The sequence below is a fragment of the Brassica napus genome, chromosome C3 (assembly GCF_020379485.1).
Source record: "Brassica napus cultivar Da-Ae chromosome C3, Da-Ae, whole genome shotgun sequence".
Lineage (NCBI taxonomy): Eukaryota > Viridiplantae > Streptophyta > Magnoliopsida > Brassicales > Brassicaceae > Brassica > Brassica napus.
This window is the reverse complement of record NC_063446.1, coordinates 19,364,221-19,490,242: the sequence shown is the minus strand read 5'-3', so window position 1 is coordinate 19,490,242 and position 126,022 is coordinate 19,364,221. Positions and strand designations below refer to the sequence as shown.

At 34.3% G+C, this 126,022-nt stretch overlaps 16 protein-coding genes and 1 long non-coding RNA gene across 24 annotated transcripts; 8 read left to right on the top strand and 9 right to left on the bottom strand.

Annotated features, from left to right (window-relative positions):
* Positions 1–10,689: 10,689 nt before the first annotated feature.
* LOC106388529 (probable aquaporin NIP5-1) lies at positions 10,690–19,940 on the top strand. The gene is made up of 4 exons (XM_013828620.3): positions 10,690–11,469; positions 18,000–18,419; positions 19,275–19,336; positions 19,449–19,940. Exons 1-4 carry the CDS (start codon positions 11,242–11,244, stop codon positions 19,642–19,644), a joined length of 906 nt encoding a protein of 301 aa, XP_013684074.1. The 5' UTR covers positions 10,690–11,241; the 3' UTR covers positions 19,645–19,940.
* A 21,494-nt stretch (positions 19,941–41,434) lies between these two features.
* On the top strand, positions 41,435–43,287 carry LOC106423541 (protein BEARSKIN2-like). Its single transcript, XM_013864311.3, has 3 exons — positions 41,435–41,743; positions 41,953–42,230; positions 42,541–43,287. The coding sequence occupies exons 1-3, from the start codon at positions 41,578–41,580 to the stop codon at positions 43,120–43,122; spliced, it is 1,026 nt and encodes a 341-aa protein (XP_013719765.1). The 5' UTR covers positions 41,435–41,577; the 3' UTR covers positions 43,123–43,287.
* Positions 43,288–43,315: 28 nt separating this feature from the next.
* On the bottom strand, positions 43,316–44,913 carry LOC106423542 (chlorophyll a-b binding protein CP26, chloroplastic-like). The gene is made up of 6 exons (XM_013864312.2): positions 44,534–44,913; positions 44,354–44,438; positions 44,236–44,286; positions 44,011–44,131; positions 43,781–43,915; positions 43,316–43,691 (listed from the first exon to the last, which is right to left on the bottom strand). Exons 1-6 carry the CDS (start codon positions 44,721–44,723, stop codon positions 43,431–43,433), a joined length of 843 nt encoding a protein of 280 aa, XP_013719766.2. The 5' UTR covers positions 44,724–44,913; the 3' UTR covers positions 43,316–43,430.
* A 4,999-nt stretch (positions 44,914–49,912) lies between these two features.
* LOC106423456 (sodium transporter HKT1-like) lies at positions 49,913–54,415 on the bottom strand. 2 transcript variants are annotated; one of them, XM_013864235.3, is made up of 3 exons: positions 53,213–54,415; positions 51,834–52,064; positions 49,913–50,259 (listed from the first exon to the last, which is right to left on the bottom strand). In XM_013864235.3, the coding sequence occupies exons 1-3, from the start codon at positions 54,286–54,288 to the stop codon at positions 50,055–50,057; spliced, it is 1,512 nt and encodes a 503-aa protein (XP_013719689.2). In that variant the 5' UTR covers positions 54,289–54,415; the 3' UTR covers positions 49,913–50,054. The 2 variants fall into 2 exon arrangements, with proteins under 2 accessions (XP_013719689.2, XP_048606899.1); XM_048750942.1 differs by lacking the exon at positions 49,913–50,259 and adding an exon at positions 50,280–51,722 and having other exon boundaries at positions 53,213–54,370.
* A 13,029-nt stretch (positions 54,416–67,444) lies between these two features.
* LOC106416136 lies at positions 67,445–68,290 on the bottom strand. The gene is made up of 2 exons (XM_013856970.3): positions 67,953–68,290; positions 67,445–67,796 (listed from the first exon to the last, which is right to left on the bottom strand). The coding sequence occupies exons 1-2, from the start codon at positions 68,159–68,161 to the stop codon at positions 67,592–67,594; spliced, it is 414 nt and encodes a 137-aa protein (XP_013712424.1). The 5' UTR covers positions 68,162–68,290; the 3' UTR covers positions 67,445–67,591.
* A 4,494-nt stretch (positions 68,291–72,784) lies between these two features.
* Positions 72,785–75,440, bottom strand: BNAC03G28910D. The gene is made up of 3 exons (XM_013864332.3): positions 75,227–75,440; positions 73,311–73,488; positions 72,785–73,139 (listed from the first exon to the last, which is right to left on the bottom strand). The coding sequence occupies exons 2-3, from the start codon at positions 73,394–73,396 to the stop codon at positions 72,929–72,931; spliced, it is 297 nt and encodes a 98-aa protein (XP_013719786.1). The 5' UTR covers positions 73,397–73,488; positions 75,227–75,440; the 3' UTR covers positions 72,785–72,928.
* A 4,413-nt stretch (positions 75,441–79,853) lies between these two features.
* On the top strand, positions 79,854–83,044 carry LOC106423445. 5 transcript variants are annotated; one of them, XR_007320689.1, is made up of 7 exons: positions 79,856–80,467; positions 80,571–80,772; positions 80,841–80,914; positions 80,978–81,101; positions 81,265–81,600; positions 81,756–82,273; positions 82,373–83,044. It is a non-coding gene; the product is annotated as an uncharacterized LOC106423445 (long non-coding RNA). The 5 variants fall into 5 exon arrangements; XR_007320686.1 differs by having other exon boundaries at positions 79,854–80,463; positions 80,571–80,914; positions 80,978–81,080; XR_007320687.1 differs by having other exon boundaries at positions 79,861–80,772.
* A 4,640-nt stretch (positions 83,045–87,684) lies between these two features.
* On the top strand, positions 87,685–88,580 carry BNAC03G28880D. Its single transcript, XM_013864261.3, has 2 exons — positions 87,685–88,054; positions 88,219–88,580. Exons 1-2 carry the CDS (start codon positions 87,855–87,857, stop codon positions 88,433–88,435), a joined length of 417 nt encoding a protein of 138 aa, XP_013719715.1. The 5' UTR covers positions 87,685–87,854; the 3' UTR covers positions 88,436–88,580.
* A 577-nt stretch (positions 88,581–89,157) lies between these two features.
* On the top strand, positions 89,158–90,864 carry LOC106423464 (probable fructokinase-5). The gene is made up of 5 exons (XM_048750941.1): positions 89,158–89,370; positions 89,599–90,009; positions 90,082–90,216; positions 90,302–90,418; positions 90,502–90,864. The coding sequence occupies exons 1-5, from the start codon at positions 89,197–89,199 to the stop codon at positions 90,634–90,636; spliced, it is 972 nt and encodes a 323-aa protein (XP_048606898.1). The 5' UTR covers positions 89,158–89,196; the 3' UTR covers positions 90,637–90,864.
* A 202-nt stretch (positions 90,865–91,066) lies between these two features.
* LOC106423530 (22.0 kDa heat shock protein) lies at positions 91,067–91,948 on the bottom strand. The gene has a single exon (XM_013864301.3). It carries the CDS (start codon positions 91,829–91,831, stop codon positions 91,238–91,240), a length of 594 nt encoding a protein of 197 aa, XP_013719755.1. The 5' UTR covers positions 91,832–91,948; the 3' UTR covers positions 91,067–91,237.
* A 712-nt stretch (positions 91,949–92,660) lies between these two features.
* LOC106423569 (light-mediated development protein DET1) lies at positions 92,661–95,569 on the bottom strand. Of its 3 annotated transcripts, none has more exons than XR_001284683.3 (10): positions 95,227–95,569; positions 94,499–95,152; positions 94,242–94,421; positions 94,010–94,078; positions 93,848–93,904; positions 93,660–93,740; positions 93,379–93,570; positions 93,228–93,288; positions 93,046–93,145; positions 92,661–92,959 (listed from the first exon to the last, which is right to left on the bottom strand). XR_001284683.3 is itself a non-coding variant. In XM_013864340.3 (10 exons), exons 1-10 carry the CDS (start codon positions 95,296–95,298, stop codon positions 92,820–92,822), a joined length of 1,611 nt encoding a protein of 536 aa, XP_013719794.1. In that variant the 5' UTR covers positions 95,299–95,569; the 3' UTR covers positions 92,661–92,819. The 3 variants fall into 3 exon arrangements, 1 of the variants encoding a protein (XP_013719794.1); XR_001284684.3 differs by having other exon boundaries at positions 93,409–93,570; XM_013864340.3 differs by having other exon boundaries at positions 93,228–93,323; positions 93,409–93,570.
* A 1,317-nt stretch (positions 95,570–96,886) lies between these two features.
* Positions 96,887–98,121, bottom strand: LOC106423438 (phytolongin Phyl1.1-like). The gene has a single exon (XM_013864210.3). The coding sequence runs from the start codon at positions 97,780–97,782 to the stop codon at positions 97,009–97,011; it is 774 nt and encodes a 257-aa protein (XP_013719664.1). The 5' UTR covers positions 97,783–98,121; the 3' UTR covers positions 96,887–97,008.
* Positions 98,122–98,730: 609 nt separating this feature from the next.
* LOC106423465 lies at positions 98,731–99,558 on the top strand. The gene has a single exon (XM_013864245.1). It carries the CDS (start codon positions 98,731–98,733, stop codon positions 99,556–99,558), a length of 828 nt encoding a protein of 275 aa, XP_013719699.1.
* Positions 99,559–99,810: 252 nt separating this feature from the next.
* On the top strand, positions 99,811–102,629 carry LOC106423448 (protein phosphatase methylesterase 1-like). Its single transcript, XM_013864227.3, has 13 exons — positions 99,811–100,064; positions 100,168–100,252; positions 100,324–100,394; positions 100,520–100,634; positions 100,712–100,791; positions 101,220–101,304; positions 101,392–101,472; positions 101,590–101,684; positions 101,766–101,816; positions 101,959–102,039; positions 102,142–102,214; positions 102,299–102,376; positions 102,456–102,629. Exons 1-13 carry the CDS (start codon positions 99,961–99,963, stop codon positions 102,492–102,494), a joined length of 1,038 nt encoding a protein of 345 aa, XP_013719681.1. The 5' UTR covers positions 99,811–99,960; the 3' UTR covers positions 102,495–102,629.
* A 3,871-nt stretch (positions 102,630–106,500) lies between these two features.
* LOC106423443 (cytochrome c-2) lies at positions 106,501–107,877 on the bottom strand. Its single transcript, XM_013864217.3, has 3 exons — positions 107,576–107,877; positions 107,301–107,434; positions 106,501–106,808 (listed from the first exon to the last, which is right to left on the bottom strand). The coding sequence occupies exons 1-3, from the start codon at positions 107,685–107,687 to the stop codon at positions 106,716–106,718; spliced, it is 339 nt and encodes a 112-aa protein (XP_013719671.1). The 5' UTR covers positions 107,688–107,877; the 3' UTR covers positions 106,501–106,715.
* An 11,201-nt stretch (positions 107,878–119,078) lies between these two features.
* On the top strand, positions 119,079–121,829 carry LOC106423435 (protein ABHD11). Its single transcript, XM_013864206.3, has 13 exons — positions 119,079–119,498; positions 119,589–119,726; positions 119,800–119,826; positions 119,925–120,015; positions 120,202–120,245; positions 120,327–120,425; positions 120,499–120,556; positions 120,640–120,692; positions 120,773–120,874; positions 120,964–121,029; positions 121,107–121,219; positions 121,318–121,489; positions 121,606–121,829. Exons 1-13 carry the CDS (start codon positions 119,385–119,387, stop codon positions 121,672–121,674), a joined length of 1,146 nt encoding a protein of 381 aa, XP_013719660.1. The 5' UTR covers positions 119,079–119,384; the 3' UTR covers positions 121,675–121,829.
* On the bottom strand, positions 121,727–124,479 carry LOC106423434 (11-beta-hydroxysteroid dehydrogenase-like 5). The gene is made up of 6 exons (XM_013864205.3): positions 124,171–124,479; positions 123,317–123,509; positions 123,115–123,200; positions 122,916–123,047; positions 122,650–122,814; positions 121,727–122,571 (listed from the first exon to the last, which is right to left on the bottom strand). Exons 1-6 carry the CDS (start codon positions 124,357–124,359, stop codon positions 121,945–121,947), a joined length of 1,392 nt encoding a protein of 463 aa, XP_013719659.2. The 5' UTR covers positions 124,360–124,479; the 3' UTR covers positions 121,727–121,944.
* Positions 124,480–126,022: the final 1,543 nt, after the last annotated feature.

Genomic DNA, 126,022 nt, shown 5'->3' with positions numbered 1-126,022 from the left:
GTGGTGGTGGTGACCAGATCTCAATCTCCTCTCCCTTGCCTCTTGTTTCCAGATCCAGATCTAGGCTAAGGTGGAGTGTGTTGAACCCATCTTTTTCTCATGTACTGTATACTCCTTTATGTTGGAGTTAGGGTTGATTAGACCCTGTTTGAAAGCTAGGATGATAGATCATGATTATTGCTAGGATGTTAGATGAATGGAACACGATGCATAAGAACCCTCATATTGTTAAATGGGACTTAGTAAACTGAAATGGAATTGTGGTAGTGATGATTGATTGGTAATTTATGCTTGTATGTTTGGATGTGTAGTCCCATGAGTTGTTTGAGATTAAAGCTAGGATGCTAGAGAGAAATGAATGCTAAGCTGATAGATGAGTAATGATTGTTAATGTTATTGAAGTAGAACTTGAGTGCAATGTGTATTGTGTGTGGCACCGATAACGGGTGGCGTCTAGTGAATGAGTCCAAGTACAAGTCTAAATGAAAAGGAAAGCGAATGAGAATGGGAAGGGATAAGTGAAAATGATAAGGATGTGAAAGGATAAGTGAAAGTATGAAAGATTAAGGTTACGGTTAAGCATGGGTGGAGAAAGCATATAGAGTCTAAGGAAAGTATGTGTGGCAGTAGTTCACGCTAGGTATCCATAGGAGATGTGGCGAATCCACAAGAATATGGAAGCACCCATAGGAGATGTGTCGAATCCACATTAATATGGGGTAGAAGCCTAGTGGGAGCTACCCACTGATGATAAGAACGAAGTGCCAACCGCGAGAGGCGGGATATACAAACGTGCATCATGGTCGGGTAACGGGGGGTTAAAGGTGTCATAGGATCGAGTCGGTATGGTATGATGAGTCGGCTAAGTCTAGGGTTTAACGTGTGTGGCAATGAGTGAGTTCATTGTAATGATTGATCACTAGGTTGCTAGAAATGTATGGAATTGAATGTGGACAATTAGTGATGACAGTATGAAATGATAAAAATACATTACCTGATTGTAGTGGCTAGTCAGTCCTAGTTCCCGCATAGAGTAGTATAGAGTGTCATGCGGGCAGGCTGGTCTAGAGCCACTTCACTGAGTAACTTGTTGATCACTCCTCCATTTCTATTTCCCTGTGCGCAGGACTGTAAGTAGAAGTATATGGATGTGGGTGTGACGGTATTTCAAAGAAGGTTATGCGCCCGTCGGCTCTCGAGACCAGTAACGGGACACGTAGGGTTGTCTAAATGAGTAGACACGTGTCCATAACGCCCTTTCGATAACTTCGGTTTGGACGCCGGGGGATCGGGCCGTTACAATTGGTATCAGAGCGGGTTAAGATCCCTTAGTTCTGTCCTAAGGGATCAGCATTTCCGACGTTTTCAAAAAAAAAAAAAAACAACAACTTGTTTTCATTAAAAGAAAAGAGTTTGTGAAAGTTTTGATTGCCCTAAAAGTTCCGTAAACGATTTCAAAACCACCCACTATATCTATAGGTCTATTAAGGTTTTGATCAGATCCATTTTACTTGCAAAATTTCTTTCTTAGCTTAATTCATTCATTGGTTTTTTTTTAAAAAAAAAAAAATCCCAAGCAAAGTTGTTCTCGCCTTATATGCCTCCCTTGTATGATATGTGATTGTGTGAGTCCATTTCAAAATCGGATGTTAAGTTCGGAAGTCTAGGGCTTGGAATTCGGGGACGAATTTTGATTAACAAGGGGGAATTGTAACGGCCTGGTTCATGGCCTAAAAATTTTCATAAAAGAATGTGCTTCTCTACGGCCCATTTGAGAAAAACCTAGGGTTCCCTTCACCCTTTCCTATAAAAAGAGATGTAGCCTCTTCTTTTCTCTCATTCTGAAACTTGAGCGAAGCTCTGCAGAGATTTAGAGAGACTAGGAAACCCTAGCCGTCAAGCTTCTCTTTTCATTTTCTCCCTTCTCTCTTACGCCGCCTCTCTCTCTTCTCTATCTCTCTCCCGCGCGTCGCTCTCTCTCTCCTTGCCGTCACTCTCTCTCTCCTCGCCATCGCACGCTCTCTCTCTCTCCTCGCCGGCGCCATGTAGTGGTGGTGGTGACCAGATCTCAATCTCCTCTCCCTTGCCTCTTGTTTCCAGATCCAGATCTAGGCTAAGGTGGAGTGTCTTGAACCCATCTTGTTCTCATTGTACTGTATACTCCTTTATGTTGGAGTTAGGGTTGATTAGACCCTGTTTGAAAGCTAGGATGATAGATCATGATTATTGCTAGGATGTTAGATGAATGGAACACGATGCATAAGAACCCTCATATTGTTAAATGGGACTTAGTAAACTGAAATGGAGTTGTGGTAGCGATGATTGATTGGTAATGTATGCTTGTATGTTTTGATGTGTAGTCCCATGAGTGGTTTGAGATTAAAGCTAGGATGCTAGAGAGAAATGAATGCTAAGCTGATAGATGAGTAATGATTGTTAATGTTATTGAAGTAGAACTTGAGTGCAATGTGTATTGTGTGTGGCACCGATAACGGGTGGCGTCTAGTGAATGAGTCCAAGTACAAGTCTAAATGAAAAGGAAAGCGAATGAGAATGGGAAGGGATAAGTGAAAATGATAAGGATGTGAAAGGATAAGTGAAAGTATGAAAGATTAAGGTTACGGTTAAGCATGGGTGGGGAAAGCATATAGAGTCTAAGGAAAGTATGTGTGGCAGTAGTTCACTCTAGGTATCCATAGGAGATGTGGCGAATCCACAAGAATATGGAAGCACCCATAGGAGATGTGGCGAATCCACATGAATATGGGGTAGAAGCCTAGTGGAAGCTACCCACTAGGCTTCTACCCACTGATGATAAGAACGAAGTGCCAACCGCGAGAGGTGGGATATAAAAATGTGCATCATGGTCGGGTAACGGGGAGTTAAAGGTGTCATAGGATCGAGTCGGTTTGGTATGATGAGTCGGTTAAGTCTAGGGTTTAACGTGTGTGGCAATGAGTGAGTTCATTGTATTGATTGATCACTAGGTTGCTAGAAATGTATGGAATTGAATGTGGACAATTAGTGATGACAGTATGAAATGATAAAAATACATTACCTGATTGTAGTGGCTAGTCAGTCCTAGTTCCCGCATAGAGTAGTATAGAGTGTCATGCGGGCAGACTGGTCTAGAGCCACTTCACTGAGTAACTTGTTGCTCACTCCTCCATTTCCATTTCCCTGTGCGCAGGACTGTAAGTAGAAGTATATGGATGTGGGTGTGACGGTATTTCAAAGAAGGTTATGCGCCCGTCGGCTCTCGGGACCAGTAACGGGACACGTAGGGTTGTCTAAATGAGTAGACACGTGTCCATAACGCCCTTTCGATAACCCCGGTCGGACGCCGGGGGATCGGGCCGCTACAACTAGACCTTGTCGAACTTGTTTTGGGTAAGCTGTTTGAAGGTGACCACATTCTCCATAAGAAAAGCAACAATTAAGATCCTATGTGGTGGCCAAGATGAAGCAATTGTGTCATTATTGGTCTATGTTTTAGGAATATCAGAAGTGTTGGGTCCTTCAGACGTTGTTCTTGTACTACTATCATTGAGTGTGGAATTCTGAAAATGTTGACTTGTCCCCCATGGTGAGCGAAGCTGAACCTCCATAGCTATTGCACGTTGATGAGCTTCCAAAACAGAAGAAGGATTGAATTGTTGTAGCGCATTCTGTTTCTGGGGATGTAACCCTATAATGAAGTGAGAAATCATCTGCGTCTCTGATTCTGCTGAAGGGATACGAGCTGCCATATTAAAGAAGTCGGTTGCATATTCCTCAGCTGGCAATTGCCTTGTCTCAGATTATGCAGTTTGTTGTATAGAGTGTGTTCGTAGTTATGAGGAAGCAGTTGCGACGCATAAGCTTGGTGGCACACTCCCATAAATCAATACAATAGTTTCTATATTGTCCCCTTGATTCTTTGAGTTGTTGCCACCATGTCATAGCTCGACGTTTAAAACGAGCGATAACCAATGAAGCACACATCTCAGGAGGAACTTGTTTAAACTCTAGAATTTCATCAACCATGTGAAGCCAGTCAATGAATTCTTATGGGTTCAAAGTTCCTAGAAATTTTGGTATCTTGTCAAAATCCTGAATCACATCAAGATTTGAGATGGCATGCATCATCGATGATGTCACATCATTTGTATCGTTCTTCATTATGTCAATCGTAATCATCTTAACGATGCAGTTGCTCATGAGCCGATATCGCAAAAAGATTGTCCACGAGATCATCATCCTTGTGCTCGTCTTCATGAACTCTGTTACGTTAAAGTTTTATGTTTTGTGGTCGACCGCAACGATCATGGTGAAGGTCATGATGTGTCTGCAAAACAGTGGCAATGATATTTGTTACTGATTGTTGTAAAGCTTCTTGAAGCGCTACGGTGAATTGTTTAAATGTCTGAGTAAATCGTCGGGTTGTTCGTCGTTAACTATTTATCGAGGAGCCATGGTAGCGAGGATCGAGTTTTAATTGAGAAATAAAAAAATTGCTGAAATCTGATACCAACTAATGTAGTGTAAGCTATGATAATGATTTAATTTAGACTTCGCATGCCTAAGATCAATGTCTTCTTAAATTCGTTGACAACACCAATGTTCTAGCCAAAAACAAAAATTAGAGGGCAAAAGCCTTCTTTAATTAATAAAAGAATAAAATGTACCCTCACAAACTAAGGGATCGATCCTATGTATAGCTAAATAGAACAAAAACCATGTCTGTGGAAGAAACATGTCCTAGTGGTCAAAGTTTAAAGGTTTCTACACCAAGTCTGGGGTTCGATTCCTAGAGAATGAATTTTTTGCAGATTATAGGACGCAAGCTTATCAAAGGTTTCAAAATGTTGGAGGCAGAACTTTTCGTTATAATCATGTGCTGCAGAGAGAGCATGTCCGTCGAGGATGTCGTACATTCAGAACTGTCTCTCGATCCGAGTGATATGATATGGGAGAGCTTCGTTGTGAAATTGTGTATCAATATCGCATATGTTACTAGTAGTTTATCATCATTTGTAATATAAATTATATAATGATGTATCCAGTGTTATTTTTTTTTTTGAAACACGTATCCAGTGTTAAAAGAACACATTCCTTATATGAAAAAGAATTATCACTAAATTGGGATAAACATGGAAACAGGATAACACCAAACATAAAAAGAAATAAGAAAGCCAAAAACAAGCTAAAATAAGTGAATAGACCACGCTGCATCACAAGACGCTGTTAATAGTGTGGGACAGCAAATTTGGATCCAATACCCTATAAACTGAGAAAAGTCTAGGTTAAGATCAATTACACTGACTGAGAATATACTGGTTTACATATTTGGATCCAATACCCTTAATATATTTTAGTGTTGTGTGATACTACTCTTGATTTGTCAGTGTTTGAGGACGAAGAAAGACGCCACTAGAATTAATTAAAAGTAATATCTTTAACTTAAGTGATACTATTATATCGAGTTTAAATATTTTATGTAAACCAGAAAAAAATGTGCCAGAAATGCTAATTAGTAATTAGTTAGTTTCCACGTAAATATTTGTTTTTTTTTCTCTCTGTTTCAACATTCCAACTACGACGATTAAACAAAATAGTATTTTATGTTTTGAGTGAAAGTTAAGTTTATTGACAAGATCATTTTTTTTATAACGTTTCAAAACAAATTTACATACGATTCTTTAACTCTTATTTGACAAATGTAACTTAGAATGCCCTTTCTCAAAAAAAAAAAAAATTTGAAACCAAAGACTAAAATGATGCTAGCCCTTGTGGCCAGACACATTTGAAAGCTTCTTTCGTAGTAGCTATTTTTTTATAGTTCGAATCCCAGAGCAATCAATTTTGTACTTTTTTGTTAATGGCTTTGGTAATTGATTCTGGTGTACGTTGTTTGAAGTGCAATTAATCTAATGATTGTAAAGTGACATTTTTGGGTTTATTGCTGGACTTAACAGTATTGCACTCCTAAAAGAGTGCATTGTCGTAGGTATTAATAGCAGTTCTCTTTTTTTCTGGGAGCAGTTCTTTTTTTTTTTCTGGGAACAGTTCTTTTTTAATGGTTATTTCACAAATAAACCCTTTTGCAAATGAAAAAAAAAATACTATTACTCTATTAGTGAATGGACTTGCCCGAAAAGAAATGCAAATGGTATTTACCGGTTATATTACACACTAATATACTATCAATAAACGTTTCACCAGCTATATTCCGTACTATTTTCTATGTTTCATTTTAATTGTCATTTTACACTTGAATACACAAATTAAGAAAATGTTTAATTTTTTATATTTACTAAATAAAACATCATTACCAGTACACCTAACCACATTTCAACCAATAAAAAAAATTAATTGAAATATAAAATTAATAAATTTTGCGTTGAAATTATAAAACGACACTTATTTTGAAACAACACTTATTTTGAAACGAAAATTTATCTTAGTAACGACGACTAAACTGAAATGGAGGGAGTATCGATTAACGTTTCACAAGCTATACTATCATAGTTACATACAATCAACTATGGACATATGTTTATTAATTTTGTCGTTATAAATAATTTAATGCCAAATCAGAAGCACAAAGAGTATGTAGATAGTTATTCATCTTTGGAAGCTGTTGCGAAAAATAGCCTCACAAGCAGTAGTATTTCATGTCCAGAGAAACAGTTTGGTGCATAAACAGTTTGGTGCATAACCAAACTTCCATCCTTGCAACTTCAGTGTTCATTGGTATTGATAGGGAAGTGAGAAACATCATATCCCAAAGGACATGAAGCACTTCAGTTATCTCATGTCTCTTTGGCTGAGATAATCTAGATAATCTAGTTCTTGTTAAGCTTTTGTAATTTGATCTATCTTATGTTTTCTTTATTTTTACCAAGATAGTTCAGACTTAAGATTTTTTCTAGATTTTTTTTCTTTAATATGAAATTTACAGTTTAGCAGAAAAAATATAGACTGTTATTCGATGAATCGTTTTCTAGTTATTTACTTTATAAGTCTGTCTTTAAAAAAAAAGATAATAATAACACTTTATTTGATTTTGTTTCTTTGTTTTTAATGTTTGTCAAAATAGCTTAATTGGTTGATTTGGATTCACTATTACACAAATTTATGTCTACACCTGGAACAAGATTAAATATATATATTTGCAGCCGTAACTATACCACAAATAAATATTATCTTGAATTTGCCTTCTTCAACGACCTTTTCAGTATTATAAATGTTATCCTTCGCACCGGTTTAACTGCATCACATATACTCTATTTCTTATAAGGTATAAATATCCTCTTGGCATATCAAATAACTTTGGCTACAAAAGCTTGATTTTGTTTCTACCAATGTTTTTAACCTGACTTTGATCCGCGGTTGAATTTGCAAACAAAATGATCTATTACGTAATCCAATTTGAGTTTAAAGAAAAAAATCATTATTTAAAAACTCAATAAAATTACAAAATACGTTAAACCAAAACCCGGCTACCAGTTAAAATAATATGTGATACGATGTTTAATTCAGTTTGACGTAGCTTGTTATTTTAGAGTATTTTAATATATTTATGAATGTTTAGATGAATGGTAGAGTTACAAAAAAAAAAGAAGATGAATGGTATAGATGTTTTAGATATGATGCTCTAGTTTTGCAAAAGTTAGTTATACGAATTCTTAGTCAAGCTACTTTTCATCTGATTTTAAACGTAATCGATCAGTATTTAAAAGGATCCACAAGAAGAAAAAAGGACTGAGCAACAAGAAATGATCTCGTATACGTCCATTAAAACTTACGCTTACGTTTGAAAGAAAGATGAGCTCACTACAAGAAACACTCCATTTGGGAGGAAAATATTCCCTCACAAATTTGTGACAGATATGCGAGAAATTTGTGTGGCAAAATTACTCCCATTCGTCGCAGATTTTTAATAGTTGGGCGGCCCGTTACTCTGATCCTGACGGACATGAACTGTCTAAGCATCATTTTGGTCAGACATCCGTCAAACTGAATTAAGCATCGTATCACATATTATTTTAACTGGTAGCCGGGTTTTGGTTTAACGATTTTTGTAATTTTATTGAGTTTTTAAATAATGATTTTTTTCTTTAAACTCAAATTGGATTACGTAATAGATCATTGTGTTTGCAAATTCAACCGCGGATCAAAGTCAGGTTAAAAACATTGGTAGAAACAAAATCAAGCTTTTGTAGCCAAAGTTATATGATATGCCAAGAGGATATTTATACCTTATAAGAAATAGAGTATATGTGATGCAGTTAAACCGGTGCGAAGGATAACATTTATAATACTGAAAAGTTCGTTGAAGAAGGCAAATTCAAGATAATATTTATTTGTGTATAGTTACGGCTGCAAATATATATATTTAATCTTGTTCCAGGTGTAGACATAAATTTGTGTAATAGTGAATCCAAATCAACCAATTAAGCTATTTTGACAAACATTAAAAACAAAGAAACAAAATCAAATAAAGTGTAATTATTATCTTTTTTTAAAAAAAGACAGACTTATAAAGTAAATAACTAGAAAACGATTCATCGAATAACAATCTACATTTTTTCTGCTAAATTGTAAATTTCATATTAATGAAAAAAAATCTAGAAAAAAATTTAAGTATGAACTATCTTGGCAAAAATAAAGAAAACATAAGATAGATCAAATTACAAAAGCTTAACAAGAACTAGATTATCTAGATTATCTCAGCCAAAGAGACATGAGAGACTTATAAAGTAAATAACTAGAAAAAGATTCATCGAACAGAACACCTAGTTGCCTCAGCCTACAACTATTTTATCTTAGTTCATTTACATTGAAGACTTCATTAAAATTTTAATTGTAGGCTGAGGCAACTAGGTGTTCTGTTCCCGACTTGCTTGCGGTTCTCTAGCAGACTAAACAAAACCCAGATGGATCTTTTGTCGACAGAAAATCTCAGCAACTCTACAACGTCGTGACTTCTAGATTTAAGGAGTTATCTCAGGCTGCTAGTGATGATCCCCAAAGAACCGGGTCTGGTGGCCTTTTCCCAGCGGAAAAGAACATGATCTATTGTGAGGTATTTGTTACAATTTTCAATGCTAAATTTTTAATTGTAATTTTTCATTGATCTTTTTCTTTTATTATGTAGATCGCTCCATGCAAAAAGGGTGAATGTACGGAGTGAGCTCTATAATGAAATCTTTAGCATCTACTTCTGCTTCGTTTTCTTCTAGCGGTTATGAAAATCATTGTTTGAAGAAGATAATTGAGGAACAATCTCTTTTGATCCAGACACAAAAAGATCAGCCCCGGAGCCAGGGTGATTAGATTGGGAAGTTGAACGTTGTTGTTCATTATCTAGCTACCAAAGATTCTGGTGTGGCGATCATTCTTCAGACTCCTACCACGCCTTCCAAGAATTTTGAAGGCGAAAACCGTGATTCCGAAGATGATTCTCAAGAAATTTAGTTGTTTCTTTGTATTTTAGTTTAGAAATTATGTTTTTAAATTTTTTTGTAATGACTTATATTTCTAATTTATTTTTATTTTAATTATGTTTTTTATTAAATTTATTTATATATAAATATTTACTATTTAAAAAATATTAAAGCTATTAAAATTTAGAGAGATTCACAATGTCTTCACACATTTACGAGAAACTATTTTCCTCGCAAAATTTGCGAGAGAGTAAATTCCTTAGATCGCAAGATATTTCTTTTTTTTTGCAAATTTCAAAAAAAATTGGGAATGTTTTTAATTTTAAGTAACAATTTGCGAAAGAATAAATTTTCTCGCAGTTATGCAAATACCGATTTGCAAGGAAATTGTGATGGTTTTTTTTCTCGCAGATCGCTATGTTTCTTTAGTCGAGTACAACTATAATCTTCATTTTATTTACTTGGCTATTTTCTTATTACAGTCTACTACAGTTCCGATATGTTGCTTTTACTTTTGGGCTATTTTATATTTTAAAGTTAATTTTATTATTTATACTAGACATTTAAACATTTGTTAATTTTAATTTTGTTGTATTTTTATCATATGTCGTAACTTCTAACTTGTTACAAAAATTATTAAATAATTTAAATACTTATTATATTCTCTTAATGTAAAATATTTCTTATATTTTTATAATTAATCTATAATTACATATTACTTAAATTATTTTTTCATGGTTCATTCATGATCGATACACTGACCCAATAACAGAAGAAGTAATCCGATTGAGATTTAAAAACATTGGTTTCTACGTTTTTGCATTTGCGCTTTCACTGATTACCAGTATTAGTATCATATTTTTTTTGGTATGAATGTTGAATTGTTGAGTATCATATGTTACAGAATGGAAAAGTATTTATTTTTATACATTTACGTTTATAACAATATGGAATATAGTTCTCTTTAAAAATTGTTCCAAGAATCAAACGCTCTTCCCCAGACTTAAGAACAATTTTCTATTCAATTATTGGAGGATTGTGGGGTGGCGAAAGATCAGTAGTGATACCGTCACGGCCATGTGCGGTTCCTAAGAATCACACACAGATATGTTGCTTAGATCGAACGGTAACGAAGATGCCGGTGACAAAGGCACCGGTGACTCTAGCAGATATCTTTATAAAGGGATTTAGTAATGAACTGTTTATTGGAGTTGACTTTTTATTATTGATCTTTTTGGGTTCAATGCATAACAATCTCTTTTCTGTATAAACACACACACATATAAATATAACTTAAGCTCGAGCATTAACCAAACCTTTCATACATCCCTCTATCTTTCTTTTCTTTCAGAACCACAGATTCGAGAACTAGTCTTGGCTCAGTGCTAACGTACGCATCCATATGTGTCTGTCGTCTTTGCTTTTTATATGATTCGGTTTCTGATTTTGGTTTTTTGAAGTGGCTATCTTCGTTCATATTCTTCTTCTTACGTAGTAACAGCTTTATAAAAATCCTTACAAGCATGTAAATTAACGTCCCAGATCCATTTTCTTCTCCTTCAGAAAAAAAAAAGAAAATTTTAATCGGTAGATAAGTTTGATTCATTGGTGTCCCTGGTTTTAATTTTTGTTTGGTGAAACTAGTCCTGGCAAAGTTTGAAGCAGAAGTGTAAACCCAAATTTATAAAAACCTCAAATCATGTAAATTTCGTCTCTTGAAATTTATCTCACTAGCTCCTACAAAAAAAGAAAAAAAGAAGAAGTATTTTCTTCAAAACAAAATACAAAAAGAATACCGGAAAAGGTAAGGATGTCTCCGCCAGAGGCTGAAATGGGTGCGGTGGCGGTGACGGCTCCGCCGACGCCAGGAACGCCGGGAGGACCGTTGATCACGGGGATGAGAGTTGATTCAATGTCGTTCGATCATCGGAAACCGATACCTCCATGCAAATGCTTGCCGGTGATGGGAAACCCTTGGGGTCAACACGACACGTGCTTCACCGATTTTCCCTCTCCTGGTGTCTCCCTTACTCGCAAGGTACGTGATCTTTTTTTTTTTTGTTTTAAAGAAAATATGTATCCAAATATTTTGTTCCAAAAAAAAAAAAATATATATATATATTTTGTTCCAATTATGTGAAAACTTTGGAATCCTATAGACGATGTGGAAATAATGAATAATTAGATAATGAGATCGAGACATTATTAACTTATTACAAATCTATGTAATATAGGTATACTCAGAAAGTCACAATTCGATCGTACATTTATGTTTGAATAGTTTTTGTAAGCTCTGAAAATTAAAATTCTAGTTACCAAAAGATGATATTTATTTATCCTTTTAACCTATTATTTATATTGAATAGATCATACGGGTTTACGTTACACTTTGAGGAGACTACGGGGGTGATTTACTGGGTTTTATTTTTTTACTTTAGTTTTATTTATTTTTAAATCACTAAATTTTACCAATCATGTTGTACTTTTACTTTTAAAAATTAAAGTCTACATCAAGTTTTTATTTAGTTTTACCAATCATGCTTTACCTTTATTTTTAAAGCTACAACAAAAAAAAAATAAAACAAAACTTTTTCTTAAGTATTTTTGGCAAAAACCCTACATCTTTTGTTATAGGCTGTAGAATCTGTAAATGAAAAAAAATATCTATAATATCAAATAAATTATATAATCATAATAAAAACTTTTATAAATATTTTAATTTTGAATTTGAGTGTTTTTAAATTATTAAGATATTTAAATAATATAAATATTATTTACATATCACATTTTAAATTACAATAAATTTTGATAATTTATTAAAAAATATTAATATAAATTATTTTAATAGATATAAAATAATAATTTTATATATACAACACATATTTTATATATTTTATTTTAAAATATCTACAACCTACAGTTTACAACTACAACAAATTTAACTACAACAAAAGTCTCTGCAGAAAAAGTGTACGGTAACAATACGACCGATTTATCTACAGCTAATTATCTACATCTAAATTTTTAAAGCCACAGTCGAACCAATCATCACCTATAACACGACACGAACAAGTTGTTGCAACAGAATTAAATAAAACATGCAAATAGATACAGAGTGAAATAAATGTAAAAACAGATAAATTAAAATTATTTAAAAATAAAGATAAATAATTGTATAAGTCAAAGTCATTAAATTATTCAGTGGATGCCGACTCCCGTCGTATTTCAATTTATGGATTCTATATATATGCTACAATATTGTTTTTATGAGGGAAAACTCACAAAAGAGGAAAACTTACTAGTCTTCACTGGATGGCATGGTAGGCCTGGGTACAAACGGATACTTGATAATTTTGGCATACCCGATACTTACCTTTACCTTGTCCTATACAATTATCATAAATATTGACTTGTTTTTGTACTTGATTGTACCGAGTGCTTGTTAACCAAGTACTTGCTTAGTATTTAAATACTTATAAATTACTTGGTTAGATTTGTTACTTGTTTGTTTATGTTTAGAATCTTAAAATTTAAATAAATCAACTTTTTCAAATTTATAAAAATATATAGTATGATTTTTTGCAAAAAAAAAATATATATATATTCGTAGGAAATTATATATGATCTTTAATATTATAATCAACAAAATAATTTTTGAACTATTATGTTTAATATCACTTTGATATTAAAAACATATTACTAATTTTATATAAATAATAGTTTTCTCAAATAATTATTAGTAAGCTATTAATAAATTCTTAGTTTAAAACTCGAAAAACGAGTAACAAATAGTAAGCCAGGTAGTTAAAATATTAAGATTTGGTACTTGGTTTATACTAGGGCTGGACAAATAAACCGAATCCGAAAACCCGATCTGTATCCGATCCGATCCGATAAAAATGAATCCGAACCGATCCGAACCCGACGTAAATACCGAATAGATTTTGTTCTGTGGTATTTCGGGTTATGGGTATTATCCGAACCAAACCCGAATCTAAATGGATATCCGATAGAACCCGAAACATTCAAAACCTCTAAAAGATCTTGTACCAAACATGATCTCAATTCCTAATATGTATCCAAAATACGCTAAGAAATATTAAACATCTAAAATACTTATCTATTACATGAAGGTTGGTGGTTCTATTACATGAAGGTTGATGGTTGAAGATGACCGTTGAATCTTGAAGTATTTAGATTTTAATTTTGTTTTCGTTAAACAATGTTTCTCATTTCATGAGAATTTGGTTTTCGTTTTATACTTTTATTTATTTGGTTTTCTTTTTATCAGTAAAATATGTTTACTTTTCGTTTAATTTCGAATAATCACGGTTGATGTTCCTTATTTTTGAATCGATTTTACTTAAGTTTTGGTTACAAAATAGGTACAAATCAGGTATTTTAAAACCGAAGAACCGATTTTACTCATGTTTTGGTTATAAAATAGGTAAAAATCAGGTACTTTTAAACCGAAAAACCGACTGGGACCCGAATCCGAAAGTATATTGGGTTGTACCGGTTCTTTGAAGATTTACTAACCCCGACCCGAACCCGATAGAACCCGAACCGGTCCCGAACCGAACTTTCATATAATCCGAATGGGGCTGATTTTGATAAACCTGAAAAACTGAAACCCGATTGGATAAAACTGAAACCCGATTGGGACCCCGAATGCCCAGGCCTAGTTTATACTTGCTAGTTTTTACTTTAATGTACTTGTTATTTGCCTTGATCATTGCAAGTACATAGTTTTAACTTTTAAGGGCCAAGTACCGAATAAGTATCGAGTACGAGCTGAGTATCAAACATTTGTGTCAAACCGCATATAATTGGTTTATTTAACTATCGCAAGTTTTTAAGAGGTTAAATAAACACAGAAGTTGCATACAAGATTTCACCCCACGTACAGTATCGGATCTAGTATCACCTAGGAATACTTTAGAAGAATCCTATGCTATCCAATCAATCTGATATTGCATTTTTCACCACTATGAGAACAAGATCATCCCACTACCTGGAATGAACTGGCTCTTAAACCACTAAATTTTACCACTAAAATCAGATTACATAAACGTATTCATTGCCGTCTGAAAATCCTATAATGAGAATTCTGATAATAGCACATAACCAATATTTTCTATGAGCGAAGTTTTGAGTCTGACTAAATAGCACAATTAGAGTAACAAATAGCTGAGAAAATGTTTACTTTCAGTTCAGTTTACATAGAGCCAATCAGGATGAAAGTGGTAAACATATTTTCTCTATCTTTGCTCTGGAAAATGAAATATTTCTTTTATATTTTCTGTACTTTTTATTTTTTTTTATTATTCCAGAAAATAGCATAAATTAGTGTAACAGTACAAACAATTAATTCTTTTTCTTTATTTCTTTCATGTTTACTCTAAGTTACTCTAGTTATATTGCTATCAGTTGCGTTTTTTGTCTAAAGATATCTTTAACCCCACTTCATTTTTTTTCTAAAATAGGATAAAATGGAATATTAAGTAAAAATACTTCAATCATAGGAGATGCTCTAATAATCGTATACTAGGATAAGACCTGCACCTTGCGCAGGGTGAATTTATTTGTATATATTATCTATAGTTTCTTTTATATATTTGATCATTTTATTTATATATATAAAATATTTTTTGTTGTTATTATATAATTTCTTTCCAATGGATCAGATCAATTTTTATTAAAAATAATGGAACAAAACTATAATTTATACATCATGGGTTGATCGGATTGGACATTAAACAAATTATGATACATGTCATTTTAATGTTTTTAGTCGTATACTTAAGAAAAACTTACATTTTTGTAATTTAAAGTCGTTTTAAAAAATTAAAAATATAACATATAAGAAAAAATCTAACATATAAGAAAAATATAATATATAAGGTGTCCTCATTTTTGTATTTTAAAGTCGTTTAAAAAAAATAACATATAAGGTTTCCTCATTTTTGTAATTTAAAGTCATTTTAAAAAATTCAAAATATAACATATAAGAAAAAAATCTAATTTTTTAATTATATGGTTAATGTGATTGTTTATTTTTTTTTAATACTATAAAATTAAACAAAATGAAGAAGGATGCACAAATTGTTATCAAATCTTTATTATTCATAATCATTAATTGCCATAAATATGTAAATCATATTAGGTAATTTCGTAGCATTTATTTATGGAAAAAATACACACTTTTTATATTTTAGGTTAATATAATGTTCTCTAGTGGATATTAAACAAATTATGACATAAAAGCCTTATTTTTTCTCTCGAACACATTCTTGAAAAAGTGAACAGTATTGTTTTCACAGTTGAATTATTTTGACTTTTATCTTACATATGGTTTTGAAAGCTTTCAAATCAACCATCGAACTGATACATGTCATTTTAATGTTTTTAGTCGTATACTTAAGGAAAACTTACATTTTTGTAATTTAAAGTCATTTTAAAAAATTCAAAATATAACATATAAGAAAAAATCTAACATATAAAGTTTCTTCATTTTTGTATTTTAAAGTCGTTTTAAAAAAAAATATAACATATAAGGTTTCCTCATTTTGTAATTTAAAGTCATTTTAAAAAATTCAAAATATAACATATAAGAAAAAATTTTATTTTTTTATTATATGGTTAATGTGATTGTTTATTTTTTTTAATAATATAAATTTAAACAAAAATGAAGAAGGATGCAAAAAATGTTATCAAATCTTTATTATTCATAATCATTAATTGTCATATATATGTAAATCATATTAGGTAATTGTGTAGCTTTTATTTAAGGAAAGAATATACACTTCTTATATTTTAGGTTAATATAATGTTCTCTAGTGGACATTAAACAAATTATGACATAAAAACCTTATTTTTTCAATCGAACATATTCTTGAAAAAAGTGAATAGTATTGTTTCCACAGTTAAATTATTTTGACTTTTATCTTCCATTTGGTTTTGAAAGCTTTCAAATCAACCATCGAATTGATACATGTCGTTTTAATGTTTTTAGTCGTATACTTAAGGAAAACTTACATTTTTGTAATTTAAAGTCGTTTTAAAAAAAATCAAAATATAACATATAAGAAAATTATGACATATAAGAAAAATATAACATATGAGGTGTCCTCATTTTTGTATTTTAAATTCGTTTTAAAAAAATATATATAACATATAAAGTTTCCTCATTTTTGTAATTTAAAGTCATTTAAAAAAAATTAAAATATAACATATAAGAAAAAATCTAATTTTTTTATTATATGGTTAATGTGATTGTTTAATTTTTTTTAATAATATAAATTTAAACAAAAATGAAGAAGGATGCAAAAATTGTTATCAAATCTTTATTATTCATAATCATTAATTGCCATATATATGTAAATCATATTAGGTAATTCTGTAGCTTTTATTTAAGGAAAAAATACACACTTCCTATATTTTAGATTAATATAATGTTCTCTAGTGTTATATAATTATGGAATAATGTGACACCATTAGATTAAACTATATTTTATATTAGATGTTCTAGAATTCTTTGAAATGGAATTTAGAAGGCATTTAGAGTGACACCTAGGATTTGGATTTCTTTTTAATTAATATAAAATTAAGGTTCTAATTTTTCAAATGCTTCTCAATTAATATATAGGGGATATTTTTTTGGGTACATAATCTATGATTAATGTCTTGATTGGGTGCTGGTCCAAGAGGGCAGAATATTATGGACAGCTCACACGTAATAATAGTAACCGTTGACTGTATTATGCCAGTTAATAAATAATTAAATATCAATTTTTTTTTAGAAAGATAATTAAATATCAGCTGAGATTAAAAAGGGAAAAAATGGCCATTATTTGAGATTTTGTTGAAATGACCACTAATTTTGCAATATTGAACATATGTTAATGTGATTTTTTGGGTCAAATTGTCATACATCGGAGTAGACATAATTGTGAATCAAATTAATTAGATTCAAATTATATTAAATTATATAATTTTTTTATTTAAACTTATTGACAATAATTACATTTGATTTATTATTTATATATTAGTAAAATTATTTTAACTTTATATCAAAAGTTCACTGTTTAATAGATTGTGATACTTTGCTGAAACTAGAAAATCTGGCTACTAACATGATTAGCATAGAGTGTTCGATGTTCTTCTTCTGCAGTGTACTATGTTGGCAATTTACCACCAGTTTGGGTTGAGTTGGTAACTAGTTTGTAGCAGTTTAGATTAAAAAAAAAAGACATGATAATGTATGTGACTCTTCTTTGACATAAACTTCGATACCTCAGATCGAAATATAATTACTTTGTATCAACGTCACTGGAGTATAATATACATTAGTTTTCATAGACTAAGAAAACAAATAAACGGTGTTTCAAAAAAAAAAGAAAAAAAAACAAATAAACGATAGAAAATAAACAATTTTCATTCTCAAGAAAACACTTTTGTTTTCCTTATTACACAAGAAACGTATATGATCTATCCCTCTAACGGTCTCACCTCTGTTTCCTCTACTCACTTGATAATGGCTAACTTGTATCCGTGTGTGTGATGCAGCTTGGGGCTGAGTTCGTGGGAACATTCATCGTGATATTCACCGCGACAGCCGGTCCAATCGTGAACCAGAAATACGACGGAGCTGAAACCCTAATCGGCAACGCGGCATGCGCAGGACTCGCAGTGATGATCATAATTCTCTCAACCGGTCACATATCAGGGGCTCACTTAAATCCATCACTGACTATAGCATTCGCAGCTCTACGACACTTTCCTTGGGCCCACGTACCTGCTTACATAGCAGCGCAAGTCTCAGCTTCCGTATGCGCTTCATTCGCACTCAAAGCAGTTTTCCATCCTTTCATGTCGGGAGGTGTGACTGTTCCGTCTGTTAGTGTTGGACAAGCCTTTGCTCTTGAGTTTATCATCAGTTTCATTCTCCTCTTTGTTGTTACTGCCGTTGCCACCGACACTCGTGCCGTAAGTCTCTCTTTCTCTTCTCTTATCTCTATATGGACAACATATTATATACAACTGCATTTCGGTTTAAAGGAAAGAAAGAATATATCTGTAACTCTTTTCTTACTAATGTTGGTTTTTGACTACAAGAATTCAAATTCCAAAATCTTTTACTTAAAATCAGTGTTGTAAAAAGTGTTTTAAGCACCCGCTCCTAAACGCTACATAATTGAAAACAATTTTTAAACCTTCTGAAAATTAAAATACTAATATAATATTAGAAATTTATTATTTTATAAATTATAGCTTTTAATATTATGTTATGAATTTTATGATAAAATATTATAAATTTAAGATTTACAAATTATTATATTTTATATTCGATATAGTATATTAAATTGTAAACGATTATTTCCTCTAAATAGTAATTTAGGCCTCTGATTGAACCTTATTTTTTATGTGGTGTTGGGTCATCAATTGCTCACTGCTCAGCGGTTTCTTCATTATTACTAAAAACATTCAAACTCATGGTTATATTTATAAGATAAACTATTATTATAATAGGAGACGGTCTCTAACCATTAGCTGCCAAGATGAAAATTTTGTATCCAACTTATATTTATGTTGTAAAACATCACATTTAAAGAAAACAAAAAAAAAATTGTCCGATTTCTAGACACATCTTAGAAAACTTTGCAGGTAAAGATTATTATCGGAGCCCTGTTAGTCGCTCAAGTTTAATTAGAACATGTAAACGTAATCATTAACAAAAATAGAATAAAAATCGATATATGCCTATTTAGATTAGCCAGTGATCGTCATCTAAGTAGCTAATTCTTATTGTATTCTCTTTTCTTGATTGGGTTTGATGCGTAGGTTGGAGAATTGGCTGGTATAGCTGTTGGAGCCACTGTCATGCTCAACATTCTTGTCGCAGGGTAAGTCTATCAAAGGAATTTAAGCTTCATATTTTCCAGAACCATTGAACCCTAATGTTTTTTTGTAACTTCTGAACCAAAATGTTTTCTAAAACATTTGAAAATTTTATAGGCCATCTACTGGTGCATCTATGAATCCCGTTAGGACTCTAGGACCAGCCCTTGCATCAGGAAACTATAGGTTACTTTGGGTTTATCTGGTAGCTCCTACACTTGGTGCAATATCTGGAGCAGCCGTGTACACAGGCGTCAAGCTTAACGATAACGTGACTGACCCACCGCGTCAGGTTAGAAGCTTCCGTCGTTAAGTGAGCGACTTGTCCAGAAGTCTTCTGCTTGTTACTGTTACTGTATAATTTAATAATAATGTAATGTTATGAAAAGCTTTGGAAGCTTTTGTGAAGAATAAAAGGCGATGTGACTACAAGTCCACGCTCTATGTGTGCATAGCATCGGTTTATAAATCCGATGCGACCTCGTCTCGTCATTGTCAAATTGTGTCTTGTGTGATAATACACTTCGTTTGGTGTGGGTTTCTTTGTTGGTTTGATGTTGTATGTACCTTGGTGATAAGGATGTTTTATTAATAAATTATGTTGTGTAATTTTTTTTTCAAAATATAGTTACATCATTGATTGAACAATTTTTTTTTGTCGATACTTTGTGGAGTATAGGCCTAGACGCATTTCGTGAATGAAAACTAAGAATCTTTTTGGAATTAGAGGCATGTTCGTATTCATTCAAATGTTAGATGAAGTTAAATATTATCTTAGAAAGATAATCTTTTATATAATAAAGTGCAAACTAATCAGAATTCGACATTTGGCACAAAGCTTTAAAAAATAAAATACAATACCATTTTCTCATTAAAAAAAATTATTTGATCACTGTTTCCCTTAATTTATAAGAATCTAAATCCCTAAATTTTAGTTTTTGGTTTTTAGATTTTGGGTTTTGGATTTTGGTTTTTAGATTTTGTTTTTTTTTTGTTTTCAGCTTTTAGTTTCTAGATTTTGATTTTGGTTTTTGCGTTTGATGTATTTTGTTTTTCCAAAATTAATTAATAAATTATTTTAAAATAATACAACAAAATAGCAATAAATATTTAGATTTTATAATTAAAATTTACCAAAATATATTATTTAAAATAAAATACAATAACATGTTTTAATTATTATATTTTATAACAAAAATATATGATAATAAAATATAAATAAAATATATTCAAAATTACAAAAAAAAATAAAAATATTTAAAAGTTTGAAACTACTTAGAAATTTTCCTTATATAAATTATTGTAAACTTTTTAAGAACTTGAATAGCAATAGTTTTTCTTATATAAATATTATAAATTATACAAAAATAAAAGTACTTACAATTTTGAAAATAATTATAAGTTTATAAATGGTTTATATTTTCTTAAAGTTGAATGGCTATTTTTATTTTTCAAGATTAATACAATATATTGTATTAGTAAAACATATTATGTTTTTATAATTTTTAGTTATTTTTAATGTGACTAATAATTATTAAAAATATTCAGGTGTTGATTGTTTGAACTAGTTTTTAGTTTTGGTTTTTTTTGTTTTTAGATTTTCATTTTTTGTTTTTTAGTTTTTCTTTTGGTTTTCAGCTTTTGGTTCTGGTTTTTAACTTTTAGATTTAGATTTTTGTTTTTGGTTTTGAAGTAGCTTTTGTTTAAAAAAATTAACTGATACTTTCTTTTAAACAGTAAAATAAAAATAGAAATAACATATTTAGAAGTTACCATTAAAATATAGTGATTTTTTAAATAAATTAAATGTTTTTAATTTTTTTTTTTATTTTTAAATGTATATTTAAATATTAAATAAAATATCTATGAATTATACAAAATTAAAAGAGTAAAATTTTGAAAGTATTTATAAAATTCATATATAAATTCATCTTATTTTTAAATTTGAATTGCTATTTTATTTTAATATTTTAATACAATATAATTGATAAAACATTTTATGTTTTTAATATTTTATTTATTTTGATATGTCTAATAGTTATTATAATCATTCAATAGTTTTATATATATAAATAAATAACTAAATGTTTGCAAATAATTAAGGGAAAATTTGGATAAATACACTTCAATAAGAATATAATTTGAAAAATACACCTTTGTTTAAGATTTTTTGAAAAATACACTTATCTATATATAAATTAACCAAATTGTCCAATCTTAATATTTATCAATTCCTATTAAACAATTTAAAAAAAATATATTTTAAAAGAAAATCGTTAGAGATACGGAATTATTTGTGAATCCACTATTCAGAATTTCTTCCAACTCTTTAATATACACATGAAGGTAATCTTTCGATAAGACTTCAATGCAAGCAACACCATTTGTTTTTTGTGACTTTAAACTGTTGGTATGTGTTTGTTCTTCCACTGCCTTTCTTTTTCCATTACTTCCTTTTTGAATCTTGTACTCCATCTCTATATAAACAACATAAATTAAAAAATTTGTAAGATACACGAATCAAATCATTGGCTCAAACAGATTTATTGGATTTTCATGACACGTGAAAAAAGAAGAAAAAACCGATGAATAATAATCAGTGCAATTCTTTTTCATATTCAAAATAAAAAAAAACACATATCCGAATACATCATATTAGCTAGAACTTACTTGGCTCCGGTAGAGAAGATGAAAATTTTGTAGAAACAAACGTGACTTGCTTTTCTTTTTTAACAACGTGACTTGTTTATATAAGTTGAAGAAAATAAAATAAAGGGAAATCTGGATAAACTTCATGATAAAGTCAATACAAGTCATAATTCACATGTTTATCTTTGTTATTGTAAAATTTAAATGGTAAAATAACATATTTATCTCAACACACATATTTACCTAATTTTAATGATATTATTTTTATTAATTTCGAATTTATATATTAATTTCGAATTATATCTTGGGTAAAAAGGTCAATTCATAATTAAGGAAGTGTATTTTTCAAAAGTTAAAATAGAAAATGCAATTATCAAATTTCAAATCATAAATAGGGTATTTTGCAAATTATCCCATTAATTAATATTATATATAAATATCTAAATTAGTTTAACATATATGAAAAACAAATAACTATTTTACATTATATTTAAATAATATTTCATGTACAAAAACTTGTATGGCAATTTATATTTACGAAAATATTATTTATTTTACTATAAATTAATTAAAATATAATATATTTTCTACAAAAAGAAAGCAAAATCTGTTTTTTTTTACTAAAAACCCACAAAAGTTGATTTTTGGTTTTCTTTATAAGTTAGTTTTAAACTTTGAAAAACTAGTTTCCCTAAATTTTCGAATATCTATTTTTTAAAAAACTTGATTGACAAATTAAATGGTTTATATACAAACAAAAACTAAAACTTAATCGGAGAAAAAAACAAAAACCACAAAAACCAAAAACTAAAAAAAAAAATCACAAATAATCATCACCATAGTTTTATTCTTTTTACTTCAAGTTCTATTCGTTTTGTCTGTTTTTCATCTCTTTTTCTTAATCTCCACCACTCTTGTACTTTGAATTTTTCTCTTTCTATTGAGATCTTCTACTGATACCCCAATAAATTCCATACAAGTTCATGATCACTGTTAGTTAAGATTTGGTTTCTTCTTATTTTCTATTAACAATCTCTTTATTTTTTTTTATTTCAGGTTAAAAATGGCATTTGAGTATATTGTTTCAAAGCTTTGACAGCAACAAGAATAACGATAGGTATGTTCAACTATATTATTTACAAAACTGGTATTTACAGTACTCTCCTTCCTATGATAAATTGCTTGCATTGCTTTTGCATCTAACAAAAACAGAAATGAAGAAGACAAAAGACAAACTAGATTTTAATAAGAACAATCATTATCCTTCAAAAAAAAAAATATCTCAAACTACAAACAAACAAAACAAAATGAAAAAGCCTTTTCTGTAGCAAACATAGTAAAAGAAAAGAATGGTACATACTCTGAAAACAAGAATTCATATTTTCTTTTCTATGATTTTCTCTCTTATGTTGCTCTTTAATAATTTGTTTTTATAGCCTATCCCACAGCTAACAAATAATGATCAAAAATGGGGAAAGACAACAAAACAACTCAACACTCTACCAAGAAAAAAAGACTATCAACAACTATAATGGTGCAAATTGGTAAAAAAAATTGTTTGGTTTGGTTTGACTATTTCACATAGCACACTATCTTACAATTTCTGTTGTTGAAATGTTAATTTACACCAACAAAAAAAGAGTATTACAAACTATTTTTCAGCAATAGAATATGAGAGAGAGAATAGGCTTACGACTCTACATTAACAAGTAAAAAAGTTTGAAAACAGAAAAACAAAAGACTGAGAAAGTGTAATTGCAGGACAGAGAAGACTTACGTTTCAGGGCAAATGAGAGAGAGCATTCCATCTGTTTAACATCATATTGGTTTCTGGTGAGTCATTGTTTAGAGCAAGCAGTCTGTTCGAGATGTCCTTGTGGACTGTACGAACTATAGAAAGGGTTGAGTCTATTAATATAACACTACAAGAAAACACACCGAATTCCGACGGAGGTTCTGACGGACACCAAGGTCGTCGGACATTTGTGACGGAATACTGACAAATTTCTGACCAAATCCAAAAAAATTAAGTCGTCGGAATTCCGTCGGCCATTTCCGACGGAATTCCGACGAAATATGGTTCGTCGAAACTTTCTGACGACTTTTCGATAAAAAATGTAACCGTTGTAGTCGTCGGAAGTTCGTCGGTATATTCCGACGACATTCTGATTAACAGCAAAGTCGTCGGAAGTTCGTCGGAAAATACCGACGGAATTCCGACGAACCATGTGACCGTTGCCGACAAATATATATGACCGTTGTATAGCCGTTTGAGATTGGACAATACCGACGGAATTCCGACGGACTGCTTTACATCCGTCAGAATTCCGTCGGAAAGTCGTCGGAGGTCCGTAAGCAATTTCCTATAAATACAACCCCTCCTCATTCAACTCATTCACACTTCATTCTCTCTTCATTCTCTTTAGTCATAACAATTCCGTGAAAATCATGTCTTCAGAAGTTTATTATCGTTTGTGGATGGATAAACCTCATTTGGATCCGAACACCAATTTGCTTACGGAAGAATACGTTCAAGGGATTGGAGAATTCATGAGGCTTGTTCAACAGCAACCGAATGCAAAAAATGGTATGTTAAGATGTCCCTGCTCTTCTTGCAATAATAATAAGTTTATAAAAGAATTTGATGTTTGGACTCATTTGTATATGAAAGGGTTTTCACGTAATTATAAAGTTTGGTACCTTCATGGGGAAACTGGTTATGAATATGGTAGTACTAGCGAACCTCAGCCTGTTAGTGAACCTCAGCCTGATATTAGGTTAGAAGAATCTATAACGGATATAGATTATGGTGTAGGTACTGAGCAGATGGTACATGATCATTATAGAGGGGAAGAACCAAACCCCGAATCTAGGAGATTTTTTGACATGTTGGATGCAGGAAAACAACCTTTGTATCAAAATTGTAGAGATGGTCATTCAGTCTTATCATCTGCAACTAGATTAATGGGTATTAAGACAGACTATAATTTGGCTGAAGAATGTATGAATACGATTACTGATTTTGTCAAAGGTATTCTACCTGAGGATAACCTTGCACCGGGTTCATACTACGAGGTTCAGAAACTTGTTGCAGGTCTTCAACTACCGTATGACGTGATAGATGTATGTATTGACAACTGCATGATCTACTGGAGAGCGGATGAGACACGGAATGTATGCAAATTTTGTGGGAAACCTCGTTATCAGGAGACGAGGGGAAGAGTTCCGATCCCATTCAAAAGAATGTGGTATTTGCCTTTGACGGAAAGATTGAAGAGGTTGTATCAGTGTGAGCGCACAGCAAAAGCAATGAGATGGCATGCTGAGCATTCCACAAATGGTGAGATTAGACATCCTTCAGATGCAAAGGCTTGGAAACATTTCCAGTCAACATATCCAGAATTCGCGGAAGAGAGAAGAAATGTTTATCTTGGATTATCTACTGATGGTTTCAGCCCATTTGGAAAGCATGGAAGGCAGTATTCTCTATGGCCAGTTATTGTGACACCGTACAACTTACGGCCGAGCTTGTGCATGCGACGAGAGTTTTTGTTTCTCTCAATTCTCGTCCCCGGGCCAGATCATCCTAAAAGATCACTAGATGTGTTTCTTCAACCACTAATATACGAGTTGCAACAACTATGGGCGCATGGTTTTGAGACATACGATGTTTCGCGCAAAGAAAACTTTCAGATGCGGGCAGTACTTATGTGGACAATAAGTGACTGAAGAGGGTATTAATAATTTGAAGACAAACGCACCAGTCAGCATGTGCAACCTTGAGAAGATATTTCCTCCATCATTCTTTGATGTAATGGAACATCTTGCTATTCATCTCGCAAGAGAATTGGAACTTGGTGGTCTTGTGCAGTACAGATGGATGTATATTTTTGAGCGTTATATGCATCATCTGAAGAAGGTGGTCAAAAATCAAAGCAGGGTGGAAGGATCTATAGTGGCACAGGTGATCAATGAAGAAACTGCAATCTTTGCTGAAAATTATTTTCCACCAGAAGTGCATACAAAACACCGAAGACCTGCTCGGCATGATGATAGAGGGGAGAGAGCAACATATTATGTTACTGTCCCAAGCATGTTCAAGGAAATAGGACGACTTAGTGGAAAATTCACGAAGCGGAGACTTACGGACACTGAGCACGCTCATTTGCAAACATATTTGCTCACCAACTGTGAAGATGGTCTACAATATGAGAGGTAAAAATATTTATTCATTTATTGTTAGATTAATATTCAATAAATTTATTTCATATTGATAATATTTTTGTATATAGTGTATATATGGCGGAGTTGCGTATGACTCACAGGCATGCAACAGAAGATGAGCTTCGACAACTTAGAGATAACGGATTTTCTGCGTGGCTTCATAGTTATGTGAGTCATATATCATATTACCCTATGCAAATGATTAGTTTAAATTTAATATATATAAACTAATTAACTTTTCAATCATATATGTTTTTAATTTATAGGTGAATGATGGTTTGGCCAGAGGTCTTGTGTTCGATGATTGGATACGCGAATTTGTGCAGGGACCAAACTATGTGGTCAAATCATATCCTAAATTTTGTACGCGAGGATATGCATTCACAAGGAGAGGTCATTCTAAGACAACATATGATGCTGGTGTTTCATCTTCTTCTGGTGACGATGTCTACTACGGCAACATAAAATAAATATTGGAAATCCAATTTCCTGGAATGGTTGGATTGCGTTGTGTAGTATTCTATTGTGATTGGTATGACACCACCCCAGATAGAGGAGTGAAGATTGATGCGTTTGGTGTTACATCAGTTCATTCGCGGTGGAAACTTCAATATTATGATCCCTTCATTCTTGGTTCGCAAGCTGATCAGGTATGTCAATCTATTCATAATTTTTTACCAATATAATTAATTAATGTTATATATTTTACTAATACTTGTATAATTGATATGTATAGGTGTGCTACATCAGTTACCCTCGGGTGACGTACAGAGACGATCCATGGGTTACTGTAACGCAAATCAACCCAAGAGGACGAGTGGATGGAACTTCTGATGATGATGAACCATTGCAACCAGAGTCTACCAGCAACGCCCAGGCAGTTGAAGATTTGGAAAATGTTCAACTCGTTGAGAATTTGACTGTGTTTGGACATGATGCTGTCGTACATTCAGAGCCGGAAGCCGAGGTTGGGGAGTTTGATGAAGATTCAGAAGATTCTGATTAGTTTTTTTTTTTTTTTTTTTTTTAATGGTCCGTCGGAAATCCCTCGCAATATACTGACGACATAGCGACGACAATGGATTTCATTGAAAATTGGAAAGGTCGTCGGTATTTCGTTGGAACAGTTCGTCGGTATGTCGTCGGTATTTTCCGACGAAATACCGACAACATATGTTTCTATAAAGTTTCAATCATAAAAATCTATAAATTTAGATGTCAAAACTATGAAAATAACACATAATAAGTGTTTAGTATAGTATTAGATCGCAACCGTTCTAATATAACAACTCATTAAAATATTTATGTATGCATATCATTGTTTTCATAACATCTCATCTTAACATTATATACTTATACAATCATATTTATATAAGCTTACACTACAAAAAATGTTATTGTGTAAATTCGTGTTATAAAACATTTTTATTGTTAAATCTTTATGCAAATACTATATATATTATCAAAGATTTGGATTTTGCATTTAGAAACTTGAAATCAACACCCTAAACACTAAGTCGTCGGAATTCCGTCGGAATATACCGACGGAATGTGTCCGTCGGAATATACTGACGGACACATTCCGTCGGAATTTAAATTTGCCCGGGAGAACCAAACCGCTTGAAAATTTTTCGCGAATTGGCATTTGGTATATTTTAATTATACCGACGGAATACCGACGAACCCGTGTCCGTCGGAATCGTCTGATATAATAACCCTCCTCCTTCTTTCTTCGTTATCTCCACATCTCTCTCTCTAAATTCCTCTCTCCACCGGCGATTCACCGGCGATTCCTCCCCCAAAACCGGCGATTCATCCCTCTACACCGGCTATTCCTCCCCCAAACCCTAAATCATGTAAGAATCATCCCAAACCTTCTTTAATCTCAATTGTTTAGGGTTTTGGATGTTAGATCTCGGATTTTAGGTTGTTTGATTGATAGTTTAGGATATATAAGTTAGGATTGTTGTTTGGATTGTTGTTTTATTTTTTTTTGGAACATTTTTTGATTTTTAAAAACGTTTTTTGATTTTTAAAAACGTTTTTTGATTTTTTTAAATGTTTTTTTTTTATTTTTAAAAACGTTTTTCAAGTTTCCAGTAATGAAATATATATAATAAAACGTTTTTAAATTTTTTTAAAAATATTTAGCAACATTTTTCTATATTTATAAATTTTTTATAATTTTGTATACATATATATATATGTAAATCATGTATAATAAAAATTTTAAAATTTTTTATAATTTTTTATAAGTTTCCACTAATAAACTATGTATAATAAAACGTTTTTTTAAAAAAAAATATAAATATTTAACAACATTTTTCTTTATTTATAAATTTTTAACAACATTTTTCTATATTTATAATTTTTTTATAATTTTGTATACATATATATATATGTAAATCATGTATAATAAAAATTTTAAAATTTTTTATAATTTTTTATAAGTTTCCACTAATAAACTATGTATAATAAAACGTTTTTTTAAAAAAATATATAAATATTTAACAACATTTTTCTTCATTTATAAATTTTTAACAACATTTTTTTATATTTATAAATTTTTAATAATTTTGTATACATATATATATATATATGTATATATATATATATATATAAAAGGTTTAATAGTTTTTTTTAAAACGTTTATAAAACCTTTTGTAAATATATAAATGAAAACATTAAAAATAGAAATGATTTGAGAATATGTTTGATGTATTAATTTTTTTTTTAGGGCCGAGGATGAAGCCCGCCCCGCAGCCCGTCTTCGACGTAGTTCGGTGAGCAGTTCCCGTGCATCGGGATCGTCTCATGACTCGGTTCCCGCATATATTCCCGCTCCAGCTCCCCCTGCCCCTCACGCTGCCCCTCACGCTGCTGCTCAACAGGATCCGGGGGTCATGCCGGTTCATCTATTGGTTCAACAACCAGGTCGAGAGCATCTCCCGTTTCTCCAACCCAACCCACGACGAGGCCATAGCACTTGGTTAGTATTTTTTTATTTGTACCGTTATATTTTTTCTTTTAATTAACTTGCTAACTTGTATTTTTTTTAACAGGTTCACCAAGTCGAAAAATGGCATTAGCCGGAGCATCAACCAGATGATGTACTCCATGCTCCGTTTTGGATATCCAAAGTGGAGTGTGATCCCTAACGACGAACGAGAGTTGTGGTTTCGTCAGTTTGCGGTATAGTAACTCTTCATTTTTTTGAAGTTTTTACATTTTTTTAAATATATTTACTTATTAAATTGTGTTTGTTTTGTAGCAAGAGTTCAACTGGCACTCTGATCTTACGGAAACAGTCCGTAAGAAATTCAACGAGAAGGCCATGGACTCTTACACAAAGCAGATAAACGCGTGGAAGACAGTTTGGCAGAAGAACAAGAAGCCACGGTTCATCAACGGGACGGTGTGGGAGCAGTTGATAGGTCATTGGGAGAAGGAAGAAACTGCAGAGACGTCTTCTAGGAACTCCAGGAACCGGAAGAGCGATCGTGGCGGGAAAGGTATGTATGTGCACAACCTCGGCGCTTGCTCTATGTCTACTAAGGAGGATGAACTTGTAAGTTTTTTATTATTATTTATCTTTATATTTTTTAAATAAATATTTTATATATTTCTTGGCTAATAATGGCGGTTTTTTTAGATCGAAGCAAATGACGGTAATCCCGTTGATCGTCTCCAACTCATTAAGGTGGCTCACACTAACAAGACGACGGGTCAAATTCAGGACCCCGTGATCAAAGGTGTAGTTGATTTGGTGGAAACTGAAATAGTTGCCCAATCTCAGCCTCTCTATGATGACGGCGAATCCACGGGAGCTTCAACCAACATATCTCTATTGCAAATAAATGAGATGGTTGAAAAGGTAATTTTCTTATTAATATATTTTTTTTATAATGTCGATTACTTACTTGTCACTATTTACTTACTTTAAATATTTTTGTAGGCGGTTCCTAAAAGGAAAGGAGGCCGTTTAGTTGGGTTGGCCCGTCGTGCTTCTTCGTATCCGGCATCTTCTTCGCAAGCTCCGTATGCCGATCCCATGATTCTCGAGGAGCTACATGACAAAGATGAACGGATTGGGGCATTGGAGGAGCAGAACACCACTATCCTTTCGGAGAATGCCAGTATCCTTGCTGAGTTGGCATCCCAGAAGAAGTTCAACACCGAGATTATGCAGAAGCTAGATCGTTTGATGTCTTCGAGTTCATCTTAGTTTATTTCGGCTTTTTAAAACTTTCGGAATGTTTTTTTTTTCTATTTCGGTTTGTATGAATTTTAAACTTTATGAATGTTTTTTCCTATTTTGGTTTTTATGAATTTAAATTTTATAATATTATTAGTTTTAAATTTCTGATTTTTTAAATTTATTAATATCGAAAAATATATAAAAATGCAAAATTAATTTTTTTTAAAAAATGGGTATATACCGACGGACAGTGGTCGTCAGAATATACCGACGGACATATATCCGTCGGAATTTACCGACGAACCCCATTTCCGTCGGAATATACCGACGAACGAGGTTCGTCGGTATATTCCGACGACCGTTGTCCGTCGGTAAATTCTGACGCCTAAAGTTCGTCGGAATACACCGAGGAACACTCTACGTCGGAATTGTCCGAGAAACGTTCTCCGTCGGTACGTAGTTTTTCCGATGAACTCTGGTCTCGTGTATCCGCATCGTAATATCGTCGGAAGTTCGTCAGAATGACGTTTCTCGGTATTCGTCAGAAAGTCGTCGGAAGTTCTGACGAAATTCCGACGAATTTTTTTTTTCCGACGAAACGATACCGACGGACGGGTTCGTCGGAAATTCGTCGGAATCGGTCTATTCCGACGAATTTCCGACGATTTCCGCCATCAGAATCCCCCTGTTTTCTTGTAGTGTAAGTTGACTATTTTACATACGTTGTTTAATTTCTTTGCTTTATTTTTACTATATCAATTCTAACAAAAAAAATATTTTGAGAAGATCCTGTTTAGAAAAAAATACAGATAAAACTGAATAGAGAAAATATGACATTTTTCGTGTGTTATCCATATTTGTGACTATAATTATGTTTCCTTTTAATTAAAAACTAAAGAACATTACAATTTTATATGAAAAAAAATAATTAAAATGCAAGCAAAAAAATTGATCTATTCTTAGCATGGGATGATCATACTAGTTGGATATTAAATGGAAAGATTTGTCAAAATACCTAGAAAATATATCAGATATGTTGTCCCACTACACCTTTCCTCTTTTTCCCTATTTTTTCTCTAAATATTTTTTCTCTAAATACCATTAATTGAAAAAAAAAAATATTAAAATAGCTTTTTTTTAAAGTAAATAATTAAAAACGTGGTTTAATTGATTGGTAATGGCTATAGCTTTAGTTTTTTTGCTTTAGAATTATAGCTGTAAACTTTTTGCTGTAGCTTTAAAATTTTGACCGTAAGATTTTAGCTGTAAATTTTTTAAAAGCTTGATTGGTGTACATCAGCTGTAGATTAATATTATATACATGTATTTAACATCATATTAATATATATAAAAATTAAATTTTAAGCACATTATTTTACCGAAAATTCTTAAACATTTAAATTAATAATCTTTTAAATTTTATAAAAATCATTTTTCCTTGATAAAAAATTAATAGTAACGTTAACTTGAATATAATATTATCTTGTAATCGCTCTATATATTATCTCGAACCCGCCATTATTATTATTGCAATTTTTTTTGCCATAGCTTACGAATATTATAAAAATATATTAAACTTAGATATAAAAACAACTAAATTAAAATGGATAAAATAGAAAAGCATAATAAGATAGTGCACAAAATATTATTAAATGAATTAAATAATTAATAACAAGTAAACAAAATAGTTCATGCGATAGGTTCATATGCTTAAACTAAAAACCAGTCTGTAATCAAAATAGTTCATGCGATAAGTTTATTATTTATTATATTCTTTCTGTAAAAGTTAAGTGAAATGTTACAATTTTTTGGAAAGCTAAAAAAAATGAGCTGTGGACATTTGGCTTTCTAAAGCACTCTCACAGACATTCATTTTCTAAATTGCTGTAGACATATAAATGTTAAAAAAGCTTGATTGCTTTAGATTTAAAAATGCCGAGTACAGCACTCACAGAATTTACCAATCACACCAATATGATTGTTCATTTTTTTTAAACTACTATTTTAAAAGCTTTCTAAAGAGTTGGTCTACTGTTTTCAGAATATATATTCCAGAATTTGGACTATTTCTATTTAGGTAGAATGTTCATTACACGACTAATTTATTGATCTATAATTTGGTAGAAAAAATATATTATAACTTCTACATAATTCTTGAAAATCGAGAATACAAATTTCTACCATTTCTTATATATTCTAGATATTTCTAAAAGTACTTTCCAGTGTTATCTACCAATCTTCTTTAAGCTCTACCCTATGAAAAATACAAAAATTTCGCCTCTTTCCTTTTGTTCTACTTTGGTAGAAAATGTTTCAGCCAACAGTTATAAAATTCTTACAATTTTGGAAATTCGGTTAGGAAATTTTATCTCAAGATGATATCTAGATTTGATGGCGTCAACAAAAAAAACTCCTCCACGATACATTCTTCTTTCATTGACGTTTTCTTCATTTTAAGGAAAAAAAAGAACAAAATCATTATTTTCTCTTGTTCTCTAGTAATCTTCATCTTGGTTAATATGCTGAATGTATTTGTAAGCTATGATGAATAGATATTGGGCGCCAATAATGGATAAAGCTTTGCTGTTGATGAAGAAAAACGTGGATGGCTCATTGCATTGGAACCGAATACTACTCTCGATGAACTCAAGACAATGGTTCCAAAGGTTCATGAAATCAGTTAAAAATTGCAGTGTGGTGTTAAGCTTTTTGCCTGGCAAGATGATCAAAACTGCTGCCCCTGTTATTATCTATAATGATCACCAAGTCAAATTTTTTACTGCATATGCGAAGAAGAAAGCATCAGTTCAGTTGTGCGTAACCTTTGCACATACTGTTCACATTCAGAAGAATAAATTCAACTTTGATCTGAATGAGCAGCTATGTAATTAAAACGCTGGAGATTATGTGAGGCCGGTTGAGTCAAGGAATCAAGTGAAACATGATATCTCTTACGCTGAAGTTCATGTTGATGATAGTGATGATGTCGACATGACTGAAAACAAAACTGAAAGCAACACAAACATGGTTTGGTTTTCTCTGGTGGATCCATTTAAAAAGATCAACATTTCCGAAGCAAAATATTCTGCTATGGAAATATGTGCAATGAGAAAAAAAAATCGACATCAAGGTTGTAAAATCTGACAAAACATTTTGGTGTATACGATGTACAGACAATCTTTGTAATTGGAGTGTGCGTGCAGTGTGTTTGGAGGGGTCTTCATATTTTTAATCAACAATTATGTGGCTGGTCATACTTGTGGTCCATCAAGCAAAAAAAAGTCTTGAGAACCATCTTGTCGTGATACAGCTTCAGCAAAGACACCATAAGAAATGTGATGTCGTGAGAGTTCCTTCGGGAGAGTGCCAGGAGAGGAAAAGGCCACCCTCTCTAGGGATTTGAGGTGGTACCAGGATGTGATTCATCGGTTGAATCCAATCCAAAGTCTTGAGAACCATCTTGTCGTGATTCTTTGTCACTATGAGGAATGTGATGTTGGGAGAGTTCTTTCTGTGGATCTCTCTTAGTTGCTGGACTGTTTTGGAATTCCCTAACCCACAACAGTTCTAGCTTGCTATGACTAAGGAATCCGAGGTGGAGAAACCCGAAAATTTGAATTCCTCTTTGAGATTGTTGGGATCAACTGAGTCAGGGGATGTGAACTTGTGTTAGACGGACCTGCTTCCCCATCCAGAGCCTGAGCTATTAACTAGTGGGAATCCACTGGTCTAGAGAGTGAGTTGATTCTCAAAATGTTTCTTATTTTTGTACTTGCTCCTCTCAGGATGTCAGCACTTATTATCTTTGATTTTAACTTTGTAGGTCTTCTTCTCTTTCTTATTAGAGTAGAGGGTTCAGACTGGTTGTCGCATCCAGAACACCCTCAGGTTGGATTTGGCTTCAAGTTCAAGTTTTGGGTAATTATTTGCATTATCCATATACACAATGGAAAATGAAAATAAACAACATTCAAATGCATTATTTAAATATAACATTTTTTTCAATAATGGAAAGTACGTGGTCACGTTATGGACATTTTTTCACTTTAGCTATTTACAAATAAACCCATGTAAATATTTTAACAAACCCAATATCATGAGTAATAGTTTTAATACTAATATTATTTATGTTGCATCATTTTTTGTGCAAAAATACAAAATTTTACAACCATGAAATGGCAGAAAATAGACGTAATATGGTACACGGAAAAATATACAGTATAAATTCTACTCCATCCGTTTCATATTGTAAGTAGTTTTAGAGAATTTTTTTTGTTTCAAAATATAAATAGTTTTCATATTTTTAGGTAACTTTTACATTTATTGAATACAGTGTGACCAATAAAATTAAATAGACTTATTTTTATTGGTTAAATTGTATATCACCTATTTATTATACAATAATTTTTAAAACATAATAATTTTCTTAATCTTTGTGCTTTTAATCAAAACTACTTATATTATAAAACGGAGGGAGTATAAACTAATTCAAAAATTAATAAATACTATCAATTAATAAATTTTGTCGCTCGAATTGAATTAGTTTAAAATATGACACAAATCGATAAGATAATTATATTTAGAAGATTTCATGTAAATCAATAGTTCCTTTAAAATCATAAATTAATATTTTATATATAGTCTATATAACTACAAATAATTACATTGTATTGTTTGTTTTATATTTACAATGAAGTTTATTTATATTTTTCTTAAAATTTCATAATATTTTGATGATATTTATAAAATTATTTCTAAAACACATATTTATTGTATGATACATATTTCAAATACATCAAAGAATATAATAAAATGGTATGAAAGTCAAATTTATAAAATGTAATGAAAATATAAATTGTGAAATCAAATTTTTTTCTTAGTTTAAAAAAAAAATATAGAAAATAAAAGGAATTTTTTTATAATAAATCCATAGATTAATTAAATATAATAGTCTCAACATTATTAATTTATAAAAATACTTGAAATGACCGAAAGTTTTATAACTATGAAATGAACATAATACCATATGAGATGAGTATATGATTATGACACCACTCTTATATAGTACGCGTAAAATATTCGAGGACTTGTAGCTCTGAGTTTTGATAACTTCTGTAGAAGAGAAGGTATTGAGAAACACATAATGTGTACTTATACGCCTCAGCATAATGGCGTTGCTGAACACATGAATAGAACAACCATGGCGAAAGTAAGGTGTTTACTTGATGAATCAGACTAAGAGAAGAGTTCTAGGCAGAAGTTGTTTCAACATCTATCTAATTAACAGAAGTCCTACTTCAGCAATTGATAATGTGATACTAGAAGAGTTGTGGTTAGGAAGAAAATCAGGTTATAATCACCTAGAGAGGTTTGGGTCAGTGGTGTATACACACAAGGATCAAGGCAAGTTAAAGCTAAGGGCGATCAAAGGTGTATTCACTAGATATCCAGCTGGTACAAAAGGAGTACAAAAATGTGGTTGCTTGATGAGGAGAAATGTGTCATCAGTAGAAACATGGTGTTTACTGAGGATGTGGTGTTTAAGGATCTGAAAAAGAAAACTGTTACAGAAGATGTTTCAGTAGATCCTTTACATGTTCAAAAAGACTACTTGAGACAAGAGAAACATTATCAAGTGCTGGTATGGTTGAAGTTTTAGGTGGAGAGAATGTTCAGTCTGAAGAAGGTTCAGGTGATTTCAGGTGATTCAGAATCAGAGTCAGAACAAGAAGATGATGGTCAAGGAAGTTATAGGTTGGCCAGAGATAAACCTCGCAGACAGATTGTTCCACCTTCAAGGTTTGATGATTATGAGGTTACTGCAACATTTGCACCTATAGTTGCTGAAGATGTGAGTGCACAGGAGCCTCAGGATTATCATGAAGCTACTAACAGTAATGAATCTGATCTGTGGGATGGAGTTATGGGAGAAGAAATGGGTTCTTTGGATACGAACATGACTTGGAATCTGGTTATGAGACCTAAAAAGAAGAACGTCACCGGATGTAAATGGGTGTACAAGCTGAAACATGATATAACAGAAACAGATGAACCAAGATACAAAGCAATACTCGTGACTAAGGGTTACACACAGAAGGAATGTATTGATTATCATGATATCTTTGCACTTGTGGTAAAACCTATGTTACATGGAAACAGAAGCGGGTACGTGGAATCGGAAGCGTAAGGAAGCGCAGAAGCGAGATTTTTTAAAATATTAGGAAGCGGGTACGTGTTGGAAGCGTATATCTATATATATAAATATATATATATATATATATATATATATATATAATTTTTTTAAAAAAAATAGGACTAAAAATTATATGATTTAAATTTGAAATAAAGCATTTATTCATTTATAATAATTTTGAAATGATTTTATATTAAAACTGTAAAAATACACATAAATTAAGTTTACAAAAAATATTATATTAATTATTTTTAATACTTCATAAATAATTAACACAATATATTTCAATATGTGCTATATCTTTAATAAAAAATCTCAATGCATAAAGATAATTTATAGTATTATTTTTAATATTTGTATATTTATAACTCAATATTCATTACTATTAATTTTTTTTATTTTATATAGATTAAAACTATGGTTTTATATTTTATTGATATACATTGCATTTTTTTTAAAAAACGGAAGCAAGATTCCAAAATGGAATCGTAAGCTTCCAACAGGTTTTTAAAGAGAATATTTTAGAAACGTTTTGGAAGCGAGATTCCGCAAGCTTCCACAAGGTTCCGATTCCGATTCCGGTTCCGAAGCGGGAAGCGGACGTCCGATGAAGCTTCCGTGAAACGTAGGGTAAAACACGTGTCTATAAGGTTGCTGTTGTTGATTGTGTTGAAATTTGATCTTGAGCTTGAATAACTCGATGTTAAAACTGCATTTTTTCATGGGGATATTGAGGAAGATATTTATATGGGACATCAAGAGGAATTTCAAGTGAAGAATCAGGACGACTACGTCTATCATTTGAAGAAATTCTTGTATGGTCTCAAACAGACACCAAAGCAATGAAACAGATGCTTTGACAGTTTCAGGAAGAAACTTGAGTTCAAGAAGAGCGATTTCGATCATTATGTATATGTCAAAGAAGTGACTGAAGGAACACATGGCTACTTAATTCTCTATATGGATGATATGTTTGTGGCTTCTAAAATATTGGTGGAGATAGACAAGATAAAGAAATTATTAAGTGCAAGGTTTGAGATGAAGGATTTGGGCCATGCCAAGAGGATTCTAGGCATGGATATAGAAAGGGATAGTGATGGTGGAATTCTGACATTATCTCAGTCAATATATATTGAAAGGTGCTTCATACTTTCAATATGAGATGTGAATGCAATTACTACTCTTGTTGGATCTCACTTTACTGTCAGTTGTTAAAGATGGAGAACATGAAACATAGATGGAACATATGCCTTATTGCCTCATTCTTAAGCCATATAAAGCATCATATATGCGATGATTGGAACGTGATGTGATCTTGCATATGATGTGGGTTAGTGAGTAGATACATGTCAAAACCGAGTCTCGTGCATTGGTCAGCAGTCAAATGAATACTGAAGTATTTGAAGGGAACCAAAGATCACAACTTAGTGTTCATGAAGAGGGAAAACTTCAAGGTAGAAGGTTTTCGTGATGCTAATTTTCCATCAGATATTGATTAGAGGAAGTTGATTACAATTTATGTGTTCTCAGCCGGAGGAAATGTCATTATATGGAAGTCTGGATTGCAACATGTGGTATCTCTCTCTACAATACAGAGAGAGTACAAGGCGCTAGTGGAAGCAGTTAAAGAGGCAATTTGGCTGAGAGGTTTCTCTAAGGAGATAAGTTTTGAGCAAGAGTCAGTGACGATGTGGTGTGATTCTCAGAGTGTTATGTGTTTACCTAGGAACAGCGTTTATCATGAAAGGACTAAACACATCAGTAGGAAGCTCTATTTCATCAAAGATATCATTGAGTAAGGGGATGTGACTGTTGAGAAATCTCAACTTCAAAGAAACCATGAAAACATATTAACCAAGGTCGTGCTTGTGAAGAAGTTTGAAGCGGTTCTGAGGGTTCTTGTTGTACACATAAGGTGGCATGATGTGTAAACTTTAGATCATCACTATTGTGTGATCTTGAGAATATGTTGCGATCAAGAGTGATCAGTGATTTGCCTTGCCAAGCTTCAAAGACGTAACTACATGAGTGAACTCTGGTAATCAATCAATTTCTGTATGTGCTCATGTTCTTGTCTTATTCTCTTTTATTCTCCTTTGATCTTTGCGTGATTCGTATCATGAATGTTTCGCGAGAGTTTTGTTTGACACTTGGTTAAACAATATCAAAGTTTGTGTCTGACGATTGAACCCAACTTGAATAATAATCTATATTATTAAAAGGGAAGGATTCTTAAAAATCTACATATGAAAGATTGTTGGACCCTATCATTAATAATATGTTTTATTTAATATTTGTCTTAATTAATCAAAATATCTTTATCCTATTTATAAGGAACACACTAAGTTAATTATGTTAATTGTTGTTACTAATAGATTTAAAAGAAACACTACGGCCAAACAATAATTAATCTAATATCATATATTAATTGATTTCTATTATAACATATGTACTTATGATATTACATTATTTCTTAAGAGTTTGAAGAAAGAAGCACTATAACAAGGCACATAGTATGATATCAAAACAAAATCATAATAGTAAAATTATTAAAATATCCAAAAATACCTAAAATTTTACCTCAAAATCTGATCCTAAGAACCAAAAAGTACATAAATTTTTATCCGAATATGATATCTTTTTTAATGAAATTTTACCTAAAACCCAAAACTATAAAAAGATCCAAACTTGAAAATTTAAAATTATCTGTAATTTCAAAAACATATTCAAAATATATAAATATACCTAATAAACAAAAAATATTATGGGTACTTTGGATACTCGATTGGATCTCGGATAGGACATAGACTCGATAGAGACTTGCGGATCCAAAAATTACCCAGTAGGTACTTTGCCCTGGATCCATACAAAAGCCGAACCTGTAACTAATTCATAAATTATACAAATTTTAAAAATTCTTTTTGATATAATATGAATTTCTAACATAATATTAATGTACAACATCACTAAATACTATTTCATATCAAATTTGTTTATCATCCAAAATAACCTGAGCGCGGGTCAAAAACTAGTAATAATCTTAAATATCAAATCCCTTACTCATTTAATTCATTCATAAATAAATATATTTTACCCATATATGTATATGAATGTGCGTATGTATTTATTGCAAGACAGAACTTAGGTTCACCTCCTAAGGTGAACCTTTAAATTCACTCCACCATTTATAACCAATCAAAATGACACATAGATTATTAATTAAAAAATATTAAATTAAATAAAAAATAGCTACAAAAAATAAAAACGCTAATTTTAACGACGCTAACGCTTCTAGCTAAACCCTAAACCCTAAATCTTAAATTCTAAACCCTATACCCTAAATTCTAAACCCAAATCCAAACCCCTAAACCCAAACTCTATACCCTAAACCCTAATCCTAGACCCTAAACCCAAATTATATACCCTGAACCCAAAAACTAGATTATAAACCTAAACTCTATACCTTAAACCCAAGTTCTAGACCCTAAACCCAAACCGTAAACTTTAAACCCAAATTATATATCCTAAACCCAAAACATTAACTATAAGTCCAAACGGTAAATCCTAAACCCAAACCGTAAATCCTAAACCCAAAACCTATACCCTAAACCCAAATCCTAAACCTAAAACCCAAATGGTAAACCCTAAAATCAAATCCCAAACTTAGATGCTATAGGGTTTGGGTTAAGGTTTACGGTTTGGGTTTAGAGTCTAAGACTTGGGTTTAGGGTATAGGGTTTAGGTTTAGGATTTACGGTTTGGGTTTAGGATTTACCGTTTGGACTTATAGTTAATGTTTTGGGTTTAGGATATATAATTTGGGTTTAAGGTTTACGGTTTGTGTTTAGGGTATAGGGTTTGAGTTTAGGGTATAGAATTTAGGTTTATAGTCTAGTTTTTGGGTTTAGGATATATAATTTGGGTTTAGGGTCTAGGATTAGGGTTTAGAGTATAGGGTTTGGGTTTAGGGGTTTGGATTTGGGTTTAGAATTTAGGGTATAGGGTTTAGAATTTAATATTTAGGGTTTAGGGTTTAGCTGGAAGCGTAGCGTCGTTAAAATTAGCGTTTTTATTTTTTGTAGCTATTTTTTGTTTAATTTAATATTTTTTAATTAATAATCTATGTGTCACTTTGATTGGTCATAAAGGGTGGAGTGAATTTAAAGGTTAACCTCAAGGGGTGAACCTAATTTCTGTCATTATTGCTTGCTTGAATCAATGCATCAAGTTAACAAAACAGATAGAAAGCTTGAAGGTTAGAGAACCGAAATAAATCAGAAAGAATCGGAGGTCGTAGATAGGCACATGTGATGAATAAAAGCCTTAACCTTGGCTATTGCCTAGTGCATGGCATATTCATATGCATGTTTTAACCTCATATGAATATATGATCCATATTCTTGCTTTATTTCATATCTCTCTCTACGTTATTCCTCTTTAATTTTCTTATTAATTAAATACTATCTAGGTGTGTATACGTAAACATGATCAACCATATGATCCAAGTTGAAGATCCCCATTCCCAGGCCATATGATTCTTTAGCTTACAGAGCAATCAAACGTGAATACGGGGTTAATGATACTAATAATATAGTGTTTAAATTTTTATCGGGATCGTTCATAAATGATAATAAGTCAACATTGGCGTAGAGAACATGGGGCAGTCAATTGTACGCAAGTGTACCAAACGCTGCAACACAAGGCGCGCTAGAGACATTATATTAAACTAAAATTCATATTAATCTCCGGCGAGTCTTGCTTTTTAAGATAGCTTTAGAGCATCTCCGGCGGCGTGGTCACCGGCCGTCAACATCATCATCAATAGCAACATGCATCATCATACACTTATATACAATTTATTTAACTCCGTTGACAATTAACGTGTGAGTGTGTGTATATAATTATAATCAAGAAGTTATAGCAGCTTAGAAAGAAAGGCAGTGCTTAAATATTGAGAAGCGTAATCACGAAAATAAACCGAAATGGGTTCGTCGTCGAACGGAGGAGTGCCACCTGGGTTTCAGTTTCATCCGACAGACGAAGAGCTTCTCCATTACTACCTAAAGAAGAAAATCTCTTATCATAAGTTTGAGATGGAAGTTATCAGAGAGGTTGACTTAAACAAGCTCGAGCCTTGGGATTTACAAGGTACTATTTACTTATTTAACCCATTTTGAACAACATATCACAATATAATGCTTATTATAAATCTCACATCCATATTGATTTCACTAATTGTTGATTTTTGAGATAAAAAAACTCATAAATCTTGATAGTTGTTCCATTTCTTGATTATCGGATATAACTGAACACTATTTTGGATATTTCTAACTTTGTAGTTTTTTTAAAAAACGCAGAGAGATGTAAGATAGGGTCAACACCGCAGAACGAATGGTATTTCTTCAGCCACAAGGATAGGAAATACCCAACGGGTTCAAGGACCAACCGTGCAACTCATGCAGGGTTCTGGAAGGCAACAGGACGAGACAAGTGTATAAGGAACTCTTACAAGAAAATAGGAATGAGAAAGACCCTTGTGTTCTACAAAGGAAGAGCTCCTCATGGCCAAAAGACTGACTGGATCATGCATGAGTATCGGCTTGAAGATACTGATGATCCTCAAGGCAATCCTAGTGTATGTTTTTCATTTGAACAATCTTTAGACTATAATCTAGACAATATAATCAAGAAACTATACCATATATAATTATCACTAGAACCTTCTTACGCGATTTACGGTGTTAGTTTATAATCTCTGGTTTTAAACTATTTTCATTACGTATATAGATTGATTTCTACAAAATTCTCTGTGCAACATTTTGATTAAAAAAATTTGCAATCTTAAAATAGTTTGAGAATTATGATGCATTATATTCATCTAACTGGTTAGGAAGTTGGTCTTTTGTATTTAATCCATTTGCTACATATATTATTTGATGTTGTAGGAAGACGGATGGGTGGTTTGTAGGGTATTCATGAAGAAGAATTTGTTCAAGGTAGTGACTGGAGGAGGCTCAAGCATTAACTCAACGGACCAATGCAATCATGATGCGTCCAACAACAACAACTCGCTCCAAGCTCGTAGCTTCATGCACCGAGACAGTCCTTACCAGCTAGTACGTAACCACGGAGCCACGACATTCGAACTCAACAAGCCTGACCTGACACTTCATCAATACCCACCAATCTTCCACAAGCCACCTTCCCTTGGGTTTGACTACTCTGCAGGGCTTCCAAGGGATTGCGAAAGTGCGGCTAGTGAAGGGTTACAATACCAGCAAGCGTGTGAGCCAGGTTTAGAGGTTGGGACGTGCGAGACATTGGCTAGTCATAACCATCAACAAGGTTTAGGTGAATGGTCAATGATGGACAGGCTTGTGACTTGTCATATGGGAAATGAAGATTCCTCTAGAGGGATTAGGTTTGAGGATGGTAACAACAATTCTTCGTCTGTTGTCCAGCCAGTTCCTGAGACGAATCAGCTTTCGTTGCGCAGTGAGATGGATTTCTGGGGTTATTCTAAATAGATGTTATATGTCTTATGAAAGTGTTTGTGTATGTGTTTAGTTCTTCATTACATGCTTTATTTATTTCATTTTTATGTTTGGGAGCAAATTGCTTCACAAAACTCAAATATATATTTAATGTTGGAATGAATAAAAATACAACATTGATTAGTTTATTGTAGTTATCATGCATTGTTATTTTCTTAGAAGCATATGATAAAACCATTGTAGTATATCAAGAAGATGAAGATGGAAGTTTGTTTTCACAGTGTCAATAGAAATTGTCATCAAACAAAGTCTACAAAGCTCTTTAATAAACTAGAAATGGCTTAAAGTGTAGGAGCTCTCTCAGCGGTTCCAGCTATGACGGTAAGCAAATTGTTTCCAAAAGGATCACTGAGATGCTTTGAAAGGTTCTCAACAGGACCTTCTCCAGTAACATAAGCTTGGATGAAGAAACCGAGCATCGCAAACATGGCTAATCTCCCGTTCTTGATCTCTTTAACCTTGAGGAGAGCTCCTTGTTCGGGGTCCTTAGCAAGTCCTAAAGGATCAAATGGACCTCCGGGGTGTAGCTTGTCCTCAAAATCCTGCCAAAGTTATTGCATTTCAAGTTTAGTTGTTTTCCACATGATGAATTTAAAATGAGTATAATAGCTTAAATGTTAGAGTAATGTACCAATCCGTTGGTGATTCTGTAGTACTCGGCTCCACCGAGGAGAACAACCTCAGCAACTACGGCGAGAACAAGGTTGATTGGGATGTTCTTGCCAAAGTAGTTCAATGTGTTTCCATCAAGAAGCAGAGCACCAGTCTGTATCCATCACATAACCAACTTCTTGAATTACTGTTATAGAATCTAAGTAAACTGAAGTTAAATATGAGAAGTAGCAAAAAAAAAACAAAAACCTTGAACCAGACGGCTTCAGGACCACAGTTAGCTCCGTATTTGTTTAAAGCTTCAGGGATGATGAAACCAGCTGCTCCCAACATAGCCCATCTCGCATGGATCAGCTCAAAGGCTTGGTATCTGTCAACCACATTCATAACAGAACCAGTCTTAATGACATTGTTCAAACTTTAAAGATAGAGATGGAAATAAAGAAGCAGGTTTAGAGCAGCGAATCTGCTTACTTAGCAAAGTTCTCAGGCTTCTTTCCAAGTCCAAATGGGTCATAGCCATAGCTGCAATTCATATCAATAAAACCTTAAGTACCAAAGCCAAAGTAAGAGACATGAAAAAGTGTCTTACTCTCCAGCAACTTCACCGTTTAAGTACTCTGGGATCTCTGATCTGTCCAAAAGACCATCCGGCAGGAAAACTCTCCTGTCAGGACCTGTGCACCCACATTCACAAGAAGATTAATGCATTGATGGACTAAGAAAGATGAAAAAGAAAATGATTTTGAAAGGGAAGCAGTAAGGCACATACCATACCACTTGGCGAGTTCATCGTTAGCAACAGAGACGGTTTTGGCCTTGGCAGGAGCTGGCTTTTTCTTGGAGAACAGAGCAACTGTCTTAAACGTAGCCGGGCTCGATGCCGATGGAGCAGACGATCTTGACACTGCCTTGAAGTTAAGTGGCTTACCAAGCATTTCCGAAACACCCATAGACGCCATCTTTGTACCCCAAAGTTTCAAGCTTTAACTCTGTTTCAAAACAATGAAATGCTAAGTGAAAGGAAGGAAGAGACGAAATTGGTACTATAAGGTGGAGAGTAGGATTCGTTCAGGTATTTGATTGGTTCAAATTCAAAATGTGAAATATGATTCTGTTCTCTGATTGGTTGTTGTTCCTGACGTGGCTCGTAGATTGGTCTTTGTTGGATAATCTGTTTATCCTCATATCTTCTTTCTTCTTTTTGTGTGGTTAAGCTTTATCTATAGTGCAAAACTGTTCACAAAGAATCTCACACACATGAAATCTGAACTTTAATGTCACCCACATATTTTTCACACTGTTAGCAGTGTTTTCAGAAAATTCCTAAGAGCATGATTAACGGGAAACCCGTTTACACGGTCCTTAAAAAAAAAATTTGAATTTTTTTGTTTGTCTTAAAAAAAAAAGTGAGCCAATCGCAGGTCGCACGTATCGGTGGAGCCCGTAAACAGTGCAAAAACTGCTCCAAAATCGATCCTTATTTCACGACTTTAAAAACTGTTTTTTTTTTTAAAGTGTGGCTAATACATTAATTTTCTGCAGAAACCAGTTTAGAAAACCGCAATATTCATGGCCTAAATGCCCAAACGCAACCGTTAGAAAACCTCAAGTTACGTTTTTAACCGAAACCCACAAAACAAATGAACAGCCATAAACCGAACCAAACAATTATAAATGCCTAATCTTCTTATATCTAAAATAAACGAAGCCGAGTGGATATTCAATTTCTATATCCACAAATAATATTTATTTTAATTTTGAAAAAAATATATTAATATTCAAGTAATGAATCTGATAATTATGTTCAAAAATATTTAGAATTACAAGAATAATTAAAAGACTATACTGGACATGATCATTTTATAATTACTTATTAATACCTGCATTACTAACTAAAAGACTATAATGATAATTTATTGTTTATGTTTTCATTTCAAATTTCTTACCTATTATAAATATTTTAAGTTTTTTTGTACACTATATTTACTATTAATAAAAGAATCTATAAATCACTCAATATTCTTTTGTCAATTATATATAATGAAAATTTTTACTTTATTAATATTTAGTTATCTTTTTTTCTATTTTTAATTTTTAACTTTTTTATTAAAAGATATTTTTCAGACAACAACACAATATATATAGTAATTATATTTTTAAGTTAAAATATATTTTTTAGGTTTTGGATAATTTTTATTACAAACTTCAATTACTTATCTAATTAAATAAATTTTAAATTTATTTTTTGGTTAATTTGAATATTTTATTCATTAAGGATATGAACGATATTAACAATTCTAACTTTTAAAGGAGAGTTGAATGCAAATAATCACATTGCAAATAATAGTATAGAAACTATAGATGTGAATCTAATATTTTACCTAAACTATCCAAACACAAAAGCCGAACAATAACAAGCTGAACCCAAATTATTAATCGGGTATTAATTGATTTTTAACGTTATTAACTGAATTATACCAAAAAAGAATTTCATAATATTCAAATGGTTTATTGACTTTATACCCCTTTTTTTTAACACAAACTTCCATTAAATTCAAATTCAAAGACTACATATCCATGAAGGAATTAAATATCCTCTTGAAAATAATTTATAAACTACAATAGGCAATAGAAACAAGCATGATAAATCTTCATTTGAAGTTGACAGAAGATTCAACACCAGGTTTGAATGTGTCAATAAATCTTCCACAACAAAGTCGGACAGCTGAGATATAGTCAAATTACCTATGAATACAAAATGATCAATATAACATATTAGAAGGATTTTCCTCTATAAATTATTAAATAACCAATATGGTAGATGATGTCTTCTCATATCATGCGGTAAGTTATGCGTCTGATTTATATTTTTGTTCTTAAAATTATGGACTTAAATTATATCTTTAATTTTTTCATTTAATTTTGTATCTTTAAATTATCTATTTAAACTATATTTATTATATTTTATATTACTATTTATGAATACAGTTATTATGTCAAATTTGGCAAAACTCAAAATAACTATTCTTGACATTCCTGTTTGTGGCTCAACTTAAGTCCCCAAACACATAAATTGTTGATCTTGGCATCAGCGTTTGTTTCTTCCTTTTTTGGATATTTTAGGTATAAAGTCAATACTCTGGTTTGTACGGTCTGTTACCTTATCGAGCGGTTTGTACAGGGCCTGAAGGTGCAATCGAGATTACTCTGTTTTTTTCGTTGGTGAAGACTGTCTCTCAGAGTCACTTGTGACTATATCTCAGCTGTCCGACTTTGTTGTGAAAGATTTATTGACGCATTTAAACCGGGTGTTGAATCTGCTGTCAACTACATGATCATAATAAAATTTAAATGTTTTGATCATTTAAATTAAATTTCATCTCGCTAGTGGAAAATCGTTCGCTGATGACTAGTTTTGACTTAGAGGAGAGAATATAGAAAGAGTACTTACAATTATTATAATATTATTATATTAGTTGTTTTTGTAATGAGAGGAAACATGAATGAGGAAAAAAATGAAAGTTTTATAAATTAAATTTATGTCTTATAAAGAAATAACAGATGGGGTGTCTATTTATACTCCATCCGTTTCAGAATGATTCATGTTTAGAAGAAAAAAAAAAGTGTTTCTAAAAGATCTATATTTTACCTTTTCAATATATGTGATAATGATAAATTGTAGATTTCAAAAACATTAATTGTATTTACCGAACTTTGATTGGTTAAAAATCATAGGAAATAACTTAATACGGAAAACAATACATTTATTGTCAAAATTTTATGTGTTTTTTTAATAAGTGTGAAAACTCTAGAAAGGAAGAGAATACTAAATAGGAGCATATGTAATAATGAATCTTGTCCGGTGAAGTGGATAATCATTCTTTGATATTATTATCTCCTAACAAGAATTACCACACAAGATTATAAAGTAAACTAGGATAAGACCCGCGCCTTGCGTGGAATTAAGTTATTATTTTTATTATATTTTGGAGAATGAAACAATAGTTTGGCTTCATTTGGATTAGGGGTGTTCAATCCAGATATCGGGTTGGTTTTGATTCGGTTCGGTTTTTTCGGTATTTTGGTTAGTAAAATATAACTACTATTCTAAATCCATATTTACTTTGACTTTAGTCTTTCACATACTTTTGAAAGATTTCAACTGGACAACTAAATTGATCAGCCAATCTTGTTGCTTTAAATCATTAGTATATATATATATATATATATATATATAAATATATATATATTATTTAGTTTGAATATTTATTAAATAAAAATTCATATGCGTTATATTTTATGATCATTTGTAACTTATTATAACAAAAAAAATAATCTATTGATCACAAAATTTCCAGAGTGAGAATCTTCAAATTTCTAATAATATATAGACGTTTTGAAAAATTCAAAATATAACATATAAGTATATTTTTATTATATATTTAATGTGATTTTTTAATATCCTTTAATAATATAAAATTAAAAAAAAGAACTAAGATACCAAAATTGTTATCAAATATTTATTATTCATAATAATTAATTTTCATATATACGTTAATCATATTAGGTAATTTCGTAGCTTCTAATTAAGGAAAGTGCAAAAACAATATTTGGAAGATTATTTATCAATTCGAATATTCGATAGTTAATTTAATAAAAAATATAATGTAAGTTAAGATGGACCAACCTATTTTTTTTAAGAATAGTATATTTTATATAGTCATTTATTAAATGAGAATTTATAATCATACACTTCTATGATCATTCATATCGTTTTATAACTGAATATTTAAATCATCGATAACAAAATTTTCAATGTGAAATCTTTAATAAGTTTATAATTTATAAATGTTTTTGAAAATTCATTGAAAGTTTTAATATTAAAATATTTATGTAATATTATGGTATATAGTTTAATCTATATATATATATATATATGTTTTATTATTAAATGATATTTTTTACTCATATGGTTTTAAAATCATGTGTATCTTCTTATAATATTAAATAAAAGTTCATATTAATACAATTTTATGATCATTTGTAACTTATTATGACAAAAAAAATAAACTATTGATCACAAAATTTTAAGAGTGGTGATCTTCAAATTTCTAATAATTTATAGACGTTTTGAAAAATTCAAAATATAACATATAAAAAAATATAAATGTTTTTATTATATATTTAATGTGATTTTTAATATCTTTTAATAATATAAATTTTTTAAAAAGAACTAAGATACAAAAATTGTTATCAAATATTTATTATTCATAATAATTAATTTTTATATATATGTTAATCATATTAGGTAATTTCGTAGCTTTTATTTAAGGAAAGTGCAAAACATTTTTTGGTACGTTATTTATCAATTCGATAGTTAGTTTAATAAAAAGTGTAATATAAGTTAAGATGGACCAACCTATTTTTCTAAAAATAGTATATTTTATATAGTTATTTATTAAATAAGAATTTATAATCATACGGTTCTATGATCATTCAGATCATTTTATAACAAAATATTTAAATCATCGATAACAAAATTTTCAATCTGAAATCTTTAATAAGTTTATAATTTATAAATGTTCTTGAAAATTCATTGAAATTTTTAATATTAAAATATTTATGTAATCCTATGGTATATAGTGTTTAATCTATATATATATATATATATTTATTTTATTATTAAATGATATTTTTTACTCATATGGTTTTAAAATCATGTGTATCTTCTTATAATAAAAATGTTAAACCATTGATCATTAATTTTTAACATAATAATTTTAATAGTTTTAGTCATTTATTGTCGTTTTTAAAAATTCAAAATATAACATATACGAAAAAATCTAAATTTTACTTTTATAGCTAATTTGATTGTTTAATTTATTTTAATAATATAAAATTAAACAAAAAATGATGGAGGAGATATAAATTGTTATCAAATCTTTATTATTAAAATCATTAATTGTCATATATATATTAGTCATTTATGGTAATTCCGTAGGTTTGATTTAAGGAAAAAAAATAACATATCATATCATTATATCATATAGTTTGACCAACTTATGTATCTAACAACATATAAAAATCGAATGTGGACCTACTTATTTTTCAATTGAATGTAATTGACTACCTAATTGAGTGCCACCTATGCATTGGAGCCTATTTTAATTAATACAAAATTGAGATTACATCTTTTCAAATGTTCCTCAATTAATATATAGGGGATTACCCATAAAAGACATACAAGATTAACTGTATTTTATACTTGTATATATCGTGTGTCAGGAAGACTAGGGATACAGTATCCAAGCTCGACCAGTTTTGGCTGTGAACTGCTTAAGCCTACCATAAAACATTACTATTATTAGTATGAATTTTCCACTGGAACTCCATCTTCCTGCAAACCCATAACCTGCGTCTTCACAGCCACCGTCACTGACGTTCAAGCGCCGTTCACAACTGTACCCGGTCGTGAACCCCACATTTCCATATGCACTGCGATGACAATATTTGTTTTAGTTTCACTAATAAGTATAGTTTTCATGAAATGAACTAACCTTGAAGTTTAGTATATGAGTGTGTCTTTCATAAGGACGGAATATCAACAAAAATATGATGGTGTTACTCTTTTTATCAGTCTCACAGATCTGTCGGTTGACCATGACTATGCCTAAGCTACTTCATAGACTCATTATCATTTAGAACTTGAAAGGTGCATTTATAGTCAATTGTATTGCTCTTAACTATTGTGGGCCTTTTTGTAACAAAAAATGTGGGCTATTCTTTTTTTTGATCAAACAAACGCTTTATAAATCATTAGTCCCCATTGCTGGAGAAATTGTTTACATCAAGCAATAACAAAGCCAAACCGGCTAAAACATCTGATGCTACCATAGCAAAGCAAAGCAATGAGATATAACACCATAAGATAGGAGCAAACATAACACATAAACAACACATAATGTCGCTGAGCAGTCCTCGAAACTCAACGCCAATCGTGCTAAAAAGTGAAATGAAGCTTTGGGAATTAGAGAGCAAAAGTACTGGTCTAACGCCCGGGATTGAAACCGCAACATAAGCAGCTTTAACAATCAGAAGTTCGGCATCACAAGCAGAAGCGACAAAGCACCAAATGGATGAGCCTTTGAACAAAACAAACATGGAAGCATACATAATCTTGGGCACACTACTCCCGGCAACAGAACCACTCAAACCGAATGGAACATATGGGAGGCAATCATACTTCACAAAGGATAAACAATCCAGAAACACTGAAAAGATAGAAACCACAAGTGTTTCCTTACGAATCTACCACAAGCGATGAGGAAGAAACTTTAAACTATCATTTAATGGTGTGAAACCAGAAACTAGACTGCATACTGCAGAGAATCGCACAGAGGCGAGCGCGCCGTAACAAGGCACGAGAGAACACTCAAAGGACATCATCGAAGCAAGCAAGATAGAGACAGAAAGTTTCAAATCTATAACCTGCAGGGATGTATCCAGTAGAAGGATTAATGGTTCCAGTGATGGCGGTGAACGAAATCCGATGGTGGGAGACATGGTGAAAATGAGAGAAGGGTGAGCTTCAGGATAAGGGGTGATGGAGACAGATCTGCCTACTGCAGTAAGGGGTCGTATGAACACGACAATAAGAATCACCAAACCAAAATCTTTTAGAAGAAAAGTCTCTTTGAAGATCTGGCTGCTCAAATCTATCTCTCTAAAAGTTTGAATTTTTAGATCTAGATCTGAAATGGTGAGAGTAAGGACAAGGACGCAAACAGAAGTGGAAGGGATTGTAAATGTTGAAGTTAGGTCTGGAGGGTCTGGCGGTTCCGGTGAGGAAACGCCGGTGACGGCGGCGGTCATCAGAAGAACAACGAAGGTAAGCTGTTCTCTCTCTCCTCTCTCTCTCTCTAATCTCCTCTCGTATAAATGTGGGCTATTCTTGCTAGCTTTTTAATTAAAAGATAAAATTCATCCAAATACATCGTTCTTAACATCCATGCATCTAAATAGAAATACGAAGAGAACCCTAATGTAAATATAGAGATATGAAAATATACCTGACAACTTCAAGAGTGATGTTAAGAACGTTGAAGTTGAGTGGATCTCGTCGTAGTTTTTGCCTTTCGGTGATAGAAATGAGAAAGATGCATATCACCAAAAAGGAAAGTTGTGACACAAGGAGCCCACTCTTCTTTCCTCCCTTTTTATATCCGGAATCATTTTCTTCCTCTTTTTTATTCTTCTTTTTCATGGTGAACGGCATAAATAAAGTGTATGGGGGAAGGTACCTTATCAACGCAAGAATTTTGTTTTAGAACATAAGATAACTTTTTTTTGGTTAAAACAGATGCTTTGTGATTATGATGGAATGCTGTGACATTCTCCACTACCTTGAAGCGACATCTTTTATTGGACATATATTCTGATTCATTCCAACAAATGTTGTCTACCACAATCTCTAGTAAGTTCCTTTTAGTAATGATATTCCAGTTACGTCTAGTTATAAAGAACTTCAACTTAACTCTTACATAATGAACATTTTTCAGTACACTCATTGGCGAACCTACGTACGTTGTCCAAGAAGGTGGCAAGTGCCACCATAAATTCTTTAAAATTTATTAAATATGCCTAAATTATAGTTACTTTTTTAGTAAATAGTATTTTTCTAGCTATAATTTTAAGTTCATATAGGATTTGCCCCCACCAAACTATAATCCTATTACACTAATAAAGAGTTTCTTGTTTATTTACGTTGGAGGCGTTTCCTCTTAAATACAAGTTAAACCTAATACCAATATAATGGTATTTGCCTAATTACCTTTATGTATTCGATAATTACAATATAAGCTCATAACTATCTCAATGTATTCCAGTTACGTCTAGTTATAAAGAACTTCAACTTAATCTTACATAATGAACATTTTTCAGGACACTAATAATGTTTTAATGTTTTGACTGACGAGAATTGACCTAGTGGATAAAACTCTTAAATCATCTAGTAAGAGTTTAAAGGATCGCTTATTTGATTTTCGTTAGAAGGAATCTGCTGTCATAATAAAAGTTAATTTAACATGGTTTGGATGTTAGCCTATGGAGATGTACGGACTTTCTGGCGTAGAACTTTCTAATCGTTTATAAAAAAAATGTTTTGACTGATTTTTTTTGGTTTAATTTGACTGAAACTTTTTTCTATGTTTTCCAGCGTAAAACATTTTTGTAGAAAACTTGACAAACTTAGCTATAGGTATGTAAAGTGTAAACTATTTAAAATGTATATATTAATATATTTTGGTTATTTACAAACTTTATAGGTTTGATGTTCTTGTACCGAAAAGTCAGCAAACTTTATAGGCCGTCAATGATTCATCTAAATATTTTGTCCATGCAAATACATCGATATATTAATATATATAAGGAGAGAATTGAAGTTACTCACATCATAAGGATGAATAGTATCAAAATAGCCGGGGAAAGTGTGGATAGGTCGACAATTGTTTCTCCAGTATGTCTCGAGTTTACCACTTGAAACAGCGATCCAACCAACTTCTCATACCAATTCATTCCTGCAAGAGACTCCGAGCTCCAAGAAAAGGTGCAGAAGAGAAAAAGTTGTATCAAAATAAACCCTAACACCGTCAACCCTAGGAAAACACAAAGACGAACGGAGAGTAGATGAGAGTATCCCATCTTCTTGCGATTCTTGAGAATATAACCAAACTCCTCACGTTTTGTGGTCTTACTTAATCCCCATATTAGCAACCGCAAGAAGCAAGGGAACAAAGTGTTCCCCATCAATACTAGAGGGATTAAGAGCCAGAGGAGACCCGAGTTCTTGCGAAAGATGATCATGTTCTCATTCGTGGGAACAAATCCGCAAGTTGCGAAAGTCGATACAGTTGTGAAGATAGAGAAGGTGAGAGCTGATATTTCTTTGGAACGAAGAACATCTCTTGCCGTTTTAACAAAGCTTACGTACACAAGAAGCAACATAGAGCCAGCTATGTTTGTTACAAGATGGTAGCCAATAACCACCAAGTACAAACACTTAGACGCCTTTTCATTGGTCTGGCTAGGAATCTCGTGACGATCAGTAATATTTTCTTGGTCAAGACGGAGATCCTCGATGGTATGATCTGCCTTGAAAGAGCCGATAAGGTGTTTAATCTTGCTATGAGGGAAGACGAATTTAGTGAAATGGGACAGGTAGATATTGAGAAAGGAGGTGAAGATCGGGCCACCGATAAACATGAGTATAGTGATGATGATAAGTTGGGTGTTGGAGAAGACTTCCATGTCGACGGTGGACATGGAAGAGACGGTGATGGCAGAGACAGAAGTGAAGAAGATGTCCAAGTCATGAGGACGTGAAGTGGTTCTTGGATTAGAGACCTTGACTGCCAAGAACCCTAAGAAAGAAAATGACAAGAAGTAAACGAAATTGAGGAAGCAGGAGCGAGATTTATAAAGTTTCGAACGGATTTTACAAAATTTTCTTCCTGCAACTCTATCCATTTTATCTCTTGAGTCGGTGTTTTCATTATAATTGGGCACATTGTGTGTTAATATATTACAGGGACATTAGTCTTGTCAGCCACATATAATACATATGATGACTGTTACTAACACGACAGCATTGTCTAGCCCAACCCATTGTTCCAATCCTGAGAATTCTCTTTTAGGCTTCTTATGGTATTGATACCCAACTATTGAGATGACAAGTCTAGTTGAATTACGTGATTAGATTCTCTTTCTTAATTACAAATGAAAGAAAACCGGCATATTTAGAAAAATCGCATATAGCAACGATTTTGACTGTGATTATGACTAATATTTCGGGACTTTTATCAGAAAATACCAACAAAAAGTCACGAAAATAAATCATGGTTATACGACTTACAAAAAAAATGTGACAGATAGTGGTCATACAAGCACAATTTAGTCACGTTTTTTCGTGGCAAAAAATCACGATTTTATCATAAAAAGTATGCGACTGTTTAGAGTTAGACAATAAATTTCCGTGTCCCATTCGTGGTTAGATCTAAATAAAATTTGTGTAAAACTTTTCAAGCCCTCATCAATCACCTTTACGAAAATTAACAACAAGAAGTTAGACTATTCAGAGTTAGACAATTCAAAAGTAAGACAATTCAGAGGTAATGAATTGGAAGTAATAAATGAGACAGAGCTTACTGTTATAAAAGGAACTAGAATTTATTTGTATCGCAGAAATATAAATAAGGGCAAAAGTTTATATCCGTAGAACTTTCAATACTGATAGAAAGATTATTATCAGAGAGAATGGAAGAGTGAAGGATGTGTAATCGTGTTTTTCACAAATGATCGAAAACTCCGTATTTATAGAAGAAAAATTACTGTGCAAATAGTGACAGTGGGACCCACATCTTTAATTATTTCAACATTTTCGGCGTTGGAATGTCTGACTTTCATAACACTCCCCCTTGGGGACCGGTGTCACTCTCCGCTCCCGCTTAACGTCTTTGTTGCCTCGTTAAAAACCTTTCTAGGAAAACCCAATGGGAAAAACCATAGTAAGGTAAAAAGAGTACAACTACGTAAGCTCCCCCTCGAATAAGCAGTCATAAATCCTTCTCATGACGCATTCCAATGTTATGGATGTGTTTTCTGAATACCGAGGTAGGGAGTGATTTTGTGAAGAGGTCGGCTGCATTGTCGCATGATCGAACATATCTTACTTCAATCTCTTTATTCTTCTCGAGCTCTTGAGTGTATGAGAAGAACTTCGGAGGTATATGTTTGGTTCTATCGCTTTTGATATATCCTTCCTTCGTTTGAGCAACACATGCCGCGTTATCTTCATATAGAATAGTTGGCTCCGTATTTTCGTCAATCCCACTGCTTGAACAGATGTGTCGGCTTATTGATCTTAGCCATACACATTCTCTACTTGCTTCATGGAGTGCAATGATCTCAGCGTGATTTGAAGAAGTAGCAACAAGTGTCTGCTTCTGAGAACGCCAAGATATGGCGGTGCCTCCAATTGTAAAAACATATCCTGTCTGGGATCGAGCTTTGTGTGGATCTGACAAATAACCTGCATCTGCAAAACCAATCATTTGACCTTTTGAACTTTTAGGATAAAACAAGCCTAAATCAGTTGTTCCTTGAAGGTAACGAAAGACATGTTTAATTCCATTCCAATGTCTTCGCGTAGGAGACGAACTGAATCTCGCTAAAAGATTAATGGCAAAAGATATGTCAGGTCGAGTACAATTTGCAAGATACATAAGAGCTCCAATTGCACTTAAGTATGGAGTTTCAGGACCAAGTATTTCTTCATTTTCCTCAGATGGTCGAAACGGATCATTTTCAACATTAAGTGATCTAACGACCATCGGGGTGCTAAGAGGAGTTGCTTTATCCATGTTAAAGCGTTTCAATACTCGTTTGGTATATGTAGACTGGTGTACAAATATACCCTTTCGAGAATGCTCAATTTGTAATCCTAGACAATATTTTGTCTGCCCGAGATCTTTCATCTCAAATTCTCCTTTCAGATAGTTTGATGCCTTTTGGATTTCGTTTTGAGTTCCAATAATATTAAGATCATCAACGTACACCGCGATTATCACAAATCCGGATGTTGTTTTCTTTATGAAAACACAAGGGCATATAGGATCATTCGTGTATCCTTCTTTTGTTAAGTGTTCGCTGAGACGATTATACCACATTCGTCCAGATTGTTTTAACCCATATAATGATCTTTGCAATTTTATTGCACATAACTCTTTAGGTTTGGAACTTAACATTTCTGGCATTTTAAATCCATCTGGGATTCTCATATAGATATCAGTATCTAATGATCCATATAAATATGCCGTAACGACATCCATGAGACGCATTTCTAAATTTTCATTGGCCGCTAGGCTCATCAGGAATCTAAATGTGATTGCGTCCATAACAGGAGAATAAGTTTCCTCATAATCAATTCCTGGCCTTTGAGAGAAACCTTGGGCTACGAGACGAGCTTTGTATCTTGTAATCTCGTTTTTCTCATTTCTTTTTCGGACAAACACCCATTTGTACCCAACAGGTTTTACATCTTTGGGTGTGAGCACAATAGGTCCGAATACATTTCGTTTGTTAAGCGAATCTAATTCGACTTGAATTGCATCTTTCCATTTTATCCAGTCATGTCTCTTTTGACATTCATATACAGACTTTGGTTCTGGATCTTCGTTTTCTTCATTTATTTCCTTTGCTAAAAGGTATGAGAAAACGTCATCAATATCATCCATCTCATTTCGTTTCCATATCTTTCCATTATGGATGTAATTGATAGAAATCTCGTGATTTCCATCAGATTCATGATGCTCTATATTGTCGTTCGATTCACAATTCGCTTCTTCCAAAATATTTTCCGCTATTTTGGGAGTATCATGCTTTTCACATTCCTTACGTTTTCTAGGAAGTTTATCCTTTGAACCAATAGGTCTACCGCGCTTTAAACGTGTTCCTGATTCACGTGTATCAACTGCCGTTCCACCATTTTGTGGTATTTCAATACGAGCAGGAGTATTTGCAGCGGGTATATGTGATTTAGTTACCATTTTGGTATCAGCAAATGCATCTGGTAGCTGATTTGCTATATTTTGTAAATGCATGATACGTCGAACTTCTAGTTCTGACTGTTTCGTAGGAGGATCAAGGTGTAATAACGATGGTACACTCCATTTGATCTCTTTTCCTACTTGTTTATTGTCTCCCCCTAGAGTTGGGAATTCTTTCTCATTGAAATGACAATCGGCAAATCGTGCCGTAAACACATCACCAGTTTGTGGTTCTAGGTATCTTATTATTGATGGAGAATCATAGCCAATATATATTCCCAACCGTCTTTGCGGTCCCATCTTTGTACGTTGTGGTGGTGCTATTGGAATATAAACCGCACAACCAAAGATTTTTAGATGAGAGATATTTGGTTCTTTTCCAAATGCTAACTGTAATGGGGAATATCTATGGTATGCACTTGGTCTTATCCGAATTAGTGCTTCTGCATGCAAAATAGCATGTCCCCATACAGATGTTGGGAGTTTTGATCTCATGATCAATGGCCTTGCAATTAGTTGCAGCCGTTTAATTAATGATTCTGCCAAACCATTTTGTGTATGAACATGAGCAACAGAATGCTCTACTTCAATCCCTGATACCATACAATAATCATTAAAAGCTTGGGATGTGAATTCACCAGCGTTATCTAATCTAACTCTTTTAATTGGATAATCTGAGAACTGTGCTCTTAATTTGATTATCTGAGTTAGAAATCTCGCAAATGCCATATTTCGAGATGATAACAAACAAACATGTGACCATCTACTCGATGCATCGATTAATACCATAAAGTAGTAGAATGGTCCACACGGTGGATGTATTGGTCCACAAATATCACCTTGGATTCTTTCCAAAAACTTTGGTGATTCTTTGTCAACTTTGGTTGGTGATGGTCTTATGATTAATTTCCCAAGAGCACACGCATCACATGTCATTTTATTACTTTGGTATATATCTTGGGTTTTTATTGAATGACCATGTGAGCTTTCAATGATTTTTCGCATCATTGTAGTGCCTGGATGACCAAGGCGATCATGCCATAATGTAACATCTTCTGGATTTCTTTTTATCACAAGATGTGATTCTATAGCATCAATATAAGTGTGATGCAATCCAGAAGGAAGTTCTGGAAATTTTTCCAGTACAAGGCCTTTGCCTGATTTTTCAGAAGTTATATACAAATACTTCTTTCCATTCTCAGTTGCAGACTGAGTGTTATACCCTTGACGGTATATATCTTTGAAACTCAACAAATTTCTCTTAGAATTTGGAGAATATAAGGCATTATCTATGGAAAACTTTGTTCCATTAGGCAACATAAAGTTCGCCTTGCCAATTCCTTCGATCAGGTCTGTAGGACCTGATATTGTGTTTATAGTCATTTTTACTGACTTTAAAGTAGAGAAATATCTCTTATCCTTCAGTATAGTGTGCGTTGTGCCACTATCTGGTATGCAAACTTCTCTACCAATTTGTTTAGTTGTTGTTCCATTTGCTTTCTTATCCATTTCTGTAACACACAGTTAATATTAATAAAGAAAATAAACTTTCATAAGTAAACATATTATTCATCAATAACAAGTACACAATAATTATACATTAGATATTTTGAAATACAACATTATTTTGAAAGTGAAATACATAATATTTTATGGCATCACTAGGCATTATTAAGCTTGATCAGTACAAGCACTTCAAATATTTTGATGAGTGGCCTCGTCGAAATCTCCCATAAAGTCAGAGGATTCGAGGTATGTCGATGTTGTACCCACAAGGTGTTCATTGAGATTTACTTCCTTTGCCTTGCCTTTAATAGATTCTTGGTACAATTGGCATAGATGCCGAGGAGTTCGACATACTTGAGACCAGTGTCCCTTCGATCCACATCTGTAACAGACGTTCTCATTTTTATGAGTAGGGTTTTCTTGGGTTTCTTTCCCTTTTACCCGATCAGATCGATTCCATGTGTTGGATCCCCTTCCTCTTGGGTTGTTACTCCTTTCATGGTTGCGGTTAAATCGATAACCACGACCACGACCAAAACCACGATTGTGACCACGGCCACGACCACGCCCACGATAGGAATAATTTCCTTTTTCCGGATTTTTTATATCCGTTGCATTTACCTCAGGAAATGCTTTGGTTCCCGTGGGTCGGGCATTGTGGTTTTTAATGAGGAGTTCATTATTTCTCTCCGCTATTATAAGCGCCACAGCGAGTTCAGAGAACCTCGTATACCCACAATTTCTATATTGTTCTTGTAGAACATAATGATTTTTGTGGAACGTTTGGTAAGTTTTCTCGAGCATTTCTGCTTCCGAGACAGGCTTACCGCAATAATCTAATTGCGCCGCTATTCTCAATATAGCGGAATTGTACGTTTCCACTTTTTCAAAATCTTGAAATCGTAGATTTTTCCACTCATCGAGTGCATGGGGGAGAGTAATTTTCTTTTGGTTATCAAACCTCTCCTTCAGAGCTTTCCAAAGATCTAAGGGATCTTTGGTTCTCGCATAATCATGCGTAAGATTTTCATCTAGATGCCTTCTCAGAAATATCACGGCCTTAGCCTTTTCATGAGAGGTTGATATATTGCCGTCTTTTATTGTTCCGAGTATTTCCTCGGAATCTAGATGAAGCTCCATGTTTGTAACCCATGCCGTGTAGTTTGTCCCAGTTACTTCCAATGCCGGAAACTGAAGTTTCTCGATTTTTGCCATTTGTATTTCTAAAGCACATAAATAAAAATTATTAGAATATTATTAATATTAAAAGGAACCGTTTACATTGATCATGCAAGCAATTACAAGGAGAAGCGATGTAAAGAAAATTAAACCGATATTCATCTTAAATTCACTTGGAGTAAATTCTCCAACGAATAAACCATAAATAGAAACACAAATAAAAATGGCACATAAAAACAAAAGTGCGCGAATCATCTTTCTTGAAATGAAAAATCGGAGGAGAGCGATTTGAAATTTTTGAGAGAAGATGAAATGTTTTGGATGATGAAATGGAGTGAAAATGAGTTGTATTTATAGATGAAAAACACTGTTCATAACCGTTGGAGAAAGGGGAAATTTTTGAAAAAAATTCTTTGTGACCGTTGGGGTTAAATCGAGTGCACTAAAAATCAGTCTGAAAATATCGTATTAAACGGTCAATCAAATCTAAAAAGTAAAAAAATTATGACAACAAATCATGCGACGGCTCAGCCGATCAATGCAAAATAATAAATAAATTATACGGCGGCTCGGCCGACCAATTAATAATAAACAGGATATAAGGCGGCTCGGCCGACCAATAAATAATAAACAGGATATAACGCGGCTCGGCCGACCAATAAATAATAAACAGGATATAAGGCGGCTCGGCCGACCAATAAATAAATTAAATTACTAGTAAATAATATAGGCGGTATTCCGGCCATTATAACATGATATAAATAATAGTAGAGACGGTATACCGACCATTATAACAGGGTATAAATGATACAAATAAATTTTACCAAATCGCAGAGTGATCGTGCTGATAACGTGTTATAAAAGGAACTAGAATTTATTTGTATCGCATGAATATAAATAAGGGCAAAAGTTTATACCCGTAGAACTTTCAATACTGATAGAAAGATTATTATCAGAGAGAATGGAAGAGTGAAGGATGTGTAATCGTGTTTTTCACAAATGATCGAAAACTCCGTATTTATAGAAGAAAAATTACTGTGCAAATAGTGACAGTGGGACCCACATCTTTAATTATTTCAACATTTTCGGCGTTGGAATGTCTGACTTTCATAACACTTACCATATTATACCGATCTTTGCAATATGATTTGGACCTAACCAGTGCTTGTGCATCTTTTCCCCTGCAAGAGAGGAGATGAGGGATCCAATAGCTGATTCGCTCTTCCTCAGTGCTCCCTCTGATGAGTCAGCAAATAAAGCTGACTATGGGTAGGGCTGTCAATTGGTTGGGTGTCCATGGGTGTAGTACAGTCCAGACTGTGTTGGACGGGTAATGGGTAAGCTCATGTATTTCATGGTTCAGTTGGGCTGAACACCAAATTTGCCCATGGGCAAATTGGGTCAATCCAATTGCATAATGGGTTAACCCATTATATAAAAAAAAAGGTTTTTAAAATAAAAAAATGAAAAAAGATAATTTTTTTTATAGTTTTAGATTATATGTTTTCAAATTCAAACTTTTTAAAAAAATGTTTTTTCGAAATTTTTTTTTAATTTTTTTTCAAATTTTCTTTTTGTAATTCGAAAATACTTTTTGAAACTATTTTTAAAATTTTTATTTTTAAATTTTTAATATTTAGTTTTATTTTATAAAATTTTAAATCTTAATCCCAAATCACCACCCATTAACTCTAAACCCTAAGGTTTGGATTAGTTAACCCTAGGGGTATAAGTATATATTTACCTCTTTAATGAAACATTTTGGTCATTTTGATCTTTAGAGTCTATATTTGTGACATAAACTTTTTATTGCTATCCTAAGGCATTTTCCTTATATAAAACAGAGTTATAATTTTTTTACATAAAACAGAGAATTATAATTTTTTTTATATAAAATAGAGAGTTATAATTTTTTTTACATAAAACACAGTTATTGAAGTCTATTGAATTTATTTTACATCACATTTGTATTCATAATTTTTCAACGACATTAAAATTGGACTTAGATTGAGTTTAAACAGATTTATGGGGGTATATTCAATCTAAAATTTGAGGTGATTTGACTTTTAATGATGTTTTAGATGATTTTAAGGAATTGCATAGAATAAAATGATTTTTGTTAAGCCACTCTTGAATATCACCTAAAACCATGAGATTTGAGTTTTATTTTTTTTAACTAAGAAACTCCACCCAAACACTCTAAAATCACTTGAAAACTTTAAAACTCCACAACTTAAAATATTTTCAATAACAGTGGATTTCAGAGTAATTTATAAAATGTCAAGTTCAATAACACTAGATTTTAAATGAGTTTTTAAAATTCATGTTTCAATAACAGTGGATTTGTCATTTTGACACAAATCACCTAAAACTTTCAATTGAATACACCCCATTAGTTGTAATTGGGCGGGTTTGGGCTGTCCAGCTGGGTGATGGATGAAGTTAGGTTTGTGTGTTATTGTGTGTGGGCTAAATATGTGTGTGAGTGTTTTGGGTCCAGAAAAATATATGTCCAACTGGACACGCCCATTTGGGTGTTGAGCCGCCCAGTTGACGGCCCTAACTATGGGAGATCCATCTACGCAAGAAAATCAAGAGTCTTCTCTTTTTATTTTTGTTTTATGCAAATAATTAGATCACTACTTCACTTCTTATTTCATAGGAACAGAGTAACGTGAATCACTTTCCCATTATCTTTTCCATTATGCATCTGTTTCCAAGTTTGTAGGAACGTGTAGTTCCAATTTGTTTCCTATTTAAATCAAAAAGCCAAAAAGAAAAGGCAGAGAAATTTGTCTGAAGTTACGTGTGTTCTAAGTATTCTTTTGCAAGTGTTTTTGATCAACAATTATAACCTACAACAGTGGTTTATCACCCTCTGTCTCCCAATTCTCCAGCAGATAAGTCTAGTCTGACTCGCTTATGTACTTTAGTTTTTTTTCCTTCTCTTTTTTTTTTTTTGGCTGATGCGTCCACAGATAGTTGTTTGTGTATGTAGCTCCCATTATAGGTAGATATCATCGTGAAACTTGTCTTACCAGTATTAGTTTTACTACAAAAGAAGAGAAGACATTAGTAAAAATGATTAATGGAGAAAGGCAGGGGAAAGGAAACACTTACAAAGAAATTGTGCCACCACTTATCATTTCTCTCATTTGGAACATACTTCTAGCTTGACCACTACCACCAGTAGTGTCCTTGCCATGTTGGTCTGATTAAAGAATGTACACTGGGATCTAAACAGAACCCGAAAAAGAAACAGAAGCATCAGACTAAACGAGCTGCACATACTAGACTAAACAGAAGCATCATACTAAATTCAAGAAACAAAAGTAATGAGAACTGATTGTGGTAACTTACCACAAAGCTCCATTGAGCTTCCTTGGATGGAGGTGTGGCTTGTTTTCTCTTGTGGGAACACGTAGCAAAACGTCCTCGGTTCTCCTGTGTAGTTAGCAGCAGAAGAGGCCGTACTTGAAGAACCAACAGCTCCATGAGTCATGGAATAAGGTGTACCAGGAGTCACAGGACGTACTTGATCTAAGGAAGGATCCCTTTGTGGTCTTCACTGTTGCGTTTCTGTGAAAGAGTGAAGAGGTATGAGTTGGGAGAGATTTAAATAACAAAAACATAACCACGATCCCTAAATACTAATCGCAAGATTTAATGAATGTCCTTTACCTGAATCCAAACTCTAGAGAACATAAAATTGAAACCCTTTTATAGTGAACAGAATCGAAACCTTAACACAAAAGAGATCCTAAATCAAAACCCCAACCCTAATGGAAACTCTAACATAAACATGCAACTGAATCACTTTCTCTGTGTAATCTGTCTCTGTGGCTGACGAACATAGACACAGTATGTTAGGTTCTCTTATCTTGGCCATGGTTGTGTTGGTGAAAGCAGTATCCTCGTGAGAAGTAAATTGGCCAAGATGTTTATTTATGTTGCGGGCTTAATACAAAGTCGAAACCTCATATAATTTGTTGTTTGCTGAACCTGTTAAGTAAATAAAATAGGTAAATTAAGCAGTGCGGATCAAGAGTAGACCATCACACAGATCTAATGGTATAAATGTACATAAAGTGGATCTAGCAATCCACAACATATGTTTAAATGTTGAAAGTAGATAAAAGCGATCTAAAATATTGTATAATTTTTTTAAGAAAACATAAAAATATATTGCTAATTATTTTATTAAAATATAATTTTTTTGAAAAATAATAATTTATAAATGTAATAAATCTAATTCTATATTCAACTATGATAAAATAAATTTAAACAAATATCTAATTATTTTGAGATTTAAAATAAAAATATATCTTATTTTGGATTCTTTAACATAAATTTTTGGTAAAATATTATAATTTTTCGAGTTTTAAATTAATTAAAATTATTTTTAATATTCAAAAGTTTTCATACATAATAATTGTCTTGAAACTATCTTCACCAACTGACAACAATATGTCGCAAACGTTACATGGGATTCTTCATAGATTTCATCGCCCATATAAAGGCTTCAAATTCTGCATGTAAAGGGGATAGGTGCTCTTAGTATTTCTTTTTCCCATCAATCCATCAAAACCCTCCAAATTACTATACCAATAATTGCCCGAGAATAAGTTTTTATTCTTCCTTGACCCATATGTGAAACACCATCTTTCTATCCTGCTAGGCAGTTTGCGAACTTCCTCTTTGCCATTCTAGGTCGCCGGTGTCTGAGTTCCATTCTGTGACAATAATATTTGAGTCTTGTTCTGTAGCATTGCTTCTGCCTCCGCCAAATGTAGAGTATCTCTAGGATCTCTATAAAGTCTGTTAAAAACCTTATCATATTGCACCATTTCCAAATATACCATAATATCCTAGTAAACTGATCATCTTCTATGTGTAATGCAATCCTTCAGAACAAGTTATCCATATTTGATTAAAGTAATTGCATGAGAAAGTTATCTGGACTTGTAAGAACTCTTGATAAAGCCCATGTATGAATAGCGGGAGAACTTTCAAAGAATACATGATTTACTGACTCATGTTCTGTTCCACATCTTTCACATTACATATCATATTTATCCCTCAACTTTTTAAATTCTTCATTACCGATAAACATCTTGAAATAATTTACCATAGAAAGTGTTTCAACTTTGAGAAACATTTTATTTTCCATGACTACGCCCGTAGTGTCTTGGTATTTTGGACAAATAATGGTATATGTCTCTCTCTCTATCCGGATAAATTTTCTCTACTGTATATTCAAATTTGGCCAAGTATCTACCCGACTGAGTAAAATGTCATCCATCTCTATCTATAGTCTGATACTGACACAATGGGATGCTTTCAATAATCATCGCATCAGCCAAATCAACCAAGTGTCTATTTACGATGTAGGGTTGATGAGCTTGTCTGCAGTAAATGAATGATAAATGTGAATTAATTTATTATTTAATGGTCTCTGTCAATTGGCTGGGATTTAAGGTTCATTCCATACTGAAATAGATGCTCATGTTCCCACCATTTTGATTAGTCATTTGCTAACTAGAGATCTAGCTGATACAATACTTCACCAGCCAAATAATGACCAGTATTATCGAATTGGTTCCAAAGGGCTTGTATTCTGAAATATCGACCTTTGAAAACCTTCGCAAATAAAGAGTTAGGCCTCTCAGGTAAAAGCCAAAATTGCTATCCTAACATAGACGTATCGAAATCGTCAAAATTCTTGAACCCTATGCCACCCTCATATTTTTTCGACATAATTTATCACATGCCATCCAATGCATCCCCCTTCTATTTCCAACAATGTTGCATCAAAATTGTGATACTATAGTAGTCAGCTTCGAGGTTGTTGCTTCCAAGAGACAAAAACAGGACATGGCATGGCTCAGCATTGCTGTTGCCACAGATTTTATAAGCACTTCCTTTCCGCCTTTGGTAAGATATATAACTGTACATCCATTCACTTTAGTATGCATCCTCTCTTGGAGGAATCCGAAGATTTTTGTTTTTGATCCTCCAAGACATTCAGGAATCCCCAAGTATGAGCCCATTCCTCCTAAAGTTTGGATCCCTAATATATCTTGCAAGTGTCCCCAATCTTGCGCCCAAACTGTAAAGAGGATTTTGCCAAACTGATTTGCTGACCTGATACATTTCCATAATCCTTAAGAATATGTAAAATTGTCTGATATTCATCCTTTTGCGCTTTACATACGACAAGGTTATCATCTGCAAAGAAAAGATGTGAGATGGCCGGGCTTTCTCTTACTACTTTTAATCATATTAATTTCTTATATTGTTCGGCTTTACGAATTTTTCTATCAATGCCTCCGTGCACATAATGAAAAGATATGGAAACAAAGGATCCCCTGCCGTAGGCCTATTTGAGGGATTATATTACCATGTGGTTGGCAATTACAATTTTTTTAACTACAACGATCAGTACAAGAAAAAGAACAAATATGTTAAAGAAGCTGATAATCTCCACCTTCTCCTTCTTTAAAAATCATGTTCAAATCATGGGAGGAAGAATAAGTTCCTTAACCACCACCAAGTCCCGTGGATTGCGCCACCGTTGATGGATTCTCAAAGTAACAGAGGCAGATCCGTCCGCGGATTTTCCACCACTATCTGGATCATTATGTATAGAAGTTAGAGAAAGGCTGAAGACTATGTGATTCTTGTGCAACATAACGCAGAGAAATATTTCTCCAGCTTTGCATTGTTTCTCGTTGGGTCATGTGTGGATCAAATGAGGTGGCATAATTCATTGCTGGAGGAGGCAGTCAGCAGACGTGTGTGGAGTTATAAAATTTGTCGGATCACGCGTGGACAAGTTTAGGTAATGTGATTGCGTGAAGGCGTTGAACTCACGGGTATCAATTTAGGTGGTGAACTCTCACGTGGCAACATGAGGAATGCAAATACCTCTTTAGGTTGCATGGTCTCATGTTGTAACTGTTGGGATTTATCCTCGTTTTTTTTTCTCATTTTGGGGTCCCTAGAGGTTCCCGCACTGAGTATTTTTCAAAATATTCACTCCATTTTTTTTCAGGTGAGTTCGAATGAGGTGCAAAACTAATTTTCTCAGTGTGGTGTTGGGTTTTGGCTTGTTGAATAGCTAGATTCATAATGAACAAATCTAGTGCTAATATTTATTTCTCTGGTTTTCTTTATCTGCTTATCCTAGGACATGTCAAGCACAAAGTCCTTAAAAATTCTAAAATAACGCAAAAAAACTTCTAACCGAAATTCTCTAATAGTCTCATACTTCAAGCCTGTCCTAGGCAGCCAAAAGAACATACCAAAACAATTAAACCCCTAGATCCTCGACGCTCTAACCTAAGTTAGGATGATGAGGATCGGGCAGGAAATGCCAGCAACGGGACATTACATGACGAGAAATCACTTAGATATCGAAGCAAATAAATCCCAGCAATGCATAGACTGATACATGACACACAAAATTAAGTCAACATACAAAGACAGTGAAGTTATATCGAACATATCACCAAATATGCGGAGCAGAAACTGATAACCATTCACTCGAATTGGTAGTGTTTATCAACAGCAACGGATACATCCCAAGTGCAACTCATCCCTTTAGGGAAAATAACAAAGTCGCCTGCTTCAATCTCCACGCCTTCATCGGACCCATCAGGGTACACTTTCACTTTCCCCTCTAGCAGAAAACAAGTCTCCTTTGCATCATAAGTCCACGGAAACTTGCTTGGAGGACAACCCCACCTGTTCCATCATTTCACCAAACCAACGGTGAGAATTCGACAACAACGATAAAAAGCTTAAAGACATCTTTTCCAGGCGAGAAAAAAGAATAAAGCTTTGATGATTGTGTCTACTAATTGGTTTCGAATCAAGAACTAAAGACGAAGAAGGGCGTACTTGGGCCAACTACGAACACCGAGTTGGGTGAGTTTGGACTCGGGAGGATTCTTCTCGATAAAGATTCCTAATTTCTCAGTAGCCACTGACTCAGCTCGAATAGCAGCCATCGATGGTCCTCTTGTGATGTAGGGTTTGTTTGATGTTCTTGTAAGCACCGGCCGATAAATATTGGTACTTGTTAAATTGATAAGATCAACGCAGCCCATCTTTGCTTCTCTGGTAATACCTCTCTAACTTTTAACTTTTCTTTTCTTTTTTAAAAAATGTTCTCTGTTTCCTACTGCACGTGAAACTTTATTTTTGGGCATAACATGACCACATGTTTTGATATTTTTTCAGGGGTATGACATGATCCGTTCATGCCTCATCTCTTAAGCCAACAATCATTTTTTTTTCTACTTTTTTCTCAAAAAAATATGAGAAAATTTTATAATTTTCGAATCAACTCTTGCGTCAGACCGTGAGAATTGAAGATCTTCAAATTACTGTGTCATTTTTTATAAGCTTCTTTTTTTTTTGGTCAAACTAACATTGCATTCCTTAAACTAGAGTTTACCCTCCAACATTGGAGTTTGTTACAGACATAGCTAAAGCCGATTTTGCCACAGAGTCGGCTTCAACATTGAAGTTCCTAGAAACGAAATTGAACGATATTACATCAAAATACGAAACAAAGTGATAGATATCAAACATGATACCGAACAGTTCAGGTTGACACTACAAGAAAACATCGGTATTCTGACGGACATTCCGACGGAAAATGAAATCCTCGGAATTTCCCAAGGAATTTCCTCGGAATATACCGACGGAATTCCGAGGAAACATCAATCCGTCGGAATATTCCGAGGAAATTCCGACGAACTAGTGATCGATCGATGCGTTTTTGGACATATACCCATCGATCGATCACATTGTTACGCTTTGGTCCATCTTAGTGATCGATCGATGCGTTTTTAGACATAAATACATCGATCGATCCGTTTATAAAAAAACATTCGAGATTTTGAAACCCCAAACACTAGTTCCTCAGAATTTCCTCGGAATATTCCGAGGAAATTCCGAGGAACACTTGATATCCTTGATCGATCGATGGGATAATCTCATCGATCGATCACATTGTTACGCTTTGGTCCATCTTAGTGATCGATCGATGTGTTTTTGGACATAAATACATCGATCGATCCGTTTATAAAAAACATTCGAGATTTTGAAACCCCAAACACTAGTTCCTCAGAATTTCTTCGGAATATTCCGAGGAAATTCCGAGGAACACTTGATATCCTCGATCGATCGATGGGATAATCTCATCGATCGATCACATTGTTACGCTTTGGTCCATCTTAGTGATCGATCGATGCGTTTTGATCGATCGATGTTTATAATCCCGTTTTCCGTTTAAAAAAATTGACGTTTTGAAACCCCAAACACTAGTTCCTCGGAATTTCCTCGGAATATTTCGACGGAATTCTGAGGAAGAAAAGGGTTTCCTCGGAATTTCCTCGGAATATTCCGAGGAAATTCCGAGGAAATAGGGTTTCTAAACCGAAAACAACGTTTTGCGGTTTGAATAACACCTATATAACCCTTATTAAGTGTCTTACGTTCATTATGAAGTCAAAAATTTGTTCATTACCCTATAATAAACACTTTTCCGATTGTATGAACGAAATCCCCACAACATAAGAGAAACACTTATACACTTTAATGAACGGTAAAGGGAATACTTACAATTCGTTTTGAAATTTGTTATTTCATGGTTTATGCTCATCTATACAAAGAATCTTCAATGGTATGCATTACAATTGTATAAGAAATGAAATACGGCAAAAAAAATTGATGTTTTGAAACCCCAAACACTAGTTCCTCGGTATTTCCTCGGAATATTCCGAGGAAATTCCGAGGAACAATACAAATTAATAGAAATACATGCACAGGATATTCTTTTTCCTCGAATTAATGAAAATATTCCGAGGAAATTCCGACGGATATTTAAGTGGCCGTCGGAATTTCCTCGGAATATTTTCATTTAACCGGGCAAACAAGCCGCCAAATATTTCGCGAAAATTGAAATTGAAAATACTGAGGGAATTCCGACGGAAAATATCCGTCAGACCCAAGGTTTTATAAACTCGAACCGCATCTTCTTCCCCATTTCTCTCTTCTTCCCCATTTCTCTCTTCTTCCTCTCCGGCGATCTCTCTCTCCTTCCGGCGTTCTCCACCTTCTCTCGCGACGATCTCTCCGGCGAATCCTTTCCATTCCTTTACAAATCATGTAAGGACCTTATCCCACTCTCTTAGGTCCTATTTGTTAGGTTTTTAAGTAGATTTGATGATTTTAGAAGTTTTTTGATAGATTTTTGTTAGGGTGATTGGTAGGATTGTGATTTGTTGTGTAATAGGTTTAGAATTGTGATTTGGTTGTGTTGAATTGATTTAGAACTTTTTTTATAAATTGTTTATTATTTTTGTATTTACAAAACGTTTATATAAATTCGATTTTACAAAACGTTTTTGTATATAAATTCGATTTTTGGATTTATAAAAGATGATTTCATATTTATAAAAATATTTATATTTATTAAAACTAATTTTGTATTTATAAAACATTTTTTTGATTTATAAACACTATTTTTTTATTTTTGTATTTATAAAAACTATTTTTAAATATACAAAACATTCTTTGTATATAAATTCGTTTTTTGGATTTATAAAAGATGATTTCATATTTTAAAATTATTTTTGTATTTATAAAAAAAATTTTGATTTATAAACACTATTTTATTATTTTTTGTATTTATAAATACTATTTTGTATTTATAAAAAGATGATTTCATATCTATAAAAATATTTATATTTATTAAAACTAATTTTGTATTTATAAAACATTTTTTTTTATTTATAAACACTATTTTATTATTTTTTGTATTTATAAAAACTATTTTGTATTTATAAAAAGATGATTTCATATTTATAAAAATATTTATATTTATTAAAACTAATTTTGTATTTATAAAACATTTTTTTATTTATAAAAACTATTTTATTATTTTTTGTATTTTAAATATGTTTTCTATTTCAATTTTAATTTTATATTTTTGAATTTCAATTAAAAAAAATAAATTTATAATTTTTTTTTTGAATTTTGGAAATATTCCGAGGAAGTGTATCCCTCGGAATATTCCGACGACATATTCCTCGGAATATTCCGAGGAATTTCCGACGAAAAAAGTCCTCGGAATATTCCGAGGAAATTCATTTCCTCGGAATTCCGTCGGAAATTTCCGAGGGATTTCCGAGGAAAGATGAATTTCCGAGAAGTTATTTCCGAGGACTTTTTTCGTCGGTATGTCGTCGGAATAGCGTTATTCCGACGACATACCGACAATTTTTTCCCTCAGTATGCCGCTGTTTTCTTGTAGTGTGAGTCCCTCTCTTCTTCAAGAGCTTAACCAGAGACAGGGAGTCGGACAGAACCACTAGGGATCGGACGTTTGAATAAACGGCAGTAGATACCGCACGATGAACAGCAATGGCCTCTGCCATTAGCGCTGAAGTAACATGGTTGTGAGCTTCGGAGACAGTTGATAGGTTCTGAGTGTTGTCACCAGAGAAGACTCCTCCAATACCACAACCTCCGGTCTTAGCATCCCAGGCCGCATCAACATTACATACTAGCATACCGGACTGATTTATTAGTGGAGGAACCCCTTCGGTACAATGAGGGTGGTTTGTAGAGCTACTAGAAGATGGAGCTTTTTCCCCCATTTGAGCCTCATTCCATTCTTTTGCTTCTTTAATGCTTTTGAGAACAATTTCTTGGGCTGTGAAAACTCTATTCTCAAACACCAGTTTGTTCCTAGCCTTCCATAAATTCCAGACTACCCAAGGCCATAGTGGAGCATTCAGTCCAGTCGGCGGTAGTGGGATGTAGTGATTCCCCTGTTTAATTAGTTCTGCTAGGGAAGAAACAGAGTTTGTAGGTCTTTTTGCGATCGGGACAAGACTCCATACTTCCTCTGCTATGGGACACTTGAGAAAGGCGTGAATGTCATCTTCATGTGTACCACAAGATTTACAGGCAAAGCTCGGAAAACCTCTCCTTTCAAGGTTAGAGCTCACCGGAATAGCTCGTTTTATCACCCTCCATAGAAAGTCCTTTAGCTTAGGACTAGTCTTTACATTCCAGATGTCTTTCAGCCAATTAATTGGTTCATTAATAGTCGCCATCGGTTTGTCCGCTGTCATTGCTTTCCCATAACCAGTTCTTGTGGAGTAGTCACCAGATTTCTCCAGGAGCCAAATCATGGAGTCCGGTGCTTGTGTTGAGCTCGTTTTGATGCGAAGAATAATGTCCTCATACTGAGGGAGTATGCTCCTTACTTTCTCTAGATCCCACTTATTTGTAAGAGGACATAGCAGGTCTTTAACCATCAGGTCTTGACTCTCCATTGTCGGAGGACCGATAGGTCGGCCGGGTTGCTCGAAAGAGAGCCAAGGATCATCCCACAGACGGATTGACTCACCATCACCTACCACCCAGCTTAAACCTTTTCTGAGAATTTCTCTCCCTGCTAATATACTTCTAATAAGTACATAACAATATGTCTCCCCCCCCCCAATTGTTTTAGTTTTAAGTTTGTTCATTATCAAAATTGTTTAAAGAATATATATGCGCAATAATTCCTCGTACAAGAAAAAACAGATACGAATTAAGGATTTCATGTATCAAATATTACTCCTAAAATGTAATTTTCTCCTCTCATGCTTTCTTTAGCAGTGATAACCATTTAGAAGATACGAGAAATCACGTAGATGTCGAAGCAAAAATTCCCAAAAACAATTAATAGACTGATAAAGGACATAGAAACTAACTTTTCAACAACGTACAAAGATTGTTTTTGTCAAAAGAAAACATACAAAGATGGTGAAGCCCTTATCCAATTAATGGAACTAGCCAATCTACAGACCAAATCACTCGGAATGGTAGTAATGTTTATCAACAGTGACAGAGACATCCCAGGTGCAACTCAATCCTTTAGGGAAAACAACCAAGTCACCTGCTTCGATCTCTACGGCTTCATCTGATCCATCAGGGTACACTTTCACTTTCCCCTCAAGCAGATAACATGACTCTTTTGTACTGAAAGTCCATGGAAACTTGCTTGGAGGAATAAGTTCCCACCTGTGTCATTGAAATCGAATTCAAAAAAAAAAAGAACAAAAGGTTAAGGCATTCTTCTCCAGGCAAGGAAAAAGGCTATAAGCTCTCTTTCAAGAGAAAAGAAATGAAAGAATATTGATGATTGTATATTAGTTGTGTTCAAACAGAGAGCAGAGATCAAGAAGGGCGTACTTGGGCCAACTACGAACACCGAGTTGGGTTAGTGTGGACTCGGGTGGATTCTTCTCAATTATGATCCCAAATTTCTCAGTAGCCATCGATCTATGGGTTTCCTTGAGTTGCCTTTTTTGGTAAAAGCGTTCTTTGAGTTGTTGGTTATGTTAGAGGGTTTTGTGAACACCGTCTGAGACTGCAACGGATATACATTTTTAATGGATAACGTGAGCCAATTATTTTTAAAAAAAATTATGGTGTAACATGATCCATTCACGCATTTTATCAAAAAAAAAAAAAAAAAATCATGATCCATTCATGCCTCATCTTTTCAGCTGGTTAAGACTTTCTATTTTTTTTTTTTGTCAGGAGAAATCCTTTCATCTAATGCTTCTAATATGAAACACAAAATAATAATTTTAGAAAATGTATTGTAGAATCACATTTTTATCATAATTTTTGTGATCAGAAAATTTATTTAAAATCAATTAACAATTGTGAAAAAATCAAGAGAATTTGCAGTTTAAACACAAGGTTTATGTCTTATTTAGGTAGATATCTATTTGTGGTTTTCGACACTTTCTTCAAAAGTTGTTGGACGATTATATCCCTACATCCTTTTCCAATTCTATTTGTAATCTACAAGCATGACAAAGTAGATTATAATATATTTTTTTATCTCTCCACCCAACTAAACTGGGTTTTACCATCAAAACATCATTTCAAAGCAATTTGAAATCTCCATTTAATTTTTGACCAGGCTCGTAGGAAGGAAGAAGCGTGAAGAAAAAGTAGAAAAATAAAAATCATCGAAGAAATATTCACATGATTTCGATTTTGAATTTAGGATTGAAAATAATTTCAGATCACGTTTGGGCGGAGCCTCTCGGTCTCTCGTGTTTCTTGCCGGACCATGCGGAGGTCTTCTGCCCGTCTCTCGGAATCAGTTCTTCATGACGGTCCAGTGGTGAATCGGTAAGCCGGAGGTGCCTATCTCTCTTCTCCACCGCGTATGGGTCTCTGGAGCGGCGGACCCCTAGATGTCGTCTGGTTTTGTTTTTGTGGTGCTTCGTCTCTTCCTCTTCAGATTCGTTTGGGTTGTGCGGTGGACTTCTAGGAAAGCTTCGGGATCCCCATGATTCGCTGGTCGTCGGTGTCTGTCAGAGGTGGAGGCTCCGCCTCCTTCGTGTTCTTCCCCATATCTCTTTTAGTTTGCTTTAGATTTGTTGTTTAGGTGTGTTTCTTCTTTTTTCCATGTAACCTAGCAATTTCTGTTTCCCGGAGCTCCGGTCTGTCTACGTTCTGATTTCTCTCTAGGGGCTTGATATATATTTAACTGTTACAAGTGGAGTTTTTTTATTTATTTTGAACTGATTCTCTGTTACAAATGGAGTTAACAAACCAAAACCATCAGACCCTTTGCTAAACTCCCCCTTTTTAACGGTCTTGATAAAAGATTAAACATACTGCTACCATCCACGTTCGATTACTAAAAGGTTTAGCCTTAACAAAAACAAACTATCAGGCTAACACACCAAGTAACCGACCAACACCAAGTAACCGACCAACGAAGATGCAATCCTGCTACAGACACTTCATTACACCAACAGTCACAAGTGAATTTAGCAAACCAAAACGACCAGACACATTGCTAAACTCTCGTTTTAACCGTCCCGAGAAAAGATAAAAATATATAATGCTATCGTTTAAGGTATGTTAGACTGTTACTAAATTGTTTAGCCTTCACAAGAACAAATCGACTGGCTAATAAAACCATTAACTGACCAATAAAAATGCAAACATGCAAACAGACACTTTATAACAATTAAAATAGCCGTATATCTTTTATATTGCACTGAACCTCAAATCAATACAATTCAGATAAAAGTTTGACAGCATAGAAACAGAGACTAGCAATTAGGAAAAAGAAAGACCTGGATTGGTTTATGTGGATTCGAGTTCTCAACTCCGGCAGATCACATTCTAAAATTTGAGGATCAAATTCTGAAATTTGAAAGAAGCAGAAAAGAAAAAAAATTGGAATTTTTAAATTTAACTTTCGCGGTGTGAAATGCAAAAGATAAGACACCCACTGTTCATCTTCTGCGGATGTTTTTCTATGTCTCCCTTTTTGTTTTTGTTTTTGTTTTCTCTCTTTTTTCTTTCTTGGGAATATAATTAAATTTAATATTTTGGTGGGGATCAGGTCTTTTTTTTTTGTTTGTACACCTAAGCAAAGCTAGCCTACAAATGCAAAACCGTGTCATTCACTGAAGGTCAAAATGGTAATCTTATTTGTCCAACACAAATATCTATGCCCATATTTTTACTGTTTTGGGTATTCTCCTAATTTTCATATTGTTTTTGGTTTTTCACCTAATTCACTCAAAAATCAAAGTAAGTCTTTTCATCATAACTCTTTTGACCAAAATTTCATCATATTTATGCACTTTTACTTGCAATCATTAAAAGAAAAAGCTGCTTTGTAAAAAACCACATGTACATAGTATAACTCTCTTCTTGTTGTATATTTTTAGTTACAGCTGCTTTTTACTTACGGGAAAGTAGGGAAAAAAAACTGTTTCAGCCATCCGCCCTCATCAATCCTGCAGTGGGGAGAACTGAAAGAGATGCAGTCTCTTACATATTCGGTTGGTTCGGCCAAATAATTTTGAGTGAACCAAAGAACTGAAAGAAATCCTGCAACGGGAAAAACCATAATGTGCATTCATCTCCAAAACTAAGAAATAAAAATATTAAAAATTATTGATGGATTTAAATCGGTCCTAGTGATATCAACAACATATAAAGCACATAAACGTAAAATAAAGTATCATCCACGTAACCGAAATGTCGATAGAATAATTCCGCATACGCTATTTCGATCAAAATGACGATACATTAGAATAAACTTCGTATAATTCCCTGAAAATGTAACGAAACAATTTCGATGCGAACAAGAAATTACTCGAGATAACCATTCCATTGAAAGGATATAATAAGAATGTCCTTATTTTCCAATAAAATTTTACGAAACATCTTTCTTAAAACCAAAAGAAGAAATTTTTACGAGATAAAATTTTATAAAATTAACTTCGAAAAAGTTTTACATAACATCTTTTGTAAAACGAAACTAAATATTTTTTTCTAAAACTAACATCGATAAAATTTTACAGAAAATGTTTTATAAAACAAAAATAAACAGTTTTACAAAATAAATTTCCGTTAAATTATCATCGATAAAGTTATAAGGAACTCATTAAAAAAAAACTAAATAGTTCTACGAAATAAACTTTGGTAAAACTAATTTTGACAAATTTTAACCAAACATCTATCTATCTATATATATAAAGTTGGCTTTTTTCTCTTCTTATGACATGTGGAATGGGGGTTTGTTGACATGTGTTCACTTTTTTGTTTTATTACATTTTAGATCATTATTCTTTTAGATTATTGCAATTTGGTTTACTTTTTCTAATTATACACTATCTAATCCTTCTTACACTAACCATCATCATTTGAAGTTTGATAATCTATTTTAATCTATTTTATTGTTCAAAAAATTGCAAAACGAATAAAGAAATAAGTAAAAAAATATAAATGTATTTTAAATATTTAATTTATTCACAGCTAAAAATAACATAAACTTTCGCGGTTTTATTATTTTTTATTATTTTCTATTATTTCATTTACAACTATATATTTATCTTAATATTAACCAAACTAAAGCATAACACATAATCTAAACATAAAAACTCCATAATCACAGAGAAAAAAATGTCAAAGTAATACTAACTCAATAAAGGTCCAGAACTCAAAGGCGATCAAGAACGAAAACTAACTTACCCCACTTTATCATAGAGTGTCTTGGCCAGAACAATCAAAAGTCAGTAAAATGTAGAAAGATAATCTTGAGATAAAACAATCTCTCAAACACAAATGAGCGTGATCAATGACCAATGCAAAGAATAAAGAAAGCAGGTTAGAGGAAGAATAATCAACAGAAGGCCAAAATTACCACGAAGCAGGAAGAGATATACATAACGAACGATAACCACAACCACCAGCTAAGAGGTAAGAAGCACCTCACAAACTAAACAAGCACAAACAAGACACCTATGCCGGTGAAGAACCACAAAGCTTGGGATAGAAGGGACCAAAGCTCCAAGAGACTAATACCGCACACTTATACTAAGGGGAGCAAAGGAAGAAGAGAACAACATGAGTGAGGGAGAACGAAAGCCAACCCCGAGAAACATGAGCCCAGACTTGAGACCAGAAACAATCTTCCAAATCTACAGAGCATACTCGGAGGAGAACATTATCCAAACCTGGAGTGGCAAACATGGCGAAAGAGAGAGTCACAGAGACGCAAGCAACGATGAAAGCTGCAACGAGATGAGAGAACATAAATGGAAGGGCAGACAAAACGAAATCATCGTGGAGCCGTCCTCGAGCTATAGAAGTCAAATCACCAAAAACCATATCTTGAAAACCAAGACGGGAAGGAAGTATCTATGGTAAGCTAACGACGAGGAAAATAACTTTAAAGACGACTAAACTCTGACCCAACCCAAAGAGATGCAGTTCATAACATCAGCTAAAATCTAAGGAAGAAGAGGAGAATCCTATATTGAATGGAGCAGCCTAAAACAACGCTAGAAACAACCGCACAACTGGGAACTCCTAAACCCGATTTACAACAAATACTAGAAATCTCAAGGTGAAGAAGGCGATAAAGAACAAGAGCATGATGTGAGTCTTTTTCGGTGATGATGAGAAACACCGCATACCAGAAAGGTAAACAAAATACATAGATGTTGAAGGCTCAATTTCAAAATATGGGAAAAAGACAAAAACATCTTGAAAGTTATAATGTTCAAAAATATGAAAAAAATAAAAAATAATTTTGATGCTGAAACCGTTAATCTTTGAATCAACAAATGTATAAATGCAAATTTAAGTTATTGAAATTCAATATATTTTTACATTAGATGCTCGCTTCACTACTATACTGAAAAAACACATTATTGAAAAAACAAAGACAAATTATATTAACATATCACTATTACTACTAAATAACACAATAAAAACACCAAATAACGTTCTTAACAATTAAAAGTGATCATCTAATTATATTATCCAAAAAATCATACTTTTAACAACAATAAAACAATATTCCGCGGACACCCCTCTGGTTTTTCATAAAACAAACCTAAAAAGTTTTATGATATAAGTTTCCAATAACAAACTTCAAAACAATCTTTGCCGAAGATAAATTTCGTTCAATCAAACTAAACTTGATGTTTACTAAATAACTTTCGGAAAACTGAAAACGGCATTACACAAAACAATCAACAGAAGACGATAATGGACCTGTCACCCAGACCAAAGTGCTCTCCCATTTGTCCTCGCCCGTTTTTCCTCGCTGTTCCTCCTCGCCCATCTCATCCCCATCCTCCCCATCTCATCCTCATCCTCGTCCTTGCCGCTGTGTGCTCTTCCCGTCCTTCCCACACGATGTCTTACCTAACATCCTCGCCTATTGACATGCTCGCCCAACGTGGTAGCCGGTTGCTCCAATTTTTCATCATGAGATGTCGTTGGACATTGTGCAGTTCATAATTAGAAATCCATTCATTTAATTGCTACCACCAAATAGGTTTTTGACAAGAAAAAATCATTATTATCTATCTATATATATAAAGTTGGCTTATCTGCCTTCTTAGGCCGCCACATCAGCAAGTAGGATGGGGGATTTTACGCCACGTCAGCACTCTCTCCACTGTTCAATATGGGCCACGTTATGTTAGTGTTTAGATGATAACGGCTCAATATGATAAACAAACAAATAGAGCTGTAAAATGGGTGGGCTGTCCGATGAGTGTCCATGTCCAAATATATTTGGGCTTCCATTAGTTATACTCATATTTCCAGATGGGATTTAAATTGTCAAAAATGGGAAACCAATTAATCTATGGGTGTTTGTGGATTTGGTTAATACGGACATGGGCGGCCCAATTAAAAAAAAAATCTAGGGTTTCCAAAATTTGGAGGAAAATTGGAAAATTTCATTTCATCGTGAAAGAGAGTTTATGCGACTCCTTTGGCGATTTTGGTGATTGAAACTGAGTTCTATCGGAGAAATTGAGTTTTCCCGTCAAAACCGCAAAATCGAGTTTTCCCGCCAAAACCGGAAAATCGAGTTTTTCCGCCAAAACCGGAAAATCGAGTTTTCCCGCCAAAACCGGAAAATCGAGTTTTCCCGCCAAAACCGGAAAATCGAGTTTTCCCGCCAAAACCGGAAAATCGAGTTTTCCCGCCAAAACCGGAAAATCGAGTTTTCCCGCCGAAACCGCAAAATTGAGTTTTCCCGCCGAAACCGCAAAATCGAGTTTTCCCGCCGAAACTGTAAAATCGAGTTTTCCTGCCAAAACCGCAAAATCATGTTCTACCAAGACCGAAAAATCGAGTTTTCTTGCCAAACCCGAAAAATCGAGTTTTTCCGCCAAAACCGTAAAATCGAGTTTTCCCGTCAAAATCGTAAAATCAAGTATTCCTTGCAAGATTGGAAAATCGAGTTTGTCTGTCAAAACCGCAAAATCGAGTTTTCTGCCAAAACTGTAAAATTTGTAGGCTTAGAGATTAAAAATATAATTTTTTCTTATATGGTCTATTATAAACTCCATGGCAACCCATGTAAACATGGGTGTTAGTGGGTCTGGTCCTTAGTGGACATGGTTCCTAATGGACATGGTCATTCTTTGTGGATGATAAATGGATATGAACTAATGTACGTGGACTAACCCAGTTTACAGCTCTACGAACAAAAAGCCCAACGTAACCTTTCTCTTTCTCCATGGCGGTCATCTGCTTGAAACTCCGCCGGCTCTGACGTAATTGAGGTGTTACGTTTTCGTATTCATTGAAACCATTATTAAGATTCGCCTTTAACTCTCTTATTAAAACTCTTCCATGGAGTCGATTTAAGTTACCCTTTCATAATTTCCTTAATCTGTTCAATTATAAAAGGGTTGCATAAAACTCAGAATCTCACTCTTCACCAGATTCAACCCGTCTAATTCATTACACATACGGTAGTAAGGCAATCTGCATTTCTTGGAAGTATGAAATTTTTTAAACTTTTTACGTTCCCTGTCTGCCTGCTGAAGTAGGTTTGCCTTTTTTTAATCGAAGTTGTTCTGTAGTTATTTAGTTCTCTGATGCTCAATTAAACTTTTTTTTTGTTTCCTCCCGTTGAACCTCCATCTTCCTCAGGAGACGAAGAGTACAATAAGAATATGTGGGGCCATACACGGATGCCTACCCTTCTACGGTCTACTCAAACCAGGATGACCTCAGCAGATTCCATGTTTCATAGCAGAGAGGATATGGTGTAGCCTCAGAATATTTCCCAGAGAAAGAAAAGTATTTACGATCCAACTCATGGGGTTTGCCTTTGGAGAGCCCTGTAGCAAAAGTTTGTAGTGTTTTTTTTTTTTTTAAAGCATCCGGGATATATCTGATCCATATTCAACTATATCTCAGGGTTTAGCTCAAGTTTTGCATCAAAAGGGGCTTTCTTATGTTTCTTGAGAAGCATCATGAGCTCCAGTTTTGAGGTTGCTGTTTTTTGTCTAATCTTTGACAAAGTCTTGTACTCATTTTTTTGTTTGTTTTTGCAGTCTTATGAAGAATACGTTGAAATCCACAGCAGGTGCATGAGACAACTTGGTCTTCCTGTCAGTATGTTTTAATCATCACTGTTAAACATCCACTCTTCTAAATGTATGGCTTGACCTGATGATGGTACTTTTGAGTCAACTTACTTTTCTTACAACGTTTGTAGGCTTTGTCATGTTTAATTTTTTTTTTGGGTTTTGTCATGTTCTATGTGATGTGATGCTTATAACTTCATAAGGATCATCATTGGCTGCTTCTTACTCTAGAAACCTTCTTTCTTTCTGTGCAGGTGATTCCACAATCACGTGCCTTCAAGTAAAACAGATGATGGGTAAGCTTATGATGATGGTTATACACGTAGGTGATATACATAGCCTAATACTTTATTGTCTTAGATTTAAACTTCTTTCATGGTCAAATAAATGAAATCAATATATAACCACCTTATACACGCATCAACGGCTAAAACGTGCAGTGTTTTTAATGAGATATTGAAAACTCTTAAAAACCTATGGTCATGCTTCCACGAGGTTAATATGCAAAGGGTTGCTCCAAAGAGTTACCAGCAAGCTGCTGGAGTAGTCTTCGTTTCACGAAAGTTTTAGCTAACTTTTGCATCGATCAGGTACATGAAAATCTCTACGCTATATTTATGTTGGTTCCTGGTTATCACTTTTAAGAGCTATGCACATTCGTTTATATGGATGAATACCTAAAGTTGCAGTTTTAGAATATTTGTTCAATGAATCTTCTTCACTTTCCTGGCTCTGTCTCTTGCAGGACCCTGAATCACCTTGGGCAGCAAACTCATGGCTTCTGGGCCAAGTCAGGGCTCTGTAGTAATACACTCAACAATTGTTTCAACCAGTTAAATATTTAAGAGGACATGTTTTACAAGTTTGGATAGTGCATCATCACAACTGCTCCTTGATTTAACTCTCTATCTCAGTGTGTTTGACGAATTAGCCAACCGCCTTCACCCAAAGTTTCAAACGTTTGGGTTTGAAACCAAAGAGGAAAAATGGTTTTTTGTTAAAAATATTTTGAGGGTGTGTTGTGTTGTCTAAATCTGGGAATCATCTGATACTAATTGACAAATGGTTCTTCTATAGGGAAGTAGGAGATGAGAAATCCATCTTGGAGCTCGAGTTCTTGATCTGATTCTTTCGGATTGCTCATGTTAAATAATTGCTCCGGCAACTTCATAGTTGGACGGTTCCTCCAACATCATCGCTGCAGTTTCCACCGGTTCCATAATTGGTGTCTACAGCCCCTACGAGTCCAATGATATTTCCACTGTAAATGAACTACTCTCCCTTTCACTTTCCACATGGCCACTCAGAAAAGATACACAGTGTTCATAATGTTGTTGATCTACTGCTGTGTGTTCCTTGCAGCTTTGGTCAGAAGAACAAATACGTATAGTAAACGCGTGACAACCTGGGCACAACTTGCTAGCAGCCGGCTACTGTATGTACTCGAGCTCAGTCATCTTTGTTCTTATTCTAGGGAAAGACGTCTGCAATGTACGGCGAGTTTGTCCTCACGCAAGAGAACATCTAGATCCCCAAAATCAGGAAAATATACTCTTTCAACGAAGGAAAGATGTGGTACGAGAGTCTGGAGGAAGTACATTGATGATCTCAAGGACCCTGGTCCAAGTGGGAAATCTTACTCGCTAAGGTACATTGGAAGTTTGGTCGTAAATTTTCACAGGTCTTTGTTGTACAGTGGGATTTACGGGTGCTGCCAAGAGCAGAAACGGAATGCATAAGCCCTTAGACTTCTATTGTAAGCCATTTTCTGACTACACGGTACCTCTCAAATTCCCAATAGATGCATGACTTATGCAAGTTCTGTTTTGTTATCTATGTCAATAAAGATATATCCGATATTTTACTATAGAGCCAAAACTAAGTTAAATTTATACAAAGCATAGTACTAGGTAAGGAGAAGTTACATGTCGTATTCCCAAGATTCATGATTTTAGTTCTGTAACTATTTTGTTTTTGCGAGAGCAATGCACTTACCCCGATTATAGTTTATAAAAAAAGAATCACATCTTCTTACTATGCTTTTCCAAAATTTTAGTGAAGCCATAAAACCAAGCTAATAGTTTGTTTAAAATTGATGAAGGTAAAAACATAAGAATCTTGGACCAATTTATCACTGATTTTCAGCTACCATTTATCATCGACAATCAAGATAATTTTAAAGACTCTAACAAAGGTATGGAATTTATATTAACATACCATGAAATATAACATCTCGACTCAACTGCTTATTCAAGAGACGACCCAATACATAATAAATTTATAAACAGCCGATGACAATAGATGACAATAACATAACTGATTATCTTCAAGTTATTCTTCCCATCACAGACTACAACCAAAACTATAAGACTTGACGTTGATGATCTTCAAGTTATTCTTCCCATCACAGACTACAACCAAAACTATAAGACTTGACGTCGACCTTACCATCACCAGTCTTGAGAGAACTAATAGGCCTCCAATTAAAAAGAAAAAAACGATACATGCACGGTATGCTTCGGAAATTTCAACAATGGAACCTGTCTATGCTTTCTTACTTGCTGCCATACTTTCCATTGCCGCTGCATTGACCAATGGCTTCGTACAAACATAAGTTGTCCCATATGTAGGAAAAGTTATCTATAAATCAGCATTATTACAATTTATAAGTGGTTTCTTATGTTCCAATTTTCCGTTTCATTTGCATACTATTTTCGATTTTTGTTTTAATTTTTAAACAAAAAATATAAATGTTTTTCCTCATTCTCTGATGTGCTCCATCGCCAGAATTAGTTTCTCATCAAAAATCAAATAACACATATACAACTGAGTTATGTTTGGTTACACACCTATAAATTCAGATTATTCTCTAAAATACAATTTCAAATGCTGTTCTTTTTATATATTGTCCACATGGTACTTATATGTATGTTGTTTAAAGAACACATATATTTTACTACTCAAACCATAAAACATATTCGATAACCACTACAAATAGATAAAAAAAATATCATTCTCTTTTAATATATTTTCATCTTCATTTGAAAAAAAAAATCTTTACTACGACCATATATAAAATTATAACTTTTTAAGAATAAAACATATGAACCCAGCGCTAACACTAGTCATTTTATAAACCAACAGCTCAAAGGAGCTCGATACAAAGTAACAAGATAAGCGAGAAAATCATAAAATGGCCCGCCACGGCCTAAAATATAAAACAGCTCACAACGACTTAAATCACAAAGAGGCCCTAAGAAGTTATGCTCTCTTTACTTGGAAAGGAATATGGAATAAAACAAGAAAATAAAACTTCCAAAGAGGATAAACGCGAATCATGGGATAAGGAAGAATCCGAGAAGAATCTAATCTATTAAAACAAAGTCCTATTTTTTATCTATCCTTTAACAAGTCATACTAGGACCATTTAAAAAATTATTTAATATAACATATTTGATTATTTACAATAATAATAAACAAACTATAAATTTGAATTTTTACCAAAAAGAAAAAACTATAAATTTGAATTTTCTTTTTTAACTATAACAAATTCTGTTGAGAAAGAACCTAACAAAATCCTACTAACATTTTAAATATTTTTATAAAATAACACTTAATTAATTTCGTAAATAGTAATATAATATTATAAATCAATAATCAAAATTTTATTATAAAACAAGAAAATAAAATTCTATACTATTTTTATATTTTTAAATATATTGTGTATTATATTAAAATAGAAGTGCTATATGAATTAAATCTGGGTAAATTGATCTATTCTATTTTTAAAATAGTTTCATTTAAATAAATTATCACTCATCATTAAAATGTGTTAAAATTCGTAAACTTTATTATTATTATTTTACAAAAATAAATTTATCAACATAAATTTATTAACATAGGTTAAAATTTTATATCTACATATTATCTTTTTATTTATTTTGAAACTCCCAACAATATATTGTTTAAAACATCTTATATACAAAAATATAATAGTTTATAACTACCCTTTAGTTCATATACTATTTAAAATATGTTATTAGAAAACTATGAAATTTTAATAATTCATTTAAATATTAATGACAAATCAAATTTTAATTTTAATTATAAATTTCAAATTTATATTAATTATAAAAAATATGCTAAAAAATATATTAAAAATCTTACCAAAATAGAATTATTTATATAAAATAATGCATTAATTTAGTAACAAATTTTTTTTGAAAATCATATAATCTTCCACCTCAAATATAGTTGTGTAATTTTCCAAACAATTTTGACAAAATACAAAATTTTATAAACTAAATATTCAAACTTAAAATGATAATATTTCAAATTTTTCAAATGATAAAATTATAGATAATATAGAATAACTTCTTGAAATGTAACACGAAAACACAAACTATGTTGTAAAAATTAAAGTAATCTAATATTTTTAAGTCTTAATTTAATAACAAGAAAAAAGAGAAAACTTAATATCATAACATCCTAAAAATATTATATCAATAAAATTTACTAAAATAATATGATAGATGCTACCATGTATACAATTTACTAAAATAATAGGTCTATATTCACAATATATAACACTAAAATTAAAATTATATACTTAAAACATTTATAATAATATCAAAAGTATATATTCATAAAATATAAAATATCCGTACGAATGTGCTGGTCAAAATCTAGTGGGAAATTAAATTAGGAAGTTGGCTGACTTAGAGAGAAATAAATAAACAATTGTGGAGACAAGAGAAGAAGGCCAAAAAATTACTTACGAGATGCGACTCACAAAGGGATATTTTTAGCTTAGGTGGTTAGTTTAGGGAACTTAGAAAGATCATTGCCTCTGCTTATTCAATTCCGTTGTAAACTCGCTTCCAGACGAATCTATTGTATGGTTTTGTCTATGGAACCTTCCTTCAGTTCGGAATAGAGTCAACTTGTTTTTTAATTTACTTTTCTCTTAACGTATTTTTAGCGCCCATCTTTCTCGGACCTTGGGAAAATCAAGGTTTCATCCTACAATAGCAGAAAAGATCCCAATGCGCATTTGGAATCCTTCTGAGTCGTGATGGGGGGGGGCAGATAAAAAAATAAGAACACGAAAAATGCTGGCCATTGTCTCCTTATCGTCAAAAATCTCGAAGAAGCAACGCTCGTCTAAAACAAAATTCCATCTACAGATTTCGACAACTTTCCTCAGAGTTTCTCAAACAATCCTCCATGTTCATGGATAGGGAAGCGTCTGATATCGATCTATGTGACTAAGCACAAGCGCCAACCAAGTCTCTACATAGCTTCATTATAAGATTCAAAGTTGTAGTGTCAAGATTCAATGGTATTAGTGACAAAGTATCCTTAGACATGCTGAAGAAAGTACTCTAGCACGAATCTAAGATTAGGAAGGTTGCGCTCAAACATTCCCTCTATCTGAGAGGTGAAACGTGTCCAGTGTTCAAACCTGTACTACTCTCCTCCTTAATGGAGCGAGTCTTGAAAAGCTCACAGGCTTTAGCCTTGCGAACCATTCAATGGTTCTAGGGTTAAAGAAAGCTGATTCCGAATTTGCTCTCCTCCAAATCTCTAGATTGAAGTCTCGAGGACTGGATTTCTTTAGTTGAAGATGTGGTGGTTGCTTGTATTTTGTCTACAGCTTCAGACAGTGGTTATAGATCTCTGAACGTGTTCTCAGATGCTCGTGACCTTGCCTCCCTTTTTATTTCACATGAATTGCTACACTGCTGTGTGTTTCCTCTGATCATGTCAAGTTGCATTCTTTTCTATGTTGTAGTTTCAATGTGGTTGTCTCTTAACTTCTATGCTATCGGTTTCTGGAACAATTTCTCCTTAATGGAGTGTAACTACCTTTAATTTTTAATGAAATTGTTTGCACAAAAACGAATGGCGCTTTTCACGAGAAAACAAAACACAAATTGGTAGAGTTACCAACCTTAGCATCTCCGAGAGCATTTTATCCCTTTATTTTTTAAAAAGTTTTGCATTCCAACAGTCATTTATCCTTTTACTCCCTCCGGATACTAATGTACGATGTTCTATCTTTTTATTTTGTATACAAATGTATGATGTTTTGAGATATAATTAATGTATTTATTTTTAAATTTAAACATAAATTAAAAAGTAAAATTATGAGTGGTGAAACTTTATTGATATAACCAAAAAGTAACAATTAAAATAGTGTATTTATTGTTTCTTAATATGTGTGTAAAACCTTAAACATCATACATTTAAATCCAGAGGGAGTATTTTTTAAAAAGATAAACAGTACACCTTCAAATATAAAGAGTCACTATTCAGACCCTTCAAACACTATTTACTTTTCACTTTGATCCTTACAATTATATATGTCTCACATTTGCATGATAACTTTTTATATATCATATTTTAGTACTTATCATTATAATTTTTTAAAAACTATTTCAATTAAAAATACATTATTAATATTTTTATTCTATTTATAGTTATATTTGACTACATATTATTATATTTTTCAAAAATATTTTATTTTAATATCTATTAAATAATATGTTTTATTGATTTTTGAAAGTTTAATGATTATATTTTAATTTTTGTACTATCGAAGACTAAAATATAATATAACGAAAATTTAAAGAAAATATACAAAGGACCACTGTCGAAGAACAACCTGTTTATCCCTTTATTTTACGTAGTAGGTCCCTCCTCTAAAATAAAGAGCTTAGTTGGAGATGCTGCTAGAAAACATCGCCTGTTGAGCAAAAGAGAAAAACGGAGAGAAACATAGCTGAAGTAGGCTGTAAACTTCGGGTTCTCTTTCAATCAACAGAGTTTGTGAAGGAATCCAATGGGCAATCATTTTCTCACTTTGTCTCTGCTCCTGGTGATTGTCTGCGTTTGCGTTTCCATCATCACCACTAAGCTAAACCCTAAAGAAGCAATCGTATCTCCCTCCGATTCAAATCCCATTGAAATTCACGGAGTCAAGATCCTGCGACAACCTTCCGATTCCAAACTTGCTCAACTAGGCGTCTCCTCTTGGCCCAAGTCGGTTCCTTTCTTTAACCCTTCTGATTAGTTATGTCTGAAAGACTGAAAATTCTGACTTCTGATTAGTTATGTCTGAAAGACAGAAACTTTATGTTCAAGTTACTCACAAAAGAACCAATGAAGATTACTCTTTTAATTTTTATTGTTGGTGAACTGAGCAGGTGGGAAGGTGGTCCAAGCAAGTTTCCATGGACGTTTAAGAAGACAGAGACAATGTATTTCGTGGAAGGGAAGATCAAAGTGAATGTAGACGGATACGACAGAGAAGAAGACGTCTTTGAGATAGGGAAAGGAAATGTAGTTGTTTTCCCTAAAGATATGAAAGTTGTTTGGGAGATTACTGAAGCTGTCAAGAAACATTATAGCTTAGAGGATTAGTTAAAGATAACTTGTGCCATATTCGTGTGAGTTTGTTGTATGTCTGGTTTCTAGTTTGGATCTAGCTTTATCTATGGCGTTGCAATGTAGATGAAGATTGTGTTTTATCTCCTTCTTGTTCTGAAAAGCTTGATCTTTATATTTATTACCCATCTGAACCGGAAAGCAAACCGGGAAATCATTTAGGAAGTGTTTGTATTGATGAATAATAAGTTGTTTCCATTTTCAATTAAAAACATCATAGCATTACATGGCAGAACTGAAGAACACTTCCACAGGTCACAGACGTATCTCATTTACTTTGCAAAGCTAAACACTAGGCTAGGTAGGACCTTCCAGACTCCTAAATCTTTGGTACACGTATGAGTAATTGAATAAACTATAGAATTATCTATCAAGAAAGTATTTGAATTAAACAATACTTGTAGAATAACGTTTTTTGTCTTAGAAGTGAAGTATTTATAGAATTTTTAAATAAAAAACTGTAGATGTATTTATGCAAGTTTTATAAGTTGCAGATGTTTGAGCCTACGCATCCTCCGGTCATTTAATAAGAATCAAGATCAATCACACACAATAAATAATAAAATGCTATACAATATGGATGGTATTTTTAACAGTCAAAGAATGGACTGAGTTTAACTGGATTTTAGGGACTTCGTTAATCCTTATCCCCACTTTACATGCCTTCTGTTGTGCATTCTCCAGCTTAATAAAGAGAGGCTTCTTTTGTTTTTGTGCGTTTAACATTTCATCAAAAGATGGCTACTCCACTGATTGTTTCCTTTGGCGAAATGCTTATCGACTTTGTCCCTGACACTTCTGGTGTTTCCTTGGCTGAGTCCACCGGTTTTCTTAAAGCCCCTGGTGGTGCTCCGGCTAATGTTGCATGTGCCATCTCCAAGCTCGGTGGCAAATCAGCTTTCATTGGCAAGGTTCGTACAGGACTGGCCCTGAGATTTTTTGGGATGTAGCCAATTTAATAAAATTTCAATAAAATATTTATTTTACTGGAGGTTTATGTCTATACAATTTTTTTCTAAAATTTTGAGAGTCAGAGGCCAATGTTTAGTTCGGCTTTGTCCAGAACCGGCCATGGATATGTATATTTACTTAAGTGTTATTAGAATAATCTTTGCTTGTCCGATCTTGATATTTTTCAGTTTGGTGATGATGAGTTTGGACACATGCTTGTCAACATATTGAAGAAGAACGGTGTGAACAGCGAAGGAGTTTGCTTTGACACCCATGCAAGGACTGCTTTGGCCTTTGTGACACTAAAGAAGAACGGCGAGAGAGAGTTCATGTTTTACAGGAACCCAAGTGCGGATATGCTTTTGAAAGAATCTGAACTCAACAAGGATCTCATCAAGAAAGCCAAGATTTTCCACTACGGTTCCATTAGCTTGATCTCTGAGCCATGTAGAGCGGCTCACATGGCTGCTATGAAAACCGCCAAGGACGCAGGAGTTCTACTCTCTTACGACCCTAATGTTCGGTTGCCTCTTTGGTCTTCCACTGAGGCTGCCATAGAAGGCATCAAAAGCATCTGGAATGAGGCTGATATTATCAAGGTACCTTGTGTTTGTGTATTCATGATAATTCTTGTTTGAAATGATCTTAGTATCGAATAATCACGTGTGTAGGTAAGCGATGACGAGGTAACATTCCTCACTAGGGGAGATGCAGAGAAGGATGATGTTGTTTTGTCTCTAATGCATGACAAGCTCAAGCTGCTTATTGTAACTGATGGAGAAAAAGGTTGCAGATACTACACTAAGGTAACAAAAAAAAAGGAATCAAATGAGACACCATAATGCCTTTTTAGTGATCTAAATAGAGTTTTTTCGGTTTTCAAATATGCAGAAATTCAAAGGGAGAGTGCCTGGATACTCTGTGAAAACAGTTGATACAACTGGAGCTGGTGATTCTTTTGTTGGTGCATTTCTGGTCTCTTTAGGGAAAGATGGCTCCATACTCGATGTAAGTAATACCTCGGAACATTTTTCAGGTCTTTGATTAGGCATATGGATTGAGTTTTGGTGTCTGTGTGATGAATGTTACAGGATGAAGGAAAGCTAAAGGAGGCTCTAGCATTTGCAAATGCATGTGGAGCTGTGTGTACAACTCAGAAAGGAGCTATTCCAGCACTTCCAACTCCATCTGATGCTCAGCAGCTCATGAGATCCAAGTCCAAATAATTTTACCTTTTGTTGTTTCTCAAATGGTACTCATGCTTCTTTTTTTTCTTCAATTTTGTATTGACTCTAGTCTGCTTTTTTTTCTCAGTTATCTGAATAAGTTAGTGTTAATTTGCCTGCCTAAATTGATTCTAGTAGTGAATTGATAAATGGATACTGTTCTTTTTGTATGTTGTGATTCAGTTTCTGAATCTGAAGCACAGGTTTTATTGTAAAACATTGATCTAATGCTTTATATTTTATGAGTCCTGTTCTTTAACAAATGATCAAGTGACTCTACACTCCATTGATTTTAGATCACTGTTCTCATGCTGTTCTTTTGACAAGATTATTTTAGTAATTTTGTTCTAGTTTAAATATTTGGAGTGTTGTCATTGGGATGAGGCAGGTGGCAGAACGAACAATTTTGGAATACTAAAAAACTTGGATATTTTTAAAAATACTTGAATACTTTATTGCGTATATAAAAAGAGCTTACAAAGCTTTTGGTAGATCTGTTGCAAGATTACATCCCATTTATCTCAACACGATATGAAACTCAAGTTATTGGATTTTGTAGAACTCTTCACACTCAAAGGTAGAAGATAGATAGATTATTCAATCACAGCTCTTTGGATTCAGAGGAGCTGATCTTTGCAGTTTGGTCTTCTTCAGCTGCAATGTTAACAACTCTAGGACCCTTGACCTTTTCAGGAGCAAGCTTTGTAAGATTAATAGTGAGCACACCATTCTCAAGCTTGGCCTTGACAGATTCCATATCAACATTATCAGGTAGCTTGAACTGTCTCCAAAACTTTCCATACGATCTCTCAACTCTGTGCCACTGATCTCCTTTCTTCTCTTCCTCTCTTTTCCTCTCTCCACTGACTGAGAGGACTCGATTCTCCTCCACCTCTATCTTCACTTCATCCTTTTTCAGACCGGGCACATCCAGCATGATCTCATGTCCTTCTGCTGTCTCTTTCCAGTCAACTCTCGCTGGAGACAGAGCCACACTCTGGTCCCTCTCGAGTCCTAGTGGGATTCTCTCCAAGATCTTGAACGGATCAGGAAACCTGTCTAGCCAGAGATCGGATAGCAAGCTTCCTGGAGTGTCTACTGCAGAAGACAGAGACCCTTCACTTGGTTTGATGTTTCCAAGTATCAGAGCTCCTACTAAGAGGCTTAACAGAGGGAAGTATGGCAAGTGCTTCATCGTGGTTTGTAAAAGGTTGAAACCAAAGTGGTAAGCTTTCTTTAAGTTCACTTTAGATTAATTGCTTGTTTGTCTCTATGATGGTGATCCTCAACTCACTGCTGCTGTATATATACACATTTTATGAAGAGTGCAGTAGGTTCTTGAAAGATCTTTTGGTAGAAAAATTTGGATTGTTCTAGCTTTCTCGACTTCGTCACTAAATTATGGTATTACACGTTGCTGTGTCTTCGAGGGTCTTCTCTCATTTTCCAGACACTTCATTTAACAACTAACAACTATGGAAAGAAAATTGGACTGGCCCATAACAACAGTTTCTACGCAGGCCTATTTTTAAGCGGCCCATTTATATTAATGTTTTTGATCAATCCAGATATAAAAGAATGTTGATGTCTTAGAGCTTTGGCTGATGCATGGGAAAGTGATAGGGAGAGTGAGCTTCTGATATAACACACTTCATGTGATTTCCTATGGCTATTAACTGTATCCCAAAATACTTGTTTTGCATAATGTGGTCCTCTCATTATTTTTCGATAGCCATGGTCGTCTACTAAGAGAAACTCGTTGTTTTGTCTGTCAATTTATGTGTCAAATGTAAGCAAGTAGTACGCAAGCTACCGAAAAATCTTGTCACGGGGGTTTTGGTAGCAGAACATTACTGATTTAAATTCCACCCACAAAGTTAGTCTAAGCTGATCACTTGCATTATAAATTGCTGAAATATGAATTCGAGAGGTCTATGTGTTTTTGGTTTGACGTGAGTTTCATGCTCATCCCGAACCAGAAATCAACCCAAATAACCATAAAAAAAATATTTAATTATTACAAATATCGGTCAAAATTCCAATTATTTATTATTCCATCGTAACAATCTATATATGTTTCTTCTTCTTTTATTTGATTAGATACAAACATGTGTTTTCAGATTTTTTTTTCTTTTTCTTTTACAAACAATAGATTACACAACATGATGGAAACAAAAAGAGTATCATCGCCTAAAATGGATATTGACCACAGAAGGAGGCATGAAAAGTGTTTGTTGAATAGAAATGGCAAGTGGTAAATGTGGATGGAAGAGGAATGAACATATCTTTTTGCTCCGACCATCTGCACTTCCACACTCTGGTCCTGTCCCATTTCATAGACAACAGTTACGATCATGTTTGTGTTTGGTTCGGTTAAAGTTATCTCAATATCTAAACAACTAAACTAACCTGGTTTTATCTTGAATTTCAACGTTTCCGGTTTCCTTCGAGATATAAACTTGATTGGGTTGTCCGAGGATTGCCTATGCCTATCTGCTGCGGAAATTAACTGTAACAAAATCCGAAAATTAAGTTAACCGGCTATGATTCCAATTTTGATATTGAAAAAGAGTAAAGGTTTATTTGGTTACCTTTTCATCAAACCGGAAGAGAGATTGGTCGAAGTATGGGGAAGGACTCTGTGACTGACAACTGAAAGGCAATGAGACCAACATCTTCTTCACAAACTGTGTATAACATTTGATCAGATTCAACTCTCATTGGTCGAGATAAATTACTTACAAACGGAGATGCTACAAAAGATGTAGTAACCTGAGAAAAACTGTTTGATTTGTTCTTCAAGTACTTTAGTTGTTCAAGAGCGTGGACACTATTAGAATGCGAGGTTACAAAGTTCATGAACGGCGAACTACTTGATACTGTAAAGTGATCACTGAACTGCTCAAATAGCTGGTAAAGATCTTCTGCTGAGTTCTGCATATAGATCAATGTCCTAAGTCAATTTATAAGTAATAGCAATTTTCCACAAATTAGGTTTTTTTTTCAAAATGACATCCATTTACCTGATAGAATGCTACAATGTCAGTTGTTTCCATATTATAGACCGCGAAGAAAGCTGGAAGATGATCAGCATTTCTTCCCACCTGAGATTATCCATCAACACCACAAATCTATTCAGTCGAATTGTCAACTCTTAAAACGGTCAATATCAGTTCAATTCAACATAAAATCTGTATTACAGAGAGCTCACCCCACCATCTACACTGCCAAATTTGATCAAGAGGTGATGTCGATCCAAGAACTGAACCTGAGCATCAAGAACAGCCACAAAGTTAGTCGCTTTTCTTCGTCAAATGGTAAACGCTTGAAACAAACTCCAATACGTACGTAGCATGAACACATAAATTTTTACCTTCCAGATAATCAAGTCCACATAATCCTGGAAATGGAAATAGAACTTCTTCTTCAGGCTTTGAACTCTCTGCCAAAATCAAAACGTGTCTCTTCGATCAGTTCAATCCAACATGCAGTTGACTGATAAAGGTAGATAATGGTACATCAACTAAGTCCCTAAGAACCTTAACCCTCCGTTATCTAGTCTACCAAAGTAAAACAGTCTTGGAACAAATCAAGAGCAAACAAACCATCGTGTTATCCGGTTCTTCATTCCAAATCTCTCTGAAGATGAAGGAAAGTAGCCGTTGCTTGATGCCACTAAGAAACGAATTCTCAGCATTTGGTTGGGTATGGCGCAACCCATTCTCCCCATCATCTTCCCTGTCCTGCTGCTTATTCTTATCTTGAGTCGTGGTCATCATCATCGCCTACACAGAAACCTTAAACAATCTCAAGTACCATTTCTTTTAAGTGAGAAGGAGACTGTATGTAACTTTTGCTTAACCTGAGAATTAGAATTGAGGAAAAGCTCATCGTCTTCACGACAAAAGTAGCCAATGGCACGAGCATCAACGAGATGACCCGAATCCCTAATCTGAAGAAGATGAATCTTCTGATACCGCAACGAGAGAATCGCGAGAAGGTCATCGTACATGAAAACTCCCATGTTATAAGCCAAATTAACGAAATCGTGAAGAAAAACCCTCTCATCTAACACCACACCATCGTCCAATCGAAGCAACACGAAGGTGATCTTATCGATCGAAGGAACGCCGGGAACGGCGCCGGGGGAAGGAGCGGAGTCGTGGATCTGAGCGGTGGAGGTGGCGAAGAGGCCGAATCGTCGGGAGGGGAAGTAGAGGAAGAAGTCTTTGCAGATGAGCTCGTTAGCGGAGGCGAGGTTGACGGAGTAGAGCTGGGTGAAGAAGCTGTCGAAGCGGGAGGAGCGGCGGGGGAGGGGAGGGAGCGTGTCGTCGGAGTCGGAGGTGTAGGTGAGCCACGAGGGGCGGTAGACGACGAGCTCTTGGTGGTTGCGGCTGAAGCTGATGAGGAAGAGTCCGTCTTCGGTGAATTTGCGGAAGCAGTGATCGGGGCACTCGACATCGTAGAGAGTGTGGCTTGGGACTAGGTTCTCGTAGAATTTTCTAGCTCGATTCACCTGAAGAAGAGATTAAGAGAAAAGTGAGATTACTCTAGAGTAAGAGTGAGATAGAGAGAGAGGGTTTGACTGACGGAAGCGCCGGGAGGAGATGAGCGAATCTGACGTTCGAAAACCCTACACGTGACGTTACCGCTTGAGAACATTCCACGCAATGACGACGAAAAGCTTTTTCGTTATGTGGTTTTACTGGTGAATCGGCGTTGGAGGAGACGATGCGAGATGGATATATCTTCTCACGACTTTTTTTTTTATTTTAATATTTCTCGATCTACTAAGATCAATTATGGGCTTTCTATTGGTCTTCAAAATGGGCTGATTGTTGTAGGTTGGCACATGGTATTTACCCTAACCTTTTTTCTGATGCGGGAGCAAAAGCTCAAAAGGTACTCAAGGGAGATGCAACTGATCAGCATTCGATGTGTGTCACTGTGACATAAGTCTGAGCGTTCGGATATAAGCAGTGCTCGGGTATTTACAATTTAGGCCAGCTTCTGTTTGATTCAGTTGATAAAACATAGATCAAGCTTCTGTTAAAAGTTTGGGTTTGATTCAGTTCGGTTTAATAATTTAGGAAATTTGGAAAAGAGATCAGATCCGGTAGTTTTTGGGACTTTTAGATTAAAATGTTAGATAGTCCCTCCGTATCACTTTAAGTGGTGTTTAGGGATTTTAATTTTGTTTCATATTACGTGATGTTCTCATTATTCTAGATAAAATTTAATGTCATTACAAAGTTGTGACCAATTATAAAATATTGTATATTTTTCTTATTGGTTAAACTAATTTTATTTAATGTTACTTTTATGTAACCAAGATAAACTACATAAAATTTTGTATTTTCTTAATCTTTGTGTAAAAACCTTAAACACCAACTAAAATGATACAGAAGGAGTAATTCATTTAGTTTTTGAATATTTTAGATACAAATATTAAAGTAATTCGGTTTTTATGGATGAAAATATTCAGTTGCTAAATAGTATTTTTAGATATTTGGTTATTTCAGAATTAATGAGAACTGATATATAAATGGTATTTCATATATTCATATAGCAATTCAGTTTTTGGTTTGGTTCAAGTTCAATCAACATATTTTGGATATAGGCATTCCTTCAGGTAGGCATGATCTATATGTTTGTTTCTTTATTTTGACAACTTGTGAAAAATCAGAGGTGCTAATGTTAATTGTAGTTTGGTTTGCAAATGACACAGCCTTGTTGGCCATTAAGACTCATGGTCTTCCTTTGGTTCAGTGGGTTTGTGCAGAGAAGCTTATTCTGTTAAATCCTCAAGGTATAACTTCGATTACTACTTTAATACACATGTGCCTCTTAAAGGTATGCATTCTAATTCACTTTGTATCCGCATCATAGTAAGTACTGGAACTATAAGCATGAAAAAGGTTCATCTTATTATAAACTCTCTTTATCGTTGAATGCAATGATGATCGTATCTTTCCATACTTATTATCCTTCAAGTACTGAATACCAATATACCAAAACAGAATGAAATATACGTTTGATTCTATATTCAATTGAAGTTGCTATTAGTAACGTGCCAAAATTCACGATTTTGATGTGAACTATCTGTTACACGTTGACACATCACAACTTAGCAGGTGGCTATAATTGGTCAGTTGAATCTGGCTGTACAAGTTGGAAGATGATTGAGCTCGTTACTCCAACAGTTTAATCATATAAAGATGGTCATTACCATAACATAGTTGAAAGCATGGAGTAAAGCATTCACATTAGCCATAAGTAGAACTTGAGCCTTAGTCTTCACATACATACATTCAACAATAGTACTTAACAAGACTGTAAAAGAATCTATTCAACTTCGACTTTATTTTCCAATCAAGAACGTGTGCACTTGATACCCTCACAAATAGCCAACCAGACACAAAACAGAGTCAAGCAAATAGCAGCATCGATAGCAAGAACAATCTGAACTAGGCGCCGCCATTTCCATTCAAAGCTATGAGAACCGGAACGTCCTCTTCTGGGTACACAATCCTTCTGCGAGGATGTCTCTGCTGCAGACGAAGCTTCGCAACGATCGGCTCTATCATTAGAGTTCCTGTGTTCGTCAAGCTCAGCGCCTCTAACCGAGACGACATGATCTTTCCCTCGCTTCTTCTCTTGCTTGCTTGACCTCCCCAAAAGCGGAGCTTTAGTAGAACTCACACCTTCGCTCTGTTCAGCGAGGTTACTATTACTCGTCTTCAGCTCGTTGTTAGCAGTCTCAGCAGCAACACGCTCAAGCGAAGCTATGAGTTTGGAAACAACATCATCAACATTGATAGAACCAATAGCCGCAGTGAAGCTTCCTCTACAATTCTTCCTCGCAGCTTTCTTGAACTCGTCTCTCAGATGCTCAAGAAACTTGAGAACGCTGGCTTTCCCTAAAGCCTCATCAACGATGGCGAAATACACAAACCCATCTCCAATTAGAAACCCAAACCTCCTCTTACCTATGGATTCGAAGTACCAAGCGTGAAAAGGCGGAGTCTTTTCCAAACACAGACCCGCGAGGCTCTCGTTGCTCTGATCTCCTCCGTTGTAAGCGTATAGAATCTGATTGTCTCTGGAGACGCAACAGTAGTGAACCGTGTTCTTGATTAAACCCATTCAGGAAATCAAATTGAGACAGAAGAGGAAAGAGGAGAGGTCTGAGATTAGGGCAAAGAAGAAGAGGGAGATTGCGATGAAGAGGTCGAAGAAGAAGTCGAAGAGAAGGAGAAAGTACCAACAGAATCCTTCGGCGATGTATTCAAAATCGAGGATGAAATCTATCATCCCTCTCTCTAGGGTTAGGGGTCATGTGTGTGAAAAGAAACAAAAGGGGCTCGAGCTTTTTGGGATGTGTCTTGTCTTCGCGAAGAAATAAGGAAAAGGAAAAAGTCAGAACCGGAGGACCAATCAAGAGGACGTGCGTGGTCCACAACGTAAATGACCTAAACAGACAGAGAAAGAATCAACGAATAAATAGTTTGGGATTTGTCCAGTTCAACTGCGTTTAATGTTGAGAGATACGCTTCGCCAAGTTTGAGAAAGGATAGTGGATAATTGTTGTTACCTAAAGTACTTTTGCCCCTTGTGGAGAAAATCAGAACAAAAATGTGCAATTGGAATGGGAGATTCTTATCGTTCGCAGGCCGACTTTAGTTAATCAACTCTGTGATTATGAGTCTTACTAACTTTTGGATGTCTGCTTTCAGATCACCAAAACAATGCTCGGGTGAAATTGAGAGTTTATGCTCAGCTTTCCTTTGGTCTGGGCCTAAAATGAGTACAAAGAAGGCTAAAATTGCTTGGAGTGAAGTATGTAAACAGAAGTCTGAAGGTGGTCTGGGGATACGACCTTTGAGAGAAGTGAATGAAATAGCTTGTCTAAATCTTATATGGAGGCTTTTTTCTGGACAAGAATCACTATGATAAAATGGATTCAAATTTATCTGATCCGTAAAGGATCATTTTGGTCCATAAGAGAAAATTTTATAGCATGATCTTGGATGTGGAAGAAAATCCTTAAAGCAAGGGCAGTGGCTAAGGGTTTTCACCGAGCAGATGTCAAGAATGGAGAGGCTACTTCTTTCTGGAATGATTGATGACCATTGGAGTAAAATGGGAAGATTAATTGATGTGTTGGGAGCTAGAGGCAAAATTGACTTGGGTATATCTGAGAATGCAACAGTTGCTGAGGCTATCTCTAATCACAGAAGAAGACGTCATTGCCTAGCTATTCTGAACCATATTGAATATGAAACAGAGAGGCTGAGAAATGAGAATTATGAGATGGACGATATAGCTCTATGGAGAAGTAAGGAAGAGACGTATAAGAAGGAATTTTCTACTAAGAATACTTGGCTTGAAATGAGGACAATATATGTAACGCAAAGATGGAGTAATGGCGTCTGGTTCAAGCATGCTATTCCCAAGTACACTTTTCATACATGGACAGCCGTGAGAAACAGACTATCAGCTTGTGACAGGATGCTCAAGTGGAATCAAAACATTGATCCTACTTGTATCCTTTGTCAACAGTCTATGGAGACGCGAAATCACTTGTGCTTCTCTTGTTCATACTCAAGTCAAGTCTGGAGGAAGCTGGTAATAGGGTTACTTCAGTCGAGTTATACAGAAAACTGGGAAGAAATTGTTAACCTCACGCTTGATAGTAGAATGGAGAGAGTACGGCTGTTCTTGCTGAGATACACCTTTCAAGCTGCTGGTCATACACTGTGGTGGGAAAGGAATAGGAGAAGGCATGGAGAGAAGCAACGTCCATCTAATCCGCTGGTGAAAATAATTGATAAGACCGTGAGAAATAGACTTTCAATCATAAGGCGCCAAGGTGATTACAAGATGGAGGAGGGCCTTATAATATGGTTTGGAACTAGATGATTTGTAAATAGAAGTTTCTATTCTTCAATCTTTCTATATCATCGATGCATTTTATGAAAACACAGTCTTTTGAATAAAATTTAACATTTATTAAAAAAAAAAAAATTTGCTTTTGCCGAGACCTCCTCTTACACCTTGGTCTGAAAGACATTTCCCGTTGCTCATTTTGCACATGTTTCATAAAACTAATGGGCTTGGTGGGCCCATGCTTGTTAAGCCCATAACAATTTCCTTGTAACAAGGTGTCACCTTCCTATTGAATTGTGACCGAAACAAATTAAAACAAAAAGGAACTGGAGAAAAGCTAATTGTAGAGTGGGAACGGAAACTGAAAGATCTGGGAGATCAGTTCAATTTGATTTTGATCTATTGTGAAATCCCGCAGAGGTGAAGCTTCCAGCGATGGATTCTTCTTCAAATTTGAATCCCCTTCGCGAGGATATCTCCGACGAAGAACCAGCTCCGGCGTCCGTCTTCGCCACTCGTCCTCTTCGTCCTCCTTCTACGTGAGTCAACCGTCGTTTTTTTTCTAGTTTCTCCTTCCAATCGCATCTCCTGTATTTGGTGATCTCGACTTGAGTGATGGTAGTGAACTGTTTGCATTTACAGGAGTTCTTCGGAGAAATATTCGCCTGTAGAATGGACAAGCTACTTTGACAAAGAAGACGACGTGTCAATCCCTGGATCCAACGATGTAAGAATGGTCCCAGAAAAAAAGCGTTTTTTTTTTGGTTATTTGATTCTGATGAAACGTGTCTATTATAGGTATTTCACGTATATATGGCAGGAACAGAAGGACCTCTTGTCTTTTGTCTCCATGGAGGTGGCTTCTCTGGGTGAGCCCTTCAGTTTTAAAGATCGAATCTTGGTTACTCTTGAGTTTGATGAGTTATGTTTACTTTTGAGATAGACAAGCACAATACATTGTGATAGTTTCATTTGTGTTTTTTTTTTTTGTCAGGCTCTCGTTTTCTATAGTGGCAAGTAAGATCAAGAAGAAAGCACGTGTGGTTGCGATGGACTTGAGAGGACACGGTAAATCTGTTTCAGAGGATGAACTGGACTTATCGCTCGAGGTGTGGTTTTTCAAATCGATTATATATTAGCTTGTATCTGAGAAGTGAGACTGATGTATTTAGATGTGGACATGCAGACAATGAGCAATGATGTTGTGGCTGTGATTAAGGAATTGTATGGAGATTCTCCTCCAGCTATTGTGCTAGTTGGTCACAGGTTTGTTTTCTTTTATTTTTTCTATCTATTTGTCATATCGGTATGTTGTTCTCTGTGTTGATCTTTAAATGACTGGTCAATAAAGCGAGTACATCAATGCTTTTCTAGTGCACCAGTAAACATATCTTCATAGTTGTGACGTATATAACAATGCTTAAGATGATGCATATGTGCAATTATCACTTAGTGCTAGATGGATTCTGTATATGAAACAATCTCTTGTACTAGGTATTATCAACTGTTCAATAATTAGGTAATACTAAATCTATGTATAAATCTTATTGAATATACGATTAGGGACTTCAATTCTTTAGTATGAAAGATTGATGGGTTCGCTTCAGTACAGGGTTGTAGTGATAGACGCATGCATATACTTGTAGATGTTGTAATTAGTTTTCGTGAATTGGTTTCATTCTATCAACATACAGCATGGGAGGTTCGGTCGCTGTTCAAGTTGCTGCAAACAAAACATTGCCTAGCTTGGCTGGGCTTGTCGTTGTGGATGTTGTTGAGGTTTGCTTTCTTATAGAAAAGTCTTATCTGTTTCTCATTTGTTATGCACTCTCGTGAGATGAACTGATCAAAGTACTTTTGTTGCAGGGTACTGCTGTTGCCTCTTTGATTCACATGCAGAAGATTCTTTCAAACAGAATGCAACATTTTCCCAGCATCCAAAAAGCAGTAAGCAACTTTGAAACGCATGCTTATATATATATAAGCTGCAAACAAGAAATCACTTTGCTTTAGTAAGCTTTATTGGGTCTGCCATCTCTAAAATAATGCACAATCTTTATGTAGATTGAGTACAGCGTTAGAGGAGGGTCATTAAGGAACATTGATTCCGCTCGCGTCTCCATCCCCACAACTCTCAAATACGATGATTCAAAACACTGGTGAGTTATCTCTGTTGCGAACATCACTAGATGTATTCAATATTTGCTTCCTAGTGAGTTGAAATGTGAACCTTTTTCCAGCTATACTTACCGTACACGTCTAGAGCAAACAGAGCAATACTGGAAAGGCTGGTATGAACCTCTTTTACCTCTTGTTTTAGATCATTAAGTGCACATAGCTCTAAGCACAACACAGACAATAGTCTACGGATGTTGGCACACAGAAACCAATCGCAAGACGGAGAGTATATGAACAATATTAGTTGCCTTGCAGGTACGAAGGTCTCTCAGAGAAGTTCTTGTCATCTCCTGTTCCAAAACTCTTGCTATTAGCTGGAACTGATAGATTGGACCGGTATATTCGTATTCTTCCCCCTTAATTCTGGCTCACGTCTCATCTTCAGTTTATTTGAAATATATGGCGCATTGTAATAACGATGTTGATAAACTGGACTAGGACCCTCACAATTGGTCAAATGCAAGGAAAATTTCAGATGATTGTGGTCAAACACACCGGACATGCCATACAGGTAACAAACGCGATTGGATAATCTTTAAGTGTGAATATTTTTTTTTCGAGATACTGAATTTGTGTGGGATGTAAATGAATGCAGGAAGATGTACCAGAGGAGTTTGCGAATCTAGTTGTGAATTTCATATCACGTAACAGAATCGGACCTCATGGTGTTCAGGTTTGTGTTGTATCACTCACTCTCTGTTTGCAAGTTCAGTCTTTAAAAGTCTCATAAGATGATATCCGTTTTTCTACAGATACCAGGAACATGGAAGCCTTCACAGCCCAAGACTTGAATCAAAGACATCCTATGGTTTTTCCCTTGTTTTGCTTGTCGGCTTATGAATAAAAACAATTAACAACTCTAGCTCGTGTTACAAGAAACTAGACGAAAACGAAAGTACAAAGAATAAAGAGAATCACTTGCAACACTTTTCCATCATTCATTTTAGTGCCCCAACACAAACCTAAAATATTTGCTTGGACTAATAAAATCATTTTCTTGTTTCGGTCTGGTTAAGAAAATAGAGCTATAACACCATGGTAGACGTTTACCTGAAAAAACGAAGTCTGAGTCCATCATTTTACCCTTTTAGGTTCTTTTGGTTTTATGCTCGCGTGGATCACTCGGATCGAGTCCGGGTCTTACAAAGATCCAGTCGAGTATCCAAATAACCCTGAAAGTTTTGTATATATTAGATATTTTTTGGGTACATTTTGATATTTCAAATATTTTGGGTCTGTGTTTCTGGATATAGTTTTGTGTTTTTCGGGTAAAAAATTCAGATTTTTAGATATAATTCTTCATATTTTTGGTATCAGAGTATTTTTTGAATATATATATTTTTGTATTTCTCTCATGTATTTGGATTTTTTTTTTAGGTTTTCAAATACAGTTCATGTATTAAATACCCTGAATCGGTATTAAGAGCTTCTAAACATTGAAACCTAAATCTATTCAAAATTGAACCAAATATACATATATCTATATAAGTCTAAATTTTCTAAACCTAAAAGACACAGATCCAATGAGAACCAACTCGAAAACTCAAATGCCTATAGCCATCCTCACACACAAAAACTTCGCACAGCCTTCTGGACTTCCTTGTGCTATAGAGTAGGCCTGGGCATTTTAACCTGGACCAGAAGATCCGAACCGGAACCGATCCAAAAATATCCTATCCGGAACCGGACCAAAAATTTACAAGTACTTTTTGGATCTAAATTTTTTTTACCCGAAAGAATCGGAACCGAAAAGAAACCAACCCGAATAGATCCGGACCCGAAAAGAACCGATTTGTACCTGACTTAAAACATGTATATCTAAAACTATGATGTTTTTGTGTTCTATTTTATATATATTATTTTTTGATTTAGTTGAAATATCTTTTGTTAACAATATTTGTTATTATTTTTTAACATTTTTAAAGTAATATAAAGTTTTAAAATGTAAAATTTAGAGTTTTAAAATATTTTATTTTAATTATTAATAGTTTCTTTTAAGTTGTTTTGTAAAATTTTAGATATATATGACAAATATTCAACTAAAGTTGATGGAATTGGGTATATCATGTCATTTTCAGATCCTAAATACCCGAACCCGACCCGGACCCGATATAGACCCGAAAAATTACGGGTATTTTATGGGTATTTTAATTATAGACCCGAACCGACCCGGATCCGAGAAGAACCAACCTGAACCCGAACCGAAATTTCTAAGTACCTATTGGGTCTAAATATTTAGGATCCGAAAAGACCCGGACCCGAAAAAAACCGGCCCGAACCCGACCCGAAAGGAACCGGCCCGAATCCGACCCGAAGATCCGAACGCCAAGGCCTAATATAAAGCCAACTGATTGTTTTTTTTTTAACAACCGGAACTAATTTATTACTTTGATTGTAAGTAGATTACATAAATACATATACGACAACTAGAAACAACAAATATATAACTAAAAAGATGAAAGAGTTTCCTGCCAACTTTAAATCTTTGTCACATGTTGAGTATCAAATTTCTTTGTTGTATTACATTAGTCTTATTCCAATTTAGAACAACATATATTTTTCGGTTTTGAATCCAATGTATTGATTCAACCGTAAGATATAAAAATTGAATTACCAATTTTCAACGATTATAAGAATATCGTCATACAATAAAAAGATTGCATATTGCTGCTTCTAGGGTGATGCATTCCATGATTTCAAACAAATATTGTTCCACGAAAATAATAGCTATGAAATTTTTATTTGTTTCACGAAGATTAAAATTTTGTGTGTTTTAATCTATTCTTTTGTGCATGTAATGTAACTGTATAACTTGTTTACCTATTTTTAGTAGCCATATTGATTAAAAATTATTATATAATATTTTTTGTAAATTATGTATTAAAATATGATTATTTTCGATACTGTGTGGAAATTGTAAAAATAACATCTTCGTATAACAGATGGACGGAGTATGTATCAAACTCTACGATAGAGAACAGTTTGTATTTTATTTAATAAAAACATAGTATTTTTATGAGAATTTTAAAATTTAAAACATTGTCAGATAAATGATGTATACAAAACCGGCATAAAATTGACATTTCCGGAAGCAAAGCTGACAAGAGCACAGATTTTCAGGAAACTTAAGACCAAACCAAAGTTAAAATTGAAAACGTACCATTGTCAACACCAAAGTGTTTAATCAAAACAAAAAAACGCAGTAAAACGAAATCAAGCCGAGATGAAGAAACTCTGCGCTACAAAAAAAAAAGCCGAGATGAAGAAATATTATGAAGACCAACAAGGCAACAAAACCTATATAAATCAAGAAGACGAGCACAAATCATAGATGTCCGGAGCCAACTAGTTTGGTAAATACGGTTAAAACTTTTGATATGATCAACGTGGAGAGCATTTGACTAAAATATTAAATAACCATCCGAAAATACAAAATATGTTACGCAACTTTTTTTTTTTTTTTTCTTCGGTAACCGCGGATTTCCGGCGACCGTGGTCAACCGACTATTCCCGCGAGGCTCACGGCACTCCACGTATTCTTGGGATTTAACCCTAGCCCGGGTGGCCAACGCGAGTCGAACCTGCGGAGAGCGTATTGGTTCTGGGCCTCAACTACCTCTAGGCCAACCGCATTGGTTAAATACTCAACTTATTCTTCCAAGATAATCACAATTAATCGGTGCATCTAAAAGAAGAAATCAAACTTTGATTTGATGAATCATGCATATTTTACAATATCTTTATGGTATATGATCTAGAACGTTGCATTTACGCATGTCCATATCTGACATAATTTTACTATTTTTACCAAAGAAAAACAACTGTTTACTAATCAGACATGTTTTTCCATTTTTTCTCTATATTAATTTCTCCAAAGAAAATATAAAACAAATTTTCCTCATCAAAACTGAGGAAGAACACTAAGAAAAATAAATTCTATTTTATTGTTAAACAATTTAATTATTATTACAATAATATTGCATATTTCATAAAAATATTCAAAATTAATTTAGTTCTTATACATTTAATTTTTATTATTAAAAAGCTAAACTATAAAATATTTTCACCAACAAATTCTATTCATTTCTCAAATTTCTTTATTTATTTTCTCTTTGTTCATTATTTATTGTTGATTTGATTAATCATTAGTAGAAACCAAACTGTTTTTTTTTCTAACTGAAATTTAATTTCAATAATATGTTATGAAAAACTCTCAGAAAAAGGATATATAAAATAAGAGAGAAGGTAGGAAAAAGTTTGATTCCATATCTTTTTTGTCAACTATTTCTATATTCTTTTGTAAATAGTTTGTTTCATATTAAATATTTTACTTAATTATATAACTAGATTACTTTAAATGTTAGTGTAATAATATGTAGAGATTCATTTGTAGAAATTCATAGATATGTTCTTAGTTTCTGTTTTGAAACAGCTTACATAGATGTACACATATTGATAAAATCACTACATGTGCTAAACACTCTTAATTTATTTTATTTACTGTTTTCGTGTACAATATTTTATCTTCAAAAAATATAACTTAAATTTATTTTAATATTCTTATGAAAATTTACCAATTGAATTCATACATTTTATCACCGTTATAAGCATATAAATCTCTTCATGTAGACCAAACAATTTTGGGTCAATTAGTCCAATATACAAATTGTGGAAAGAAATTGCATCGTTTAAAAGTAGCTGCTTTTTTGAGAAAAAAGTAGCTGCTTTTTTTTTTTTTTTTAGAACGAACGGCGGCTATTCTAACAAAAAAAAAAGTAGTATCTGCTTTCTAACAAAAGTAGAATTAAATATAATTAAATTTCGTGGTGGAGATTGGTCTTCACATCAAAAACGAATATTCGACTATAAGAGGCAACTCGCCTGATTAACAAAGAAAAAAAAAAGAAACATATAACCAGTTCATGACCACAATGCTTTTGGTCTGATTTATTTTCTGTGAGAAAAAAAAATGCAAGGAGAATAGAGGCTTCATTATATCCGAGCAACCCAGTCTACGCAGTACCTTCCTTCAAATAAGCGATGAGATCGGCACGATCTTGTGGCTTTTTCAATCCAGGAAACACCATTTTCGTCCCAGGAATGTACTGTAACAACCAAACATAATCCACGTTTTCTTAAAATCAGCTCAGTAAGAAACAACCAATCCACATAAACGAAGAGATGACTCAGGATGAAACCGAAACCACTCTGTCGTGAATATGATTCAGTCTAAATCTGAATAATGATGCAAAAATCTTGAGCAGGGAATACAAATAACGAAACATTGTTGAGATGTTGCAAACACAGCTTACGGTGCACATTCAAGACTGATTACAACAAGAGAATGTAAATGATGGAGCTAAATCTCTAAGTAGCACAAACCAAAATAGGTATTGTAGCAGATCAAACATTTAATAGAACAATATTTGGATGGCATCAAGCTCCTTATAGTTGTTTTCAACAGATGATAATCCCTAAAATTCTCGTAAGGATAGATCCACTAAAGTAGTTAATGAACAATCAAGATCCTCACTCACATGAAAATATACATAATTCCAATTATATTCCTTCAAATCGATCAAGAAAGAAGAAAATACCTTCTTGGGGTTCAACAAGTAATCGTAGAGAGTCTTCTCCTCCCACATGACGGCCATGTTCTTGTTGGCGGCAGAGTAAGAATACCCTGGAGTCGTTCCAGATTGCCTTCCAAACAATCCGTTCAAGTTTGGTCCTGTTTCAACAAATGCAAGAACTCATATCAGGTAGATCCGGATCAGGACAAACGTAAATGAATCAAACCAGAAACAAGAACCATCGATCTAAAAAATCATCAATCTCTCCAGGGAATTAGGTTGAGAAAGAGAGAACGGACCTTGTTTGTGACCGGCACCTTTGTCGACGGTGTGGCACTGCGCACACTTGGTTCTGAAGATCTTTTCTCCTGCCTTTGGGTTTCCGGGAGGTGCTTCATCGAACGACGCCATTTTGTGATCGATAATGGAAAAGTCAGAGAGAACGGTGCCTTTTTGATGGTTTCTTCAAGCCTGTCCTTTTTTTCGTTAATGGCTCTTCGTTGTGTGAAAATGAGAATTGTTATAAAAGAAGGTTCCAGGAAGAGAAGGAAGAGGAGGTGGCTGCGTGAGCGTGCCACAGGCCATACGATTTTTCTCTGAATCCACGTGGCCTTTTCTTAGTGCTCAGTTTTGAGTCGGTTGACTAGTTTTTTTCTTTTTTTTTCCAACATAGAATTTTCATTAATGAAAGGAAAATATGATGTCCTAAACAAACCAGCAACACCAAATGTAAGGCAGATTGCATACCACTCCCGATAAAACAACCAAAACACCACAGGCCAGACCCCTGTAATACCCCAAACAGGAATTAAATAGCCAAAAAACATCAGAGCAAAGTGAGAGTGTAGACGTCCTCATCCTCCAGACCATCTCGCTCTCCACATTCTAGGTGACGGCTTTCATTCACGAAAAACTCAAACAACCAGGACGGGTGTCCAGAAGCTACATACGATTGTACGAGGCCCCGTCGGTTGACTAGTTTATTCCTTTTTTGTTATAAATCATTATGTGGATGACCCATAACCAATAACCATGTCTAGGTCCAGCCGTGGCCTTGTCCAAGAAGAGAGAGAGTCGGCGGCCCAAGAGGAGAGAGATCGGCCGACTTTAGATATTAGGACGTTTTTCATTTATCTGTTTTAGATCTTTTCCTATTTCATGTTGTATTAGGTTTTGGATAATTTCTTTTTTCCTATACTTTGTAATCCTTATATAAGGAACCTCTATTGATTCATTAATAATACACAGAAACAATTCTCCATTCTTTTACAACACGTTATCAGCACGATCGTCTCTAGATCCCTGAGACAAAATCGAAAACCTCTAACCCTAAAAACCAAAACCGGCGACCACAACCCAAAAACCATAAACTCTAATCTTGTTCTTAATTCATTCAAGAACACACTTGATCCCTCTTGAAACCTAGGAGTTCTCAGATCACGTTCTCAGCTAAGAACAACCGTCCAGCTCGCAATCAAACCCGAAGAAGCGATCGACCCAAGACGACCCGATCTCCGCGCAGCTCGCAGCCGAGACACGTCCAGCCCGCGATCGTCCCATCCGCGACCCGATAGGAGGCAGGAAGCATCCGATCGTTCTCCCTCTCTCTCTAAAGGTGGTCCGGTTCTAAACCCCTACAAAACAGAGGTATAAACTTAATCTGAGAACCTAGAATGATCAGAAACCCTAATCCATAAATATGGAAACTTTGATCTTGATCAAAACCCTAAAATCTACAAGATTAAAATCGGCAATCTCCTAACTAGAAAGATAGAAATCGATTCCTTAGAACTTGAATTGGTTGTTCCTGATTTGATTTTGAGAAACCCTAATTTAGGAATCGAAACCCTAAACCCTAAAGGACTGAATTCGATTTTTATTGATTGAATGTTTGATGTTTGAGGTTTTAGGATTGTTAGATTGATTGATTAAAGTAATCTAATCTAGAACTTGAATCCTAAAGGCCTTGAAACCTTTAATTAAACCGGCAGCCTTAGTTTTAAAGTTGAAACCCTAAATTCATAAATCAATTGCTAAGGTTGTTTGCATTACATATGAATTTGAATTGGATTGCATTCATATTGATTAATGAAATCGACCAGCATGTAGAAAACATACGAATTCGAATCTGATTGCATTTAAATTCATATGGCCGTGTGGCATTAATCTCCCTGGTACATGTAGAATCAAATGTTAGGATTGTTCGCACCATGGTCAATTTAGTTTTACACGTCCGATCCTATTGACTGTCCACATAGCCGTGCGGCTTGTTTGTCCGCTCCATGGTCGATTAGATTGATTGTTTTTCATAGATGCGTAAGACAAGTTTGTGGCCGAGCTTGTTATACCATGCGGCCACATGATCACATTGTGAGCCTAAATTGAAATGATAATGTGATACAGATGTCGAAAATCTCAAATAGAGACTACGCAGCCCTTAATCTCTCCGGAGATAACTACTTACAGTGGGCGCTAGATACAAAGATCAGCTTAAGGTCAAAAGGTCTTGGTGATACAATCATCAAGGACAACAATGAGACCGACAAGAATCGGTACAAGGCTATAAGCATTATACGCCATCACCTCATTGAAGGTCTAAAGGATCAGTACATTACGATGGAAAATCCACTAGAGCTTTGGGATGCTTTACAGCATAGATATGATCACCAGAAAACGGTGTTACTCCCAAAAGCTAGAAATGACTGGAAGAATTTAAGATTCATGAATTATAAGTCAGTGGATGAGTACAATTCGGTCTTGTTCAAGACTGTCTCGATGCTGAGACTTTGTGGTGAAGTAGTAACCGAAGAAGAGTTGCTCGAGAAAACATTCTCTACGTTTCATTCCTCAAACATAATCCTGCAGCAGCAGTACCGAATGAAAGACTTCTTCACATACACTGATCTGATCTCGTGCCTGCTTCTGGCCGAGGCAAACAATGAGCTCCTGATGAAGAACAGTGAAGCTAGACCTGCCGGATCTGCCCCGTTACCAGAGGCCAATGGAGCTGAAAAGAAAGATCCCAACGAGTGCAATTACATCCAGAATGATAAGAGATCACATGGCAAAGGCCGTGGTGGATACAGGAACCGTGACAATTACTCGAACAATTGAGATAAGTACTTGGCCGGCCGGAAAGGAAACCACAATAACCGTGGTCGTGGTTCCAATCCCGGCCGTGGCCGAGGTGGATATGGACGAGGTCGAGGCGGTATATCCAAACCGTCTTACTCGACCAAATCCGTTTGTCACAGATGTGGGATGAGCAACCATTGGGCCAAGAATTGTAGAACTCCTAAGCACTTATGTGAGATCTACCAAGAGAGTCTTAAGGATAAGAACCCGGAGGCTCATATGGTTCATGATTCCGGTTATGAGGCTGATAAAGAATCTGATGTTGCAAATGACGACCTTATGGATTTTGAGACTTCTGATTGTCTCAAAGACTAAATTTTCGATACGACTTGTTTTTACTGCTTTATGATTGCTTTATGATTGATTTGGTGTTTTTATTTTTGGTGTTCTGCAAACTTTAATAAAATGAAAAGCTTTGAAGTCTCTGAGAAATGAAATCTTATTTATAGAAATGAATGACGAAATGAGCATACTCGTGGTGGATAGTGGCACAAGTCATACAATTCTTAGAGATAAAAGATATTTCTTAAATCTCACAATGCAAAGTGCAAACGTACACACCATTGCAGGTGTAGCCGGCCTGATTGAAGGTCACGGCCAGGCTTATGTATTGATGACTAAGGGCACTCATCTAGAGATCAGAAATGCCTTGTATTCCCCAAGCTCTAAAAGGAGCCTATTGAGTTTCAAAGACATAAGATTGAACGGTTTCCATCTTGAAACATGGGAAGAAGGAAATAAAGAATTCCTTAACATAATTTCGATCACCAAAGGCTATAAAAGGATCCTAGAAACCTTACCTGCAATGTCTACTGGCCTATACTATGCAAAGGTCAGTATGATCGAGGCTAATGCCTGCGACAATTTCACTCTATGGCATAACAGGCTTGGCCATCCTGGTACTAACATGATGCGAAAGTTGATGATGAATTCACAAGGGCACACGTTCAAAGGAGTTGTACCATACAATCTCACATGTGCAGCATGTGCACAAGGGAAACTCATAACTAGGCCATCACCAGCCAAAGTTAATAAAGAGATCATAAATTTTCTGGAAAGGATTCAGGGAGACATATGTGGACCAATACACCCACCTAGTGGGACGTTTCGATATTTCATGGTCCTGATTGATGCATCGACCAGATGGTCGCATGTCTGTCTACTGTCCACACGAAATTTGGCATTTGTACGCCTGCTTGCTCAGATAATAAGACTGAGAGCACACTTTCCAGACTTCCCTTTAAAGACTATACGTCTAGACAATGCTAGTGAGTTTACGTCCCAGACGTTTAATGACTACTGTATGTCCATGGGAGTAAGTGTAGAACACTCTGTGGCACATGTACATACACAGAACGGCTTGGCTGAATCATTCATTAAACATATCCAGCTGATAGCCAGACCATTGCTCATGCGGTCTCAGCTCCCGGTATCAGCATGGGGACATGCCGTATTACATGCAGCAGAACTGATTCGCATCAGGCCATCTAGTGAGCATAGATATTCGCCATCCCAGTTACTCACGGGTCATGAGCCAGACGTGTCCCACATCAAAACATTTGGATGTGCCGTTTACGTTCCAATTGCTCCACCACAGAGAACGAAAATGGGACCACAAAGGAGGATGGGAATATACGTAGGATATGACTCCCCGAGCATTATAAAGTATCTTGAGCCAACAACCGGTGATTTGTTTAAGGCCAGATACGCAGACTCACAGTTTGATGAGTCCACATATCCGACCTTAGGGGGAGATAACGGCCGGTTGAGCAAAGAATTGAGCAAAGAAATCGAATGGTCTCGACCATCAATATCTTGGCAAGATCCTCGGACTAAAGAATGTGATATGGAAGTCCAAAAGATTATACATCTTCAAAAGCTAGCTAATCAACTGCCAGATTCATTTGCTGACCCAAATAGAGTGACAAAATCGTATATCCCGGCTTGTAATGCACCAATAAGAATAGATGTCCAGAAGGGACAAAGTCAAGTGGCTACAGAGTCTAATCAACGTCTCAAACGTGGTAGACCTATTGGTTCCAAAGATAAACAGCCTCGGAAGTCCAAGAGAGGTGCTGGATCCGAGAGCATCAAGGAAACCGTCCAGAACATTGATGGAACAGCCGTGCCGACCCAGACGGTCGTGCCAAGTGAGGCGGCCATGACAAATGATCCGACCGTTCCAAATAATGGGGTTCGGGACGCCGAATTTCATGGGACACAAGGGCCGGACAATCAAGAGATCTCTATAAACCATATAATGTCTGGAACGAAATGGAACAGAAATGATATCGACGTCGATGATATTTTTGCTTATAAAGTAGCACTTGAGATCATGGAAAAGGATGAGGATCTGGAACCCACGTCCATATATGAATGCATGCAAAGATCAGATTGGATCAAATGGAAAGAAGCTATAAACGTGGAGTTAGAATCATTAAAGAAAAGAGGCATTTTTGGCCCTATAACCGTGACATCTAGAGATGTCAAACCAGTGGGATACAAATGGGTCTTTGTGAGAAAGAGAAATGAGAAAGGAAAAGTAGTGAGATACAAAGCACGGCTTGTAGCACAAGGATTCTCACAGAGACCAGGAATAGATTATGAGTAAACTTATTCCCCTGTGGTGGACGCAACTACATTACGATACTTGATCAGTTTGGCCGTGAAAGAGAAGCTTGATCTGCGCCTAATGGATGTAGTAACTGCGTATCTGTACGGTCCACTGGATAATGAAATACATATGAGAGTTCCAGAGGGTATTGAGCTCAAAGATAAGAAAGGTTCTCGAGAACAGCATTGTATTAAGCTGAATAAAGCCTTGTACGGTTTGAAACAATCAGGTCGAATGTGGTACAACCGATTATCAGAGTACCTAATGAAAGAAGGTTATAAGAACGATCCAATAAGTCCATGTATCTTTATAAAGAGATTTCTCAGCAAGGGCTTCGTGATTATGTCTGTCTATGTGGACGACTTGAATGTGATTGGAACCCCTGGAGAGATTACCCAAACGGTCGAATGTCTAAAGAAAGAATTCTAAATGAAAGACTTAGGAAAAACTAAGTTCTGTTTGGGACTGCAATTTGAGTATGTGGATAATGGAATCCTTGTGCATCAAAAGACATATACAGAAAAGATACTCAAGCAGTTCAATATGGACAAGGCTCATTCCTTGTCGAGTCCTATGGTCATGAGGTCCTTAGACCTTGAGAAGGATCCATTCGGACCAAGGAAGCCGGACGAGGATATGCTCGGGCCGGAAATACCTTATCTAAGTGCCATTGGAGCCTTAATGTATTTGGCTAGCCATACTAGACCGGGCATTAGTTTTGCCATGAGTTTACTGTCTAGATTCAGTTCATGTCCGACACTTAGGCACTGGAACGGAATAAAACATCTGTTCAGATACCTGCAAGGAACAACCGATCTCGGATTGTTCTATACCGATCGGCCAAGTGAGAAGATGACCGGATATGCAGATGCTGGGTACTTATCTGACCCACACAATGCTAGATCTCAGACAGGTTACGTGTTTATACACGGTGGGGCTGCAGTAAGTTGGCGGTCCACAAAACAAACCTTAGTGGCAACATCATCTAACCATGCCGAGATCATAGCCATGTATGAAGCAAGCCAAGAGCTTGTGTGGTTGAGGAACATGACCGGCCATATCCTAAGGGAAAGTGGCTTGGCCGTGGGAAAGGAAAAGGAAGAACCAACTATCATCTATGAGGACAATGCAGCTTGTATAGCTCAGCTCAAAGATGGATACGTTAAGGGAGATAGAACAAAACACATCTTGCCTAAGTTCTTCTTCACCCACGACCTGCAGAAGGCTAAAGAAGTCGAAGTGGTTCAGGTTCGGTCCAGTGACAATTCGGCCGATCTGTTCACTAAGTCTCTGCCGACCTCAACATTCAAGAAGCTGGTTCATCAGATAGGAATGCGCCAGTTGAAGGATCTTCAGTGATGCCTTAATCAGGGAGAGTGTCATGTGTTGTACTCTTTTTCCTGTCTATGGTTTCCATTTTTTCCCACCTTGGGTTTTTGGTTTTCCTAGAGAGGTTTTAATGAGGCAACGTCGTGCATGATACAAACCCATATGGTTATGGCATCCAAGGGGGAGTGTTATAAATCATTATGTGGATGGCCCATAACCAATGACCATGTCTAGGCCCAGCCGTGGCCTTGTCCAAGAGGAGAGAGATCGGCCGACTTTAGATATTAGGACGTTTTCCATTTATCTGTTTTAGATTTTTTCTTATTTCATGTTGTATTAGGTTTTGGATAATTTTCTTTTTCCTATACTTTGTAATCCTTATATAAGGAACCTCTATTGATTCATTAATAATACATAGAAATAATTCCCCATTCTTTTACAACATTTTTAAGTATTTTATTCTTTAAAAAATTCGCCTTTTTTTAAATTAAAAATGGGCTTTGTTATTGATTGAGAAGGGGGGATATATCTCTTAGGCCTAAACATCAAATGAGCCAAGGCAGTTCATCAAGTGATTGATTGTCAAATTATAGATGAATGGATTGAAAGTTTTGCTAAATGCTAAATGACTATTCTTGTTAGATGTCAGGAGGTTGGGCGTGCTCCATTTGCAGGCCCACTGGCGATGTTGGTCTAACCCTTACAAGTAGTAAGTATTAGAGTGGAATCTAAACGATTCTAGCCAGGGTTATTGAGAGATGAATTTGTCTAGAGTTTGTGAATTTTAAGAACCCATTGTTATTGGTTCTTGGATTTCAAAAATCATAATAGAATCAATTATTATTGGTTTAAGAATTTTCAAAATCCATTCAAATCTCTCGTTATTTAAAAGATTTAGTTATTATTGATTTTCTAATTCTAACTAAATGTAGTGTTATTGGGAGATGAATTCTATGCATTTTTACTCATAAGATTCAACTTTCAAAATATCATATGTATCCATGTGATTTTCAAAATCCATGTGATTTTCAAAATCCTTGTGATAAAAATACTAGAAAACAAAATAATTATTTTTACCAAATATCTATTGCACCTTAAATCCAAATTATATGTTCAAAATTATAATTCTTTACATTTATGTACTTTTACATTTTGAATATATAATTATTTTTAAAAATATTATATTTTTAGTATAAATAATAATAATTAGATTTACAAATCTTAATAATTTTAAAATATTTTTTTTAAATAGTTTCAAAAAATATTTTCGAATTTCAAAAAGAAAATTCAAAAAAAAATATTTTTTTAAATAGAAAAATTATAAAAATTATAAAAATGTTCGAAATTGAAAAAAATATATATAAAAACAACTTTTTATTTTTTTATTTTTTTACTTATACATCTATACCGTAAGGGGTAAAATAGCCTTTTACATTTTTAATGAAACTTTTTTTGGTCATTTTCTTTTTTTAATGCTCTTTTTGTGACAAAATCTTTTAAAATGACTATTTAAAAAAATTGTTCAATTTTGTATGTATCAGTATTATTTTCTTTTTAATTTGAAAGACAAAAATAAATAATCATGCTATATGATTTAGAAAATAAATATATTCTATATTTATTTTACAAAAAATGATAGAAAAGAGGTAATACAAGTTCATGAAAATTTATATCAATTTAAAAAAATTATGATCAAATTTCATAAGTCAATGTATATAAATTTTCACAATCCACATAATTTTTTTAAATTTATCAGTTCTCAAAATTCACAAACTCTACACAAATTCATCTCCCAATAACCCCGAGTCTAGACCATGTGGGTTCACACACCTTCAGAGAAACAATCATGATATGTTGCTCTTTGTGAATTGGAGCGAGCGACCGTAAAGTTTTAGTATTCCCTATATCACTCCAATTCACTACATATTTTACCAAATTAAATTTTGGCAAAATTTAATTGGATATTATGTTAGGGATGAACCTAGAAAACTCTTTTTGTAGGTACCAATAGCGAAAAAAGTTTTCCTATAAGGTAATTGATTATCAAAATTTACGGTTTCATCATTCGTTTTTTTTTTCTATAGTACGATTCAAATTTCGTAAACTACCTTTAATTTGTATTCCATACAAGCATTGATCTTGTTTTTTTTTCTATAGTTTACAGTTTGTTCAATGTTATTAACAGGCTTCTTCCAGTTCAGTTACCATTTGTTATACCTTTTCATATGTTTTTCATCATATTTCTCCGCAACAGCTGAAATGAATTTTGATGCTATACAATATACGCGGTATAGATCGTGAACCAAATTTGTTTGTTTTAACCATTGACGCAAGAAAGATGTGACAGAACACAAAGTCAGAGTGACTCATTTCAAAGCTGGTGCACGATGGTGTGAGATAGTGAAAACTATGTTCTACAAGCGAGTGAATTATTCTGACACAACACTAGACTAGATAATCCAACTCATTTTACTGGATCAGATCACAACACAATATATCAGGAAGGAGATTTTGTTGAGGATCTCATCAGACATCAGTTACTTACCTCATTGGACCTGCAACCAATCTAGTTATACATAATCAAGTTTCATAAGACATGCATATTAATTTTTGTGCCCGTACTTAGTAGGGAACAGAACACTAGTATGTTTTATGTTTTAAAAGACAAGAGAATGATATTGTTAATACTGAAACACCTACTAAAAGAGAGAAAGACACAAACACAAAAACCAATTTCTCTCTTACTTTTAGTTGTCTTCTATAACTCTTGAATGAGGAAGCTTGGGAAGGTTTACCTTGTGATGTTTCAGAGAATAATATAAAAAAATGAAATAAAACCGACGAATCATAAAAACAAATATACCTTTTTGTGAAACCCAAAATTGTGATTGGCTGCACCGCAAACTCCACAATGCATTATTTGCTTCAAAATTTCCGTTTCTTCATCACAAGCAATTCATTAACAACTGACTTTGATTGTCCTCAATCACAAGGTATCCAAATGACTTCTTGCAAGTCATCTTGCAAGTCATCTTTCTTTCAATGTAATTTGGTAAAATATGTAGTGAATTTGGGCAGTTTTCTATGGCTCCAAATGGTGACCAAGGGAACGAGTGAGAATAGCTAATTCATTAGAACATGATTATTGAGAGGTTTTTAGGGTGGAGTTCTTAGCGAAATATAAGAACCCGTCTTTTAACTTTTAACTAAAAAAACTAAGAACCGGTTCTTAAATAAGAGTTTTAAGAGCCGGTTCTTAGCTTTTGTAGTTAAAAGTTAAGAGACGGGTTCTTATATTCCGCTAAAAACTCCATCCTAAGAACTCCCCACTAATCATGCTCTTAGCATTCCTTACAATTTGCACCATTTACAAGGAATATTTGTTACTTATGATTCTTTAACATTCCTTAAGATTTAAAGAATAAAAGACTGCGGCTTTGAATGGTGACCAAGGAACGAAAGAGAACACTGAATTCCTTATCATTCCAAAAAAAAATCACCATTCACAAGGAATAGTTTTTCCTTCTTGTTCCTCCCCATTTCTTTTTTTGTAGAGAAATATAGAACAAAAGCATTCCTTGTTAAATTTGATAAGAAACAAGCATTCTTTTTTATTCCTGCAATTTTATTCCTATAAGTTCCTTTCCTATTCGTTCCTCGTGTTCCCAAAAAGATCACCAGTCGGAGCCTACAATTACTCCTTGACAAATTAGGAGAGGAATAAATTTTTCTTTTATTTTATTCCCTTTGATTCTTTTTTCCTATTCCTTCTATTCCTTTTGTGGTTACCAGTTAGAGCCTATGTATTTTTTTCCGTTAACTTGCACTATAATTATTAAATACCATTTTTTGAATCTGAACCCTAAACTTCTAAATATAAAAACATTAATAAATCATAAATCAAACTATTACATCATCATTATCCATGGTTTCTTAGGGCGTAGTTCTTAGGGAAATAGAAAAAACTGTTTCTTAACTTTTACATGATTATCTGAAACATTTGAGTGGGGTTTCCTATTTTGTGGGGTTCTTTGTTTTTTTAAAAAAATCCATGTTTTTTTACAAGTGCCACTGTTTTTTTTTAAAAGTGTCATTTTTAACATTTTTTCTTACATAAAAATTTTATTTTAAAATTTCAAATACATATTATACTTATCTTTATCTTAATATTAATTGCAAACTGCATTGATCTTATAAATAATTGTATTTATCTTAAATACTAATGGTTAAATAAATGTAATTAATAAGTACATAAATGCATTTCAATCATAATTTGTGTAAAAATATCAAAATAACATTTTTTAAGAAATGAAATAAGTGTAATAACATAAAATATTAAATGTAAATTAAAAAAGACTAACAATGCTTGCAAAATATTGTATAAATTTTTATGATTCAAATTTTATACTATTAAAGTATGAGTTTTAATAAAAAGATTAATTTGTCAAATTTGCAAACATATAAATATTTAGTAAAAATATTTTTTTAAACAAATTAGTAAATATTTTTAGTGCGAAAAGGAACCCCAAAATCTCTAAGACCTGATTTCACTTCTGTGTATGTTTTATAAAAATTAAAATAATGTAAAGAACAAATTAGTTTTTGGATATATCTCTAAATTTGGATCGATTTTTGGGATTAACACCTTAATTAAAGGTAACACAGGTTGCATCTAAGTTGTAAAAACTCATTTTAACAAGAAACGCGTATGAGTTTTTGGAGAAAGGAAAAGACAGAAACGTGAGCTGTTAGTTTGGTGGGAGGCTAAACCGACCACGCCAAGTGGATCGTCGAAAGGGGCAAATCTGTCTCTGTCCCCCTAAAACCTGAGAGATTCTCCACAAAACGAAACGTACGGCGCCGGAGAGATCATCAAGAGGAGGAGAAGACAGCACATTGGCTTCGGTTTCTCCGCCTCTTGACTTCTTCATCCTTCTCCTTCTCCTTCTCCTCTCTGCTTCTTTGATCCCTGAATTAGCGAGTTCGTCGTTTTCCAATTTAGACAGGAACAAAAAAATTGATCTGTCTTAATGTCGACGGTCTCAAGCTCTAGCAGAGGATGTGGAACTAGTTTTCCATCGAAGACATCTTCTTTACCAGCTTTGAATTCTCCTAACTTCATCAGAATTGGGAAAAACTCTCAGGTTTGTTAAATTCTCTTTTGCATTAATCAGTCAAAAGTCCTTAACTTTAACTCTCTACTTTGGTTTTTCTTTTTTTGTGTGTGCTGAAAGAGTGACAGATTGAGTAGTCATCGTTTGTCATTGGTACATGAAAACCGCAAATCAAGAGGAACAACTGTGCGTATGGCATTAGTCGACGAACGACAATCAACGGGTCAAAATGTTGCACATCCTCCTCCTCGGATCCTGGTACGTGCTTTGTTCTTTTAACAATAAGTTTGATACTTTTAGACTCATTTTTTAGTGTGCCATTTGTTTGCAGGCGTACGATCTTGTTCAAGGGGATCTTGTAAGTTATTGAGAGTATAATCCTAATGTTTAAGCTCCAGCCAATAGAAGCTGAGAGATTCTCTGTGTGTGGACTGATATATAATGATGCATACGCAGGTGAAATGGAGATGGAAGGAGGACAAGTCTGTTCCCGACACACCTACCGCAGTTCTCCTACACGGAATCTTAGGCAGCGGCAAAAACTGGGGTCAGTGTCGTTGGATTGCTAGTAAAAGTCATGCACTTAGTTTCTTTAATCTAATTTTAAGCAATGATAAAACTAGTAAAAGTCATTCTTGAATATCTTCATGTGTAAAGAGATACTCAGATTGGTTTAATCAGTCACCTATTAACAGAACCTTTTGCTTTTGTTTGGGTCCTGCTGCTACTCTAGGCACTTTTGCTCGAAGATTGGCTCACGAGTTCCCAACTTGGCAGGTAACTCTTTGACCATATGCACTTACACTTATGTGCTGCTTGTAGTAACTAATCTGCTCCTCTTTAATTCAATCTTCCCAGTTTCTTTTGGTAGACTTGCGTTGCCATGGGGATTCAGCTTCTCTCAAGAAGAGAGGTCCGCACTCTGTTGCTTCAACTGCTTCTGATGTTCTAAAACTTGTAAGTTTCTTTCTCAGACCACGTTTTATTCATGGAAAGATAACTTCTCTCTGATGTTTTCCGTCATTGTTAGGTTGGTCAGTTGAGGTTAACACCGCGGGTCCTTGTTGGTCATAGCTTTGGGGGGAAAGGTTACTTTACCATCTTTATGAAACTGCTTCATCCAGATTAGTTTATCCACATTGGTGACGAGTCTTTTCTATGACATGTGTAGTTGTTTTAAGCATGGTGGAGCAAGCAGCCAAGCCTCTTCCACGACCAGTCCGAGTAAGCGTTTTTTCCATGTCTGTGTCTCAATAACCGTTGGTAGGACATACATTAGTCGCGCTGAACTGTAACCATTGTAGGCTTGGGTATTGGATGCTACTCCTGGTAAAGTTCGTGCAGGAGGAGATGGAGAGGATCATCCACGAGAGCTCATTTCATTTCTACGTCAATTGCCTAAAGTGGTAACTTACAGATTCCATCTATCTTTCGGCAACTCAGACTCATGCCCTTCATAGTTATGTTCACGAACATCTCTCGTCTTTGTTTAAAGGTCTCGTCCAAGAACGAGGTCTATACCGCTCTTATGGAAGAAGGGTTTTCCAATGATGTTGCACAGGTATAGTATATCCATTCACTTGGTAGATTGTATCAGCTCTTGTCGGATTGCAACAACCTTGGTTTCTTCTTGTGCAGTGGGTGGTTACCAATCTCAGATCTACCGGACCATCGTCTTCTAGCTTCTCATGGGCATTTGACCTGGATGGGATCGCCGAACTTTACCAGTCCTACGAAGACACAAATCTATGGTAATCTAATCTTTACTAACCTCCCTGTGTTTAGTGAAGCTACTTCAACTAGTTACTATACTCAAGCTTCTTGCTATATTAATTTTACAAAATGGAAGGAACTTTGTTGAGAACCTTCCAAGAGGAGTGCATGTTAATTTTCTAAAGGCCGAAAGAAGTTTGCACCGTTGGGCCCTAGAAGACCTTCAACGGATCCACGCCGCGGAAGAGCTCGCCTCTGAAGAAGGAGGTGGAGTAGAAATGCATGTCCTGGAAGATGCAGGTCACTGGGTAAGTTAGTTACTATGTTTCTACATTGCTTCTTCTTTGTTTCTATCGCCTATGACCAACCATCAAATTAAATGTTAATAACCATCATCTATTGCATTTGGGTTGCGTTCTTTCAGGTTCACACGGATAATCCGGATGGTCTTTTCCGGATCTTGTCATCTTCTTTCCAGGTTCTCAGAGCCTAGAGGTTCTAGGTTCTGCATTTTTCATGTCATATAAACTTGTGAAGAAGCTGAATCTAAATTGCAACTGATAGATACAATTTTATATACCAGTGTAATGTTTTGGGTGACGTTATTAACAAGTAACAACATAGCTGCATTATTCTTGATTCTATGTCCTTTACATTGCATTTATCTTTTGTTGACTTCCTAATTTGGAGAAAGTTCTGAAACTCAAGCTCACTCTACACGCCAAACCATCCTTACTCTTACTCTTGATTCTCCATTCACTTCCTATGGTAACTCTTGGATATTAAAACGTGAAAACCGAGGTGGGCTTGGGCTTGGGGTGTATCGAGGAGGGCTTTCGGTATACCAATTTGGGCTTGTGGTATAGTGAGGTGGACTTTCGGTATACAGAGGAGGGCTTTCGGTATAATGAGGCGGGCTCGGGCTTGGGGTATAGCGATGTCGGCTTGAGGTATAATGGGGTGGGCTTGGGCTGGGAGTATACCGTTGTGGGCTTGAGGTATAATGGGGTGGGCTTGGGCTGGGAGTATACCGTTGTGGGCTTGAGATATGATGAGGTGGGCTTGGACTGGGAGTATACCGAGGTGGGCTAGCAGTGTAGTGAGGTGGGCTCGCAGACACCCGAGGTGAGCCTCCTTCAAGCATAAGTTTCATTTGTGAAGAGGATTCCTCGGGAGGCAGACCTTGCCCGACCCCAACAAGGGAGCTTTGACGTGAACCCTCACTAGAGAGCAGCAGCTTGAATGTCCATCTCAGCACATTCGGCGTGAAGACTCTGTAGAGGAGAAACACGTCGTACCAGTTTGGGAACTTCACGTACGCGTCTCCCCTGCAAGCTCCTGCCACAATCATCTTTGCAAACTCCTCTAGAGGTCCACCATTTGCAGGTACCTGTAGATAAACTGTAAATAAGTCTTTGGGAGCTTAGGTTCATTCACTCGCAAGTGTGGTTGAAAAAAAAAGCTTTACTTCTCTTTCTTCCTTCCACTGCATCTCAGCACCTTCTTCTAGCATGAACTTTCCTCTACTCATCTCACTCCCTATCCACCCGTGAGTCGCGATAGTTATTCCGACATCTCCATTTAGCTCGAATCTCAGCGTCTCGTAGAAGTTGACTAGTGCCGCTTTTGCAGCCTTCACAATAATAGTTAGTATTATATTTGTATCATATATAGGGGATAAAAAAAAAAATCAGACTATAAGGATCAGTAAACGTTTATAGCATAAGTACTAACGGAATAAAGACTCATCCGCGGTAGAGGCAGCCAATTCTCGACCGATGCGTTCACAACGATCCGGCCATTGGTCTTTTGAAGGTGTGGCAACGCTACATACGTCGGATAGACATTCCCCCAGAAGTTTATGTCCTGCTCAACAATCTCATCAATGTTTCGTATACAAAACCGGAAGATATACAATATCAAGAGAGCATACCAGCAAATGCGGAAAGACGGTCGTGTCGCTCACTTCGTCGAAGAAAAACGTGTGTCCAAGACTCGCTGAATTCACTAGGTGATCCACTGTGTGGAATACAGGTAAAACAACATTTTTGGTTAAACTGCTCAATTAGCTCTCAAAACAAAACTACTGCTCGACCAGTCCTATTTATCAAAGCTATGAAATACTGATTGTGTACCGCGACCGTAATAGTTGACGGCTTGAGTGATGAAACGGCGGCAATCATCTTCTTTGACGACATCAGCAGCGATGATGATGACGTGGTTGGCTCCAATCTGTCTGGCGTTGTTGCTCACAACTCTCAGTCTCTGCTCTCTCCTCGCCACCAACACTAAGTTTGCTCCCCTCTTTGCATATTCGTATGCTATTTGCTGCGTAACAAGATCACCAGCATCCATGCAAGATTAAATATCTGTTAGTTAGTGTAACTGAAATTAAATTAACTCATTCAACCACCTCGTATTTTAGTTCTTTTTGTTGTTGTTGTGTGTATTTAAACATCGTGGCAAATTAAGGTGGTTTGCATGTCCGAAACGCAATATTTGGATTTAATAGTTGTATATAAATACATATTTGTGATTCTAATATTCAATTAGAACCTGTAGAAAAGTGTTTCTAAAGAAAACAAAATGAATTCATACATCCTTAAAACCCACTTTATAGAACATATTTGAAAACTTGGTATATTTCGGCAGGACCGGTCCTGGGCAAAGCCTAACGAAACATTGGCCTTAGGCCCCCAAAAATTTTAGAAAAAATTATATAGAAAAATTTTTTCGAAATTTTTTTTTAGGTCTCCAAATATACCAAAACAAAATTTTAGCTGGAATTTTTTAAAAACCGCCTACAACCCCCTAAATCTCAGGGCCTGCTTTTGGCACAATTTAATAATATTCAATAATTAGTGACATTTTCTAGCAGAAATACAATAACATATTGTTAAAATTAATATGGAGAGGCAGAGAATATATATGATTTATAGAAAATGACGTTGAAGGAGCAAAACCGCATTGTTAATTCTTAGTTTAATACCTCTCCGATGGCGGAGGAAGCTCCGGTGATGACGACGACTTTATCCTCCATGTCTTCAGTCACAAAATAAGAGTTATAAAGCCGCTCGGAGAAGCTAATGAAACACAGTAATGGCCATGAGAAGGCCATCACCACCATCGTGGCCGGCGGAGCCACCAGATTCATCACCGAGTTCAATAGATCCACCATTTCTCTTTACTTGGGACACAATCAGAGTTTTTTTGGGACTAGGCTATCAAAAACGAAGGAGAAAAGATAGACACGAGCACTTAAGTTGAAATAGGGAAAAGGTATTCTTGTTTATATTTAGTATTGGGGGAAAAATTAATTTTTGAGGCAGGTTTTGACGTATAGTGACGGATGATGAACAACATGGCTGCATGCAGAATGATGTACAAGGCCACGTGCTTGTTTCTTAGACCTCTTTGAGTTTTATCGAAAGATAAAGTTTGAGAATGCTCCAATTCCGGTTTGATACGGTTTGGCATGTGGCACACAGCTTCAGTTACAATAGAGAGGTGATACTGGTTACTTGAACCCACTACAACGTTGAACGCATTTCTTTAAGAATTCATACTTACGTGAAATATATATACATCGTAGCAAAAATAACTTTTTTGATATTATATCTTATTATATTTACTAAGCATAGAATCGATGCGAAATCACACGAGAATTCATGTTACAAAAAATAAATATGCTACATTTTATAATTTATTTCTATATAAAAATATGTTTTTTCCTCCAAAATTTTTTGTCAAAAATGTTAATTGCATAGGATTATATTTTCTTACATATAATACTTAGAACATAAGAAAGTATATGTTTTTAAAGTTTTGATTATAACTAAAATACAATTAGATATATCTCTTATTCTGAAATCTTGAATATAATTTAATATATTTTAATTAAATTGAAACAAAGAAACACATTCAAATCTAATAATTTACTAAATTTAATTATAAGATATTTTATAGAGTTATGAGATTTTGTTCAATAACATATTCATGATTTATTTGAAACCATGTGAGAAAGTATGTATGGTCAAAATAATGACATGGTATAGTTAGAATAATTAGATTTAGGAATAACATAGTTATAATAGGAGTGAAACTTTATAAATAAAAATGATATTTATATTCCAAAACGTTGAGTTGTGTTAGTCAAGACTTTGTTTATTTAGCCAATTGGAAACGGAACTCTATTTATGATTCATTATTTCGATCTCATTAGCCTTTTTTCATATTTTAATAGGAAAAATTGGTACAAGAAGCGGTGGATACGCTTCTTGATAATGGAATCAGTGGACAACCCATGAGAGATGGTCATAATAAGGTTTACAAGTCATTTTCAGATGTAATTGAATGAAAAGAGGAAAGATTTCGATGACTTAGGTCTATGTCAATTAAAAGAAATGCAAAAGTAGTAAATGAAAAAAGTTTTGGAACGAGAATTTATTGGATCGTAGAACTCTTCTATATATGGTAGAAGTATCCACGAGTGGATATATAGGAATCAAAATCTGCCGAATAATTTATGGTTTGGTAGTATAAAGCATATTTCCATTAAAATTAATTTGTGAAGAGTTAGTTGGTTAAATAGCAGAATTTAGTTTTTTTAGATTTCTTAAAACATATAGTATATAAAATGAACAAATAAGAAACACATTCATAGATTGTGTTTTCAAAAAAAAAAAGATGAATATATCTTTAGATATTTACTTGGACTATTAAGGTATAAATAAATAGAAACAAGCAACTAGCAAAAAATAATATCCATTCAAACCTATGCAACTTTGAAGATGAAAAGTTACACCTTTATATTTTAAATTTTTTGCTATTATTAGTAATAG

Coding starts and splice junctions, on each gene's coding strand:
- LOC106423438 (XM_013864210.3), bottom strand. CDS start 97,782: ATGGGTTTAATCAAGAACACGGTTCACTACTGTTGCGTCTCCAGAGAC.
- LOC106416136 (XM_013856970.3), bottom strand. CDS start 68,161: ATGGGCTGCGTTGATCTTATCAATTTAACAAGTACCAATATTTATCGG. Junction 67,797..67,952: donor GGTGTTCGTAGTTGGCCCAA/GTACGCCCTTCT, acceptor ATGATGGAACAG/GTGGGGTTGTCCTCCAAGCA.
- LOC106423542 (XM_013864312.2), bottom strand. CDS start 44,723: ATGGCGTCTATGGGTGTTTCGGAAATGCTTGGTAAGCCACTTAACTTC. Junction 44,287..44,353: donor AACGGTGAAGTTGCTGGAGA/GTAAGACACTTT, acceptor TATGAATTGCAG/CTATGGCTATGACCCATTTG. Junction 43,916..44,010: donor CTGAAGCCGTCTGGTTCAAG/GTTTTTGTTTTT, acceptor TGATGGATACAG/ACTGGTGCTCTGCTTCTTGA.
- LOC106423569 (XM_013864340.3), bottom strand. CDS start 95,298: ATGTTCTCAAGCGGTAACGTCACGTGTAGGGTTTTCGAACGTCAGATT. Junction 94,422..94,498: donor TCCTCAATTCTAATTCTCAG/GTTAAGCAAAAG, acceptor GTTTCTGTGTAG/GCGATGATGATGACCACGAC. Junction 94,079..94,241: donor AAGAACCGGATAACACGATG/GTTTGTTTGCTC, acceptor TGATTTTGGCAG/AGAGTTCAAAGCCTGAAGAA.
- LOC106388529 (XM_013828620.3), top strand. CDS start 11,242: ATGTCTCCGCCAGAGGCTGAAATGGGTGCGGTGGCGGTGACGGCTCCG. Junction 18,420..19,274: donor TTGCCACCGACACTCGTGCC/GTAAGTCTCTCT, acceptor TTTGATGCGTAG/GTTGGAGAATTGGCTGGTAT. Junction 19,337..19,448: donor CTCAACATTCTTGTCGCAGG/GTAAGTCTATCA, acceptor AAAATTTTATAG/GCCATCTACTGGTGCATCTA.
- LOC106423435 (XM_013864206.3), top strand. CDS start 119,385: ATGTCGACGGTCTCAAGCTCTAGCAGAGGATGTGGAACTAGTTTTCCA. Junction 119,827..119,924: donor ATCTTGTTCAAGGGGATCTT/GTAAGTTATTGA, acceptor ATGCATACGCAG/GTGAAATGGAGATGGAAGGA. Junction 120,693..120,772: donor CTCTTCCACGACCAGTCCGA/GTAAGCGTTTTT, acceptor TAACCATTGTAG/GCTTGGGTATTGGATGCTAC.
- LOC106423434 (XM_013864205.3), bottom strand. CDS start 124,359: ATGGTGGATCTATTGAACTCGGTGATGAATCTGGTGGCTCCGCCGGCC. Junction 123,510..124,170: donor CTTCCTCCGCCATCGGAGAG/GTATTAAACTAA, acceptor CTTGTTACGCAG/CAAATAGCATACGAATATGC. Junction 123,201..123,316: donor CGTCAACTATTACGGTCGCG/GTACACAATCAG, acceptor TATTCCACACAG/TGGATCACCTAGTGAATTCA.
- LOC106423530 (XM_013864301.3), bottom strand. CDS start 91,831: ATGAAGCACTTGCCATACTTCCCTCTGTTAAGCCTCTTAGTAGGAGCT.
- BNAC03G28880D (XM_013864261.3), top strand. CDS start 87,855: ATGGGCAATCATTTTCTCACTTTGTCTCTGCTCCTGGTGATTGTCTGC. Junction 88,055..88,218: donor GGCGTCTCCTCTTGGCCCAA/GTCGGTTCCTTT, acceptor TGAACTGAGCAG/GTGGGAAGGTGGTCCAAGCA.
- BNAC03G28910D (XM_013864332.3), bottom strand. CDS start 73,396: ATGGCTACTGAGAAATTTGGGATCATAATTGAGAAGAATCCACCCGAG. Junction 73,140..73,310: donor GGTGTTCGTAGTTGGCCCAA/GTACGCCCTTCT, acceptor TCAATGACACAG/GTGGGAACTTATTCCTCCAA.
- LOC106423456 (XM_013864235.3), bottom strand. CDS start 54,288: ATGGATAGAGTTGCAGGAAGAAAATTTTGTAAAATCCGTTCGAAACTT. Junction 52,065..53,212: donor ATACTATTCATCCTTATGAT/GTGAGTAACTTC, acceptor TGCGTTGATAAG/GTACCTTCCCCCATACACTT. Junction 50,260..51,833: donor ATCACTCTTGAAGTTGTCAG/GTATATTTTCAT, acceptor TTGTCATCGCAG/TGCATATGGAAATGTGGGGT.
- LOC106423443 (XM_013864217.3), bottom strand. CDS start 107,687: ATGGCGTCGTTCGATGAAGCACCTCCCGGAAACCCAAAGGCAGGAGAA. Junction 107,435..107,575: donor AGGTGCCGGTCACAAACAAG/GTCCGTTCTCTC, acceptor TTGTTGAAACAG/GACCAAACTTGAACGGATTG. Junction 106,809..107,300: donor ACTTGTTGAACCCCAAGAAG/GTATTTTCTTCT, acceptor TGGTTGTTACAG/TACATTCCTGGGACGAAAAT.
- LOC106423464 (XM_048750941.1), top strand. CDS start 89,197: ATGGCTACTCCACTGATTGTTTCCTTTGGCGAAATGCTTATCGACTTT. Junction 89,371..89,598: donor AATCAGCTTTCATTGGCAAG/GTTCGTACAGGA, acceptor GATATTTTTCAG/TTTGGTGATGATGAGTTTGG. Junction 90,217..90,301: donor GTTGCAGATACTACACTAAG/GTAACAAAAAAA, acceptor TCAAATATGCAG/AAATTCAAAGGGAGAGTGCC.
- LOC106423465 (XM_013864245.1), top strand. CDS start 98,731: ATGGAGAGGCTACTTCTTTCTGGAATGATTGATGACCATTGGAGTAAA.
- LOC106423448 (XM_013864227.3), top strand. CDS start 99,961: ATGGATTCTTCTTCAAATTTGAATCCCCTTCGCGAGGATATCTCCGAC. Junction 101,473..101,589: donor TTCCCAGCATCCAAAAAGCA/GTAAGCAACTTT, acceptor ATCTTTATGTAG/ATTGAGTACAGCGTTAGAGG. Junction 101,817..101,958: donor GAGCAATACTGGAAAGGCTG/GTATGAACCTCT, acceptor GTTGCCTTGCAG/GTACGAAGGTCTCTCAGAGA.
- LOC106423541 (XM_013864311.3), top strand. CDS start 41,578: ATGGGTTCGTCGTCGAACGGAGGAGTGCCACCTGGGTTTCAGTTTCAT. Junction 41,744..41,952: donor CGAGCCTTGGGATTTACAAG/GTACTATTTACT, acceptor TAAAAAACGCAG/AGAGATGTAAGATAGGGTCA. Junction 42,231..42,540: donor ATCCTCAAGGCAATCCTAGT/GTATGTTTTTCA, acceptor TTGATGTTGTAG/GAAGACGGATGGGTGGTTTG.